Source organism: Festucalex cinctus, chromosome 4 (assembly GCF_051991245.1).
Source record: "Festucalex cinctus isolate MCC-2025b chromosome 4, RoL_Fcin_1.0, whole genome shotgun sequence".
In the NCBI taxonomy this organism is placed as follows: Eukaryota; Metazoa; Chordata; class Actinopteri; order Syngnathiformes; family Syngnathidae; genus Festucalex; species Festucalex cinctus.
The window spans coordinates 18,875,385-19,015,961 of NC_135414.1; the positions used below are offsets into that span (position 1 = coordinate 18,875,385).

Sequence of the window (140,577 nt, forward strand, 5' to 3'; positions counted from 1 at the left end):
TTTTGGTAAATAAAGACGCTAAAGTGATTATATTTTCTGAGAGCACTCTGTAAGATTACACTTTCACAGCAACTGCTTGTGTCCTACTACGGCTGCATCATTGGGAGCGTTCTGACCGGCATCCTGATGTGATATGGGAATAGCTCGGCAGCAGAAAAAAAGGGACAGAAAAGGTACAGCTGTAAGTTCAGTAGTTGAAGTGAGAGGCTTTAATGTTTTTTTTTTTTTTTTTTTTTTTTTACAATCTGATGATGGTTTTACAATTCTCTATCAATTTCAGAAGGCAAAGAATAACGTAAAAGATACATTGTGACTAACATAACAAACTACATATTGCAGCGTAATGAAGGCACTGATGTAAACAGCTACACCTAAAATGGCATTAAATATATAACAAACAGCATCATATCTCAGACACAGACAAACTTAAAACCTAAAAATATCGTCATAAATACTCTACAGATGATTAAAACTGAAAATACAGCATCACTTTTCTGAAAGCAGAACGGTTCCATCCATCAGTGCAATGGATGGAGATGATCATGTTTAGATGGACATTTTCAGAGGAACTCTCTCCTGGTTTGTGTTTCCTGGCTGTTTGGGGTTCTGGTAGGACAGTCTCACAAACACAACAACGAGGATCATACCTATAAGGTAAAAAATTAAATAAATAAGCACAATAACAAGACCAGTGGTAATAACATATCACAATGTCATATACTGAAAGAGTATATGAGGAAAGCATACAAACAAAACAAAAATAATTGTGATGTTACCCAATGAATACTGACCTATGACTGCAAATGTGCCAAGCAGAGTGCCCACTGCAGACTGGATAGTTGGCATGCCCTGCAGCTGCTTGGCTGCCATTTTGCAGTTCCCCCTGATGTTGCAAGGACACACTGTCACTAAAAGAAGATGATAGAACGACACGGTCATCGCAACACAATAACCATTCAGGTCAAGGGCAGGCATATATAATAAATAGAATGCTTGGGATTTGATGGCCGTTCTTTACAAGTCATGTAAATATGCAGTTTTTCTACAGAAAAAAAAGTTTCTACCTGTATTTATTTTTATACAAAAGTTATGTGGAAGTGTGTGAGATCGTATTAGAGTGATGTGTTATGGCTTTGTCAGGCATTCCAAATGCATCCCTTATCTCTTTGCCAAAATTGTTAGAAGTACATGAAAAGTTGAAAAAAAAAAAAAAGGTCAGAAGACTATGTGATTGAACCCTCCTGCATCACCAGAATAGAACAAGGCTAAACTGCCACATTGTTTTGATTTCCCCCAAGTGTTCCATAACATCCAAGGCTGTTGCTAACCACTACTACCTGGTAAATTTATAAAGGTGCTCCTAGGAGGAGAGCTGCTGTCAGAGATGGTGAAGGGCACAGTGTAAACCTCGGGGGCCAGATACGGTGTGTTCAAGGAGAGGTTGGTGTGAGTATCTGAGGAGGGGAAAAAAACAAAACCAACAAAAAAATACACGTTTACTTGCATAGTCTGATGTGAATCTGTCTGCCTGCACCTCGATCACATTCACCAAAATTGTTTTACTACCTGTGCCAATACTTAGACACGGTCCCAGCAGGCGTAAAGTTTAGTCTACTTTTAGCCACCAAATTGTGCATCTCAATGGAAATGGCCTCGACAACATACTTGCAGTGCACTCGCACGTGCGCACACACGCCCAACTAAATATACACACACACACACACACATCAAAATCTCGCTGTCCGTCACTCCAGCAAACTCACTTGACGTTCACTTGCGACATAACACCCACACTCTTTTGTGGAGAGTACTGGATTGGGGCTCTTTATCTTATCTGTGAAAATCAGTTTAAAATACACGGCTGGTGTATGACGTGAGAGCAGCCCTGTAAGGAGAAGCATTTATCAAGTTGTTTGAACCTTTATCTGAGCTTCTTACACTTGCACCTTACCGTCATCCCCTTTCATGTTCAACACATTTGCCAGTCCAAACAACATAAGAGCTGTGCAACACTTTTAGAAACTGTTTACCTATTTTGTTTTTCTCCTCCGTGTGCTATTTCATATGTGGCTTGACACCATGCAGGTTTGTTTTTGTCGGCTTTTACAATGACAAAGGTTGATCACATTAAATGCATCAAATACAGAATGAGTCATGACCACTTACTGCGAGGGAAAATCAAACATAAGTGGGGCCTCATTTGCATCGACGGGCACATCGACAGAAAAACAGCAGCCATTGATGGCGAGGTACAACACTTTGCGCGCGAGTCTTCTTTTAGCCTCCGTGAGCTGGAAAGAACGCATTGATGACGCCAAAGAAATCACGCAGTTCAGCTGAAAGTTATAATTACTGCTGCAAGCTCATTCAAAAGCAGTGGTAAGAGGGGAGGGGTAGGGGGAGAGTGGACACTTGAGAGGAAAGCGGTGGAGATGTGGTAAATGGACCGATAGCCTTGTTGGCCTACCTGTATATCGCAACTATCTTTCCACCATAAAAACAATAATAATAAACTAATTTCATGCTAATATTTACACTGTGGTGACTGAGTGTGCCACCATGGAAACAACAAAGTAAACAGCTCATTCACATTCACACAAGGTGATAGCTAGCTAGCTTAGATAGCTAGCTTAGATAGCTAGGCTAGATAGCTAGCTTAGATAGCTTAGCTAGGTAGTTAGACAGACAGACAGACAGACAGACAGACAGACAGACAGACAGACAGACAGACAGACAGACAGAGAGATATGTTTAAACATACATGCAAATATGTACGAACCTATTTAAATATGTTCGAAAACAAAAGTATGTGAAAATATGTCTAAAAGTATTTCACAATCAAAACTCTTTACTGTACAATAGGCAGCTATAGCTATAAATCTGAAAAGTGCGGTGCGCATTTGTTATTTAGCCCCCCATACAACCATAAATACAATCCAGTGGAATGAATGAATGAATGAATGAATGAATGAATGAATGAATGAATGAATGAATGAATGAATCAATCAATCAGAATTGTCAGGTTTAGTTGCATTTGGTGTGAGGTGGGTCTACGGATACTACCAGTGTGGGGAATTTGACCAGCAATCATCCATTTGCAAGACAAGCCCCCACCCCCATGCCGTTACAGCAATGAAAAGTATGTGAAAAGAATATGTCTCATTCTTGAGCCAACAGACAAACAAGTTTAAGTGTAGGGAACTCAACAAGGCCAGATTACTGTTTCCTTGACTACAGATGTGTGAGTATTCAGCTCAATCTGTTATTAATCTTTCTCAATCAAGTGCTTATAATCCACATTACTGTCACCAACTATTTAAATAAAACCAAAGTAAACCGTCTTTCAATGTCACAAAATGTGCAAAGGTAAACACCCCCCTCAAAAAAAATAGCATTATCAAAACAAAAAGTGATACCTCACCATTGATGGGAGTGAGCTTCCAGTTGCGTCGTACCGTGGCGTCGCTCCTTAGCGAGAAGTTGAGTCTTCCTCCGTGCTGCGGGCCATCGCTGTCCCTCGAGGCCAGCACCAGCGCTTGGTCTTCCCAGCGAGGGGTACACAGGTACTTCCAGGAGTAGTCACCCACCAACACTGGACTGTTGTCATTCACATCCAGAATTTGCACCGTGACCAAGGTCGATGCAGATAAGGAGGCGTTTCCTTGATTTAAAAAAAAATAAAAAAAATGACATGAGTAGATTTGGAACAACTAAACACATAATTTCATCTCTTAATGGCATTAATCTGCTGTGTACTGTACACAATAATACAAATACAAGTGTGCATATCTGGTAAGGTGTACTGGTTGGGGCTGATATAAATTTACTAGGGGTGTCAAAGTTCCTTTAACGCTACTAATTTTTTATTTTTTTTTACTTATTTGGAAAGCCTGTACTGGGGGAATTCCAGTTGCAACGCAACAGACACGTCCACGTCAAAATTTAGCAGTAATAAATTTAATAATAATGCATATATTTGTGGAGACTGGGGTCAAGTGTATTTTTACAATGTTAAAAATGTGCAGAAATTCACAAATTACTTCATGTTTAAGATGAGGTAGCTCTTAATATGAAAATAAAAATGCACTGAGCTATCACCAATATCGTACAAATGCAATTATGCCATCTAGTGGCAGAAAAATTACCTCAACACAAATCAATATCACACTTGGGTTGTTGTTTTTTTTTCACAGTACAGGACGTCTTTTTAAATTTAACGAAATTTTATGAATTATGAAATTACCGTATCAATGACTAAGAGATACAGCCATATTTGTATTAGTTTAACATTTTTTTTCCACTTTTATGTTAACAAAAGTATGACAACTTAGAAAAAAATATTTTATTGTACATTTAGAACAGATATAAAATTTGTGATTAATCGTGAGTTAACTATCGAAGTCATGTTATAAATTACGATTACAAATTTATAATCGCCTGACACCTAAAATTTACATATTAAAAATTTTAATTTAGTTATTATACCTATATTGATTATGTACTAGATTAATCAATCCATTGTGGTGCAGCAATGACTAATAATGAAATCCATCTTACGTCCATCCACTGCAATGACCTCCATAGTGTATGTACTGTTCTCCTCTCTGTCCAATGCTTGCACAGTCTTCAGCTCACCCGAGTATTTCCCGATTGAAAAGTACTTCTTGGTGTCCCCCTGAAGAGAATATCTAGGGGAAAAAACTCATGCACCTCTGTGGAACTTCAATGACAATAATTTTGCCCATGAATGGTGAATATTTACCTGATTGGGTGAGAATCGGGGTCATAGCCTCGGATGGTGGCAATAACCCGCCCTGGTTCTTCACCCTCTCTGACGGTCACCTCATAATGGCTTTGAGATAGAACTGGACCTTCGTTTACGTCGTCAACATAGATCGATACGGTTGCTGTTGATGAAGGACCGTAGCGGCCTCGGACCAAAGCTACTGGGTTCTGGGCACTGAGAACCAGGATGTACTCACTCTCACGCTCGAAGTCAATAACCTGCTCAAACAGAGGGAAAACACAAACTGTAGTCCAGTTGTTCTTAATATTAACTTTTTTTTTTAAACGTAAATTGTTAATTAAGACCACTAAAGTGGATGTTAGACACTGCAAAGAGCTCATATTTTAGTCCATATTTGTTTAAAACTCAGATGAGATGCATTGATGCCAATTTTCTCATTAAATCTGGCGACTTTTTTTTCCCGTCAAAACTGACTAGCGACAAATCTAGCTACTTTTCTACGTGTTCTGGAGACTGCATATAACAGTATTTTCGATTACATTTGATATTGTAGCATTTAACAATACAGATTGATTTATATAATGTGGGTCTAGACAAAGCATTTAAGTCATGAAGTTATTTTAAAGGCGGGGTCTTCCATTTTTCCTCAGGAAAATGCACAATATAAATACAGGATGTATACCCGTGAACTCCTTCTCAATCTACACCTCTGGGCTTCTGTTAATGCGGTGGTGATTTTTTTCCTAAACCCCCACCCTCCAGCCTATATTTTGCCATTTTGTGTTTGTTTGGATTTTTTTTTTTCACTCACTCACACAAGCTTTTTGTGTGAGTTAAAAAAAAAAATCAGTGCGTGCTTGTCAAGTTGCCGCAGGAGAGACGTCATGCAGCCGACAAATTCGCCCAGCCCCCTCTGCAGACAGTGAGTGACATGCCCCCCGCCATCCCCCGCTCTGCGATTGGCTGGAGGGGTAAACAACTGTCTGTCCACAGAAATGTCCCGCTGTTGACAAAACAAACACAAAATGGCAAAATACAGGCTTAGGAAAAAATCACCACCACACATTAACAGAAGCCCAGAGGTGTAGACTGAGAATGAGTTCACGGGTATACGTTCTTATTTTATATAGTGCATTTTTCTGAGTGAAAACGGAAGACCCGCCTCTCCCATCACATTTTTCCTCTCTTCTACAGCGGCCATTACAATTATATGAAAATGAACAATTATGCAAATTATGCGATGATGTCATGTAGCGACTTTTAGGACTGCCAATCGCTACTTTCTTACTCGGGAGTTGGCAACACTGATGAGATGTCATAAGTGGGTTAAAAAAAAAACTCACTATCGTGGGCACGTAAGTGACAAAAAAGCCAAATTAGTTCTCTGGTGAGAGTTAAGTGCAGACATATCAGGCTAAGTAGGTACGGAAAAGGCCAAAAATAATTCCAGGTGCTTTAATGGCGATGTATACCAGAGTTACAAAATTGGAGGGCCGTCAAAAAGGATGTAAGTCCAGGAAGGAGAGGTAAAGAGACTCTCGGAAGGGGTGACGAGACCCAGTCGGCCCACTCGCAATCATGAACGCACACGCACTCGGAGAAGCTGTGTGAAACAAGATGTTATCAAGCAACTGCTGTCTGACATCAAGCTGCTCGCGCAGAGTGCGTCTCTGTTGCCAGGGAGAGGGAACGCAGACCTTTGGCGGGGGACGTATGGGTAACTGACTGGAAGTGACGCATCAAACTACTCATTGTGCATCAGCACATTAGAACATGTGTAACCACTGTCATTCATCTAAGCAATGCAGGTCCACAGTGGCTTTTACTTGATGTCAAAGGTATCTAAAAACGCGTAATACAGTAGACTGAATGTTTAGCAGTGTTTTTATTTTTCAAAGTCACTCCTTACTAACTAACAGATAAGTGCATTTTTGTGAGTATATTGTACAAAGAAACCCTTTATGCAGCTGTTTGCTCCATTGCCACTGTTAATGAGATGTCTTGTGTAGCTCTTTATTTATTTTATTTATGTGTATGTGGGTTCCCTTCATCTTCCTCCCAACAGTCAAAAAGCTATGTATGTTTTGGTCTGTTGCAAGTGTGAATAAGTGTGAATATAAGTGTGAATGGTTGTCTCCATGTGTCAGGTCAACCATGGCAACTGGTACACGAACAGACATTCACAATTGAAAAAAAAAAAACATTTCCACTGCAGATTTCATTATTATGAGTCATCTGAAGTGTTGTATTCATTTCCATGTCAACTGAATTATTTTTAGATTTATATTCAGCTCTCATTCTCAAAATCCGGCCCTCTGGCCTGTGCTTAACGGCCATTAGTCTCTGCACATACAATCTAATTATTCTCTCTGGCTGCGAACAGGGTGTGATTTCTAGTAATAAATGTGTCTGCCTTCCGGCAACGACCTCGCTTGGTGACGCAAAAAAATTTAACTTAATTTCGAGAGTGTGTCTTTTTTTTTTTTTTTTTTAAACTGTCTCTCTACTTGTAAGGATGCAATCAATTTTACGAAGAATATTTTCTTTCCCATCTCATTGTTAAAATGCTTACAAACTAGATATTCCAAAATCAAACAACAAATTAAATGAACATTAAGTTAAAAATGCTCACAAACAATTATATGCCAAAACCAAACAATAAATAAAAATTATCATTTAAAAAACGACAGCTATTTGATATCGCCTCTCCAAACATGAAATTAAAGTGAATAATCGGACCATATTCGATCTCCCCGAAAGTTTATCTTGAGCAAATGGCGCAAGGTTTGTTGAGAGTGAAATTCCCTCCTCGATCTGATTAAAGCAGCGAGTTGACCGACGGCATGATTGTCACCTGAAACGTAATAATTGCCGCTGGACATAAAGAGAGGAGCAACTGGTGTTTGGATAGCGTGTAGAACGTAGAAATGACAAGATAAAGAGTTTGCAACCGTAATGCACAGTATTTACCAAATAAGCTAACAAGCTTCGCTTGATTGATTACTTTTCCTTCTCTTCAGTATGGAAATGAACACATTAAATATGATAACTAACTAACTGACTGACTGACTGACAAATTTGTATCACAGTATTATGAAATTGTTAGCATACATTTTTGATACTCTTTTCACGAGAAGACTCATAAATTTAAAAAAAAAAATACATACAGCACAGGACTGGTTAGCACGTCGCCTCCCAGTTCTAAGGACTCCGGTTCGAGTCCAGGCTTCGGCCATTCCTGGGTGGAGTTTGCATGTTCTCCCCGTGCCTGCGTGGGTCTTCTCCGGGTACTCCGGTCTCCTCCCACATTCCAAAGACATGCATGACAGGTTAATTGGGTGCTCCGAATTGTCCCTAGGTGTGCTTGTGAGTGTGGATGGTTGTTCGTCTCTGTATGCCCTGCAATTGGCTGGCAACCAGTCCAGGGTTACCCCACCTACTGCCCAGAGCCAGCTGAGATAGGCGCCAGCACCCCCCGCAACCCTTGTGAGGAATAAGCGGTCAAGAAAATGGATGGATGGATGGACATATAGCACAGTATTTACCAAATAAGCTAACAGTTAGCCTAGCTTGTTTGATTACTTTTTCTTCTCTTCAATATGGAAATGAACACAACATGAAATATCATAACTAACTAACTAACTAACTAACTAACTGACAAATTTGTATTACAGTCTTCTGAAACTGTTAGCATACATATACTGATACTCTTGTCACAAGAAGACTCATAAAAGAATCAAAAATAAATTATTAATCATGATAATAATCAATTGCAAATCAATCAATGTTCAATGTCAACATGTATTGAATGAAAGAATAAAAATAAATAAAAAGTTGAAGATGATTATGCCTATTTTCCCGACTGTTTACCTTTGAAAGGACAAGTGAAACCTCATTGGTTTGCCTGTCTGTCAGCAACGAGAAGACTTCTTCCTCGTTCCCGGACTCTAAACGATAATTCACTTGCCAGCTGTCTCCTCCACGAACATCAGCATCCCCTGCCAGGACAGCTGTTACTGTGGTGCCTACTGGAGCATCCTCAGAGATGTGGAAGGGTCCATACTGCCCGGGAAGTAACAGAAAATGTATTACTGCATATCAACAGTGAGGTTTATCTGGCTAATTATTATTCACTGGCAATGTACCCAACAAAAGTTAACATGAGCTCAACCCTATGAACACTTTGGAGATTAAATTAACATTCTTTCAGGTCCAACATCAATGAGGTTGTCTTCATTTTTCTTCTGAAGGAATGGAGAAAATGCACACAGTCACTAAAATCTTGTACGAAGACGTTAGAACAACTTTGGAATCCGTGGTCTTTCTAAACAAGTGTCGGCCCACCCTGCATTGTGGCCTGTTGCCCTCCTCGTGTTGGCTAACCTTTATTAACACACCAGTTTAGAAAGCCTTTTAATCTGCCACTCACTAATGTCCTCTAGTGAAGCAGCATGCCTCTGATCTGGCTGCCCCAGCCGCAGGGTCGCTGAACCCAGCCCTGTCACCACTCACCTCCCACATCAGCCTAGTTGTCGCTGGCTTCACAAGGCCATGGAAAATGCTGCTCTGCTCAGGCGTGACCTGCTCAAGAGCATTTTCCACCTCACTGTTTGTGTGTGAGTATCTGCAGTTGGTGCATGGACTGTAGGATTGGGACTTTATGGGTAGATAGATACAGTGGGACACCAATTTATCGGTCCATGATTTTTAAAGCAGTGTTTAATTTGAAGATCTTAATGAATGATTAAAGTGGCACAGTAACACAAATCAGACATTGACAGAGACAGCACAAAGTGGAGGAAAACATTTGCTTCTGAAATTGAAATGTATTAATTTACGTGGTACTTTTAAGAGAAATGTTATTATTTTAGTTTCACATTGTTTATTTGTACATAGTTTATTTAAGCTCTATAAGTTAGGCTACATTCACACTGCAGGCAAATGCAACCCAAATTATGTCAGTGTGAACGGCTCAATCCCGATTTTTTTCATATCCGACCCGGGTTGCTTTCATGTGTGGTCCTAGATCAGATACGTATCAGAATTTTTATAGAACGGCCAAGTCGCAAATATCGACCTCTACGTCATCAAAAGTCCAATATGTGCTCCACGTGGGCGGTGGCATTGCTCGCCTCGGGAGCCGTACGTGAATCAGCAAAGTTGTTTGAGTAACAGTTGTGACTTTATAGTTGACGTTAATTTAGTCCCACTTGAAAGATGAGTCATAAAAAGTTGACATTTGTGGTGATTTTAATTTAGCTACGCAGAGGGCTCATGTATTATGCGCGGGAATGACGCGACGTCATCGGTAGGAGACGTCTGAGTGAAATGAGCTTGAAAAGGCCTCGTTTTCACCAAGTATTATTCGTACATCCTCCTGCATCTCTCCTAGATAAGAGATGGTAAAAATATGAGCCCCAATGACGGAATTATAAAAGTCAATGGTTGGAACATATATATTTACTTCCGTAAACATAGCGGTGTGAGTGACGTCGTCTCTTCTTCTGCGCGTGCGGTTCACTTTGCAGATGCATAATGGTTCACACAGTAGCCTTAGAAAATGTGTCGCACCCATTTTGGATAACACGCTTTTTCAGAACCCGTACCCAATAGGGTTGCAGGCGGGGTCAAAAGTTATGTTTTACATATGCTGAGCGCCTCCAGAAAATGGATGGCTGGCCGCAAATGGTAAAACCTGCTAAAAGCGCTAAAATAAATTATTTCTAACCTTCAAGCATATTCTTTCATGGCTCCTAATGCGTGCACGGGCTGTCAGAGTGACTCCAGACTGACAAAGAAAAGCAGAATGACTTAACACAGCGTGATGGCTCTCCCACGCATCACTCAACCGTCATGACTTTTCTTTTTTTCTGTTAGATGGCACATGTGGGCGGGAGTGTGTGGGCTCTGTCTAACGGCCTCTGGTCCAGCCGTCATCAATAACATCTATGCAGGGTCACAGCCGGAGCCTACTGTATATCTTTGCTGAGATTGGATGACAAGCTAAGCAAGTTGAAGAAAGGGATTGTTAGTTTTGATTCAGATTCTGAAATAACTGATGTCATTTTCAGCATAGTAGTGCTCTGCTGCGGGATGGTGGGCTGCTCTAAAAATACACCAGTGGAAACTTTCTCTGCAAAGGAAGCTAATGTGATTAAACTGTAAGAGCATTGTCTACATGGAATACAAAGAAGAGAATAAAACTCAGATAACACGTTGCCATCTCCATGAGCCTTGGATTAGAGGGCATGCTTTATTTAGTCCCCCGCCAGGAAAATTAAATCAGTGAGTTGGAGAGTCATGGTCAGCAGGCATATAGCCGTTCATATTGGTCAGGTTTTTCGTTCTGTTTACTTCTACTGATGAACATTTTCATCGCAGGCAGTTCTGTCTTACCTCATGTTGGGAAAAGACTGGTGGGTTGTTGTTCTCGTCTTGCACTGTCACCACCACAGTACACGAACTGTTCAGACCTGCCAGGGACATCGTTACACCTTTTATTGGTGACTCAGGGTCAGGCCAGAATGCCAATAAAAGATGAGGAAGGAACAGCAAGTACCTCATCTTGCCTCCATCTCATCCTCATGCATGACTCACGCAGCAGATGTTTATACTTCCTGTTTATTGGCCAATCTTTAAGTGTGAACTAGGCTACCGCTGTTGTTGAAGCACTGTGATGGGACTTAATATTTGATATATTTTTCTTTCCCCAATCACTAAAATGTTAACTTATCAACACAAACACAGTATACAGTATTTATTTACGGCCTTTTATTTTTAGGATAATGACATGTTCTATGAAAAATGGAGCCGTCAAAACTAAGGTAAGAGAGCGTGTAATAAATAATAACTATTCCGTCACCTTTTGCATCTTCAGCAGTGATGGTGAGCGTGTACTGTGGTGCTGTTCCCTCCATGCTGTCTGCTTGGACCGAGATGACACCCGAGTCCCGGTCCACTCTGAAGAGAGCGCGGGGGCTCTCCGGGATTTGGCCAACCAAGCGGTAGAAGATTCGCACATTGTCCGTCTTGGGATCGTCATTGTCAGCTGCTTGAACTGTCAAGATCTCCGTTCCTGGGGATAAAGTCAAAATATGCGCCAGTCAGTTTTAAGTCTCTGGTCTGTGCAACAGGATTGGGAGCTTAATTTTTCCTTGAAATAATAAAGGCAAATGCCAAAAAAGCTTTTATCACAGGACCTCATGTGTCACAACCCTGTGTGTGTTTTTTAGAAGGTTTATATGCAATGGATGACCAAAGTTTTTTTTTTTTTTTTATGTACTGTGCCTTTCTCTTATCCATGTTTAAAGAATATCTTTTAAATAAAAAAAAATTAAAAAGTTTGCTGATAATTCGTCAAATTAGTAAATTATTGCTAGAAATCGTACAATTATTCAAACATGTATTGCTTAAAAAAAAGCTGTCTTTTGTCTTTTTTTAGAATACCGTACAGCTCCATCACCTATCGTAGTGACACTATATTGCAGATTTTTCTTTAAAACATACATTTCTGGAGCTGAAATATGTTTACAATGTTGTAAAAAAAAAAAAAAAAAAAAAGACATTAAAGTGCCAATCTGTTGACAGTCTCAATGATTTTTATATTATTGTATAGCAAAGAGTAGTGCTCACCCACCTCGAGAAGCCAGTTCCTTGACCACAGTGTGGTACTGAGCCTGTGGAAATGTTGGTCTGTTGTCATTGGCGTCACCCACCATGACTCTTAACTCCACCGGCTTGGCGATCTCTCGGCCATCTGGACGTTCCACCACAATGCTGATGAGGAACTGACTCAAGCAAAGAGAAGAATTCGTTGCAATATTTAAGCTCTTGATGAATAGTTACTTTAGACAAACATGATACGGCTGATTTAAGATTAAAGTGGAAGTCAACCAAAAAAAATTTTTTGGCAATATATTCTATGCAGCCCCACTGGTCTAAATATGTTATTATGGTTAATATTGCGTTAGTGGATGATGAGTTAAGCAGCAAAATGCAGCCGTTTTTTTTTTATTCATCTCAGGGGGAAGCCATTTTGCCATATGCTGTCGACTGAAGATGACATCAGTGTTGTTCAGGTCTCAGGTAACAACCAATCACAGCGCAGCTTCAGAAAACACATGAGCTCTGATTGATTGTTGCCAGCTCTGAGCAACATTGATGTCTTCTTCAGTTGACAGCAAGTGGCAAAATGGCCGCCTTCTGATAATAATAAAAATGGCTGGATTTTGTTTCATAACTGTTATTCCACAAATGTATTTTTTTTTGTAATTTAGACCAGTGGAGCTGCATAGACAGAAAGAAAGAAAGAAAGAAAGAAAGAAAGAAAGAAAGAAAGAAAGAAAGAAAGAAAGAAAGAAAACAAAAAAGAAAGAAAGAAAGAAAGAAAGAAAGAAAGAAAGAAAGAAAGAAAGAAAGAAAGAAAGAAAGAAAGAAAGAAAGAAAGAAAGAAAATGGTTTCACTTCCGCTTTAATTAAAAGTGAAAAGATTCTTGAAAGTAACATACTTCAAGTAAAGATTCCAATACAGCCGCTTTGGTGCTCTTTGACACAACATTACCACCACACGTAAACAGAGGCTTGTGGCTACATTAGTGTTTACATCTTTTAAACATTAATTGCACAGCAGGTCCAGGAGATGTTTAGCTTGCAAGTTGACAGACCTGGTCTTGGGTTTCTCTGTCCAGAGGTGCGTTGAGATAAATGACTCCTTCTCTACTGATGGTGAAGAGCATCTCTGGAAACTCCCCCTCGAGACTGTATTCGGCTTGACTTCCACTCCATTTCACCTTGATAAACATGCACATGGGCACTCATCGTGAAGTGTAATCAATTTAACAAATTATGTTGTGCAACTTTGAAAACTACACAGCACTTTAGGATTGGACCTCGCTTTGCGTGTGTTATAAAAAGTGAGTATTTATTATCAACTCTTAGAGCAATTCAAGAGGCTCTGTATGCGGAAAGCTAAGCCACCCGTTGTTTACATGATAAGGAGCCAGCTGATGATGTGAAACAGAGAGCGTAGCCAAAACTAACTATGCGGACTGAAGGGGATTTTCCGCTCTTCTTTACAGGCCTTGTGCTTTGCGGCGTGGCGGAAAGGGCCTCAGACGCAGTCCAGCAGCACCCAACAAGGAGCGGAGGCTAGTGCAGCCAAAACACATACACAACACACGTGTATCTCCTCAAGTCACCGTCACGCTTGTCTCTGTAGACGAGTGGCCAAATGCTTTTGTATACATATCAAAACATTACCCAGCTGGCCGCCTTTTAGTGTTAGCGTGTTTCTGGACCTTGTGACACTAAAGAGTCTGTATTATTGTTTGAAGGGTTCCTCCTGTCTCCCATAGATAGTGTGTGTTTGGGTTGCATCATTTCATGCAGAAAATGCCCAAACATGAAACATACCGTTAGAGAGGTAAGCAAATCTTTTTTTTTTTTTTTTTTTTTTCTTTTTTTTTTGTTAATTATGAATCAGACTGAAAGGTCAGTCATTAGATGAAAATAATTTACAGACATAGGGATGAGGTTTTACTTTATAGCAGCTGAATTAAGATGATTTCAACAAATGGAAAAAAAAGATATTAATTTGTGCAAATAAGTAAGTAAAAATCAAACTCAATAAAGCACCAATAAAATCTAAATAATTATTTCTATTAACCATTTTGCTGTGTGCTTTGAACAAGTAATTATTACAAGAGACAGGGCAAATATTTGAGCTAAAAAAATTAAAACAGCAATATTATTATCACTGACGGAGCTAAAATGTTGATATTACACATAATTCCAATGGGCATAAAGATGTTCCTACTTGGTCTAAACCAAAATATACCAACATTTCTACTTTGTTATTTAGTCTGCTAAAATGAGTCTGAAACAACTGCATTTTACATTTTATGTTATATAATATGAGCCATTCCCAAGAGCCACTTTAGTAATGCCATTCATATTTCAGATACAAAAAAAAAACAACTTTGATGCAACTAGCGTCAGCTGCACATGGATATGAATATGATTTGGGATTTAATCCGAGTTTAAGTGCCAATGACAAATGTCGAGAGGCGCACATCAATTTTGCTGCCCAAAAAAATTACAGTGAAAGTGATATGATGTAGTAAAGAGCCTTGACTGAACCATTCACAGAGAGTGACACTTCTCTTCCACTCCAAAGTCTCACTAGATTGCATTACTAAATCCAAGTGCCTTGACTGATTGCTTTCCACAATCACACATTTTAGGCAGGAAATTAGACGTTTGTAAATAACAACAATGAAATAAGTCATTACAAGCCTGAATATAGATTTCTATTTCAGTTGAAAAAAACATAATGTACAATACATACGGTACTGTATATACTTTACAGCCACTTTCCTTGTTCACCTAAAGAGGGAACATTATGCTGCTATTAACGCTGATGACGGGCAAACTAAATGAAACATGCAATTATTTGTGGCTGTGACAATCAAACATGCCTACACTTGCGATCCACACTTTGAGTGGGTGGACGGGACTGTAATACAGGAGAGATGAGAGGCGAGTGTGGGCGTGGTGACAGAAAGCAGGAGGAGGAAGGGGGCTGTTGTGATGTTCACTACCTGCTGGGCTCCCTGACTCACATTCAAGTCATATGATTCAAAACCAGGAGCAATATCGGAAGAGGTTTCTTTTTCCACCCTTGACTCAATCGAATGACTTATTTCTTTCACAAATGATTATCAAAGGTCTTGTGAGATATTTATACTGTATAGTGTACACTTTCAACAATGGTTGGGTCAAAAATAACCCAATTTGGTTTTACCGTTCCACGACTTGGGTCAATTTGTCCCAACTTTCTGGTTTGTTTTGTACAAAACGTAAAAAAGTTTTTGCCTTTTTTTTAATTTATTTTTTTATTTTTTTTTTATTCACAAGAAGAAACATGCAAAATGACCCAATTTTTGTGGAGTTGTTTTGTGCAAAAAACAAAAATACGTTTATTTCTGTTTTTAGCGTGAAGCCACTCTCTAAAAATATTTGGGTAAAACATAACCCAGTATGGGTCAAAAAGGTACTGACCACCCAAAATACAATAATATGTTCTATGCAGGGCGGCACGGTAGTCGAGTGGTTAGCACGTCCGCTTCCCAGTTCTGAGGTCTCCGGTTCGAGTCCAGGCTCGGACCTTCCTGGGTGGAGTTTGCATGTTCTCCCCGTGCCCGCGTGGGTCTTCTCCGGGTACTCCGGTCTCCTCCCACACTCCAAAGACATGCATGGCAGGTTAATTGGGCGCTCCGAATTGTCCCTAGGTGTGCGTGTGAGTGTGGATGGTTGTTCGTCTCTGTGTGCCCTGCGATTGGTTGGCAACCAGTCCAGGGTGTCCCCTGCCTACTGCCCAGAGCCAGCTGAGATAGGCGCCAGCAGCCCCCGCGACCCTTGTGAGGAATAAGCGGTCAAGAAAATGGATGGATGGATGTTCTATGCAGCCCGACTAGCCTCAAAATGGCATTTGCGGAACATGAATTAAGCAGCAAAATCCGCTTGTTGTTATCCATCTCAGGGGGTGGCCATTTTGTCACCTGCTGTCGACTGCAAATGACATAGTTACTCGGGGCTAAGGTAACGACCAATCACGGCTCAGCTTGCGAACGTCACATGACCACACTCAGAAAGCAGGTGAGCCGTGACTAGTTATTAACTGAGCCTTGGGCAACTGTGATGTCATTTTGGGTCGATATCAAGTGGCAAAATGGCTGCCTCCAGGGATTCAGGTAATTTTGATTGATGGAGATTTTGCTGCCTAATTAGTGTTCCACAAACGCAATATTAATTAGAATGCTATGCTTAGTCTAGTAGGGGTGCATAAAACATATTTTACTAGAGGAATGTTTTGGGTTGACTTCCCCTATAACTTATTTTTATATTTTTTTTAATTTAGTACAATACGATCCAATTTTGGGGGGTAGTTTTGTACAGAACAACCCAGTGTTTCAGGTTATGTGGGTTATTCATTTTGACTATATTTTTGTGTTGAACATTTATCCCCGGAAGTTGGGTCAGTCCCTTACTGACGCATATTTGGTTATTTTTGACACAATTGTTTTTAGAGTGTAGTTTGTGGTCCAGTCAGATACATAAAACTCAAAGCTGTAAACTTGGAGAATATAATTTGGAACCTTGAATTTCATTGAAACAATGCTGTATTGATTTTCACAACATACAGAAAAGTAGCCATCACATATGCTGACATGTAAGGAGAAATTAATTTTGAATATGTAAGCAAACAAAACAAAACAAAACCCAACTGTGGTAGGCAAGTGGTGAAGGGGGAAAGTGAATGATTATTGTGAGTTCAAGTGACTCAGTCAGGATGTAGCCTGAAAAGATCCATGGCATTTAAATAGCATCAATAATTCAGAATTTGGTCTTTCAGCAAGAAGCTGAGAGGCCCTAAAAACAGCAACCGGCAATGTGATGCCACTCTACATCATACCGGTTATTGACAGTTGAGTTCATTGTAATATGATATAGATGCAACTGCACAAACTCTGTATTGTGGAACACTTTCTGTGGTGGAACGGAATATAAAAATAGCTTGAATGTTGCAGTGTTGGAGTGTTTTGTTTTGTTATTGCCATTGTCAGTCTGCCAGATTATAAGAGGACGAGGGTATTTGGGCGGTTTTACCTGGGAGATGGCGATGGGATACGGGCCCGGGAGGTTCTCCTGCAATCGTACGGGATCAGGCGATGCCCAAGTATTGCCTGTCACCTCAACGGTGACGATGCCAGTGGTGAAGAAAGCGTTTGATTTCCCAGCCATGTCCTTAACCATCACTGATAGTTTATATCTGCCGCACATCTCAGGGTCCAGTGTTGAAGCTCCTGGTAATGATGGGAAGATTCTACTTTCAATTAATCGAGTATTTAGTTTAAAACTTCATTTGATTGAAAGATGGTGGAGTGGTTAAGAATGTGGGATGTGAATGAAGTTGGCGGTTCAATCAATGGATGAGATGGCAGCTGATGTCACCAATTACTTGTATGGAAATTTAAATGCCTTGCTCATTGACAGTAAATCATAATCTTACTTTGGCTATTTTGTTGTAAGTGTCATTGAAAATGTATATTGTTTATGGTTCAGGCGTACAATATCGGATAATGACATTTGCCAGCTTGTAAAGGACTGACCGTCCTCAGTGAGAGAAACCTCGCCAGTGATGGAATCGATGAAGAACATCTGAGGGGAGGGGATTCTGGGTGTCTGCTCCATGAGGCGGAAACGCAGCTCAGCGTGGGCAGTGTTGCGGTCATCACGATCGAGCGCCTCCACCTGCATGAAGGGTATCCCTGAGACACACACATGTGGCGGGTGCAATGTCAAAAGAGATTTGCGTCAGTACTGCAGTCCTCTTTACACGAACAGCAAACTTGATGCTAAGCATGAATGAATCGTATATGATCACATTAGAAAGCATCAAGTGACTTACGCAGGATGTCAAGTAAGTACAATAGTGAGAGGTGAGGTATTACATTACAGTGAATTAAATTCACATTAGGCAGGATTAAACAAAAATTACAGAACCAAAAACTATTAAATTCAATTTTGAGAAGTCTTTACAAAGATGTTAAGCAGTTTATTGTCTGCTTGGATTTGGGCCAATACAACATATCCTGCCAAATGCTGCTGTGCTAAAAAAAAAAAAAAAAAAAAAAAAAACATAAATGTGAGTCTGACTGTTGTTCCCAATTTCTCATGTGGATTTATTTTATTGACTTGTGTGGAACTGTATTGCTGAGCCCTGGAGTATCCAAACTTTTCCCTCCAAGGGCATTAAATTATTATTATTATTATTATTATTATTATTATTATTATTATTATTATTATTATTATTATTATTATTATTATTATGTATAAAACAGTAAAATAATGGCAAGGCAAGGAAGCTTATTTACATAGTGTATATAATACACAGTGTACTGCTTCAGATAGTTAAAATACAACATTCAAAGGCATTTACCAGCAAAAGAATAAAAAATAAAAAAAGTGAAAAAAATAAGACATTTAAAAGCAACGTAATTAAATAAAAAATAGTTTGCTATAACTACTAAAAGAATGTACAAGGCAAGAACAACATTTTGGAAAAATTGGTTGCAGAGATGCTTTTAAAGACCTTAATCAGCATTTTTAATCTAGATTAAAAGCATTTTGGTACTAACTTCAGTTTTTTCTCATCTAATTCCATTTGAGTGCAGCATAACAGCTAATTGCTGATTCACCATGTTACCGATCAATCAACAACCAAGTCTACATTCTTTGTGTAATGTTTTTATTTTGGAAAACTGCTACGTCAAGGCTTTCTGTTAAATGTGATGAGGCAAGTAATTTCATTTTTTTCTGAAAATCGGAGTTCTGTTATTTTAGCTGTAAATTTGTGTCTTAGCATACCGAGAAAAGTTTAATCGTCGTAGACCCCATTACAAATTATTTTTCAACAGCTACACTTCTAGCACATTTTTTATAGCATTGCAGGCCATGCCAAATGTTATTTTGAGCATATGCAGTGGACTACTAAAAAAAAAAAAAAAAAAGAACAGCGGACTGCAAATGGCCCCCGAGCCGTAGTTTCTCTTTTTCTTCTTGATGATGAACTCAAACAATTTCAATCAAGCCTTGGCAGAGGTATGCACTCTAATTAGTGCCATTCCAATTGAAGTGCGTCCTCAGTCAATCAGCCACATGCCGTACGTCATACCTGCGTAAATGAGACATTTAAATAGCATATTCAAAGCCTTGTGGGCGGGGCTCTCCTACCTTTAAGAAGGCCCAGCTGCACGCTGCCCCTCATGCTCTCTTGAATGAAAGCGGGCACGTTGTCGTTCTTGTCGATGACGCACACGTCGACCGTGAAGCTCTGGCGCTGCCCTGACATTCTGAAGGACACCTTGGAAGACCCAGAAAAGGAACCGGTGACTTTCATCCTGCATGTTTTGTTAAGACCTTCATCGCACACGCCATGTTCAACACAGTCACAAGAATCCTCTGAGGGAAACAATAAAGACACCATGGACCACAATAAAAATCTGTAAAGTCTCTTATTATTCACCTTCAATCCTATTCTTACATTTCCATGGAAACGGACTGCTTTTTATTACACAGCATTATGTTTTTAAACTGAAGTAAATTGCGTAATTTAAGAAACACTGCTACATAATGCCTAAATACCTGCAGAGAGTAGGATGGCTGCTTCTCCCGGTCCAGTGGTTTTAGAGCATAAAGAAACTGAGAGTCCACTCCAAATATGCCTTCATCATCTCCTGTTACCGCCAAGTCACTGTAATTGCCTGAAAGACTGTGAAGCTGAGGAGCACACAATGTTAGTCTGAAAAGCAAACAATCAAAACTCAAACTGTAAACTGAAAATGTTTCATCCTCCGGATGCTGTCATTCACCATCATCACATATTTAAAACAAGCAGAATGCAAAATATGATGCTCTCTACTGAACCCAAAGAGATCAATTTGTTTGCAGCTTTGCTAGATCATTCATGATGATGAAAAATATATTTTCGTTGTCCATAAATGAGAAGTAAAGTACAGCACTATCGAGTGCGCAAACCGCATTCAGCAACATTTAAACACGACCCAATTATTAGGCCTGTTCTATTTATAGAAACCTAAGTGGGGTCATTATTTGAGAAGTTAATAACACGAATTCTTTCCACAAAGCGTGACCGTGTGTCGATGCGAGATGACGTGATGACACCAAGTAAACAAATCGCACACAATGCAGGGGCCGTTTGAGTGCCGACTGCCCACCGGACTAGCTGGACTGAATGAAAAAGCTCAGTGTGAATTCTTCAAAGCAATATCAAGCCGGGTGATGATGGCAGCATGCGCACTAATCTTCAACCTTGAGTGCGGAGTGAGACATAAAGAGACAGATGCTTTTGTGCCTTCCTATAGACCATTTGATTGGTTAAAAGGCATGTAATGTTCGGGAGAAAAAGATATGCTTCTACTATTGGATAGATGGATTTCATTCTGTGAAAAAGGTCGCAGTGTTTTTTTTGTTTTTTTTCTATTGCTGTCTTTGACGCTGATGTGGTCTATATGTGCATTCGCCAGCCTCAGTCTATGTACTGTATACCTGATTGAATCAGATTCAATTTAATAGTTCTATATTTAGTTCTATATATCAACTAGTGCTGTCAAAGTTAAAGCGTTAACTAATTAATTAACCACCAAAAACTTAAGGCATTAATGATTAATTAATCACACTATTAATTTTGACCGCAGATCCTTTAGCTGACAGCGGATGGTGACGTTAAAGGTAGCACAGGTTGTGTTTCAGCAATAAACATAACTACATGCATTAAAGTAAAGCATTTAATAAATGTTTGCATTTGACATTCAGAACATTTGTTCATGTCAAACTATTGGCGTCATTCATTTTCCATTTTAAATTCTGCAAGTAATCGACTGATTAGAAAAAGAGGATGAGCGTGTGCAATGGATCAAAATTTTTGAAGACGTCATAACATTAAATGTCTAAAAATTTAACACATAATAGGTGCTATTTAAATTTGGCGGGCCAAAAAAATTGATTAAAAAAAGCCTTGTTAATCAAAGTTCTAAGATGTGATTAATCTGATTTAAAAATGTAATCGTTTGACAGCTCAAATATATATATATATATATATATATATATATATATATATATATATATATATATATATATATATATATATATATATATATATATATATATATATATATATATATATATATATATGGTACTGTATTACATTGAGTTATGAAGTCTTCCCCTTTTCATTATTAACAATATAGTGCATATAACATCCAAGTTTTATTGAGAATCTTTACTTAATATGCAGCAAAGGGTTTTAATCGTCAGAAAACAATACATTTTTAATAGTAATGTTCCTAGTAACATTCCCTTGATTTGTGACTAAATTTTATGGTAAAATCCCTGTGTGTGTGTATATATATATATATATGTGACCGTGTGTATATATGTATAGTCATTATGACAATGGTCTTACCTTGGATAAATACCACGGGAAAATGCCATCATAGTTCTCTGGAACGCCTATTTTAACGTTTGCTCCTAAGCAAGATGCAAATATGTTTATCAGCACCTGGAAAGCAACCACATAGCAATGTTTTTCACATCACCTTCCCTATTACATGTGGCAAAAATGTTTCAATCGATTAAAATGTAAGGATCTTACTGTGACTGCCAAAACACGTGTTGGCCCAGCCCGACAATCAGCCATGACTGCCTGCAAATGTCAAAACATGCACAACCCATGTGGCTTCAGACCGGAATCAACAGATTGTTCTTGTTACTGAATCACAAGCATGATATTGTTTTGTCATTGCAATGTGTAACCTATCAAAAGTTCAAGCGACACTTCAATAACAACAACAACAAAAAATACAGTATGAAAAGATAGTAAAGACAATCTTTAAAAACAATGTTTTGTTGACTCCTACCTCCTTCAAATGATGTGTTCCCTTTGAGAGGTGTGAGCAGAGTTTAAATTGGCTGGAAAAAGTCTCCTTCTTCTACTCCCTCGGTGGATTAATGGTTAACGCAATCAAATATCCACGCTTAACTACCATGTTTCCTTCCCGTGAAACCAAAGCCAGAGTAGCACCATTCTGCTGATCACCTCAAATGAATATTCAAACAACTTCACTGAACCGAAACATTTTTTATCTCACCAAAGGAAAAACAAGAGAAGCTGTTACATTTTCATTTGAAATTTATTGAAAAAACGCAATTATCCAAAACAAAGAAAACCTGAATGTCTACAAGACAAATATAACGTATTGCTTCACAAACAGAACTCAGTGTTGTCGTTATTTCTCTCAGTGCTGCAGCTTCGTTGAACTTGTCAGAGGCACGAACCTGCGTAGCGCCCTTCAAGTCAATACCATCCAGACTACATGTGATGCTTTATGTCCTTGAGCATAATGAGATGTATGTATGTTGCATTCAACATCCTTCATGGTACAATTATTACAATCAGTCCCTTCCAGTAAAATAGGAAAGGCAATCTCTCCATTTCTCATTCATGACAGCAACATTTGAAGGCGGACAAAATGAAATAAATACGCAAAGTTTCATGCACGTGTACACCAATAAACATATGACAAATCTTCTATTAACCAAGACTTTTTTGGTGTCTGAAAATCAAAAATATATTTCTGTACAGCTCAATTAGTCCATTTTAGTTAGTGTTCAAATAAAAAACACACAGCGTTGGGTCTTCAGAGGCCAAAGAAAAGGGGAAAAAAAAGTCCTTTGTGTCCAATCTGATCTCAAAGAACGGTGAGGTCGTGGCAGGATTTGGACTTCTGCCGAAAAGCCATCTTCTTGTTCTTGCGTGCGACTATGCGGCCCAGGAATCTTTTGGCTTTCTTGCTGATACTCTCTCTGCGCCTGCAGTTGGCCATGCGTCGGGCGTTCTCCTCTTTGCTGTCCTTCCTCAGGCGGATTTGCCTGACGATGCCCTCAAACAGGTCCCGCACGTTGTGGTGAAGGGAGGCTGACGTCTCAATGAACTTGCAGTCAAACACCACAGCGCAAGCGCTTCCCTCTGGAATAACAACAGAGGGGGATACATTACTTAATTACTCAATTAGTGGTAGTGGTTTTGTAATTATTTTTTTTTAAATTTAAACATTTCCATGGCTTTAATGGAAACAATCTGTCCAGACCTCAAAACTCATTAATGAAGAGAGATTTGATCATATAAGCTTCAAATGATTAATACGGACTTCCTGTTTAATGCGTCTTAGTTTATCTGTACATAGCTCAGTGTTTCTTAACCTGGGTTCGATCAAATCCTGGGGCTCTGTGATTCAGTTTCATGGGTTCGGTGGAGGTCAAAACATGCACCCAACTCATATGATTAGTGACGATATGCCATCATTGGCTGCAGATGACCACACTACATGTATAATGGAACCGGTGTTCCACAGGGTTCAATTCTGGGACCTCTGCTGTTTTCATTGTCTGTGCTTCCTCTGGGTTCCATAGCAGAAGTTGTTTTAAAGTGCTTTATAAAAATAGAGTTGAGTCGAGTTGAGTGATGGGATTCAGCGTCCTACTGCTATGCTAAGTTTAGCAATTCTAGTCCAGCGCAACTAGCTAGCTAACAAAACTAAATGGAATACTTCCTTAAGGCTACTCTCCCTGTTTATTTTGGTCAACCCCCCAAAAATTGTGTTGACAATGATACGTTCTATGCAGCTCCACTGGTCTAAATGTGGAATTTTGGTTAATATTGTGTTAGTGGAATATGAGTTAAGCAGCTCAATCCAGCAATTTTTATCCATCTCAGGGGGCGGCCATTTTGCCACTTGCTGTCAAGTGAAAATAACATCACTGTTGCTCAGATGTCAGGTAACAGCCAATCACGGCTCAGCTTCACATAACAGGTGAGCTGTGATTGGTTGTTAACTGAGCAACATTGAGGTCATCATCAGTCGACAGCAAGCGGCAAAATGGCCGGCCCCTGAGATGGATAAAAATGGCTGGATTTTGCTTTATAACTCAAATTTCACAAATGAACGTCGTTTAGACTAGTGAGGTCAAATATATTATTGTCAAGAAATATTTAAGGTTGACTTCCACTTTAAGAAGCACAAACAATCTTAATTTTACTGACTTACCGTCCACTGACACTTCTCTGGACCTCACCAGGTCACTCTTATTGCCCACGAGGATGATGGGAATATCTTCAGACTGTCTGGCCCTGCGCAGCTGAATCCTCAGCTCTGACGCCTTCTCGAAGCTTGATTTATCCGTCACTGAATACACGATGATGTAGGCGTCGCCCATCCTCATGCACTGCTCCTTGAGCCACTGGCTGTTATCCTTCATAGTCACAAAAGATTGCACTTGTCAGCTTTATGCAGTGATGGTGGATATGAGTTGGTGTAAATGGGAATTATCATGAAGCTCACCTGTTCCCAGATGTCATACAGGATGATGGCTGATTCCTCTTCATCCACCACAATAGATCTGTCATAAGTGTTTCCTGCAAGGGAAGAAATAAATATGTTACATCAAAATAGTCTATTTTGCCTTTTTTTTTTTTATTGTTTTTTTTCTTCTATGTATTTTTTGGAGGTGATGACAGCGAGTTATGGCCTGGCTTTTGACAACAAATTTCACTTCGTGTTATCCACTACAGTGATGTGTTTGTGACAACTGAGTGCAGCTCTGGTGCCTGGCTGGGGATGGAAACAGCAATAATCAATATGTGCACACTCTTGCGTGCAGAAATAAGAAACCAATCCATCAGAGCAAATTTGCCATCACGGACTCACACAACTGTGAGATGCAGCCATCCAACCATCCATTTTAGCATGTTTCATGTAGAAGGAGCCTATCGCAGCTGAATGGCAGTCAGAAGAAAAGAATAAGAGAATATTGTATTTTTTTTTATTTATTGTGTTATTTTGATTTATTTATTTATTTATTTTTTAGAATATTTGAATATTTTCAGAAGAAAATAAGAGACCAAAGCAAAACTCTGGATGTTTTGGGGGATTTTGACACTTTTCATTTTCTGCTAATTGTCATTAACAAGATTTGCTGATTTTCAGAATATTTTTTCCAATCATTTCATTAGACGTCTCCTGTAAATTGTATTGAAAATAGCCAAATCTGAGACTCCCTCCCCCCCTTGATGTACAGTCAGAAAGCACAATAATTTCTCCAGTCTATCTCTCCTGATTCACACCTTCACTGAGTGTGACCTGACCTAATGGATGCATGGAAGTCAGACGAGTGAACCACTACAAGTATATCTAACTAATATCACAAATCCACAACCAACTATAGCAAAAAAAAAAAAGAAATAAAAAATAGTGAATCGTAGGCTATACGAATTAACCTTTGGTGACACAAAGGACTGTGAAATGGATGACTCATCTTCTGCATGCCATCACGTACCTGCTTCATCGCAGTCGTGACCGGCGTCCTCCACTCCGCCAAAGACGCGCGCCAGGCTCGACTTGCCCACGCCGTGCTCCCCGAGGAGAACCACCTTGTGCACCTGCGAGTCGGCCTCGCTGCCGGTAGAGATGACCGAGTCCGAGGAGTCGGAGGCGCAGCTGCCCCGGTGCTGTTCGTTCTGGGAGTGGGAGGTGCATCGCAGCAGCTTGGACAGCTCGTCGCTTTGTCCGTTTGGATGGACGACTGCGGCGGCGCGCAGGTCCCGGTCGTCCACCGGCATGCTTCTCCGGTGCAGGTGGGTCATGTTCATTGGGAACGGCGTGCTGCCTCTCCTCTTGTCCATGCTCCGCAATTTGTCGCTCTTGTTCAAAGTCATTGCTCTTTGAGGACCTGTGGATACACGGACCAAGTCTTAGAGTGGTATAATCCGGTACGATTTCACAATTGTCAAATTGTAGAGATCGAACCTGAACTAAATAATGTATCAAATCACTTACTAGGTGATGCCAATAAATCCGACGTTGTCCGCTCCACTAATCCCGCAGTAGTGTCTTTCTTTCACTGGCCGCCTCTCAGTTTATTTATACAGAAGCGAATGTGACGTCACAGGGAATCGCGGCCCATGCTTATTATAGTAGTGCGTAATGGCACCATCACGGAGCGGAGGGGGTCGACTGGAAGAGCGGAGGAATTTCCCTTCCGTAAAGCCAAATGGAGCATCCCACTCCTACGAGAATATTTGTGAAGGGAAAGCCCACTAAAAGCTAGCGTTATAAATATTTAATTCTCGAGGTAAATTTAGAGACGCTGAGAGGTATCTCCTCGTACTGAAAGATGTGCTGGAAGCCCATAAAACGCAGTGTGCACGTGAGTCATCAATGCTCTCCCATCATCAACAATGGCAACAAAAACAAAGGTTATCAGATCGGGGTAAGAACAAAACAACTGCGCAGTACCAAATCAGAACATCTGTTTGCTACATGTATTTGCCAAATATTGCGTTTGGCTGGCTACTCATTCAAAACGACTGCATGATCGATCAAATGGAAAATATGTGTAAAAAAAGTCGGCCTTTATAAAAAAAATAATGCTACATTTAAATCGACACTGTCAATACTGTTGTGTTTGCAATTCGCAGTGACGTTAAATGGCAGACCCCACCTTTAGACTTATTCTATTTAGCTGAATAAAAGGGGTAAAATCCAAATTTCTCATGTCATGCAAGTCTACTGTCACAATCTAATAAGATTTATATTTTGAACATCTTCCTGAAAGTGCCATCGAAAAGTGGCCATTGTGATCTCGAAGGCAGAACATTTGATGGATCTCATTTTTCTAGTGTGCCTAATGTTTTGGCTAGTGAGAATACGTCATCTTTTTTCACCAACTACTTTACCACTGTGACAGGTATGGTGAATGGCTTACTGTTAAGTGTGAGCTGTTGCTTCCCTCTTGCGGCAACATGAGGTACTACAGGCCATACCAACGAGCTGCCATTCATTTCCAAGTCAATTAAAAAAAAAGTGACAATGATATGAGGGACAATTAAGCAGCTCCAACTAACCTAACGTTACTGGAAATATGACAATTGGACATAAAGTATACTTGCATTTCATGTATTATGGCACCTCTAACACTAATATAATTTCATTTTCAGAACGATTTTACAAGTTCTTTAAACACCTGTGGAAGATCGTGTTCATCTTGAAATATCTCATAACACAACAATCAAAACACCCACACAGAGTTCACAGATTCCATGTTTTCTTTTATGTGATCTTTAACAAAAACATTTGATTAAATATACAATATAATAGCAAAAACCATTAAAAATGGTTGGTTTGCCAACTGTTCACAATCTTTACAAGACAATGAGGACTAAGCACCTTGATTGTACCATTCATGGACGTGCAGACTGCTCATTCTTGGTAACATTGTGACACGTCCCTGGCTGCAGATCTGCAAATGGGTTACATGGCAAACAGAATGAGGAACGCCACCATCAGACAGAAGAGACCCATGGCCTCAGAAAGAGCAAAACCCAGGATGGCGTAGGAGAACAACTGTTGCTTCAGAGAAGGGTTCCTGTGGAGAAAAATATACAGAATTGACATATTAAGACAAGAAAAAGAAACATCCTGCATTTACACATTCCAAAACATATTTATATTTTTATGTTTGTCATACCTGGCATAGCCAATGATGAGGCTACCAAACACTGTCCCAATACCGGCTCCAGAGCCGGCCACTCCCACAGTGGCAGCACCAGCTCCAATGAACTTGGCAGCGGTGTCAACATCACGGCTTACCGCGCTGGTCTGAAATCCACGCAGTGCCACCTGCTTGTGGGAAGCAGCGATTCCCTGTGGTGGGAGGAGTGCAGTAGTCTAGGAAATGATACACATGCACTTAGCACCAAGACCTCAAACATGAGAAATGCAACATTTCAATAATACAACAAAACTAATGTGGTTTGAATATTATCCTGTAAGCAGCATTTTCAATCATTTTCCCCAAATTGTTACAAATACAAATTGTCATGTTACAAACAAAACTCAATGTTTTGAGACTAGCTATGACCCCATGATGGTCCTTACAAGTTCTTAACAGGAACGGAACAATTTCCATTTCAAGGACAACCATTCCAAAACACTTAAGCAAAAGGTACTGCAAATTGTTTGGAAATTGGACCAATTTGTGACTCTGAATTTTGCACACCAAATCCCATCTGACAAAAATGACATGAACACAACCAACTTTCAGGGTTGTCTGCTGCTCACCTCTGCTCTCTTGACATCTGACACTACAGCCGCTGACAGTGGCCTGTACAGACCCCGAGATCCTGCACGGACCTATATATAAAGGACAACAAAAAAGTACAATTTATTAAATAAGTGCTCAAATTAAATCATTATTCCGCTAATAGAGCCTTCATAACTGTCTACACATTAGACTTGTAAGTTATGCTGCAAGTCTGATTACTGTAAATTCAGATCAACTACATTGTTGAGGCATTGTCAATTTATGGCTGTATTGATATACATTGCACATTGACATAAGCATATGTTGTCACGAAGCACAATAAGAAACACTCCGTTAGCTCCATATTGACTGTTGTTATCTGATTGTTTTTAGAAGAAAAAAACAATTAAAAATATGTACTTTATGATAGGCTATGATGGGTAGAGCAAGGCATGTTTTACTTATGCACAAAATGGGGCCACAACACTGCTGTAAGGAAAATAAATCAATCGTAAACCAAGGACCCCATGCAAAATGATCTGGTCCACCTGTCAGTCTAAAATGCTTAACAGAATCAAGAGAAAAAAAGAAAAAAGAAAAGAAAAAAAAGCTTAACAACACTTAAAGCCAGAAAACTGTGATCAATAGTTATCAAAATGTATGCGGACAACTACTTGTGCCTACGTTCATCAATATTATGGAGTTTATTACCTTAAGAATTTTCCACATGAAGCATCATTAAGTTATAATGAGCACCTACGGGAATGAAGACGTTAACGTCGATCAAATCTACATTATCAGGACGATCATTATAATATTTGCAATTATTAAACGTGGAAGTTGCGTTGTGCACATACATTTTGGTTTTGTCGTCCTTGTTCACACAGGCTAACTCTTTAGCAAAAGGTCAATGCCAGTGAAACACGACTAGCAAGTTATAGGGCAAGTGCTAACAACATCAAACTAATGCAGTTGTAACTAACTAAAAATGACCCATTCACGTATACACGTTGTCATTTCCATGCACTTTGTGGAGCCTCACCAGAGAGGGCGTGGAAACGAACTTAGCACAGGCATACATCACGACAGGACGTCCTCGTCGGGTCAAGCGCTGGAGCTGGAGAAGATTAAAAGATCTGCCCGATGACAAACGAAATCCATTAGCAAAAAAAAACATCACAAGGTGCACATTAGATTCATTGAGACGTCGAATTTTATTTGCAACAAGGTATGAACACCGCAAGCGCAAGTAAGGTCAGCGTAGGTTGTAATTGGCTATCAACATCAAGCTAGTGGAACACAATAGAATGCGGCATGTTTGAAATCATTATGTAACGTAGAAGCGACGCATACTGTCTCTAAATCGTAATTTAAAACGCGGTATGGGAAGAGAGATTAGCCCTTACCGGTGAAGGGTGGAGGTCGAACGCACGAGAGGACTGCACATGCGCAACGTCCCCTTAGGGTTGACTTCCGGTGTTGTACGCGCAAGCGCATTAACGACGCAAACCTAATCGCCATCTTGAACCGGGAGTCCCCGGCCATTTTTTTTATTTATTTTTTTACTTTTTTGGGAACTCCTGGATTCTTTTCTAATTTTGACACAGATTGGCCTGTTTAAATATGCATGTGGCTCTCGTGCATATAACCTGGGACTGATTTTCAAATGGCTATTTATTTTCTTATAAGTAAGTAACACAATAACACATGAAAGACTAATCGTAGCCATACTTCATACTCCTGCCCACATGTCGGCGCTATCCACTCTAAAAGGGAATATCAACAACCAGCCTTTAACGTGGAACAAGAAATAGTGACATTACCGATGCTTGACGTAAACTATTTTGTTTAAATTCATTCCTGAGCTTCTGAGGTCTTCATGGAGGATTCAAATGTTTCAGTTTCCAGCGTACCTACGGAGGACATTAATAGACAAAAGTGGGAAGCTAACACCGAGACGTCTATGTTCGTCAGTTGATCACGATGTTGTTCAAAAACGCAAGAAGCCAAAACAAGCATCACAGGTAAAACAAATTAAAACAAATCACAGAGACCCCTCTCAACACGCATTACTGTTATTATTTTATAAGACAATATTTTATACTAGCTACCCATTTATTAAATTATACACAAAAGGGAAGAATAAATTTCTTAATTTTCAAGCGTGTGCATGTTGTGTTTCAGACAGTGTCCAGCACGTGTCACCCCTGCATTACTCACTGAAAACTGTAAACGTAAAAACTGACATAATGAATAACTAGTAGGGGTCTACGTGAAAAAAAAGACATCTTCAAGTATTTACATATTATTATCATCATTATTATTTGTAAAGATGCCATTGCTTAGTTTTTGACAGTCGGATTCGGACAGACTTGCCAGTCCGTCAGGTGCAGAATGATATAATATTGATCATCAAGCTAATAATAGAACGAAAAATAAATAAATAAATGAAATATAACATTATATTGTGTGTGTATTTTGTATTTGTTGTGAGAGATCTGCATCACACACTGAGCTGTTACTAATATTTAAAATGTTTGACAGAGCCCCCTTCTTATTATTTGAGTCTGTGGTTTTCAAACTTTTCACACGTCCTTAAAAAATACTTTGTTTTCCAGGTGCATCTGTTATGACCAACATTAATATACAGTGGCCACTGTAACATATGCACAGTTTGAACCGTAACCCTGCGTTTAAATTCTGTTCAAGGAAATACCATACTTAGATAATGATTAGAATTTAATTGTAATGCAAATATAAGTTTAATAAAAAAAATGTATACCCCCCCAAATCAGAACAATTAAAGATTAAATGCAATTGGATTAAGTACAACTGACCTGCACTTACTACTTAGGCAGTGATTCTTTTGCAAACCACTAGAGGGAGCTTGCGTACCAGTTGTAAGGTACTAGCACAAAACTGAAAGAATGCCAGCATGAGATGAAGCTTGCATAATTATGGTGTCCACTAGTCAGTTTATGTAAATCTACTTTGGCCTTAAACACAAAATACCTGCCTGTACTTGGAGGAGAATTTTCGGAATGTCAAAATATTTACTTGTCTCCTCCTGCTGGGGATCAAATAAGGTTACACGGTTGGATGACTCATCCCTGACTATAAACATTCAGAGTGCTATTCCTATGAGATGCTGCTAGACAAGTACATCTATGATGATATCTCTAAAAAAGAAACTTTTGGCATTCTGTTCATAGCAGGTAATCAGAAGAAATAAAAAACAAAGATCGTCGTGCCAACTAATTCTGGACCATTTTGACCATCAGTACAGTGACGAGCTCGGGGACTTGTGGACATCTGTGAGGTCAGTATGGTTGTCGGTCGCTATTAATGCATTCTTTTTATTGCCTGTATGTTTGCTTACTGGTACTATTTCTGTTTCACAGATCTGTGCTGCTTGACCCTCCGTCTTGGCAGTACGGGGTATTGCTCAATCGCTTTACTGTAGTGACAGACATCAAGCGTGTCCTCTTGTCAAAAGGCTTTTCCACACTACTGCCTCAGAAAGAAGCCCTGACATTGCCTGGTGTTTTGCGCACCGTGCTCACTGCCGAATGTCAAACGTCCAAAGAGTCTCTCGCCAAGTGTCCAAGTGATAACTCCCATCTCCAGCTTGACAACAGCTCTCTTGCTCCCATTCAGGAGGCTCAATCAGAATCCGGCTTAGGTCCGCCCTCCTCGCCACTGCAGTGTTATATCCACCGCCATCCGTTGCGTTTTCCATCGCAGGCTCACAGGCCCGGCCAACTGAAGCAATACTACCTCCTCAACGCCGCCTCCTTGCTCCCAGTGCTCGCTTTGCAAGTCAGAGATGGAGAGAAGGTTTTGGATCTTTGCGCCGCTCCCGGGGGCAAAGCTTTCACTATAATGCAGTGCGCTACCCCAGGTGACTCTGCTTTACTTAAGCATCCTTTTAAGAATTAATCCTCAAACACAGCTGCACAACTTTAGTGCAGCACAGTTTGTTCACTTAATTTGAGATTCATAAGTCATATGAGGTATCTGGCCCAGCTAAGAAAAACATAAGCAATTTGAGAGATACGTTTTTTTTTTTTCCCTTGACACGTAGTAGGCCTATCTGATTAAACTGGAGTGTTGTGGGAAAGTTCATTTATTTGAGTAATGCCATTCAAAAAGTGAGACTCATGTCTGATATAGATTCATTATACACATGAAAAAATACTTTTGGTATATTTCTCCATATTAAAAAAAATACTATTGTGAATTTTAAATTACTCTTACAGCAATAGCAATTTCAACAAGACTGTTGCAATTTCTGGAGAAATTATATGTGAAAGCTAAAAGACTGAATAAAAACATTGAAGCAAGTGGAATAATTTGGAATAATAGGGAATGATACTGAATGACATGGAATGAGCTGAATATGTTGACGTTGGAATAGTTTTAATTGCTTAATATATGTGGAAACTGGAGGTCAATATGTAAATATTTGAAATTTGGGGCTTTATAAAATTTTGTGAATTTTGTGAGTGGGAGTAATAAACGAGATGGCTGTTTAAATGATCTGCCCATTTTGAAATTGGGATCATTTGAATCGCTCAAGTAATTTTGAGGAGTGAGTAATGTAGAATATGTCCCATATAAGAATATTTTCGAGTTAAAAAAAAAAAAAAGAGAGAATTTTTCAATCTGAATCTGGTAGTGTGAATTTACCAATCAAAGTAAATGGTAAACATGTATTGGGTGGGAATTTGGCATCTGCTGGAATAAATAGGTCATTCTTAGGTGAAAAATGTTAAATTATGGTAACACGGTGAATTTTTTGAATGAAAAAAATGGAAGCCCCCATGGTGTGAATTTTGGGGATATGTTGAAATTGTAATGATATACATTGAATGAATTATGTGTAAGGAGAAGTGCGTCAAAAAAAAATAAAAAAGGCCTTAAGCAATCATACAATTATAAAAAATACAATCATTAAATATTTATATCTTAATATTTATAAATATAATCTGCATATGTTTTATGTTTTAACTACTAAAATAAAGTACACGTTACACATTATTCTAATGTATTGATTTGCTTCTGTATATAATTGGAGAGATCCGAAAACCACATCACACTACCTTTTACCAGCAGAGTGATTTTTCTTTTTGAATGCTGAACATTTCTGCATCATTCTTTTTTTAACTGTTGTTTTTATAATTGTGTTTCCAGCATTCCTTTGCTGTAATGAGCCCGATCGTCACAGACGCGACAGGCTGACTAAAACCTTGGAGTCTTTCCTGCCGCGCTCATTGAGCGGCAGAGTGGTCGTCTTGGCCCAGGATGGACGGTCCTTTGGGCAGAGTGAGCCGGGAATTTATGATAAAGTAAGCAAAAAACTGCTGTTATGTTTGTATTATGTATGAAGTTAATATTGATTGTACAAATACATTTTCTTTTTAAGAAAAATAATAGCAACCAAGTATAATAAGTGATATGTACATTGAGACTGATAATCAGAGCAGATATAGTATTTGATAATTTATTATTTTTTGCGTTTGATTTTATAATGTTAATTTTTCCATTAAGGTAAATTCAGAATTCAGTGCTATATATTTTTGTTCCACACTACATACTGGACTGGGCTTAACATGCAAGAGAGAATTATGGTATAATGTTGTTGTTGTTGTTATTGGGAACAGTATTCTTATATTATCTTGACCTTATTTAGTTACATATTTTGTTTTTAACTACGGAGATATTAATACAAGAAATGGCTGTCAGACAATCCACTCTAATTTTAAATCCCCACAAAATACCACCACAGAAATATTTAAATGATATTTGCACTGTTTCAAATATATAAAAATGTGTAATGTTCGCTGATAATACAAATGTATTTTTCTCAGGGGATAATATTAAATAACTAATAAAAGCTGTATAAAAGGAATTAATTGTGTTTAAAAAAAATAGTTTGATTATAATAAGTTTAATAATTAGCTTTATTTTGTTTTTAAAGGCAGACCTTTGCAACCTGGGTTGGATTGTTATATATTTTCCAGGTATATTGATTGCCGAGGTCTTGCAGAGAAAAATGTATCATCAGAATGTTGCATGAGATTGCATTTACTAAGGATACAGAACAAAAGATACACACACAAAAAAAAAAAACGTGGGCCAGTGGCAGGATAAATGTGCTGGATGGGTTCTGATTGGGTACAGGGTGTCAGATCTTTTCATGTCTGCGAACAGAGCGTGGCTTTGAGCAAACCAATGGAAAAGCTGGATTAGCAGCGGAGCATGAACAACATCTCACTTGCATATGTCGCTGTGTGTGTGACAGGTCCTGGTTGACGCTCCATGCTCCAATGACAGGAGCTGGCTGTTCTCGTCTGCTGGCCAGCAGGTGGAACAGAGGTTAAAGGAGAGAGGCAGGCTGCCGCAGCTCCAGGTCCAACTTCTACGGCAAGTCAAAATGTCTCATGAGTCGTCGGAGATACGATTTCCATGACAAGAGTTGTACTTTTGTAACTAACTACTTATTTGCTTTGGTCCACATGACAAATCATGCACCTGTATGCCTATGAATCCTTGAGGAAGAAGGATTTGGTGAAAGGTGATCGAGGGAAATTACATTTGAGTCACTCAATTGCAATCACCGGCCATTAGCTTAATCAAAATAATTAGAAACACGTCAGAGAGGTCATAATTTAACATAATGTGTTTATTATTGAAGTTGCATTCTGCAGTGCTGTGCAACTGCACTGCATCATACGGAGAGTTTTTGAAATATTAATCAATGAGTCAGAATATTAGAAACAGCTCTTAGCCTGATGCTTTCTAATAATACATACTGGACTTAATATTATTAAAATACAAAATCAACTTTTAAAGATCTTTTCACAGGGTTCAAGCCTTGGTCCTGTTCTGTTTTGTCTTTATATAAATAGCCTATCATTGTGTGCCACAGGTACGAGGTCATTATGTAGGCATACGCAGATGATTCAGTGATTTTTCTGAAGGGTTGTGACCGTTCAAAGGTTCATACACACATTATAAAGGTCATGATAAACGTTTCCAATTGGCTAACTGTCATTTACAACTTAACTCCTCTAAAACTGTTGCTATGGTTTGTTTACCTAAGCAAACAAATCACACACAGAACTTGATATTTTCATTTCTGGACAGAAAATCAAAATTGTAAAAGAATATAAATATTTGGGTAGTCTGTTCGATACCAGTCTCACTTTTAAAAATCACATTGCTAAAGTAAATACAATCCTCAAATTTTCACTTGCAAATTTTTAGCATCTTTGAAATCTCACGTCAACAGAAGCAACCCAAATATCTCATATTAATTATTGTCCACCCACTTGGGCCATTACAAATTCATTCCTCAATAAATATAGGCTACTAAGATATTATTTTTAAATTAAATTATTTTTATTTTTAACCCAACATTGTCCGTCTACAACAAATAAACAGAAAGAAAAAAAATAATAATAGACAATGAATAGAAAATTAATACTCTGAGCTTTATTATCCACTTACGGTATATTGGATCGCATTAGATGTACTGTATGCGATGTTATGGTTGGTAAGCATAGGATAAAATGTTGTAAAAAGTTTGTTGTCAGACTATTTGTCTTGAAGTGCACTGTTGATCCTCTCCCTGCAGGTCCGCGCTGTCAGCAGTGCGTCCAGGGGGCATTGTGGTCTATTCAACATGCACCATGTCCAGCGCAGAGAACTTTGCCGTGGTCGAGGCTGTGCTCAAAGACTGTCCTGAAGCTGAACCCGAGGACCTCTGGGAGGAGATTGCTCTTCCCTTATCGAGCTACTTCACATTTAGCCCTGCTCGCCGCGAACCGGTACCTAACACCCAATCTCTGCAGCCACAGTTTGGCCGCGTGTCCTCGTATGACCGCAAACTGGGCATCCTCGTAGTTCCACAGCCTTGTAAAACCTGGGGGCCAATGTTTTTGTCTCGGCTTAGGAAGAGGAAATAATTTGTCTTCGGCAGAGAGGTTTTATGTTATTCCAGTTTATGCTTTTTTTTAAAAGCAAATTATTTACACCCAGTTTTACTTCCAAGTTCCAATTTTCCACGGTACAATGCTTCATTATTTGAAGGTAAGTAAAAAAATTAGAGTATTCCCTTTTCTCTCAATTAAAAGTAAGACACAGTTACAGGCAACACATTGAGATTTGTTTTTGTTCACATCTTTTGATCATTCAACTTTATTTAAAGGATAATTCTTAAGGGTGTGAACCTTTAGTCAGAAAACCGAGTTGCACTTTTATCAAAATAAAGTGGCACCAGTGCTTGCAAATATGTGAAGCTGTTCATGGGGTTTCTAAAACGTGTCCTCTCATTCTACCAGAAAATGTAAGAGCCGTAATCATGTCATGAAGTTAAAGCTCCCCTGTGCTGTCCTACACGAAATTAGCACCACTTTTAAGTACCACTACATCAAATTATACACCCTTCAACAAGTCATCAAGTTCCATCATCCCCCAGAAGCTCATTACCTGAATGCTGTCATGCCAGAGTGGTCAGTACAAGTCTTAGTCGGGTAGAAATGCTCGGACCTTAACTGTTAAATGTCCTTGAATGCAGCATACAACCACCTGTGTTTTAACTTCTCAACTGGCATCGAATAGTGTGTAAAAAAATATATAATAATAATAATAATAATAATATTCATACTTTGAATAAGCACCAAATACGACACCTTTATAGATACTCACCTCCTGCGAGTGGCTGATTTATGCCATTAAGATTCATGCATTATAGCCTGAGGAACTGAATACGAGTTTGAAAAATATGTGTGGGGGAATCTGTAATCATCTGTAATCCTCAATTCAAACAGCCTAGTGGGCATGGCTGGCATGTAGCGATGTTTTTATCTGTGCTTTCTCACTACAAATTCTTCTTGGAATCACATTTGACTGGATGAGAAAATTAATTAAAATGTTTTGTTTACTAGTAGGCTAATTATTAGGGATATAACGATGTCTGAACGTCCTGGTATGATATGAACATCAAAATACTCAGAGTTATCATGATATTGTGGGGAGGTTGGTTTTCTTGAAATAAAAACAAAAAGTCACAATACTGTATCCAAACTCACGCTATTGTAAATAAAAATAATAAATGAAATAAAGCACAATATTGTGTTATACTAACAGCAGTGACCAGTTAATAGACTTTGCCAGTCATTTCATTGTCATGTGCTCCTATTGGCTCAGTGGCGCAAGATATCATGGTCTATGTGGTTCACAATGTATCATTTATACAATGCTAATTAGATGGTGTCTGATTTTTAATATTGTAACATGATGATGATGTGCCAATTTTAACAAATATATATCGCTATAGTGCCATCATCTTTACATTATATCCCATTATTAATTAATTAGTAGTAGCTTATTTTTTAAGTTACCTATTTTTGTAATGAATCAAAAATGATTTGAGTTTGCTGGGTGTTTAATGTTTGGATGATAAGCAGCATGTTTGTTTGTTTTTTTAATTTTCCTAGTATGTAGCCTGCCTAAGTGGTTGGTGCCCCAGCATTTTATTTTATTTTTTCCAAACAAAAAATGACACTGACATGACACACGGGATAAAGCAGACCCTATTGAGGAAAACAATCCCCGCATCTGTTCTTCCCATCTTCAATGGGTGAACACACATTGTTGACTACATTTCTATGGCTATTTTTATTGGCTGTTCTACTTTTGCTGACCCTCTTTGAAATGTAGCTGCCGGATCTCATCTAAGAATGTTTTACGCTTAGGCAGAAGATATGGAGATAATACGAGGCGATAAGCGAGGGTACAAAATGGTCAGCCATCTTGCTGACCTCTGTGTGAACTCTGGTTTGTTGATGTTCCCCATGTTGCTGCGGTTCCTCGAGGGGGGAATCTCTAAGCAGCTTACCCTCCACTTCAAAGAGAGAGAATATAGGCCTGCTTTGCATAATCAGGTGGGGAACAGCTTTTTGCCAGAGAGGCAGGAATTAATTTGTGGCACCGCCAGATGCAATCATTAACACCCTAGTCATCGACAATAACGAGAGGAGGAGGGGAAATTAGAGCAGGAAATGTAGCTTGAGTTGAGAAAGCTACTAACAATCACTTGCCCTGCCAATGAAGTTAATTTGTATTTCTCTCATTCCTTCATATTCTTGTCTTTAGTGATTATGTAAAAGAATAGTATAACATCTACTGTGTTAAAAGGTTTTGCATACTGTTTTCTTTGCTGACCATAACTGTTTGTTTGACATACTTAGGATGACTTGAAAAGAAGTGGGACGCAGGTTTGGTGAAGTATTCTTTCAGTATTGTGGGCTGTGAGAAAATGGCGCTCTCAGCTACAGTGTCAGTTAATCCAGGCTGAAATGTGGTCTTGTTATGTTATCTAATGACCAAAGAGAGTACTTTTTGTTGATGAAACTAGAAAGTAACACACGAAGTGGGTTTAACAGGAGAAATAAATATGAATGTACACTAGTGTGATTACACTTTTAGTGGCCAGCTTGGAGCAAATTTGGGTGAAAATGGCCGTTCATTTAGAATGCGTTTTGACACCCCTGAACTAGATGGAGTTCCAGCATTCCTCTGTGAAGATGGAAATGTCTCTGCAGTCATTTACCAATGTGACCTTTATGTTAGAGTGCCCTAGACTGAAGCCAGTCCTTATTAAAAGGTGTTTGATTGACAGATACCATGGGAAATAACTTTTCTGAAACCAGTACTGCACTCTTTGGTGTCACTGCTAAGTGTCATATAGGAAATGAGGCACAGACTCCTGCTGTGGTGGCCTCAGCAAAGTATGGAGTAAAGAGTGCGGATTTTGGGGCACATTGGAGATTAATCAAATTTGGTAGTAAAAAATGGAGGCGGGCTGCACGGTGGCTGACTGGTTAGCACGTCCGCTTCCCAGTGGAGTTTGCATGTTCTCCCCGTGCCTGCGTGGGTCTTCTCCATGCACTCCAGTCTCCTCCCACTTTCCAAAGACATGCATGGCAGGTTAATTGGGCGCTCCGAATTGTCTCTATGTGTGCTTGTGTGAGTGGATGGCTGTTCGTCTCTGTGTGCCCTGCAATTGGCTGGCAACCAGTTCAGGGTGTACGCCGCCTACTGCCCAAAGCCAGCTGAAATAGGCTCCAGCACCCCCCGCGACCCTTGTGAGGAATAAGAAAGGTCAAGACAATGGCTGGATGAAAAATGGAGGCGACGCAGCATAGTAGCCGGGTGGTGTGCAGATCTGAGATCAAATCACAGCACTGGGCCTCTTCTGGGACACTATGCAAATTGGATACCAACATGGGAATTGATGCCGATTGAGAGCTTCGGTGAAAGAAAGACTCAAGGCTGACTGTAATTATTGTCGGCCTGTTATTATTATTATTATTATTATTATTATTATTATTATTATTATTGCTTTTCCTGGATGTTGATGCTGCCGGAGTCCCCCTTATTTCCCTCACCCATCATTCTTCTGTGCTTTGTGTTCCTCTTTAGGAGTCAGCGAGGTTGTCTCCATGGGAATGAGACGATGTGTTTTGGTTTGGTCTGGCTTCCTATTCTGTCTACATCTGTTATGGAGGTGACTTTTTTTAATATGGCATATTAAAATGTATTTGTACAACATTATTCTGGCATCATTAGAAATATAAATACTCTCAGAAGTGATGGCGGATGAAAAACTGTTTTGAAAGATCAATACCACGACCATCATCTAAGCTTAAAATACAGTCAATCAATCCAACAGAAGTTAACGAGGGATTCGGATCAGACACACTTTGAGTCAGTTTTATGGTTTATACGCGAGTCTGAGAGGAACATGATATGATAAAGTTTCAAAAGCTTTGTTATTTGTCTGTCAATCCAACGGGTTTTTTTTCCTGCCAGTGAGTAATGCTAGACTCAAAGCATTGGAGTCAGTGGATGCGCTGGACAGTTAACAAGTGGCCTCATAGATTTACAACATTTCAGGGCACCCATCATTCTTTTCAAATGTCGTAATTTGTCAATATTCCATCAGTGGATGTGAGAGACAGAGCTTGCTTCTCGTGATTGATCGTTACATGGCGAACCTCAGAGGGGAGAAACAGCGAGGAATCAATAATGATAGGACTCAAGTCACACCACATTTGATTTCTGCCTGTAAAAATACAGGCCACAGTTATTCATTAGGTCATGTTAATTACCAAAAAAGGATGTTTTAGCGTTATGTGCCATTTCCTCGTAAAAGACCACTGGGGGCCCGTCATACTGGCGCCTCAAGCTGGACAGACATATGATGAATTGGCAGCGTGACACCATCACTTGTTATACGTCCGGGGATGTTAGATCTTTTTTAATTTTGTGCTGGGAAAAAAAAGAAGAAGAAGAAGAAACAATATGGTTTTAGTTTAAGGGACAACAGTGAAGACAGCTTTCCTTTTCCTTTGGAAGAAAAGATTCCTCTTGTGTTTTATTATTGAGACATCAGGTAACATCAATGTCAGCACTGACAGGCGACGCCAGAGGAAAATTAATGGAGAGGAGGGAGAAAGTTACTGATGCAACTTCAAGTTCAAGGAAATGAAAAGACAAACGCCCTCAGTTGGTGTCTGTCACATACGCAGACACACAAAATACACTCAATTATTCATTTTCCTATATGTCGACTGGCCACTCTGACTTGTAGTTGTTTATTTGTTGAATCCAATCCTCCACTTTTCGATATACCAAGGAAACAAAAACAACTTCACATTTTTAGGTCACTTTCCCGTGCACCAAAATGTTTTAATCAGAATCAACACCGAACGATTGGAGTGGTTTCGAGTGTAAGCCTGCATCCTTAATTAGCATAATTCAGGCCTACTTTTACTCACCCTCTGCTCCACTTTGCATTTCATTGTGAAAAGATGGCCTACTCTTCAATATACACAAGAAAGAATACAGGCAAATTCTTTGTTTTTTCTGCCTGCTGCGGTATAGCTTAGCTTTATTTTTTCCAATCAATTTTGTTTCCTCAATAGATGGATGGAAGTCTGGATGGAGGTAATCTGTAATACCTTTAAGTCTGCAGAGTGTGCGCTTTGTCTTCTCATGCAGCTTTTATGGATGTTTTCGCTCTTCTCTCTCTCTCTCTCTCTCTCTCTCTCTCTCTATCTCTCTCTCTCTCTCTCTCTCTCTCTCTCTCTCTCTCTCTCTCTCTCTCTCTCTCTGTACTACATAAATCTCTGAGCACACTTTGTCAAGTACAACACTACAGTTAGCCTTGTACGAGCACTCAAAACAGTTCCTGTACTCAGGTGAGTTGTTTATAGTGTTTATATCTGGACATGAAAACACACACAAAAACCTACATAAATATTTATACTTTAATTACCTTTGAGTCCGTCAAGGATCACACATGCTTGGATATATGTTGACTGGAGTCTACTTCAGTCTCAATTGATTTGAAACCTGATTTATTTGAAACTGCCTTCCCTTAAAACCAGCTCAGGCCTGAATGGCAGAAATCTCCATTTATTTATTTTTTTAAACCTACTCCCAGACCAATGAAAAATGACTAAGTCTGGCAAGGCCTCGCATGGCCGCACACCTTGATTTTCAATTATTAAGTTTTTGTTATAAAAACACTAGTCTGAAACGAAAGTTCACATTTCATGTCTTTTTCATTGTAAGTATGAAGGCTTGGAGCTTGACTTGTGACTATCTCAAAGTTAATAATGGCCATTTAGAACCAAAGGCCACCCCTAATGATGTCAAATACATATTGTAAAAATGGGAACTAGTTGATTAAGTGTGCCTGCCTGGACTGCTGCGAGCTTAGGTCATTTCCCTTTTAATATCACTTCCCTCTCTCTTTGTTGCAGTCCATGTGAATCTATTCTGGACCACAAATGGAGTCATGTGTGTAACACTTTATCCCCTGTCTTAGATTGGCCCACAAATAACGCATTCACCCAAAAAAGATGTCAGAAGATTGAGTTCTCGCGTTTCACTTTTTATTTCATTTATGTCATAGTTCCAGACTTCAAACATTCTTGGACTGGGCCCTCCTGGTGTGAGAAGAAAGTATGAATAATAGATTCTGAACCCAAAGGGAAAAGGCAGAACGAAAGTCAAAAGGGACTCTTTTATAGAGCACAACTTTCAGTTTAAAGTAAAATGTTAGGGAGGGCAATAATTAATGATTAATACAGTATAGGTTATCATTGTTTTTCTTGTTTTGATTCAAACGTGCTGTATATAATAGCTTATTAAAAATATACACTAACCACAGTAATAGGTAGACACAATTTAGAAGTAAATCAGTCATTTATGTTTATTTGGCAGAATTTCACACATATTCATGGACTGTATGTTCTTCTTTAAAATATTTGATCAGTGACTTCAATCCTTTTATATTTTATCTTAGAGTGAAAATATTTAAGTTTGACATCAAAAGATGAATCTGCGACATTTAAACATTTCAGATTTATCTGGACTGAATCCAAAACTTAAAGGTTTGCATTTGTACATTGTGTTTGAACTTGAAGTATTCAACTGTGACTGATAGGTATGTTTTGTTGCCCGGGTGTCCCATTACTTTATTCAAAAAGTACATAGCGCTGCATATGTTTCAATATGGGTCTTGCCTGTGAAAACTACATTTAAAAATCAGTTAGCAGTATAACCAACATGAAAAACAGAAAGCTGATCATTTGTAAATCTGAGAGAAAATACGAAAAGTCAGTAAAGTGAAAATTGAATGAAAATCGAGAAATGTGTATAAACATTGGCCACAGCCAATATAATACTTGAAGTTACCTGAATGAAAAGAAACCGAAGCCACCAGTCACAGAGATGAGTCTCGAAAAGTTTGGAACAAAGTTTTATGGAGTGATGAGACAAAGATTAACATTTGATGAAAGTGATTGAAAGTCTTAAATTTTGTGAAAGAAATGATCTGATCATACTCCAACATTTCGGTAGAGATAATTTCATGGCAAGTATTGCATGGCTTCTTCTGACATGGGCCCATTAATCTTCATGATGGCAGCAACAAAATGAACTCAAATGTCTCCAGAAACGTCAAGGAAAGACTGGATTGATTGCAAGAAGTAGAGGAATGCAAAAAAAAAAAAAAAAAAAAGTAATAGTTACTTGATTTTTTTTTTTTTTTTTTGAAAAATAAAAAATAGTAGTTTTTTTTTCAGTCAGGCATTCTAAGTAAATTTGACAAGGAGAGTTTGAGTATATTTTACCTGTATAATAAAAAAAACAAACAAACAAAAAAAACTACTTGAGTATTGAGGAACAAACCCACAACCTTCAGCCACTGTTAGTATATTGATGGTGTCAGGTGGAATCCTTGTACCTCCAAAAGACCAGTTTTTGGTCTTATTTTGGACACACGAGGAATGCATTATAGTGGCAAAATTGAAAAAAAAAATAAAAAATACGAACGCAACACTTTGTTTTTGCTCCCATAGATCCAAGACTTCCATTTCTCGATGATGTATGTTGTTCACATATATGTCAAAATCATTGTTAGTGAGAATGTCTTCGTTGTCGAGATAATCCAGCCAGCATGATTATTGCACACGTGTGCCTTACACTGGCCGAAGTAAACAGCCACTCTAAAATGGTTACATCAATCTCCAGACTTCAACCACATGTGCATGCAATGTACTTGCTTTGACCCGGCAAGCAAAACAAACAATAGCAAAAAAACTAAAGAAGGCTCTCAATTTAATGTGTTCTCATACAGATGTCATTAGATTTAAGGACATGACACCATTTGAGAAGAAGATGAGACTTGTACGATTACACCAAAATGTGTACACGATCCAAATAAATAACTGTGTGTGTTTTGGGCACCAAAATATTCCATTATGACTCCATTATTTGTACAATTACTACTTCTCTGACAGTGTCAGATGAAGTGTTTTTTGACTTGTACTAAATGATGCGTAGCAAAAAGTCAGTCAGGGAGACCAGCACAGCTTTCCTAATTCGATGTAAGCACCATTTATCTCCTCAGTGACTTCAATCATAATCTGGATACAGTTTTTCCAACCATTTCCAGTACTTGAAACCTTTGCTTTGAACTCTTTCCTTATCTCAGCTAGCACCACCAGTTTATCCAAACCCCCAAGGGAAGTCTCCCCTTCACATAACAAGGACTTTATTCACATAACTGCTGCCTGCCAAACTATAATCTTCATGTTAACATATAATTATAATTATAGTATTCCAAACAGTGCCTTTACATGACAGTAAAAGTCTGAAGTCTCCATAAAGTTTGCTGCTGTATATATTTCTGTTGCTGTTTTTTTTTTTTTTACCCCAATCATGCACTTTACAGAAAGTTTTGTCTGACTGAGTTGTCAGTGTACCGGCCATATGCATTCACTGCTTGGCTTTTGCTATGTTTTTCACAAGGCACATACACAAGGTGACACGAGGCCAATGAAGCGCATAATCTGGAGTCAGCAAAGGCAAGTGGCAGAAGGAACATGTCTTCTATTTATCCTCCCTCCCTGTCAGTGTTTTCTTTACCTTCCTCCCCCGGCCCCTTCTGTGCTTCTCCCTCTGTCTCCTTGTCACTAGGTAACTTTTTCCCTTTTCCTTCTTCTGTCTGTATCTGCGAGCGCCCCTTCCCTCCCTGTCTGGCTCAGACAAACTCTCTGATCTTGCGGGGCCTTGCACAGAGGCTGACATTGACGTCGCCTGGCTTTTCTCTCCCCATTAATGTCTTAAGTCTTACCCGGCTCTGCGGTGCCGCTTTACTAAGACATCACTTCCCCATGCTGCACTGTCTAATGACAAGCGCGGACATCTCCAAACTCAGGAAATCTTATTTGAGCTGTTTACAAAAAAAATCTTCCTAGAATCAGGAATTTTCATAGTAATTTTTTTTACATATTGTTTTGATGCATCATACTGAAAGTTGTTGTTTTTGTGGTTAGTTTACTTACAGTCTTGACCTCAATTTAAATAATTAATACTTAATGTAAGCATGTCCTATATTTTTTCACGCTTCCAAAGGGCCTTAATTACATATCTGTGGTGTAAAAACAACCACCGCTGTTTTCTTAAGATGGAACCCAGGTGCAGCAGATACAATAAAAACAGCAGAGGCCCGAGAATTGAATCCTGTGGAACACCATACGTTCCGTTATACGTTTGTCTGATCAATATTGAACATATTTATCCAACCACTTTTTCTTTTTTTTTTTCTCTACATAGTTAGTATGAAGGAATTACATTAAAGAAATCACACGACCTACCATCATCCAACAGCCACAAGTCGACTACTGAGTACACAAAATTACCTGCTCTATCAAGCCCAGGTTAAGAACCACTTCCTTAGAATAATGGTGTTGATATATATATATATATATATATAATTTTATTTATTTAACCCGTAGGCAGTATCATATTTTGAAATGGCTTGGTCAGAACCATCAAAAAGACCAAAACGGGTCTCAATACTGCCTATGGGCTACATAGCAATTTTACCATAAAATTACTGTTAAAATGTAATATTTTCTGGCTATTAAAACCCATTGCTGCATATTAAGTAAAGCTAAGTAAAGATTGACAATAAAACTTGGATGTTATAGGCACTACATTGGTAATAATGAAAAAGGGAAGACTTCAAAACTCATAATACGATACAATAATTTTTAAACGGTTCAAGTGTCTTTTTGTTGAAATGTTTGCTAAAATGTTGACTGTAGACAAACTCTGGAAAGCCAAAGTAGAAAAAAAAAAATTCAAACTAAAATGTTCGTTAATAAAATATACAAAAAAAGCACTTTGTGGGTATATGTTTACTTGCGAACACCCGGACGTTTTCCAATAATTCAATTCAGACGAATGCATTTGTACTCCCGTTTTCAAAATAGAGACAATATAGTCCAAGCTTCTGAGTTAACATTGAGAGGTCAAAAGTAAAGTCTTTCCCAGATGAATATTGACCTATAATATCAGCAAAGTTACTTTTCTGATGTATTTTTAAATTGCACCTCTGTTTTCAACAAAGCCATCAATTATACACAATATTTTCCATTCATCCATTTTCAAGCGGCACATTCTTCTCCTTTTTGCCCTAATACCTTCAACTCCTTTCCTTCCTCCCTCAATCCCCTCTTACCCTAAGTGCTGACTCCCGGCTGCGAGCCTCAGGGATCCACGCAACTTGATTGTGTTTTGATGTTCTTGTGAAACTCACAAGTGCACTCAGCACTCAAGACCCATAACATACATTTTCAGGCCATGCACCCACAGGAGAAGAGACTGAGGACCGAGTAAGACTATTTACTATGACTCCAGTCGGAAGCGTGTACAGTCACAGTACCATAAATCCACTGAACTCCGTGTCCACACGAGAGCCACAGAAACACTATGTGTATAATCATTGCTCAACTCAACTCAAGTTTATTTATATAGCGCTTTCAAACAGCCTGAACTGTCACAAAGTGTTGTACTCCTCACCTGGTTGCCACAACAAATACTTGACGCCATCTGAACCAAATAAGGATATCTTGGTCTCGTCAGACCTACAGAATTTTAAGAATCTTGCATTAGGTTCTTGCATTGATAAAAATAAAATACTTTCAAGATAAATTACACATTAGATTTGGAGAGCAAATGAAATAAGCATTTCCAGCAATTAAAGTGATTACTTGGATTGATCCTTTCTGAATCCATCATTGTAAAATACATTCATGAGCCATTCAACTGTTATTTTAGGAATTAGTCTTTACATTTTATAATTAAAGACTACGCGTTTCCTTGATAGCTAGATTACTGAGAGAAAAAAAAAAGGTTTAAGTATCAGTGTATCCAAAAACACGGACAAGTAAGTCAATTTACAAAAGGATTTATTTAAAACAAAGATTAATCACACAGGCAAAAGTTCAACCAAAAGAGCTTGCAATGGCAAGAGCAAATTTAAAAAAAAAAAAAAACACGCAACAAATATGCGGAACCGAAAACACACTTGAGCCAATCCAAAAGGGAAACAAGGCAAAGTACAACAGAGCTTTTTGAGTGCTTACAAGAAACAAGACGGGAAGTCGAGGTCGAGGTCGAGGTCGAGGTCGAGGTCGAGGTCGAGGTCGAGGTCGAGGTCGAGGTCGAGGTCTATGAGTCGCTGCTATCTTGGGCTGAGGCATGAGCAAGCGAATAGTCCGACAAAAGAGAGGAGCAGAAGCAGCTTCTTAAATATGCAAGATATAATTGCTGATGAGCAGCAGCTGTGCAGAGTCTCATGGGCGCCACTGCAGGGTCAGGCTCAAACTGGAATTACAACAACAAGAGAACTGAGAGCACAGCCTGGAGGCATGGAACATGACAAAGAAACTTGTTGTACAAGAAACAAAACTTGAAATCGCAAAGGTACAAAAATGTACTTTTAGACAATAACAAACAAAACCACAAGTTGATGTTTCTTTGCTTTCCCCCCAAACAACCCAGCAGAAAACACAACCAGCCAACATTTACTGAAATCAAACATGATATGAAACAAAAAAAACGTTTGTTTTATGTTTTAATTTGTGACAAGACACTATATCAGGCAGTCTGAAAAAATAGCACCTTGGGGGTAGCACGGGTGTAATCAAAAGAACGAGAGTGAAAACATAAACAGACACTTCTTCTAGAGTCGCTGCTGATTTGCCACATTCATTATGTGCAGCTCATTCACATGAATAATGCATACGAATAAATGGTTCTACACAAGTACTTCAGTTATCATCATGAATAATAAATTTATAATCAAAAGGTGCTTGGAGATTGTAGTGACACACTTAGGCGGTGTATAATTATTCTCAGCGAGCCTTATCTGTGTCAGCTTTTCAAAACTTTCCACCTGTTGCAAGGTGAAACAATAACCAGGAAGAGAGGATCATTAAGAGAAGAGGATGTCGACATGTTGACAAAGAAGTATGCCTGGTTTATTTGGCACAGTTTTTACACCAGATGCCCTTTTTGACACAACCCAGCATTTTTTTCTCCAGTTTTGGCACTGGCCAATCAAATCCACGCTATTTATTTACACAAAAGTAAGCAATATGTTGCAAGTATTTTCTCTGCATCTCACCCTCCAGATTAGCCCAGTTCCATTGATTAGCTGTAGAAAGACTGTAGTAAGAAGAGCTGATTAATTACGATTGAACTCATCTACAACTACGTGGCAACTTGTTTGTGCAGTCGCAATTGAGACTGTGAGGTGAGAGGTCTGTGTAGCTCCCAGCAGGCAGGTGAGTACTATCAATATTTGCTCACAGAAAGCTAGCATAGTAGCAATTAAGAGGATTAGCGTTGGCTTTTCTCTTAACTTTATAACCACGGGCATACCAGTATAAGCAGTGTTGGGAATAACGGCGTTTGGTGTTTGCAACTCTGTTCTTTTTACATAAACGGAGTAATCTAACTAATTATTTTTCCCATATTTGATACACTGTTATAGTTATTGTAAAAATAAAAAAAAACAATATGAATATAATATCCATCCATCCATTTTCTTAACCGCTTGCTCCTCACAAGGGTCGTGAGGGTGGTGGAGCCTATCCCAGCCGGCTTCGGGCAATAGGCGGGGTACACCCTGGTGTCCAGCCAATCGCATGAATACAATATAAAATAATAATATAAAAATAAATAAAAAATATATTTTTTTTTAAGTAGTGAAAATAGTTGCTCTGCCTGGTAATGTTTATTTATTATTATGAAGTAATCCAATTACTAACTCAGTTACATTTTTGAACAAGTAACTAGTAACTATAACTAATTACTTTTATAAAGTGACCTTCCCAACAATGGTTGTAAGTTCTTTCACATTAAGCTGTTGTTTTAGTTTTCAAAGCTTGTAGCTATTCCATCTTTACACACGTTTATTTAATATTTTTTTTAAGAAAACGGGGGTCCTATAGCTCCAAAATTGCATGTCATAGAGAAAAACTGAGATTAATTTTTGATTCCACACACAAAATTACTTCAAAGCAGCTGTCAGATCCAACAAAACTGGTTTTCCCCAGTGTAATTGGCGCATTCTTGCAATAATATAAAAGTGCAAGAATATCAATGCTATCCATCTATCACTTTTTCATAACCGCCTGTCTTGTCCAGGGTCATGAAACACACACTGGAGTGGTCAGCAGCCAATCAACAGGGCACATACAGTATACAGACTGACAGGCAACAACATTCACATTCACACAATCACTGAACCCACTGAAGTCAAGCGAGTGAACGGAATTTATATGTTGCCGTTTCTTTTGCTCACATCAGAGAGAGCTAGCCGGAGAGGAGGGGTTGCTGTCTGGGATTTGGTGCATTGCTCAAGGGCCCCTTGGCAGTGCTCAGCAAACAAACTGGCATCCTGTTAAGCTGTTAAGTCTATGGTTTGCCTTTACCCAAATTGAGCTGGATTGGCTCCGGGTGCCCCGCGAGCATGGATAGATGGTGGACTGAGTAATAGAATTTTTTATTTTTTTTAAATAGAAAATATGAACCACCCACAATACTTCCCTATTTGAAGCCTAAAATATTGAACAGCTTGACTCCTTTGGTGTAGGTAGGCACTTGCTGAGAGATGCTGTGTCGGCTGTCTATGTGGTCAACGAGGGGGCAGGATCCTGCTGCCACCATTTAAAGCTCTCCCCCAGAGAACAGATACACAGGTCTCACTGACTCTTCTTTATCAAACCAAGGCTGCGGCTTAATCCTCATCACAGCACATTGCTTGGAGAGGGAGAGAGCGCAAACAAAGAGAAACAAAGCTGCCAGGGGAGCTTTTCAAAACGGACACGTCTACCTTGTGGTTTCTGCCATTCAACTTTGAATAAACAGACCTGCTGTGACATATAACAGCAACATCCTGGACATTGCAGAGATTGCTTAAAATTGTATTCGAGAAGTGGGCACTGACCACATATTATATATATAGTCGTGTATCATATATACAAAGTAGATTAATCCGTGTAAAGTATTTACATCCAAGAATCAATATACAGGAGTTGCCAAAAATGTCTGTCAAAAGATTGATTTGTGTTTCAACTTTTCAAGGGCACGGAGCCTTTCATATCCCATAATCACAGGAAAGTATTTAACATCCTACTGGGCAATTTGGACACAGCGACAGTCAAAAGTCTTTATTTAACCACAAATCTTGCCTTACTTCCTGCTACCAGGATCGATGTTCAAACAACAGGTGCTCAGATCTGGTCGCACATCGACTGAAAGCCTCGCTGGGCTTTAGAACAAAGGCAATCAGCTCAGTGGGACACAGAGAGGGAGGATCACACGTTATATGAGGTCCTCTGGAGGGCCGATGTGTCACCTTGACGCTTCACTGTAGCTAACGAGTTGAATACCGAAAATGTCCTCTGACCATGAGAAGAATAGAACATTTAGAATTCAAACATAAATTCTGAGCTCTCCTATGAGCACTCCTTTTTAGTCGACTATATCGTGCAAAATTGGAGCTCTTTTGTAATGTCATTATTTGCTGATCGGTTAAATATGTCGTTGATCGGATCGGCAAAATAAGAGGGCAGATATCAGCCACCCTCCCGAGGATGTGCAATGCGATGCCAGGAGCGGCGTATGAGCTCTTTTTTGCCGTACTAGAATAAATTGTAGTTGCACCTCCACTGCAGTAGGTGGCAATGGCGCTTTCATTGTCAAAGTGCGCAAGGAGTATTGGCTCCTATGGAGAGGTGTAGTTAGGGCGAGTCCAGTGGTGGTGAGAACGTGAAATATTTTATTCTTCCTTCGGGTAACAAAAAATAATTTAAAGCAAACATAATCTTGTTCACTCCAGGGACGTTCTGTGCTGCCACAAAGGTTTGTGAGTATATACAGCCGGATTAAATAAATAAATAAATAATCTAAAAATCTAACATTTTTCAATTATTTTGTTTTGTTCTGGGTTTCGGATTTCCCCTCCCCGTTTTCTGCGGATTGAAGTTTGTCAGCGTTTTTGGGAGAATTTTTCCTCTTTGTTATAATTTTTTTCCAACGTATTATAATTTTAATTAGGATGGATTGATCCATTTTATGACTCGATCGGCGATCGGTTATTGTTTTCGTTCATATTTGAGCAGCATTTGGGCTTAACTATCTTTACGGCGGATGTTCTGGCTTCCTCCCACATTCCAAAAATATGCATATTAGGTTAACTGAAAAACTGTCCGTAGGTGTGAATGTGAGAGCGAATGCGTGGTTGTTTGTCTATATGCGCCGGTGATTGGCTTGCAACCAAATTCAGCTTGGCTAGACTCCTGCTCACACATGACCCGAATGAGGACAAGCGCTACAGAAAATGGATGGATGGATATTTGGCGCTCATCCTAGAACACGATCATGACACAACCTTAAAGTGTGGATATGTCATGACTACATCTTTATACAGTATTTACCGGAATAGCAAAATAAAACACATACAAGAAAACATTTACAAAATGTTAATTGTGACCTTTTTGTTTTTAGGAAAACTGAAATATCACTCTGGAGGGAGGTAAAGTACATTGTATATTAATCAATGTTAAGTCTTCAGCCTGGTAAAAGGGCAGCATAGTCCTTATGGATACGAAAGTAAATGTACGGATGACTTTATTTATTTATTTATTTATTTATTTATTTATTTAGTGCATGACAATCACATTCGAATGAGAACAGCTGCAGATGGGAAATCTTACCTTCTAGCTGTGAGTCAAATCAAAGATTGTCGTTGCTTGAATAAACACTGCCTTTTACGCTTTAATTTGGCACACTTAAGACACATGGACGATCAGTGGGAAGGAGCTTGGTGGAAAAACTTGCGCATCGTCATTTTCGTGCTGGGGTAAGCCCAGTTTGTTGTGTTTGGGATTTTGACAGGTTGCGCTACATCATGCTGGGCAGACCGACGAAGGGCATTTTCTATTAAACGCCTAACAAATTGGTGACAGGGAATAGACTAGACCACCCAGCTAAAAGCAGGTCTAAGTTTTGGCGTAGGTGGTGTAATGCGATTTGTTTGGATATGATTCAGGCTGACAGATTCTGCTCTCCACTGATACTGTATGTATGATAAATTCCATCATATTTCATTCATCGATACGATAACCGTGCATGGAGCCCACTGAATCATTGGCAGTGGTGCAGCTTTCCCTCTTGCAGATGTTCATCTGCAAAATTATCAATATCGGGTCTAACCCAACTAGGCACAGTTATGCTACGTACCTCACAGGATTTATGACGGTCTCGAAAATAGACTACAAAGACTCAATACACGCACCCGACACAGTGAAAGGAAATAGGCCTGAGTTAGTCTGCTGAGTTAGCTCCCTGACACATTTTGTGTCAGATGTTACTCAAAATGACCCATGTTCTTGTTCGGATGCTGGACAACAGTTAGTCATAGTCTGAAGAATATCAATTGAGTAATGTGATAAGTAAAATGTTGACAAGAGACATCTAGACACATTCGACTGGGTCCATAACCTTCCCTCGGTCTACTCTAGTACTTTGTAAGGCATGTCTGTAATAATCATTTACAGTATAGAAAGTTTTCCTCCAATTTAAAAGCAAAGTAAGCATGAATTGATCAGGCATTGTCTCTCGTCACATTTGGACTTGCAGGTGGTGAGAATATGAAGCCAGGGGATCACCAATGTCATTAGCATTCATTCAGTGGCCACCAAGGGTATCTGCACTGATGGAAGTAAATCCACTTTATAATGTGATGAATCTGTAATAAACTTAACCTAACCTATTTTCTTCTTTTTACTCACACATAAAGCAAGACATGCCATCCAAATGATTGCTCCTTTTCAATCACTTCTCCATTAATAAAATACAATTATTTTTCTGAGCTTCTCTGTCAACTTCCCCAGAGCCTCCCTCTCTTGTCCTTCTCTCTTTGCCGAGCTCCACTCCTCCTTGCGTGTCCTCACTCTTCTGCATCACCGCTTCCATGTCAGCCCTTAATTGTGTTTTGATGTTCCTCCAGACCTGCAATTGAGCTTCACTTTTGCCAGCCAAAATAGAAAAGACATTTGCCAATGTGAGGCCTTCCTTGCCCTCCACCTTCAATTCCTGTCCTCTGACCTACCCTATCTATCTATCTATCTATCTATCTATCTATCTATCTATCTATCTATCTATCTATCTATCTATCTATCTATCTATCTATCTAGATACCTTGCACTCGCTTCTATCTAGCTAAATACTGTGCTGTCAGATTATTTGGAGAATTAGCTAGCTAGATAGCCACATTATATCTATCTATCTATCTATCTATCTATCTATCTATCTATCTATCTATCTATCTAGATACCTTGCACTCGCTAGCTTCTATCTAGCTAAATACTGTGCTGTCAGATTATTTGGAGAATTAGCTAGCTAGATAGCCACATTATTACTATCTATCTATCTATCTATCTATCTATCTATCTATCTATCTATCTATCTAGATACATTGCACTAGCTAGCTATCTAGCTAAATACTGCGCTGTCAGATTATTTGGAGAGTTAGCTAGCTAGATAGCCACATTATTTCTTTCTATCTATCTATCTATCTATCTATCTATCTATCTATCTATCTATCTATCTATCTATCTATCTATCTATCTATCTATCTATCTATCTATCTATCTATCTATCTATCTACATTGCACTAGCTAGCTATCTAGCTAAATACTGCGCTGTCAGATTATTTGGAGAGTTAGCTAGCTAGATAGCCACATTATTAGTATCTATCTATCTATCTATCTATCTATCTATCTATCTATCTATCTATCTATCTATCTATCTATCTATCTATCTATCTATCTATCTATCTATCTATCTATCTATCTATCTATCTATCTATCTATCTATCCATCCATCCATCCATCCATCTATCTATCTATCCATCCATCCATCCATCTATCTATCTATCTAAAAAAAAAAAAAGTCATCACAGAGAGGGTGAAATGGAGCTGTATCATCAACAATGTATGATGAGACCAAAGTCCTTCGCTCCCCTCTGGGAGCCATGTCACATGTAATCACTGTTACATAGATGACACCCCCACGCACACGCACACCCCCACGTACGCACACACACAGTTTGTCCCGACACTCAACTAAGCCCAGTTCAGAGCGTAAATATTTGTGCTGTGCAAGCTCTAGACAGGCTCCTCACCTCAGCACTTCGCCACCAAATCATGAAATATTCAGAGCGAGAGAGAGGCAGAAAAGAGCGGCAGCATAGCGAGCGAGAGGGAGAGAGTTCATATAGAAGAGAATAAGATGGACTGAGGGTAAAAAGTGTGTGGGCAGGTGCCTCGGCGCTGCAGCAGAGGATCTGAGGGGAAGGAATGGGTTGTTTGTGGAAAGGAAGAAAGAAGAAAAGAAACGCAGAGGAAGGTGCTGAGGGAGGCAGGATGAACGAAGGCTGTAAAGCGAGAGAATAAGACGCAGCGAGGGGCAAGAACGAGGAGAAGGAGCAGGGGGAGTGGAAGGGTGGCTTCTTTAATATAGATATCGGCTGACAGGCCGATGAAATCCGTAATAATCAGGCAGTACATGCACTTCATGGTGCACTTCAGTGAATAAGGAAGGTGAAGGAAAGTAAGTTCTCAAGCCTGCCATGGTGCGCAGTTGAGTGGTAATAGTACTTTTGCAGGACAAAGCTTTATTTTGTCACAGGTCATCTTGCACTAATGTCTTCAGAGACTTCTTACAGCTGTCACAGTTGTTCTCGAGACCGCCACTCTGTCATCTTAAATCAATCATTAGCTTAATTATTGTCATTTAAGATCTTATTGCCAGATGAACAAGAGAACAGAGGAACAAGTCTGAGCGGAGCTTTATGCATAGAAGTCATGTTGGGTTGAATGTACAATTGATGGAAACGTCAACATGCTCAGACTTCTGAAGTTATTTTCAATGAAAGAATGTCAACAGAAGAAAAGAAAACAAAACGTGTGCTTCTTTTAACACCCTCATTATTGATTAGTTTACACGTGTTAACACAACTGCTGTGGATAAGCACATTTGAATCATTTGCGATTCTATTCCTGTGCAGAGAATATTTGCATTTCCATAAGACGGCCTTATGAAAATGCAAATATGGCCGTTGACTTTTGTATGAAGTGGCTCGCTCTACGATGCGCTGCAGATGTCTCACACAGCTCCTGAATTGCTCAATTACAGCAAAGCTGTCTGTCAACAACTGCTTCCCACACAACAGTGTATGAGAAACATGTTCGCAATAGGCAGGTGCAGATGCTTGTGTAATTCTGGAGCAGGCGGATCCAATTTCAATTCAAAGGTATGACATAGTTTCAGCTACAGGGGTTTTGGTGAGCTGAAGTAAAATGACTCTCAACCACTGGGAAAAGCAGGATTGATGATTGACATTGCTCCTTTTTTACAAGTGCAAAGCCCGAGATATATTTTCTAATCCATAAGTATTGGAACAGTGAGGCAAATTCTTTTATTTTTGCTTCGACTGAATACAACGTCATTACCCAAACAGATGGTATTTCCGCTTTTAACTTGTCGGTTCAATAAAAGTCATTAGATTTATGTCACTTACTACGGAAAATAAAGTAGCTGGTTTCCTTTTTGCTCCAAAAGTGTAGTTCTTTGCAGCGTCAATATGCTTGCTTACATCTGCGTGAGTATTCCTGGTGGGTTACAAGCCAAAAGCATGGACTTACACTGTCTGTATGTTTGTAGATACACACTGTGGCATTTTCACCACAGAGACAGAATATAACGTGAAAATGCCACAAAGCAATCAATGTATCCAAGTGAGGCTTGTTTAGCGAGTGGGACGGTGCCACGAATAAGTTGTTCCTGTACTACAAAAAACAGGATTCCTTTGCGATTAGAAGTGAAGAAGAAGAAGGGGAATAGAGCATGTGCACAAGGCAAACCAATGACCCACTCAATCGAGGTACTGAATTCCGTATACCGGTACGTTTATATGAACAAGAATTGCGGTTACAAAAAGGGTAATCCAGGGGTCTTATTTGAGTTTTTAAAAACCCGAATAAAAGCATATTTGTGATTTGCCACGTGTTTAACACGGCTTTTCAAAACCTGAATGTTGCCAATATTTTTAAAGGATTGCCAGCACACTTTCCCTCCATTCCTCAGACACCTTCTCACCCTTTAGAATTCTATTCAACAATCTGGTCAAAAATTCACTCTCATTTTCTCTTTTATCATCTTCTCAAAGTATCCTTTCCATCTTTCCAACACACTACATCTAGCACCAATCAACACATTCCCATCTCTATCTTAATCATCCTAACCTATTGCACATCCTTTCCCTATGTCTTTGTTTGACCAACCAGTAAAAGTCTTACTTGCTTCTTTACTACCCATCATCACGTGCCGCTTATTTGACCTTGCCAAATGCCACCTCTACCTTTGCTCTGTCGCATCTCTTTGGTATTCCTGTCTCCTTTCCTTAGCTGCTTTCCTGCACTTTCTGGTTCCACCACCAAGTCTCTTTATCCCCTTTGCTACCAGTACTCTCCATCCTGTGTCTCGGACTAGCATGGTTGTAGCGGTTCACTGTTCTGGAAGCTCCACCATGGTCTCTCCTTCCTAAATGTCATCTTCCCCAACAGTCAACTTTTACACCATCGTCTTATGCTGTCGAGCGACACTCTCCCCAACTTATTGTTCATTACAATCTGCACCAAACCCAGCGTCTCTTCCCGCATAGGATCCTCTTGTCTAGCTCCATCCAAAATTTCTCTTGATCTTCTAGTTCCATAACATCCTTGATTTCAAGTTTCATCCTCATGACTTGATCTGACAATCTTTTTTTACTTTCAGGACACTCTTGACTAACTCTTCCTTTTAAATAACCTCTACTCCATTTCTATTCCCATCTACACCACGATAAAGCACTTTGAACCCTGCCCTTAAGCTTCGAGCCTTACTGCTTCTCCAACTGGTCTTCTGAACAGACAATATATCTACTTTTTTCTTAATCGTCAGGTCAACCAACTCCCTAGCTTTTGCTGTCACAAACTAACGAAATAAGTAAAACTAAAAATCAAAAAACATTTTCGTTAACGAAATAAATTAAAAACGAAAATGACATTTTACATTTACAAAACAACCTAAAACTAACTATAATTATAGTGAAAATGTCCTTAGTTTTCGTCTTTGGTAATTAATTTAATACATGAGCCTTTATTTCGATATTAACCGGAATGAGGACGTTTGAAAGTGTGTCGCACGTCATCTAGCAGCAGCCAATAGAAAAGCACCTTCAGATGACGTCGCTCCTAGCTGACAATTTTGCGGGTTTGACTTTTGGCTCCAATGGCTCACCTTGCCTGCTTTTTCAATGACCGTATTTTCCGTACTATAAGGCGCACCTAAAAGCCTTCAATTTTTTCAAAAGCTGACCATGCGCCTTATAATCCAGTGCGCCTTATATATGGATCAATATTTAGCCGCGACAGGTCTCGCTGTCAAGACGCTATCTTATATATGGAAAAAGTTTAAAAATATGTCATTCATTGAAGGTGCGGCTTATAATGCGGTGTGCCTTATAGTGCGGAAAATACGGTAATTCATCCGAAACACAAGAAGCGCGTTACTTTTTTTTCATTTTACCATGTTATTTAAATCATGCACATAAGTAATAGACATTTCTTAAAAACGAAAACTAATAAAAAAAAAATAAAAAAAAATAAAACTAAACTAACGCAGCTTTCCTTTTCTCTTTTTGTCTATGAACCCACATTCCACCTCTCCGTTTTCCTCGACCCACATCAACGGTGCCAATGGCGGTCGTTGTTAACCCAGGTCGCCACCGATCCGGTATGTTTTAAGCCCGTTGCCTTCCTGATGCAACCTTTTGCATTTACCCTGGCTTGCGACCGGCCTACAGTTTGCACTGGATTGTGTACCCCGTAGGGCTCAATTAATGCTTTATGCTTGTATTAAAACACTATATACGCCCCGGCACATTTTTCAGCATGCAATCTGAACGCAAAGAACAATGTGAGGTCAAGGGGCAAGCAACACAATAGAAATACAAACGCAAAAGGCGCTTAGCACCCAAACAATAAATAAATCCCTGCTTGTAGTTAGTGAGGGCTGCAATATTTGTCAGTAGCAGGACTAAAAAAAACTCCACAGTTTCAGCAGTCAAAAAGGCCTCCACAGAAATCAACTGGCAGTGTGCCTGTTTCTTTTGTTTGTGGGAAAAATGCTATTTTGTTCTCTTTTGCAATGGGAAAAACACTTGTTTGAAATAGAAATTGGCACATCCTGCAGTTGGTGTGTTTAGTTTCAATCACAATTTACAAAAAAATCTACAAGTGACCGTCAACATAGACCGTCAACATGGAAATATGTCTTACTGAGCACGACCATTCCCGGAACATATCATACGTCAAAGTGCCATGCTGTGAACAAATGCACAGATCCAGTCTGAGCCACTTTAAGAGCAAAAATAGAATTGAATGAATACAGCATGTAGTTACACAGCAAGAATTAAATGGCTTGGAATTGACCATTACAGTACCTAACCGTATGCTAATAGTCTCTCAAACAGCAGGTCCTCTATGGAGAGGATGGAGCACTATTTTGCAGTGACACAAGTAGACCTTTTTCCAAGGAGTCTTAATAATCCATCCATCCATCCATCCATCCATTTTCTTGACCGCTTATTCCTCACAAGGGTCGCAGGGGGTGCTGCCGCCTGTGTCTTAATAACACGTCAGGAAGATGATTTCGTGCAAAATGTCCCTAAGAACGGCAGTCAATTTTTAGCCTAATTCTTCAACTGCCATGTGTCGCTGTCCTTGGTTCTGAAAGATCAAACGTTCTCTGAGTTGCCACAAAGGTATGTTTGGAACAAATATGATAAGTGGCAAAGATAATGTAATGTAATATAATGTAATGTAATATAATATAATATAATATAATATAATATAATATAATATAATATAATATAATATAATATAATATAATATAATATAATATAATATAATATCTGTCAATAATATAATTTGATTGTTTAGCAAGCAACTGTAATAGAAATGTTTGGAACAGGTCCTATTTAAGCATATACTTGATCATCAGTACAATTTGACATTGTATTGCGTGTGTAAAATATATTTTCCGTTCCAACTTCATGGTGTGCTGACGCTGGTGATAAAATCATATGCATGGCTTCACTGCATTTTTACTCCTGGGTGACCATGATGACTGTTTGCACACAAAAAGAAGCACGACAACTTTCTAGAATTTAATAATGGATGATTGAATCTCTGTGGAAAAGCAAGGTGACTAATTGTTTTTGCGCAAGGGCATGTGCATGTATAGTTTGCAAACGTGTGATGCACATTGTGAATTAGAAATCTACCTGCTTGTCTGTTTGCCAGTCCCAAACACATTCCTGCTCCAAAACTACAGAACTGAAGTAAACGTTTGCTAAAATAGAACCCCATTGTGTCTAGATTATTTTTTTTCATGCTGTAAAGCAGAAAATACAAAATCGAAAAAAAGGAAATACCACCACATTTGTAGCCTACTTATTCGCTCTCGTTCGTGTGGTGGGAGCGCGAGGGGAGAGCGAGGGAGAGAGCGCGAAAGACAGACAGACAGACAGAAAGACAGAGAAAGAGAGAGACGCGGTAAGTCGGGATCTTCTTCCCTTTTCTCCCTCGTGCTTGTTTCTACTTTTGGATTAACTCCTTCGAATGACAGACGCTACTTTGCCCTGAAAAGTTCGCCGTTGATCAAGACTCCGTATACGAGCCCGCTAATTCTTTTATTTTGGAAGTTGTTCCATCAAACTATTGTTTTCTCTTTTTTTCTTTTTCTTTTTCTTTTGCGCACGCAATGGCATCGCGTGTCCATCGACTGTTGGCTAACCTCCACCTGGAGCTCCAGATGGGCGACAAGCGATAAAAATAACTCGTGTGGACCCGACGGCGACCTCGTTGCGCGTGGATACAACGGCTTCTTTTCATGTAAAAGCCCGCAACTTTTATTTTGGAGGGTCCTTTGAGGGCTCCGAGCGCGGCATTAGCGGCACCAGAGCGCACCTGTCTGACTCAACCATGTTCTCCTGTGGGAAATACTGCCTGCTTCTGGTCCTGCTCGCCAAAAGTAACCTGGCCGACCAAGGAGTCTCAAATCAAGGTGAGAACACGTGTCATGCAACGTATTGACATCAGTGGTTTTAAAGCTTTCATTAAGTTCGTTTAAACAACAAAACACAAACAGCCTAATTTACTGTAACAAATCTCTAGTTCATAAATAATGCTATAACCTATATGTTATATAATCCCACTGGGACGCGTGATTACATTTAACAATGATCTATGTTTCTCTTTACGCTATGGTTCACTCATAATTTATAATCTACGCATATAGGCTACAGTACATGGCTAATGTATACGCATATATGAGCTGCATCTTAATAAATTATAATAATGTAGAAAATGTATTTCAGTAGTTAATTCAAAAAGTGAAATGCATGCAAATTCTTAAACAAATAGGAAAAAACGAGGGATTTCACATGGCAATTTCTACCTAATTAGTACATTAAAATCATTTGGATAGTTTCTTTTCTGATACTGACAAATACATATAATTGAGATGCACCTGTAATATACACTGTATGCGAGAAAAGACTGAAATTGAGGAGGCGGTAGAGGAGGTAAATACACTAATATGGTCCCTTAAGCTTGCTAAAAATTAACCTTAAATTTTGACCTCAAAACGATTACAGTAAGGTTACATTTGACTATACATCGGGACAGGTCTCACTAGTCAGTGTGTTAGGGTTCGAATTTTCAGGAGAACATCACTATGTGGTGTTTGCATGTTCTCCTTGGGCTTGCAGTCTATTACACTTCCCCCCAAAATGCTCAATACAGTTAATACATTAACCCATTATTATTGTTATTATTATTATAGTTCAAAGTCATCTGGGATTGTCCACAGCTCACTCGTGACCCTAATGACGATAAACGGCATTAGAAAATCTTTTTTTTCCCTGCTAAATAGTTGCAAAATGGTGCTAGATAAAGTGGTCGTTGATCTCCACAAGGATGCTCCGGGTTAAATGACGGAAAATGCTATGACATTGTTCTCCACCTCTAAAGTCTTCGGGCAGAGAAACATTGTTCCAATGACAGGGAGTGTGAGAATAAACGGAAGCCTCTGGCGACTTGTCAGTTCCTCCGATGCTTTGGAGCTGCCTTTTCCCCACCTCTGTGCCAATGTTGTTGATATCAGACATGTTGGCTGCTGCAGTCCCAGACGAATCTCTCACAAACTTGATGTCATCTTCCAGAGGTGGATTTTAATGTGAGCGGGTAATTGCACACTTTTTGAAACATATTGCCAAGCGGATGGGCAGTACGAGTTGCATACATATGAGGACGGATCGGATATCATAATAATGTTATCAGCTCTGACTTGTACTCATAAGCCACATGAGTAAACGGTCTCCTTCATGTAAATCTCCTCTTGAAATCTCCCACTTCACACATTGACAGAGGTCAGTTTAATATTCCTGGTCGAAGGGTTTTGATGTTTAGGATACACATTTTCAAAGTGGACAGACAGCTCCTTTCACTCGCCAAATGTCAGAGTCTCCTTCACTTCATCTTAGTGTGCACAACACTTGATGTAAGTGCGCCGAGTTTTCCCCACAGGATGCGTGTCTGCCTGCTTGCCTGCCTGTGCTGGAGACAGGCTTGAAGGGGAGGGAAGGCATATGGGAGAAACTTGATAAAACTTCAACGTGAGGAGTTTCAAATGTATCCGCAAAGAGGCAATACTGACGAGGTGCAATGAGTCTGGAATATGAAGTAGGTGGGATGCATTTGGAAAACAGCCCACAATTCAAGTACCGGTAATTAGAAAGTCAGCTGTGAATGTACATAAGTAGGAATTTTTATTTTATTTTTTTTTGTTCAAGACGACTGAGAAAAAAAAAACTTAAAAAAAAAAAAAGAAATAATCCATCACACCTATAGCATTTTTGTGGTTTTCTTTGAGTTTCAGTTTTGTGCCTTGTTGTAAATATACATTACAAGTAATGTAAAAAAAAGAAAAAAACTTTAATCATAAACATGCATAAATTAGAAAATTGACTTTAAATGAGCAAACTAAGAATTTTCAACTGCGAGCATAGAAAAAAAATACCATAAGTGTCTACTTTTTGTCTATGACTTGACCTGATGCTTTTATTCAGCAAGATATCAATAAACAAGTATTTATTTCCGTTGTTCCATTTCATAGCTGCTAAGCCCTCAAAAGTCAAGAGTGTGTTGTACCACTATAAGGCACACAAATATGAAGACTTTTATGGGGCAAGGGACCACATTCGATACATTAAAAGTGAGGAACAATTGCGACCTCACTGTAAAGCACAATATACAGTACTTTTTTTTTTTTGGGTTGCTAACATTTAGAATTTCCATATTGATTACTGAATACTGTTTCTTTTTAATATCAGGTGAAATTTAAAAGCGCTGACTACTACTACTACTACTAACAATATAGTAAAAGATGAGAAGAGATAATATTGTATTTTCTTATTTTCTTCCACTAAGGTAAATAAATAGCAACCAGTACTTTTAGGTGTCATGCATGCGGTCAGTGAGGAACAGTTCAAATAATCAGTCCAAATATATATCTTTTTTTATGATAGTATGTTGTGTGTTGGTGAATGCATGTTCATGATGCATCTGCAAATGTGTGATTTAATAATGTTTTGATTACATGACCATTGACTGGTATTATTCAATGTTTTTATCATTTGACAAAAAGTCATGACAAGCCAAATTTACACAACAATCAGATCGATGTTTGATTAATATATTTATTTATTTAAAAAAACCTATTCAGTTTCACTACAAGTCTCTTTGAGACCTGTAATACTACATTAAGGTTAATACTGCAGTTTTTCATAAATGTTTACATTTTATGGCTTTTAAAGAATATAGCAATAACGGACTGCATGGTGCATCCCCCCAAAATTTCAAACCCATTTGCTCTTTCCAATACAGACATGACCTCTTGATTTAGTTTGGCATAAATATATGCAAGTAAAGTTGCAGCTGCAGTCCTTCAATTAAATCATATTATATTTGAACACAATCACAATTTGGCCGACAACAGCAAACATCTGCCGGTGCCGACATCTGTTTCACGTCTACATTTCATGCCACTTTGTGAACACGTTATTGTAATGTAGTTTTTATGTACAGTGGTTAGAATAATTTAATATGACATAACATAACGGAATGTAACATAACATAACAGACCAGATGAGGCAAAAACAAATTCATGGAAGGAAAAAAACAGAAGCAAAAGCAAAAATCCATGTTCTGAAAAAACAAAACAAAACGGAGTGTTGCGGTCAAACGCTCCATAAATGTCGCGCATATGCTGTATTAAAAATGCAATATGTATACATCGGAAAATCACCCGAGATGAATGGAACTATTAAAAATGTTGTAATGACATTAAGAATTTAAGTAGTTGAGGGGTCCAATTAAATCATTTTTAAGAGGTTTGACCCAGGACAGACAGTAAATTTTTCTTCTGACATCGCATTATAGTTAGCAGAGTAACACAATGAGTGTACAATATATTACATAAAATATGGCTTGTTGTGTGCCAATTTTATTTTGGTGTTTTTTTTTTCCACCAATGTAGTTGGAGAAGTCCTGTGAACAAACAGCCCTGGTCAGAGAAGATCAATGGCAGAGTTCAATGATCATTATCAGTGAGTGTTTCTCACAGTTTGTGATGGAAGCCGAGCGGCCCACATTATCTTCGTACTTAGGGGGCCCGCGTCCTCCCAATGTTATTTGAATTGACTGATAGCTCTTAAAGAATGGGGTCATTGTAGTATAAAGGATGTCATTGATTGGAAGAGGTATATAAATTGGGTGAGTGTTACCTTCTTAATTGCATTGATTTTCTCTGTCCTGAACATGGGGGAGTTGAAGTTTGCCTCACTTTGAGAACAAAAATGTGTAACATTCATGCCGCCTCCATTTTGACTTCTTCTTCTTCCTGATCACCCTCTGCTAATTAAAGCCGATCGGGTAACTTTTTTTTTTTTTGACTGTTCTTGGTTGAGTTTGCACTTGTGGCCTTTTTACAGTAGAACATCTGTATACTGCAGAGTTGTTGGTTGCCAGTCAACAGTGCATATGCTGCACAAGTTAATGAGATTCAGCGCAATAATTTTATCTTAATGTTTTAGTTGAGACTTTTAAAGAGGTGTTAATTTTGGAATATATCAATATCTTTGTTATTGTTGGCAGTGGTGCAAAACTGCACTGAATCATACTGAGGGATGTTTCTAATATTTGCTCGTTTCATAATGTCAGATTAGGTTACCAAAATGTTGAAAATATCTGTCAGTATGCTCATTGCAAGTCACGGACACAAACACCGGTAATATCTCTCAGGCTGTCAATTAAAATGGTCAAAAGTATTAATTGTGTACCAGTAAAAGCATTAAGTGTGACAATGTCAGTCGTAGCTGATGAACATGTAATAGCAATTCAGTCGCCATGCTTTACAAATTTCAATCAATCAATCAATCAATCAATCAATCAATCAATCAATCAATCAATCAATCAATCAATCAATCAACATTATAACTAGATAAGATCCTTGTTAGTGAATTAAATGGTTTGGAGATGTAATGATTCTTTCTGGTAAAGTTTTGTCTCGCTCTCCTGTGCGTCAATGTTACCAGGGGTTTACACCATGATGAAATTCATATTTATGAAGCCATCACGAGCGCCAATTTTGACAGCGATATAGACCTACCTACTTGCGGTGGAATATTCTTGACGTCTGTTGATGTAGCGAAGGGGTTTGCATCACCATTGCCAAGTCAGTAGCCTGATCTGAAGCCAAGAGGAGACAAAAACGAAGGCAGGCCAAAGGCCTGCAGAAAAGCAGAAATTGAATGTGGATTCAGTGACGGCAGTCAATGTAGAAATTTATATAATATATTATTATGGAATTACTGTTATACTAAATTTTAAAATACATCTGAGACGCAAAAAAATGTCTTCTCGATAAAAAGTTCTGAATAATAAATTCCAGATTCACAATTCGACAGTTTTTGATACTTGGGGTACTTGGGGTGCGAAATTCAAGGAAGGTTCGATTTGAAAGTGGAACGATTCGATTTGACTCAAGGGGATTATGATATGATATGATTCAACATGGTACGACTTAATTTGAGAGGGTATGATGCACTGACTTTTTTGTTGTTGTCATTTTACGTATATCTGAATGAACCTGTCATTACTGATATATATATATATATATATATATATATATATATATATATATATATATATATATATATATATATATATATATATATATATATATATATATATATATACATACATATATATATATATGTATGTATGTATATATAATTTTTGGACAGTGCAGGCGGGGATTATCCTAAATCCTGACTAACTGCTTGATTTAGCCTTACAAAAGGTTATCGGCTGTGTTCTGCGCAACCAATGCATTAATCCACATTTGTAAAATCCAGCTGTAATGCCGGAGTGGCAGGTCATCTGAAGATGTGACTCTCCGGTCTATGATGTCAACCACTGAAGTGGGACTCGCTTTATTGATAGAGATTGGAATTAACTGTCTGTGTAGAGAAGGAAATTGCACATTCATCATATCAAATCGGCTCACAGGGCTGAGCCAGATAATGAATCTCTTCAAACCTGAGCCGTGACCAGCGGGCTGAGCTCTAGATTATTCTTGTTTGTACTCATGCATTAAGAAAAAAAAAAGTTGTTCAGTTGTTAGTGCACCTGTCTGATTAACATTGGATTCTCTCTCACATTGTTTTTGACAAAGTGAAAATGTGTGTCATGTGTTTCATTGAACAAACTGGATTTTTGAGGCCAAATCACGAGGTAATTACAATCTTTATTTGCACTCTCATTTTCTGATTGGACAGCTGATTGCTTTTGGTTTTGGTCCAAGAATCTCCCAAGAGGAAGAACAGCAACAAAACTACTCATACGCAATCAAACCAGAGCATAGTGGATTACTTGGCATTATGAGTTCAGAACATTCTACAAAACCTGCCTACAAGTCTAACGAGGATTCTGAATTTTCCACCTGTGCAACAACGACAAGGAGACGAGAAGAGACCCTGTTTGGACGCTTTGTTGAATTATTACCAAGCGAAACACTCAGACCTGTAAAATGTAAATACACAGCCCTAAAGCTAAAAATAAAATGCTCTTATGGGAGTTGAATATAAAAATGTACACTAATTAAAAGTACGATATTTTGCTAATCACCGCTCTTTTGTCCATAATTAACATAACTGCAACTTCTGTATACAGCATCTTAGTGCTCATGCTGCGGAGGATATTCCCAGTCATAATAATCATAGAAAATAAATCATTAAAAGAAAAACAATCTCATCAGTGTAAGTATTGGATGTCAAGGAATGGACTTTCAGGTGATTGCAATAGCCTAATTTGCAAACGCTATTTGCAGCAATGACCTGAGAGAAATTGAATGTTTGTAATTTGCCGTAATTGTCACTGTAAATGCTTAAAAGCTCAAATGCTTTGCAATTTTGGATTTGAGAAGGCTTTTGTCTAAGCGTGGATTGCATATGCAGTCCAGAGTGGCTCTCTACATTTCATACTGACGTGAATGGATTTATTTTTAGCGGAACGGATTCTGCTGCGACTCACTCAGACACAAGTGGTGCCTTTCTGCAGTCTTGTACCACAGATGGCACAGAAATGCCTTTTTCAGTCACATTTGTCTGCTTGGATTACGTTTTATTGGAAAAGTCATGGCACATTTAAATACTTGTCTTTAAATTCATTTAAAAAAATGTGGTTGAATGAGAGTTGGGGTGTAATGAGACATTTTTGAACCAGTAGTCTGAGTTAGTCCTAATGATTATAGTTGCTTGAAAAAGTCTCAAATCAATGTCTTGTTGATATGACCTAGAAATCGTATCACGGTATGAATTGAATCCTTTGTATACTGTATATCACAATATGAACTTGAGTGTACAAACTTATTGATTAATTTTCTGTTTTTTGGACGTGTGCTTGCTGCGTACTTAAATTACTTAAATTATTTTCTCTCTGGACGCTTATTAAATTAGCTGCTAATTTGTTGTCCATAGTTGGTTACTCTCCGCTGTGACGCAATTACAGCCACAATTCTGTCAAAAGTGAACTGTACAACCTAAGCACTTAATCTGCTGTTTCGCGACATCATTACTAGATGGCTTGGCGGTTAGCACGGCTTCCCGTTAATTACTTATTAATTCGTCCTCTTATAATGAGAACAATGCTTGTCAGAAATTTTGCTTATTATGCGGCCATGGTGGCGATAATTATGGAGTGCTCCTCCCTGTCCCTCAAGAGACTTTCTTTTTGTTCTTCTCCCAACTTCCACACTGCTTCGCCCAACCCCCAGAGATGTGCCTGTATTGGTCAACAATGGTGCACTGTAAAGCGGCCACGCCATCACAAACTCATGGAGTCCCGGTACCTCTGCTGGCTCTTTCTTTCCCCCCTTCACAGCATCTGTCACCCCAATATGGCCACGCACTCACGGCTCGGCATGGGCCAATATTAGATTCTGATGATATGATAATTGTGGGCAAAAATGTTGTGGTGTTTGTTATTAAAATTATAGCCCTTAATTGACCTTTTTTATCCATCCATCCATACATTTTCTTGACCGCTTATTCCTCACAAGGGTCGCGGGGTTGCTGGAGCCTATCTCAGCTGGCTTTGGGCAGTAGGCGAGGTACACCCTGGACTGGTTGCCAGCCAATCACAGGGCACACAGAGACGAACAAACATCCGTACGCACAAGCACACCAAGGGACAATTCGGAGCGCCCAATTAACCTGCCATGCATGTCATTGGAATGTGGGAGGAGACCGGAGTACCCGGAGAAGACCCACGCAGGCACGGGGAGAACATGCAAACTCCACCCAGGCAGGCCGAGTCCTCAGAACTGGGAGGCAGACATGCTAACCACTCCTTTAAATACATAAATGTTAATAATCATCTTTTGTTTTAATTTTTCTTAGTAAATCATAATGTCTCATTACAGGTGAGCTATTTTTCGAACAGACCAGCGGGCTAATCATGTTGTCCTTGGGGAAAACTAGTACCCACTGGCACCATTTTTTTTATTTTATTTTATTTTTTTAGAACAATGCACTTTAATCAGAGTAATGTGCAGTGTCTCTTCCATCTTGCTCCTTAACCTCCTCTGCATGTCACTGTTATCTGCTGCTGAGAAAGAGAACAAAAACTTTAATTGGAAGAAATTAACCACCAGGAGGTAGAGCTATTTTTTATACTGCGGACAGATACGATGTCATCAACAAAATTGATCACAATTGGTCGGTTAAGTCCTACTTAGATTTACACCCTTACCTCAGCCTTTCACTCTTCCATATTTTTATTCATCCAATTTGTAGAAATCCCCGCTGAGCTAACCTGTAAATATCTCTCCACAGTAATTTCGTCAGGAAAAGGTGGGAGATTCTGTACAATAATTCGAGCTGATTGGACGATGCGACATTCTGCATGTTTGTTTTAACCAATCACAGCCAAGGGTGAAAATTTCGTTTTTGTCGAAAGGGGGAAACGCACGAACATCTTACCAACTAGAAATGCACAAAGCACCTCGCGCTGTTCAACATTCAACAAGGAAACGGTGTGTAATTCTGCGAGAACAGAATTAATTGTAGCGTCCATTCGTCCATGTTGGGTTTATTTTTTAGCCCCTGCGTCGGCGCTGGCTTCCTGGTTTCATCACAGTTGCATATCCCGCCCCCAAACACAATGTCGCTCTGTGATTGGTCTGAACCTCCGGCGGTTATCTGCGGGAGTGCTACAAGATGTATTCTCCGAAGTATGTGATGTGTGGATGAACTCCTCCTGGATGCCTTTCCTCACAGGGTTCTTCTGTGCCCCGCCATGTTGTGGTTGGCGTGTGTGTCTGTGGGTACAATCATTGGGATACGGGGGGGGCTATTTCTTTTTATTGTATTATGGATGTTTTAATTGTTCAGCACTTTGAGCTGCATTTGAATGTATGAAAGGTGCTATATAAATTGCCAAGCAAGGTTACGGCTGACCTCTTCACAAGAAAGTTCCTGACTTTCCCTATAGATGGAAGCCAGGTGTCTATTCGAGCTGTGTTGTCCTAGACCTTCAAAAGAGCTGTTATTTCACCCTCGGTTGAATCTGTTAGTGCCGTTACGACTCGTTCTGCTGCTCATTGACAGCTTGATAAGTATTGTCTATTCTCTTCCCATTTTGTCGTTTCCATTTCTCTTCTCTTTAACTTCCTCATCCAACCTCTTTCGCATTCGCCCTCTTCGTTTTTTTTTGCCGCTCGCTGCGTTTGTCCCGCCGTGATCTCGCTCTTTCTACTCCATTTTACATGACTTCCTCTCTCGCTGCTCTGCTCTTTCCAGTGATTCTTTTGGACACCACAGCAGTGCTGGGGGAACTGGACTGGAAAACCTATCCTATCAATGGGGTGAGTGACATTAGCGTTGACTCAGGGAAGAATGAAACCTATGTTGAAAACCTCCACCACTCAATAGACTATAAATGATTGAGATGACTATACTAAAAAAGCTCCCCCTTTTTATGGAAATGAATAGCCTGTAAACACACTATAACGCCGGGATGTCTCATGGTCATCTGAACTTGCACTCTGTTTTGTACATCAACAGCAGACAAAATGTCCAGACATCAAGGTGACCTCCCCGCTTCTCTCCTCAGGCAATGATTTAGATGAAACATTTTCAGAATATCACATGTCATGTCATCCATCTCTAAAATAACAGATCTTATGAAGCCAAATCCATTAGATAGTGATGCAACACAACATCCAAACAGTGAGGCAGCTTAGATTCAGCTGATTCAGGAGATATTGCAGAGTTGATGACTTTTATCTTCTGGCATAATATTCTCATTATGTGGACATATAAATGTAGTATGCACTCATTGGATACTACATGTCGGGTTAACATGCACAGTGTTATAATATCAAGTACAAAAGTTTTAGCATAAATTATAAATTATGCTACACTAACTGACGAGATACACCTGGACGAGAAACAAAAGGCTGGAGGGAGCTGATAGGCTGTAGGGGACAAAACACGACACGACAAAACAAAATGTAATTAAAACAAAGTCAACAAAAACACAGATCATGACAACACATGGAGCAAATTCATTTCAGTGGTGTTTGTTTGTTCTTCCATTCTGTTGTTCAGAGTAGTTCCTGTTTCCTGGACGATGAATTAAGAACATAAATGCATTCACAGAGCTACTTTTGATTATAGATATTGAGAAAAACAAAAACAAAAGTATAAAGTTATAACTTTGTTTTACTCAGATTACACCACACTCTTATTTAATCAGTTAGCTCGCAGGTGTACTTAATGATATTCATTAGGATTTAGGACGTAATACACTCATAGCCTTTTTTTCTCATATAAATACTGCAGTGTGAAATTTGCACTAGCAGGTCTAGTCTACTGTCTTTGGGTCATTTTTGCACCTGGCTGGGCGCTTCAATGGGCCGACAAAAAGGAGATGAGATTATATTGTCGACAAAACCAAGTCTATCTTGTGGCAATGGTGGCGTAGCGAAATTTTGGTGGGTTTGGTCGAGGCACAGGCAGACAGATTTGGCGTTCCGCGGACTTGTGTGGTGGATGTCATTAAGTTTCATTCATAAATACGCAGACACACCCACCATCGTGTGTGCAAGGCAGTCTCCAATTGCCAACAACATCATCTGTACTTTGCATGTGGACCCCAATGAGTCCATTTCTGCTTTCGCATTGGGCACTCCCACCACCCTGATTTGCATAGGAATGAGGGGAGCCGCTTCGAATGGCAGGGAGTCGGCTGTATTCCATCCCCCTTAACGCAGCCTTACACGTAATTCTACCTATATAAACTAGGAAAATACCAAAAGAATTAAACGATCATTCATGCGCAGTTAGACTGTGCGTCGCACTAGACTTGCACGAAAATAGGACCCATTCAGACCATTTTATTCATCTAGCTGTCACATTTGTCCTTGTATTCACTTACCGATATAAACCACAATTACCCTCAAACTTACGATACTTTACAAAATATAAACACTCTTGCACATGTTTGAAACATAGAGACGGAATAAAAGCACCATAGCATGTAATTCTTTTTTTTTCAGCAGGCTTGTAAAAAACTAAGCTTAATGAGAAATCACAGTTGATTTCATTCTCATCAATGTATGAAGATGAAACTTGCAACCATCGGCATGGAGCAGCAGTAATTTTTCTAAAATGTCAGGTCTAATTTAGGGCATGAAATGGTAGCTGAACATGTTGTGCTCTTGGCTTTTATTAAAAAAAAAAATAGTGTTAAATCCTTTGCAGCAAAGCCGATATGTAGAAACAACATACAAAAAAAATAAATAAAAAAGTTCGTGGCCAACCGCTGTACCCTCCTTGGAGAAAACTTCTCTCAAAAAAGCAACTCAGGAGGTTTGGCGGCTAACGTTGGCAGTAATTGGTTGAACAATAACACCAAACGTCTCCACGCAGATTCACATCAAATCAATAATTCATCACAACTGCAGAGATTTAACCTTATTTTCATAATGTTTATCTCTACCCAGCCTGTAGGGAGACGATGACAAATTGGGCTGTTGTAATTTAAATCTCACTGCTCTTTGCCAGGTTGACTTTCTCTACGGTTGTTATTGATATAAACGCTATGAGTGTGCGTGCGTGCGTGTTTGTTAAACTGAATACGCGTAGTAACTCATTCATAACCTCTCTATCAATTAAATGTCTAATATCTTAATCGAGTCTTTGCATAATTAGGTTTCTGATTCATAATCTGTCAAATTTCACATTTTATGCCTTTCTTGCCATGATAGTGACGCTTCTCATATTATTGCAACACAAAGCTAAGAGGATAAACAATAATAATAATAATAATAATAATAATAATAATAATAATAATAATAATAATAACATACTGTATGTTTTTAGCTGTTGTCACGATTGAAGTCTTACTAGTCCTTATTTAAACACTGTTCTCACATTGAATATGTCATTTTATTGCTCATGTTCAATGACATCATCCAAAATATTAGTAGTGTGTGTGGCTTTAAAGCTCCAACTCATTCAGATTTTAGCCAGAAAGAAACTCTCTGTTGTTTGAGCTCAGTTGTCAAAGCTTTCTTTCACAAGCTGGATCCAGGCCCACTGGGAAGACAAAAAAAAAAAAAAAGTAGTGCAACAAGAAGAGTTGGAAAGTTACCACAGTTTGTAGGAAGTTTGTAGAATTTGAATGCTTGTATACGGCCTAAACAATTTCTTTCCGATGCCACAAAGAAGTCTCAGAAAAGCGCAGTGAATTTGAGACCACATTTGAGAGAGAACATTAATGTGTCAGAAAGCAATCTGCTGGAACAGTGGAGCCTTGTCTTAATGGAACTAATTCCACTTCATGGAGTGCTAACAAATTGGGTGCCCATTTTCTATTTTGTGTCGCCGAACCATTGGCAAAACCTTGCTAGCTCACGTTCAAGCTATCCTGACTGCTTCACAAAAGCTGGCCGCTAAATTGTAATAAAAGATGCAGTCTTTGGGAAAGTGGCTGAATTATAGATTCATGAACACGTTGACAAAAATAAATCTGTTAAAAGTGATGGGGACACATTTTTGTAAACACATTATGATAGTTTGCAATTGTACGCCACTGCAGATTATGAATAAAATAAAAATGTCAAATTAATAACACACAGAAAGAAAACAACAATTATCTTTAAAAAAAAAAAAAAAAAAGGAAAATAAGTTGTTGCATTGGATTTGATGTGTATATATGTGCGTGCATGGGTGTGTGTGCGCGTGTGTGTCTAACAGTTAATAGGCTCCGTGATTAGTCGGTGCATATCTGATGCAGCCCATCTTTCAGACGAGGTGGCAGAATTGTTTTTTCCCTTCCTTTTTGAACTATGTCACATCCCAAGGGTGCATTTTAGAATGCTGAAGAACATAGAATAACAAATCATAGTCATTTTCAGTTTGAGAGCATAATGGCTTTTTACTTCATGCAAAGTGTATGAAATCCTATGCAAGTCACGCTTTTTCGAGCAAAATCAATCCAAGTAGGACACCAGTATAATATTTTCTTAAGCATACCAAATTTCACATACTGAATATGTAGTGTTTAATTTGCAAAATTTACTAATCGTGATTTTGATTTGATCGTCCTCTTTTGGTTTATGAAACAAATATGACTCAAGTCTTCCTATGACAAGACCAAATAAAATGGTATAAATTCATTCTGAAATTAAATCACATTTTTCTTTTAAAAAAATAAAAAGTAGGTCACTTTTTTTCCATTGACAAAGCAGTGATGTGCACAGAGACAACTGCCAGTCAGTCTGACTATTTTCATCTCTTCATCACTTCTAAGCTGTAAAACAGACAAGATAAGACCCTCAAGGTGTAAAAAGCTTGCATGGTGAGAAAGGGGAAGCTATTTAACAGTTAGCGAGACAAGCAGCTGATTTGTTTCAACCCCTGCAGTGATGATGTAAAGCTTTGAAGCCGCTCTTTTTCAAATCTTTATGTCGCAGTTAACACAATTAAAATGTCTTTTAATTCACTAAACACATCTGGAAAGCCAACATTGCTTAGTGAGAGAAACCTATATGCTCTTATGTGCTTTGCATCAATGTGGATCACTTGCAATTTAATTTTATTCAGCAGTGATGTCTTTAATGCTCCTAATAATTTATAGGTAAGAATTCAATCTAAAATGTGGCTTGGGAAAAACATTTAAGCAGCAGTTTGTGTAAAGATGCTTAAAATGACCAAATGTAATGGTAGACAGTTTTTTTTTTTTTTTTTTTTTTTTTTTTTTTTTTTTTTTTTTTTTTTAATCTTACAGCAATCAGTGTGTTCCACTAACAACTCTTCACAGGCAAATTTCACGACAGTTGAGCGAAATATCACAACACTTTGTCATATTTATCATGTGATACGTTGCAAGATTGCAAGATTAGGATCGGGAGACGCGCCTGGCTGGTATGTAAATTTGATACATCAATTCAGGGCACAGATTTCAATTGATCCTGCCGCTTTACAAGTGAGATTCCCACCTGGATTATTTTAACCTTCAAGAAGTTCAAGTGTCATCTCACCGAAAAACAAATCAGTGAATAAAATATAAGAATTAAAGTTATGAGCACAATTCCAGCATTTATCTGAGCATTGGTTGAATGGCATCGAGATATTGTTCGGACTCCAGAGACACTAGTCGTGTCACATCCCTGCTTACTGCTAATCTGTGTCTTTTCATCAATTGCTGCTTTTTATATGAGCAATTTGCCTGACAGAAACTTTCCTTAATACGCCACAAAAGGGCAGATTGATGAACAATGATACATTATTCTTAGTAAATAAATAATAATTCTGGAGATCAATTAATTAAATTAGGGCCCATTTCCCGCGGCACAACTGATGACAACACATCCCACAGAGATCGGGAAAGACGGATCGAAACATACAGGAGGACCAACAAATGCAAAAACTGTCAGATAACATAATATATAGATAATAAGATAATAACTGTAAAAACACTAAGATTGCAATGCAATGCCACTGAGAAATAAATGTATCTAAGTTAAGTGGTCTTAGTGAGTGGCAACATAAGATGGCCGTCGGTGGTGTCACTTCTCCCATGCGGCATTGTTAGTCCGTTCATACTTTATATAAGACCGTGGTCTGGACAGGCGCTCATTGACCGCTGTTCGACCATGAAATCAAATTTGTTTATTTGCTTTGACTTATTCTCACTCTTCATAAATTTCAAAATGGCGCATGGCAGACAATTTTTTATTTCGCATCAAACTCAGTTAAATGACCAGAACCATAATGTCATTAAAAGCCCTAGCAGATGACGGCACTAGAAGTATTTATTTTGAAAGAAGACGTGTGTCAATATCGTGAGAATTAAGTCACCGGCGGCCATCTTACGCTAAGGCCGCCTAAATTCATTGATTTCTCCACGGTTTTTTCACATTATTTTCTACCTCTACGCCGAAAATGTCACCGTGTTTGGCACATGGTTGTAGTAATAAGACTGGGAAAAGTGCTATATGTACATTTCATCTGTAAGAATGCTTATGCACAAACGATCGGCCATATTTGTTCTTCACTGATTGGCTTTTTCCACTGCCTACTTGATAAGATGTGCTCCACCTCAGATATGCACTTGCTGTGACCAGAGTCATTCACCGCTACAGCGATGAGTCTGGTTTCCAGGCTTGATGACTCCTTTCTTCCAAAAAAGTGATGAAATAAAAAAAGGCTCTTTTGATATCTTTTTTGTTCTCTGCATATTTGAAGCCCCCACCCCATCCACGTTTTTCTTTTTTCTTTTTCCAGTGGGATGCAATCACCGAGATGGATGAACAAAACAGACCAATTCACACCTTCCAAGTTTGCCATGTAATGGAGCTAAACCAAAACAACTGGCTTCGATCTGGATGGATCCAGCGACAAGCAGCACAGAGGGTCTGGGCTGCTTTACACTCTCAATGTATCCTCACTGTTCTTTTATCAGAAAGTACGGTTCAGGTTGGTGGTCTGTGAAACTAATCAGAGAAGCAACGTTGGCTGGGTGTGTCACAAAGTGTCACATTACCATTTTATACACTCATACATACATTCATACACGTACGTACCGTAATTGTGTCGCTTGGAAATTCATAAATGCTGTAGCAGGACATTGAAAATATAAACTCCAAGCGAGGAAGGCAGCCTTCCAAGTAATGTATCAGAAAACAGATTATGCAAGCCTATGCCAACATATACAGGTTCATCAATAAACATAATTTTAAATCATTCATGACACGGGAAGTCTTCACTAATGGAGTACAGCCCAGCTTGACAGAATCGTAGCTGTATAACACATTTTTACAAACCTAAGCATTTAAAGATATGACAAATGAATCATTTCACATACCTCCAATGTATATTTTTTTAATTTGTTTGCTCGAAATATGGCTTTAAAAGTGATAAATCATCCTGGGGCGATTTCAGTGAATCTATATTTACGTTTCCTTGTAGGTATACGTGGAGCTTCGTTTCACTCTGAGAGACTGCAACTCAATTCCTTGGGTGTCTGGCACCTGTAAAGAAACCTTCAACCTCTTCTACCTACAGACCAACGAACCATTGCCTTCAGCGACACGTTTTCGGCCTACTGACTATGCCAAGGTCAGAATCCCCAAAAATCTTGTGTTAAAAAAAAGCCCGTTTGCTCTAATAAAGTATTTATAATCACTTCAAGGTTGATACCATTGCGGCAGATGAGAGTTTTACTCAGACAGACCTTGGAGACCGTGTTCTCCGTCTCAACACTGAAATCAGGGAGGTGGGGCCATTGACATTGAGAGGTTTCTACTTGGCCTTCCAGGATGTTGGAGCTTGCATTGCTCTTGTCTCTGTCAAGGTCAGTAGAAAGCATTGAGCTATGAAACTTCTCCTTTGGCCAACTGACCTACCTATTTGACTGTTTACATCAGGTGTTCTACAAACGCTGTCCGTCGACTCGGCGGAATCTGGCCGTATTTCCCGACACCGTACCACATAGGGACTCTTCCTCGCTGGTGGAGGTTAAGGGTGCCTGTGTCGAAAACGCAGAAGAGAAGGACACGCCAAAATTGTACTGCGGCGCTGATGGAGACTGGTTGGTGCCACTGGGTCACTGCGTATGTAGCATTGGCCATGAGGAAATGGACGGCTACTGCCAGAGTAAGAACTTGTTCTTGCAATTTTGTTTTTCTTTAGTCCTACAATGTATATTTTCTGAAAAACACTTAGGAACATTCCTAAGGACATCTGAGTGGCAACTGTCTCCAACTGACGATATGTGACTGGAGAGAGTTATACCAAGTATACATACAACAAATAGTCAAATTTTTTTTAAACATAAGACCCCACACGATAACACCGATGTCTGGTGTAGAACCTAGAATGACCTGTGAGAGGCAGTATGGTGCCACAGGACACTCAAACTTCTGGAAAATACAAAGAAGAATTAAGGACAGCAGAGAAAATAGATGCTAAGCTAACTGGTAGCTGCCGTTGAAGCTTTATTGTTGGGGCAAACTCCTTCCGTCATGTTTTGTTGTGAATAGAACATTTTTTTCTATTTGTGTCCGGCAACAATGCAACCATCAGGTGGCTTCCTGATTTGCTCTAGTTGTGTTGAACAGCACAATCAGGGAGTTCCTAGCTAAAGCTAAACTCAGTGTTTACCACACACATGAGGATTTACAACATCAAATGTTAAACAGCTTTCACATTTGTGACTGTCATCTCTGGCCGTTTTGCAAACAGATTTAGAAAAGGAAAAATCAATCTTAACACATCCCACACCACAAGATCATCAAGATAAGTCAAGACATGTCAGAATCTGACCTTTTTCAACTGATTGAAAAGTGGGAAAATTGTTTAATTGTTGGTATGCGTGAACACCACCTAAAGAACTACTTCAAGAGACCATTGCAGACATTCTTACTTTCTTTTCAATAATTTGTTTTAATTTTGGATTGATTAGGCCCGATTTGAATCTGCTGAAAGCATTAAGCAAATCAATGAGCAAAGCAAACACAATAAATAGAATGCTAGCAGTTAGCAATTCCTATTCATTCCATGCTAAATTAGCAATCCTAATTTTGCTTTATTCAATTCTTAAACATGATCCAGAATTAATCTTACTAGCTAAATTAGAATAGTTACAATGATGAAAACTCAAAAGTGTCATACAGTACATCTAAACCTGTTCACAATTTGTCGAGTTACACAAGTAACAAACAGGCAGTCGGGTGCAAATGAATACATTTCCCATTTTGTTGGCGGAGAAAATGTAACAACAACAACAACAAAAAAACATAAGCCCAATAACCTTCCATCACATTAAGAGACCTCACCGGTCTTCTGGTTCCTTCTCGAGATCGACTTAAATAAACTGCCTGTCCCGAAGGATCTTCTCAGGCTCTCCATTCTACCTCCCATCATAATCGCTTCTTTTTTTCCCTCTTCATTTACTTTTCCTTCATTCTCTTCCTTGTCCTTTTATTTTGATTCTCTGTTCATTGCCCTATTCTCCCCTTCATTTGCATTGTTGCTCATCACTGTTATTTTATCTTTAGAAACCAGAATGTGGCAGTATGTCAAAAGTAGCACATTGTCTGACATTTTTAAATCACGACTTGCTCCACAAGGACGTCTCTGGACTCAATTATGTTGTTCCAGCGGGTGAGCAATACTTGTCACATCAAGGTGTTTATTTGTCTGTTTTTACAACAATAAATGCCGTGCTGTTGGAGAACCTACATCCATGAACTATTATTATGAGACCAGAGAAGGCTGATAAATACCACAAGGTTTCTGTAAAAGGCTTTTTGGGATATGGAACTCTAATTAGTTGTATCAGCATTACTTAATGTGCCCCGAGAGTCAGACGAAAAGTTTACCACAGCTGTTGGGTTGCTCTGGATAGTTGCTGGCCTGGTTTCTCAATTAGTGCAGACAGAGTGAGGGGCTAGCTGGCTAATTGCCTTCATTTGTTAGTTCCACTGCTAATTTAGCTTGCGTCTTGTCCTTTCTCGAAGTCCCCCAACCCTCTTTTTCATTTATAAGGCTCAGGCATACTGTAGTAATGAAGGCATGCGGTAAATTAAGATGCCGGGCATGGTTACAGTTGAGGTGCACATACTGTCATTCGTTTTACAGACTGAAAGAAGAGTCTCAGCAGGCCCAGTTGAAATTCAGATGCAAGCCAAGTGGTAATACCGTAACCACATTTATTGCAAAGGGCCAATGGTCATTAGCACGGCTCGTATGTAGGACAAGCCACCGTGTTTGTACGTATCTTTCCCATTTATTCTCTGTACATTTTTGACACTTTAAAGTGTGGTTAAACACCGCAGAGGCCCGTCACAAGTGATCACTGATGAGACGAAAGACGGTGCCCTACATTTATCCTCCCTTTTGCGTGCCCCCTGCTGACAGTAGTTTGACATTCTCTTTTGTACCGGAGTTGCACCAGAGTCAAGCGAATCTTGACAGCCACTTCAGTGAACAGGACAGTAATTCTAGTAGCGTCAAATCACCTGGCCCTCGCAAAGTTACAGCACATGTCGTTATCCCCGGAGCATAAATGTCATTTTTGAATGTTTTTAGAAAACAAGAAAAAAAACTCAACATATTCAACAAACAAAAGAGTCCATTTGCCTCGATTCAACCTTGGCAGATTATCATGACCTGATCAACTGACAGTCTACAAAGACATAAAGAAAAAAGCATGTTGTTGTTGTTATTTTTTTGTTTTTTTTGATATTGTGGCAATAATTTGAAAACGACTTGCACAATAATGCTATTAGGATAACAATGTATATATAGATTTTTAATATTATTCTGTTGCAATAATAATATTTATAATTGCATAAGGTAGTCCTAAAATAATGGGGTGGGTGGGGTCAAGGGGTGAACCCAGGGAACATGTTTTTTTTTTTAATTACACATCCTATACAGTAGATGGCAGTGGTGATCTCAGTCAGAGTGTGCATAAGGGAGTATTAGCTCTAGTCTAAAGTGTAGTTATTTTGTTTTTTTGTTTTGTTTTGTTTTTTTTGCACCACGCATCAACCACACACACAGCACAGAGCAGAAGTAATGCAAAAATCTAAAACGTAAAAATATTTAACAGGGATGAAAAGGAGGTCAGACAAAAACTAAAAAAAAAAAAAAAAAAAGCTAATAAAATTGAATGTTAATAAGGACATAATGATATGCAGAAGCGTACTTATAACAATTTCATAGACAGACGATACTATTTGTAGTTGCGGCGAAGAGCTGGGGCAAAAGTAAAATATTTTCTTTTTCCGTAACAAAAAATAATTAAGAAGCACTGGCATAAGATAAACATATTTTTCCACTCACATCTTACTGTTAGTATTAAAAAACATTTCGAGCGGATATAAAATCTGCGATTAATTAGCCACCAATCACGATTTAACTGTGGAACTCGTGATTAATTGCAAATAAATATTTTAAGCTTCGTGTTTTGAAAAACACTTACTAATTACTGTGTATCTGCCAAACCCCTGCTTGTTATGAAGGGAATCGAGTCGGCTGCCAGCATACGGTGCTCGCATATCGCTCTGTCTGTGTGTGTGTATATGTGTGTTTATTATTTTTGGCTTACACACCACCTCTTATAATTCAGTCTCACAGCACAATTTTTATATCAGTGACATCATTCTAATTAGTCAAATTTCTATTAGAAAATGTGATCAATGGTAATCCTACCGCATTGCTTTTTAACGAGTGATTTCATCGAAATTAAAAATTGTCATTGGACTCGGTGAACTTCTGCAGCAAAAAAAAAACGCAGTGCACTTTGCAAGTAGTTGCAGGAAGTTTAGGCGTGAACTTGCGATGACTTCTGCTTTCTCCTCGTTTTCATTTTGGAACACTGCTTCAAAGGGAGCTGTGATCAAAGCTGTCTGAGAGGCAGCATGGGGAACGAGTGAGAGCCGGAGAGGGGGAGAGCGAGCGAGCGAGAGAGAATAGGGAAAACCCCAGCGCTCCCAAATATGAGCACAGCTTCTCTCCAACATGTCCGTCTCTCCCTCCCATCAGCCTAAACAAAGGTATCAGCCCTTATCAAACCCCGCTTTCCAAGCCGATAGCATGCTGCCAGACTGTTTTGACATCTCTGTCGATTGCCTGATTATTCTATTCCTTTCATTCAGCGGCAGCCACTAGAGGATTACTCAAAGATCGGCTGGTTATATCATGACCTAGATAAGGCAACATCATAGTACTAATGCTATTTGTTCCATATCCTTTCATCATATTCCAGAGGAGACCCTGAACTACAGGGGAAGCTAATAGAGATGTCTTTGGGAACATGACTTGAATCCCAATATAGATGCAAATAAGAGCAAAAACCCACAAGCGTGCTAAGCGATTACGCGTTTTCGCATCCGCATATTCCGGCTCCAGTCTTTTCAATGTCATGTTCTGCGGCTAACGGCCCACATTTCATTTCCAAGAGACGATATCAGTCTTTGCTATGCCTCTTCTTATTGTCTAGCCTCAAGAGCCTCTCTGGTTTTTTTTTTTTGCTGCACAGTAATTATTACAAATGGGTTGTCTTTTTTTTTCCCCAAGAAGCATCATTTCTAGCACAAGTTTTACAATACTCATCATGTCACTGAAATACAGTATATTCAGTCCAAAGGCAATACAGTGTTCCCTCGCTACTTCACGATTCAGTTATTACAGATTGACTGTATCGCAGATTTTCATTTGTGACATTTGTAACTCGGTTTCTGGGTATGCTAAGTCATTTTTACATAAAAAAACAACAACTTTATCAGCAGCTCAGTATTTATTCTATATTTAGCATGCTAAAAGTTACTAAAGATAGACCGATGTTTTTTTTCATAGCCAATACCGATGCCGATTATTACTAGTCAAGAAGGATAACCGATGTTTGAAGCCGATATTAATTTTCAGTTAATATTAATAATACAAATGCCAATCTAGACTTTCTAATGTTAAAGAATGTTTATCAAACACTTTTTCAGACTTTTCAAAATGTAGAAGTTTTTTTTTTTTTTTTTAATCTTAGAAAACAGACAATCCTTTTAAATTTCTAAAATGTTCAGCGAGCTCCCAAGGTGATGAGTACACCTTAAAAAGTTAAATGGAAACTTAAATAAATCCATAGCTCTCTGTAGTTTAATACAGTAAATAATTTCTCCCAAAATTTAAAAATACCTGAAATTTTAAACTTTCACATTACTTTGTTTTAATGTCGAACAAAAACAAAAGTTTCAGAAGGTTCTCAGGTTCAGCAGCATCTCTTATATAAAGTTAACTGAAAATTTAAATAAAGAGTAGATTAAAATGGTTTTAGATTTACCTTTTATCGGCCGTCAGATTTTTTTTATTTTTTTTAAAAAGGCTGATACCGATATTCGTCAAAATGTCCAATATCAGTACTGATATTCTATCCCTAAAAGTTACATTCATTAAGTGTAATATAGAAGGGTGTGGGCCATGTGGGACAGTTCATAGTGGCTTAATAGGGGTCTAGCTCGGTATTTATTCTTAATTTTGTATTTTAAAAGTTACATTTATTGAGTGAGACACGTGTTTCAAGGTGTGGAGGTAGAGTTGGGAAGAGAACCTCTACATAACGGAAATTCACCTATCACAAGAGGATTCAATGAATTTTGAGCGTCCGTCATTTGGCAATCATCAAGAGTCGGGACATTGTCAATCCCTCAAAATTTCAAGTCGAAACTAATCATCAATCCGTCATTCGACAATACGTCAACAAAATGGGACGTCCGCCAATATTTCTGCCATTCGAAGTGGGCGTCCATCAATGGTCCGTCATTCGTCAATCTGTGGCATTGACGGATTGCCAAATTTATTGACGTATTGACAATTACATTGACGGATGAAAACTCCCTTCCGGCAATGCTTAGTTCGTCAATTTTTCGAAGTTTCCTATCAGTTGGCAATCGGCAACAAAATGGGTGGGCTTGGAACGTTATTACCCACGAAAAGTGAAGGACCACCGTATAGTGATTAATCTTCAGCTATGTCTTAGAAAATTCCTGTGAGAAACAAACCGAGATGAACGGTGAAGCTGATTACCCATTTTCCACGATAAAACCCACGCAGCTTTTCTTTCTCTTCTTTGACGGTGACCCTCAGTGACAGAGGTCAGTTTACTTCACTTAGTTTGCACTGAGCTCTGCTCACCTCTAGTGCCTCAAGGCCCCCGATTGATTAGGTTGGATGAGCCATGAGGAAATCAATACATTCTCTTAGTTGTATCTGAGTCATTGTCCATTAAGGGCTGTGTTTACCCCGACCCGAAACGCCGTCCTCCCAGACTGGAGCATCACTCATTCTCTGTGAACTCTCCATCTGCATATCAAAGCTGGGAGACCGGCGTAAACACACTTTCGGGCTCCATCTGTTTCTGACAAGCAAAAGCCAAGAGAAAACTTCCAGCTCTTGACGTCTAAACAACTCTTACCAAGTGTGTCGTTACATTCATGCAAATGTGCATGATAAGCCCCTGCAGGTGATCTCGTTTAATCAGTGCGTTGTCACTGTCCATAAATGTCTCATCCGTTTCCATGCATTACCTTTTTAACCACAATTTCACGGCTAACAATGTTATGATTGCACCATAAGTGACTTTATTAGACTGTTTAGACCGCAGGGGTGTCCAAATCCGGTTATGAGCTGCCGCTTGGTCAGTGCATAATTTATCCATTTCCTCGAAATGAATACACATCTTGTCATTTTGTGATTAGTTCATTTGGAACTGTAAACTCGTTCACAGATTGACAGAGCAACAACAAGTTAGTCGAATTTATTCCATCCATCCATCCATCCATCCATCCATCCATCCATCCATCCATCCATCCATCCATCCATCCATCCATCCATCCATCAATTTTCTTGACCGCTTATTCCTCACAAGGGCCGCGGGGGGTGCTGGAGCCTATCTCAGCTGGCTTTGGGCAGTAGGCGGGGTACAACCTAGACTGGTTGCCAGCCAATCGCAGGGCACACAGAGACGAACAACCATCCACACTCACAAGCACACCAAGGGACAATTCGGAGCGCCCAATTAACCTGCCATGCATGTCTTTGGAATGTGGGAGGAGACCGGAGTACCCGGAGAAGACCCACGCGGGCACGGGGAGAACATGCAAACTCCACCCTGGAAGGCCGGAACCTGGACTCGAACCCGAGTCCTCAGAACTGGGAGGCGGACGTGCTAACCACTCGATTACCGTGCCGCCCGAATTGATTCATATTCTCAAATTATATTATGGTCTCACCTCCATTGAGGAAGTTTCTAGCCTCTCAAGCAAATTTTCATTATTTATTTATTTATTGGTTTGCATTGTGAATACATATTTTTTTTTGTGAAAATTGTGCCTTTCATGAATAAGAATGCCCTGGCTTATAAAATGCCTTCGAAGTGATAGTGAACAAATTGGATTGAAATTGCTTTCTGAAGGTGATCTTTGTAGCTTCTAGCAGAGTGCAACAAACAGCTGCAAACTCAAATCTGTTTCTTGCCTTTGGCACAACCTCAACATGGGCACAATGTAACATTGCAAGCGAATATGGTTGAATGGTCAGCGACTGGGTGACATCACAAAATGGCTTTTCTCATTAGGAGTACGCATGGGCATGATTTTCAATACTTGTCTCAGCACAGATGCGGAGATTTCCAATCATTTACAGTTTGTACATTTACATTTGCAGACACACATTTGTCCTTGTACTTTCGATTTGGGATGCACCATAACTGTCGGACCGATATTGGGAATACAATTACGCGACGTTCATCCATCTGGTTGTTCTAGTCACTTTAGGCGCAGAGCTTTTGTTGCATGACGTAGCAGGTAAATCTTTGATGAATAAAATGGATACAATAGTATTTTTTTTTTTTTTTTTTTTTTTTTTTTGCGAAAACACTTAAAACGGAACCAAATTATATCATATTAATTAGTAATTTAATTTCATAGGTAGAATAGAATGATGTGTTTATTAACTAAAGATGCAGTCCATTTCAGCAAAGGTGGCTAGCATCCTGAGGAGATGTTAAGGCAATAATAAAATAATAATAATAATAATAATAATAATAATAATAATAATAATAATAATAACAATAATAATTGTTTAAATAAAATATGATTTAGGCCATTATTTTAAGAGGGTGACAATATGTGATATGCAAATGTACCCCAATTGCAACACATTTCCTAGCTTTTGTTTCAAAGAAGATCAATAACAGTCTCATGGTAACAATGTCCATGGGAGGTTAGATTCTATAACCCGTCTTATATATGCTGTTGCAGTACCTTTGGAGTCCACATGCTACCTGTGAATATATTTGAAGCGTACTATGTCACAGTAACAACCAATATCTTGTTTTTAATGGCTTTAGAAAAGGTCACAGATACTTTTTGTGCTAATCACAATGGAAACACACATGCTCACTGCCTCTCCAGGTCTAGCCAGGCGTCACTGGTGGTATAGTGGTTCATTCACCTGACAGGCAGTGCGGGTTCAGTTCCCACTCAGTGATGGTGTGAATATGAGTGTGATTTTGTGCTTGTCAGTCTTCATATGTGGCCCGAGATTGACTCGCGACCAGCCACTCTTATGCCCAAAGTCAGCTAGGGCTGGCTCCAGCCAGGATGGATGGATGAATGGATAGATGGATGGATGGATAGATGGATGGATGGATGGATGGATGGATGGATGGATGGATGGATGGATGGATGGATGGATGGATGGATGGATGGATGGATGTTTATTAGGTCAGTTGCAATTCATTATGAGCAAATGAAGTCACAAGTACAGTAAGTGTTTTAAGGTGCAACCAAAATATGCTCACATCTTTCCAGCATTAAGAAAATCATCTACGGATTAACCCATGTATTTATTTCAAATTAGGTGAGATTATGCAATATTGCATAAATACTTGTAACTAAAGCAAAATAGTACCAAGCGATATTATTGTGATGTGTTGTAGGCTGATTCTGATCATTGTAAGGGGAAAAACTTCCTATTTAGAATAGTGCGTACTACACTCTTGTTGGATAATATTCTAATGATGAAATATTTATTCATGAATTCATTTTTGTGTGTTTTTTTTCCACTGCCTGTTTTTTTTTTTTTAGATGTATAATTATATAGCCTACAGTTTATGAACCATGATTTTCACCCTTGCACACATTCTGACTAAATTAACTGTGCCTGCAATATTAGTGGTCTATTTGTCTGCCAAGATAAGTCAGGGGAAAAGGAATCAATCCACACTGTTTTTTTTCTGTCTTCTGATGGAAACAGCAAAGGAGATGAACACGTTAGGAAAATATAAAAAAAGGTGGAAATTGTGGCCGAGAAAAATGATGTGATAGGAAAGAGGGGCTGGTCGAGGAAATGGGGAAAAAAAAATAAAAGAAAACTGAGGGAAAATGTGGCTCAGCAGAATGACCCATAATAAATATGTGGATATATTTTGAGTAAAATAGGTCTTAATGTCAGGTTATTACTATGCTAATAGCTTTTTAATGTGCATGAAAACATAAATTATGATACAAAATGTTTTGAAATGTGAGAGTCTACACGATTATTTATGGACCGTTTGAGTTTTTAAGTATGAAATAAGCCAATACCACGATAAATAAACTGGTAACTATGGCTTGAAAATATTTGTCTGTCAATCTCTTTTTTTTTTTCAGAGAGAATATTCATTCCAGTATTTCTGACGGGGTTTATTCTACGCTGTGTGTAGAAAACATCATCATCATGGGATGGATATTTGTGGCTCAGAGTAAAATGTCCTTGCAATATTCAGATGGACTGCTATGAATTTTACATCAGATATTCAAGGTCTAGCCTGACTGCGGAGTATACAGCAGGCCTTTTATAGACTCCATTATAACACGTTCTAAAAGAAGTTGTCAACACAAACTTTGGGCTTCCTGCAGCAAAACATTGTCAGTCTCCTGCTCACTTTGCTGGGTCGTAAAAAAAAAGAAAGGTTCTCAAGGGAATTTGCCAAAAGTTAAGAACCATATTACCTTTTTAACTGGATGTGTTTTGCCTGTGCAAACCTCATGTGAATGTCCAAAGCTCTCACTCCGCGCTTACCAGAAAGTCAGGAATCTTCAGCGTACACCACAAACACTGCGGATATCACTTACATTTTCCCACACAGCACACACATTAAATTGAATTTTAACTGGTTTTATTTAGGCTTCAATACACATTTTTTTTTTATTTAAGTAAAAACACTTGTTAATACTGCCCAGAGCCAGCTGAGATAGGCGCCAGCAGCCCCCGCGACCCTTGTGAGGAATAAGCGGTCAAGAAAATGGATGGATGGATGGACACTTGTTAATGTTTTTAATGAGCTGAATGGAAATTTTTTTCTTTAGGATTTTGCTTCAACACACTACAGGTGTGCTCCAAAAATGTATAGGGGTTTATATTGTTGCGAGCCTTTTGACAATGCATGTATCAATGTATCAATGATTCATAAAGTTTCCTGGCGCGTCTCTGAAAGCTGCTCGTTGCTGTGCAATGTGTACATTTTTAGTGGTAAAACGGAAGTCCTGCTAACATCTGAAGAAGAACACGTTTTTGCCAGCATAATAACATTTCATTTGGGACTGTTTTCATAAAAATGTGCCATATGTAAATATACGTATTGCCTTGAAAGATTGGGATACACAATATAGTACCCCAATTTTTGGTATACATCTGCAAACTGTAGTGTACATAAAACACTGTCTCCAACATGTTTTAACACATGATGTGTTATGCTTTACTCATTATACTCATGCTTTTACATACTTATCCATTAAAGATTATTCTGATTCTGATTATCAAGTATTAAAAGTAGGTTTTGCCATATTTTTGTGCATCCTATGCTGAAAGTCAACATTTCAATAGTTTTATTTCAATTCCATTGTGTTCCTATATAGATACAAAATCATAAAAACTCTCACTGTCCAAATATATGTGCTTACGACTGCCACTGTTGACTAATCCACATGCAAATAGTCCCACTAAATTCTCTTCAGAAGAGTTTGACCTAGGCTATGTGTAGTTCTGTTGAAATAACTTTTTAAAACTGAAAGCGAACTTACAATTCAGAAAATGGTACTTTTTATACAGGACAGTGTGTGCTGCATAAAGTACAATAGCCATAGCATTTGTTAGAGAGCTAATAAAACAAAATGTAAGTACTGAAGTACTGTGTGAGATTATTTTTATTTATTTATTTTTTCCAATTCATATGATGAAGGAACAGGTTTTTTTTCTGACTGATGTTCTCCCATTTTCTAGCATGTAAGCCTGGTTTCTTCAAGCCGTACGCTGGAAACATGAAATGCTCCCAGTGTCCTCTGCATAGTTCCAGCCACGACCAGGCCGCCACCATGTGTCACTGTGAAAAAGGCTTCTACAGGGCGAACATGGACCCTTCTACCATGGCTTGTACAAGTAGGTACAGTTTAAGTAACTGCAAATTGCAAAATAATTTTGCAACAGCCCTTTCCATTACAATAATCCCTCCCTCCACCTGCTTTATGTTTGTGCTTTTCATGTTTTACATCACGACCATTGCAAACAATGTAAATATGTGGCTTCATCATAGGCATTGCATGAGTTAATGTGTTTTCATAAATATCTTTGTAATTGGCTCCTGCGGTGCTGGAATAAAAAATATTGAAGCTTCTGACCACCACCCACCAGCTCACCCACACATGGCACTTAAATACGCACTTGCTGCTTTAGTTGTATTCAGTTTGCCAAATAAGATACTTCATCACCAAGTAAGATGCATTTCTCTGTTTAAAATTAGACTGTTTATTGCTCAAAGGCCTTTGTTTTATTTTGAGAGTGTGAATAGATTGATACAAGAACCTCCTCGGCACATCACTTTTAAACCATTCCTGTAAACACCTTCCTGCTTAAAAAAAATTTCAAAGTAGTCTTGAGTGTGAATTGCAGCTCATTTCATCATTATAGTCACCTCTTGAAAGGTGATGTCACTCCAGTTATTGCCTCTTAGGCTGTAAGCGTATTTACTGACAGTGTCGTGGTTTACCGTCATCTGACATTAGTGACCATGTGAATGTAAATGTGAATGCTTGTCTGTCTCTAGACAGCATCTCCAAAAGTGAGTACACCCCTCAAATTTCTGCAGCTATTTAATTATAACACTGAAGAAATGACACTTGACACACAATGAAAAGTAGTCAGATTATATAACATTTATTGTCCCATCAAAATAACCCAAAATGAAGCCATGATTAGCTAAACCCTGGCAACAAAAGTGAGTACACTCCTAAGTGAAATTGCCAAAAGTGTTTTTGGGGCCACCATTATTTTCCAGCACTGGGCATGTACTTCCCCAGAGCTTCACAGGTTTCCACTGGAATTACTCTATCCTTACCTGGTTACCGTCACACATGCTTGACACCATCTGTCATGACTAGGGTCATGCAAGGGTTATGTTTACTGTCATGACTAGGGTCATGCAAGGGTTATGCTTACTGTGATGTGACTAGGGTCATGCCAGGGTTATGTTTGGGTCATGCAAGGGTTATGCTTGGGTCATGACCGTGTGGTCAAGTGTCTGTTTTGAACTGAGGTCAAGTGTCTGTTTTGAATTGATGTAACCAGCATCTAGTTTCAACTGGTAAGACACTATGTGATGTCAGAAGCTATGTGATGTCAAGAATCTTTAATCTCCTTATCTGGTCAACAGCCAATCAGATAATTCCTTGTCAGTCCTGTTACACACATGTCTAGCCATAACCAATCAGAGCATCATCATCATCATCATTAGCTGTCTATATAAGCCTGTCTGAGAAGTGTGTGTTTTTGTCGGATTATTACCTCTGTTCCTCTGTGCAACTCTCATTGTTTCTCGTTTAGTCAAGTTTGTTCCACGCCTCTCAATGTGAATAAATAGTTAATGTCTTTATTTGTGTCTGCATTTTTGGGATCCAAACTCAGCACATAACACCATCTGAACCAAATTAGTTTGTCTTGGTCTCATCAGACCACAGGACATGGTTCCAGTAATCCATGTCCTCGCCCGCTTGTCTTGAGCAAAGGAGGCGAGGGAAAATTATTAACTGAGCTCATTTGGACATTTTGACTGAGGGGTGTAGTCACTTTTGTTGCCAGGGTTTTATTTATTTATGACTGTAATTGTTTCACGTTGCAACATAATTCACAGGTATTATTAACACTAGGTGTGTCAAAATTAGTGTGTTACTTGGAAAGCCTGTACTGGGGCATTTTCAGTTGCAACGCAGAAGACATGTCCATGTGAAAATTTAGCTGTAATGAATTTAATAATAATGCATATATTTGTGGGTACTGGGGTCAAGTTGTATTTTACAATTTTAAAAAATGTGCAGAATTTTACAAGTGACGTCATGTTAAAGATTAGGTAGCAATATATTACAAATACAATTATGCCATCTAGTGGCAAAAAACTGAGCTCAACAAAAATCAATATCACACTTTTTTTTTTTTTTTACAGTACAGTACATCTTTTTCATTTTAAGTCAGTTTTATGAATTATTATGAAATAACTGTCAATGACTAAAAGATGCACCCATGTTTCTATTAGTTTAACATTTTTTCCACTTTTATGTGAACAAGAATATGAAAACTATTGTATTGTACATTTTATTGTACATTTAGAACAGATATACATTTTGCGATTAATCGTTGAGTTAACTATTGAGGTCATGCGATTAAATACGATCACAAATCTTAATCGCCTGACACCCCTAATTAAAACACATTGTAATTTTACTGTACTTGTTTTCTTTTCTCGGTAGGGCCTCCATCGGCACCCAGGAACCTGGTGTCATTAATCAATGACACAGCCCTTTTCCTGCAGTGGATGCCTCCGAGTGACACAGGAGGCCGCAGCGACATCACCTACAATGTCCTGTGCCAGCGCTGCGATGGCGACGGCGGCGGCGGGATGCAGTGCGACCCTTGTGAGCCGGACCTGAGATTCATCCCACGACCGTTGGGTCTGACTGGGATCTCTGTGGCCATACTGGATTTCGCAACACCCGCCAACTACACCTTCCTCGTAGAGGCGGTGAATGGCGTATCTGGGCTCGGTGTGGCCGCACGTGCGTTGATAAACGTCACCGTCAACACACACCAAGCAGGTGAGCGAGAAGACCTTGAGTTTTGTTTGACTGTCTTTGGGAAGTTCAGCTCAGGCTTGTGATTGCATAATTTGAGTATAATTGGCATTGACTTGAATGCGATCCATTATTTGAGAATTGAATAATGCATTTTGCGTGGAACTATTGGTGAGGCATCTGCTGATGTATTGATGTTTTGTTTTCAAATGATTAACATTAATTTCAGATTTCTAAAAGGCTGCAAATACATTTTTAATGAGTTAAAGGTTGATTAATCAAGATCGGTTAGGGCATGCGATGACAACCCCTAAGTGATAAATATTCACTCTTTGCATGTGGCCAGTTCTGGTGAAAAATTTCATCACCCAAACCTCCCACTGAATTACGGAAATGACTGATATCAAGATTCAGTATGACCTCAGACTCGGACACTTCTGCTACCTAATGGCGGCATGAAGATCATCAGTAAAAAAAAAAAAAAAAAAAAAAAGCCACAGGGTTCAAAGTGTGGGGAAAAAAATAATGTCTTATTATCCAGAAATTATGGGAATTAATTTGTGATTTTAGTTTGTTTTCAAATATCAGAAATATTCTGTAAAGTAATAATTGGTCTGGTCGGATTAAAAAAAAAAAAAAAAAAAAAAAGTCGAACACTTTTCAATTTAGCAGGTCGCAAAACAATATAAACTTGGCAAATAACATTCACACACAAAATTATCAGAATCCTTTTTTTTTTTTTGGCAAATATCCATTCAATCACTGCCAAAATGCTCAATGCACACTCTAGCTCAATTACTTACTAAATATTCCACATTAGGGGTAAAACAAATGTGCCTCCCAAATTGGGTCATCATTTTAGGTAGCCGAGAAATCACAATCATGAATATTTATGTTAACATCTTTTCTGTGACGTATGTATGCCGTTAGTGCTGGCAGACATTTACGTATTTGTTGTGGAGTCTTACTTGGTCTCTGGAGGTTTATGTTGTAGTTAGCAGAGTTTCTCTTTCTGTTTTGTGCTGATAATGTCAAAAGGTGAAGCCCATTTTGCCGCTTGGCTCGGTCGTCGCGGCGTTGAACTTTGTCTTCATTTGCAGATCCCCGCTGATCCGAGGTCATCTGCAGTGTGCAATCCTCACTGGTGCTTTGTCTTGGCCTTGAATTAGGAACCCAAAGTTCACGGGAAATTTGAACTCTCTATTCTGTGGAGGCAAATATAGATTGAATAATTGATAGATCAGCATAAACTGCGGAAAAGATGGAGAGTTGATGAATAAATTATAAAGGTTGCATATACAGTACATGTGCTCATACCTTTGCTTTGATTGTATGGAAAGTCAGAGCTGGGATAAAATTACTATTGCACTTTGTGTATCTCAAAGTCAAAGTGAGACTTTTTCTAACTTGTTTGCAGTAATAGGCAAAAAATAAATCATTGCAGTGCCAAATATTGTCATTGAACTTTATATCCGCTTGAGAGAGTTAAAGAATAAGGGTGATATGTCGTCACCGAAAACGTAAAATCCCGGATACAACCGGCTGAAGTGAGTTTCCTCCGCCGGGTTTCCCTGAGCACTAGGGTTATAAGCTGGGTCATCTGGACGGAGCCGCTGAGAAGAGTCAGATGAAGTGGCTCGGATATGTGATCGGGATGTCTCCTTTATACCTCCCTGGTGAGGTGTTTGGGGCAGGTCCCTGGAAAAATTTGTTTGTCTCCCAGTTGGCATGGGAACACCTTGGGATCCTTCTGGAAAAGCTCGACGAAGGGGCTGGGAGTGGGAAGTCTTGGATCACTTCACGGACTCCTGAATGTTCAAACCAGGATCACTGCTGCTCCTCCACATTGAGAAGAGTCAGATGAAGTGGCTCGGACACGTGATCGGAATGTCTCTTGGATGCCTCCCTGGTGAGGTGTTTGGGGCAGGTCCCTGGAGAAATTGCAGTTTGTCTCCCAGTTCGCATGGGAACACCTTGGGATCCTTCCGGAAAAGCTAGTCGAAGTGGCTGGGGAGTGAGACGTCTGTGGTCACTTCACGGACTCCTCAAGGTCCAAATCAGGATCGCTGCTGCTCCTCCACTCCACATTGAGAAGAGTCAGATGAAGTGGCTCGGACACGTGATTGGGATGTCTCCTGGATGCCTCCCTGGTGAGGTTTTCGGGGCAGGTCCTTGGAGAGATTACAGTTTGTCTCCCAGTTGGCATGGAACCACCCTGGATCCTTCCGGAAAAGCTTGATGAAGTGGCTGGGGAGTGGGAAGTCTGGGGTCACTTCACGGACTCCTCAAGGTCCAAATCAGGATCGCTGCTGCTCCTCCACTCCACATTGAGAAGAGTCAGATGAAGAGGCTCGGACACGTGATTGGGATGTCTCCGGGATACCTCCCTGGTGAGGTTTTCAGGGCAGGTCCCTGGAGAGATTACAGTTTGTCTCCCAGTTGGCATGGGACCGCCCTGGATCCTTCCGGAAAAGCTTGATGAAGTGGCTGGGGAGTGGGAAGTCTGAGATCACTTCACGGACTCCTCAAGGTCCAAACTAGGATTTGAACCCAGAATCTTTTGACTGTCAGGCAGGCGTGCTCCACACAAGACGTCTTGGAACCAAATTAAAACAAGCTCAGAGAGCATAAAACTTGCCCCAAGGGATTTTCATAATAATAACACGGCATGGGTTTCATCATATAATTTCAGTAACAACCGTGGTTAAGAATTGCTCTCACCTTTTTGTGACCTTGACACTGATCCTCCTTCCAGCAAAACAAAATCTGATGTGAGTATGATAACAAAAAAATTGTAGGACCATTGATCTAAAATGTTTTGCAATTAGTAATTGGCTGTAGGTTTAACTTTGATATCTCAGTTGTTATTGCATACTTTCATCAGCTTTGCTAATGAGCCATTCATTTCGAGGAAAAAAAAACAAACAATACCGCACCTAGATTCCAATTGTCCTGAATTTGCCCTTGTAAGATGAAGGAACATATTCATGAGTTCGTATTTTTCCAAACTGAAATGTTCTGCTTTTGGGTTGTCATCATATGGAAACCAGATGTCAGGTATGTGTGTCACAAACCATCCTGAGGCCACCAGACTGACAGCAGGAAGTTGGGATGCAAAATAATCTCTGGAGAGGAGAAGCGGCCCGGGGGGATGTTCCCATTAGGGTGCCGAGAAAGGATTAACTTGTCAAACTGCCTCTACTCAATTGACATACTGTACACACACACACGCGCACACACACACACATTGAGGCATTGGCACCTTTGCGCTCACCACCTACAGTCTTGCATGTGTAGTAAGACAGCAGCCCACCTGCTTTCTGAATTAGCATACCGACCTTATACTGTATATAGGCTACCTGTACTTTCCCACTTGATTTTATATGAAGTCACCTTCTGTTCACCAGGTGCCATATTGGAATTGAAAAGCAGATGAAAATTGTTTCATTCCATTATTGAAAGTTAGGGAAGTGATTTTCAGTTCAACCAAGAGAAACGAATAAGAAAATGATTGAGATGAGAGAGTTTAAGTGTAATTGATATTTCAGTCTGACAGCAGAGGATGACATCGTCTTGTGAATTAAGTGCGTCCAGTGTGAAGGAGGCTTCTTTTCAGGAAGCTTGACACTTGGAATGAAAGCAGAAAAGGAAGAGAAATCTTCAAAATTTGGAGGGACAAGCGAGGGGGGAGGGAACCATTTGAATAATCACACATGGTTGGCTGAAATGCAAAGGTATAAGCGTGTGATTGTAAGGTTTTACGAAGTCAATCAATCAATCACTCAATCAATATTTTATTCATATAGCACTTTTCAAACAAAAAATGCAACTCAAAGTGCTTTACATGATTTAAAAACAAATCCCCAGCTAGAGCTGTCAAAATTAATCAAAAAGAATAATTGATTATCAAATGAATTAACAATCATTTTAATAATCGAGTAATCATTTGGAGCCATTTTTAATTTAATTTTGTCCAAATCTTCTGATTTCAGCATATCAACAGTAGTTGTTCACTGATTTCTGTCGTCTTCATGAAAGAAGACAGATTATCTTATATTTCATCAAAATAAAACATTTGCAAACATTAGTTTTTACTTTGAAAAACAATGACCAAACCGGTAACATAGTACATCAATCTTCTTTTTTATTAATCACTATATGAATACGAAGTACGAAATAAACACCAAACACTGGTTAATAAACAGTGATTGGAGGAAAAAATGCTTTTGTAATACACTTTACTGCAAAATTAAAATGATTCGATTAGTCAATTAATCGATAGAATAAAAATAGATAGTGACAGCACTATCCCCAGCCTACTCGCTGTCGTCGGGCCAAATCCTGGTACCTCCAAAAAAGTTACTTTTCAGGAGACCCCAAAAATGATCTTTGTTCAACCGTTAACATTACATCATCAAAGAGAGCAAGCCATCTACAACACTTTTGATCGGTCAATAATTTGTTAAATAACACCCACACTTGGGGACTGACCAATAAGCACAGATTTTGGGGGAAAAATAAGAAATTCACCAAATTGTAGAGGTTTCGGCCCGACGCCAGCGACATAAAGTAAAGTGATGTGAAGGTGGGAGGATACTAGAGCAGCAAATCCCGAATTATCTCAAATGAGTTACTACTTGTATTTTTACAGAAAAATACGTCATAGTTAAAAAAAAAAGAAAAAAAAGAAGAAAAAAAAGAAAAATCCAATTTAATGATAATGGTACATTAGCACTTCAGCTCAAATTTGTGGTACCAAGACTATGTGTCTGAAAATGCTTAGGCAGTTTTCCTTTTGAGTTTAAAATGGCACAGAAAATCCAATTTAAAGCCACTACTGCCACCTGTTGACTAAAAATGTAACTGCATTGTGAACAGCTAAGGTGTTAATCTACCAATTTGAAGATGTTTCAGTCATAAATGGTCAGATAAAAAGGCGTTTGTAACTATATTTTTGGGCAAATTGTTACAGAGAGCAGCTTTATTCTCAAGCGTCCCTCGCGTACGCCAGTTAATTTTCAGCAACTTTAAATTTTCTGTGGCTCAATAAATAATGCATGTAACGTCTCAATGGAGGGGAATGCGTGCTGTTTGTACTTTGGGTAAATATATATTTGAAAAAAACCTTTGTGACATAAGTTATTTCACGGACCAAATTTGCATTCTTCTCATTCCATTCCTTATCTCGATTGCCCAATAATAACTAATTGTCTAGCCCCACCCCTGTATATGGAGACAATTACTATGGAGCCCTTCCTGGAGTTGAGTCAAGTGAAACTCGACATGTTTGGAAAGAATCCAGAAGAAAAAAAAAAAGACACGGAACAGTGACAGCTTGACAAGTGTTTTTGATTCCCGAGGGGTGATGTGTCTGATCTGGCTTTCCTATGTGGTCAGCATACTAAAAATGTAGACGCTGTCGTTTCCTACCACCACACCAACTGGACGCGCTGAGTGAAGGCAACACGGAAAGGACCAATATGCCTATTTGCATATATAGACATTTTGTTATGATTCAAAGCTCGGCTGAAAGTTTCTTTTTGATTTCCGTTTGGTTTATTAGCTTGACGGTAACACTTCTCAATGCATCAGTGCATGCAAGAGAGTGCAGGACAATCGCTTGAACGCATTCAACGGTGAACAGCACTCTGCTCGCTCTAAATATACTTCCATTATTGCTCAGCAAAGCGTTATTCAAGATATATTCAACCCTCAAATTTCACTGCACTGCGAAGAGGCACGCAGAGGCGGCATAAATAATACCTTAATTTATGTATTTAAACAAATCATTATGTCAATTAAAACTATGAATAAGGCTTTGTCCGCACTAGTTCTTGGATTAGAAATTATACAATCTTTTGAGAGGCAGCATAGAATTACATATACAAAAAGAAAAATGTTTCAGCATGAATTATGAAATGAGATTTCCCTTCGTCCTCAGTGTATCCTGCTTGCATTCACACCTGCGCTGCAGCTGTCCACTTGTGTTCAGGACACATGCTTATCCCAGGTGGGAGCCAGGCCATACATATGCAATGTAATGTCACGTTAAATGTGGCCAAAGTTTCAACTAACGAGGTCATGTGTTTTTTTTTTTTTTTTTTTTTCTTCTCACCGTAATGTGTTGTCCTTATTTGGGGGATTTTCTCGCTTTTGCTCATCACTTTCTTGCTTTTCTCTGGTGGGCTCGCTTCTGTTTTCATCAACCTTCCTTTGGGAATAAGGCCGACATCTATTTATATGCTCACGCGCTGTAGAGATCCAACCCCATGGGACATCTTCACAGCTCTCCCAGCTACCTCCTTTGCTTCTTCTTCCCTTTCCACCGCCTGTCCTTTCCATATACTGCAGCTATTATTTCTGTCTCTATACGCCGTGTGGCGGTTGCTAGTCGATTTATCTTCAAATTATAAATATATCTTTTTAACTTTGCTAAATTTCTTTCAATTTTTTTTCCTGCTCCGTTTAATTCTCCCTATGATTCCCAAAAATGTGTTACTGCTTAAAATGGCTAAATGAGTGAAGTATACTTTTAAAGGTATGAGAAAGAAGCAGTTTTTAGCGTGGATTTAAAAGCATTTATATTTGGGGCTGACTTCACCTCTGTTGTCAACTTCATCATGTTTGTTTTGAACTCTTGGCTCGGCTGATTGACCCGAGTCTGCCTGCGCCTCAGTCAAATCCACCAAAATTGCATTGCACCACCTGCGCCACAACTTAGACGGACTTTTTGTGACTCTAAAATCTAGTCTACTTTTTGTCGCTAAATTGCGAGATGCGTCGAGTGTGCAGCACAGTGCACATAATATTTCAAATAATCCTCCAACTTTAGATTAGTGCATAACTATAAAAGTTTCGGGATGCTGCCGAGTTCATACATCAGAATTTTCAAATGTAACCATTTAAATCAGTCACTGAGAAATGAAAAGAAATGATGATAAACTTCACAATGTCCATAACTAATATAAAGATTTACTTTGGCCCATAACTCTCTTCTCTATAAAGTTAAATGGAAATGATTTTGTAGCTAACATACATAACCTCCTCAGAGTGAAAAATCCCTACATTTTAAAATGCGGTGATATGTATGCATGGTGATGTATCCATAACAGTTCCCTGCAATGAGAGAGCCCCTGTAGAAATGTGGATTTTGGCAGGGATTCTTCTCCACCAAGCGGTGTGAGCGATGCGTTTTTATTTACCCAGACACGCTGAAAATCACTGCAGCGGCTTATTTTAGCATAACCATGATGGGTGATGCACCTGCTGAGAGGATTTTAAATCTGATCTTGCGTCTTAGTAAAACGTTGTGTGTTATATTTACTTGTGTAGTGGTAATTGGTATTTTGTTTGAGATAATATTGACAAAAAAAAACGCAGTTTCTTGCTGATAGGCTAAATTATTCTGATACGTTTGTTTGCATGTTCTGTATGAATATTTCTGTGCTAGTGTTTCTCTCCAAATTGCCCATAGGTGGTGTGTTGCTATTAGGGGTGTTAAAAAAAAATCGATTCGGCGATATATCGCGATACTACATCGCGCGATTCGCGAATCGATTCAATAATCGGCAGAATCGATGTTTTTTTTTTTTTTTTTTTTTTTTATTTTTTTTTTTTTTTTTTTTTTTATTTTTATTTTTTTTTTTTTTTAGGATTCACACCTTGAGCATGGAAGAATGTTATATGAACGGCACATTAAGCCTTAATATTTTTATTTTAATGCTGTTCAAATGTGAAACAGATTGCAAACTGTTTGTGTACAGTGGCTCACGGTTATAAGCCTCAAGTTTTAGATAAATATATTCATACAAATCTTACAGTGTACATGTACAAATTTACTGATAGTATTTTCTAAATTTGAATGGAAAAAAATCGCAACAATCGACTTATAAATTCGTATCGGGATTAATCGGTATCGAATCGAATCGTGACCTGTGAATCGTGATACGAATCGAATCGTCAGGTACTAGGCAATTCACACCCCTAGTTGCTATGATTTTAGCCAGCATGCGAGTTGCCTCTCACCCTTTTCCCCTCGTGACCTTGCAAACGGGTGGACACTGATGTGAAAACGATATAGAAAATAATTTCCTGCCAGCTTTAGGCTTGCCTCAGCATCCAGTTACATTAGGTTGTGCATCATGTTTGCATACAGCAGCCTGCAATTTTTAAAGAGGACATGATCACATACATCCTGCGCAGCATCATACTGAACAACAAAGTGACGTCTGTTCTAATTAGCATCTGATTGAAAAAAAGGATCATTTAGTGTTGTAGCGTGAGCAGCCATTTCCCTCAGGATGGAAAAAAGGCAGAACAAAAACAGAATTTGAAGCTAAATGGTGTCTTTACCTGTGTAAAGTAGTCAAAATGAGTTAAACGTAAATGAATTATATCGTCTGATTCTGCGTAAGGCAGCATGCATTTATTTTCATCTGAAAATGCTCTGAACGCACACTTTTTGGATGTGATTTATGGTGCATTCAGATAGACCAGGGGTGTCCAAACGTTTTTATTTGAGGGCCACATGCAGAATATCAGAAGGACGCAAGGGCCACATAATGTTATGAAGAGAAATTGTGTTTAGTCCTAAAAATTGTACAAATAATTTATTTGTGCTTTTGCATATTTAGAAAAAAAATGCTACAGTATATAAACCAATTTATTTGTAATATGGCAGTAGGGTTATTAGAGTTTGGGAAATTTTCATTTTAGTTCGTTTTTATTAGTTTTCAGGGTGGTTCTGTTTTTATTAGTTTTAGTTTAATAAATGCTTAGTTTTAGTTTAGTTTTAGTTAGTTTCAGTATTAGTTTTAGTTATTTTTTTAATGTGTTTTTGTTATTCTTTTTAAATGTGTTTTACGTGTGCACAATATATATATCAAAAAAAAAAAAAAAAACACCAAGGGAGCGACGTCATCTGAAGGTGCTTTTCTATTGGCTGTTGCTAGATGACATCACTTCTGTGTGACATACTTTCAAATGTCATTATCCCAGTTGATATCAAAATAAATCTACTAAAAATCACACCAAAGACTAACACGAAGTACATTTTTGCTATAATTATGGTTTTAGTTAGTTTTTTAAATATAAAATGTAATTGCAGTTAGTTTTCGTTTTTTTTAAAAAGCATTTTTGTTTTTATTTTATTTCGTTAACGAAATTGTTTTTTGAATTTTAGTTTATTTCATTAGTTTTAGTTGACTAAAATAACCTCTAATAACACCTGTGTTTTTCGACACCCTCCTTTCTTACTTTGACCATCTCCAAACATTTTTGTTTATTTTATTTTAACTGAGTCAAATTCCATTTTTAGCATATGTCGCGGGCCACTAAAAAATGGACGGCGGGCCGCAAATGGCCCCCGGGCCGTAGTTTGGACACACCTGAGATAGACCAAAATGTGTGGAGAGATGAGGAAACCTTTTAAAGAACTGTATTTCACCTGTGACCCACTTTAGCAAAATAACCAGATAATAGTTTTGTTTTTTTTGTTTTGTTTTTGTGCACTTATGCATTTATAGTGTTGAGCGAGCCATTAATAACTGCAGCACTCGACTGGACTGAGATACTGTGCGTATCCGTTACCACCTCCCTCCACGACAGGAGAGGTGTGTGTTACCAAGAATACCAGACGTCAGCAGATGTGTGTATAATCAGGCCTTGCCATGCGTAATGGAAAAACTGGTTTGCTTTCAATAAATAACCCATTTTGACATGAATGACTTTTGTTGTTCTATGAACTCATTCTAAATAAAAGAAAGCTTTATTTGTCATAAGTAGCTAATTTCTCCTGTAGTAAGTCGATACAGGACAAACCTTCCACTAACATATTTTCCCACCTTGGGCGTGAGTTTTGCAGCAGTCAGCATCAAACTTCTACAATTCCGTGCTGGATTTTGCTTTAAAAATAGCTGCGGCGGTGTAGCTGCTGAACTGTGAAGCGTCGTGTCGGGTTGACTTGCTGCTGGAAAATCTTGGTTTCATGACAAGATGTGAAGTAGCGTCTGCACCCCGCTGCCTGTGACGACTTACTGTGATGCATCACCTCTCTCAAAGTGCTGATTTCTGGCTTTGGGCCTTTTGCATCTTCTCGGTCATCTCCGTCTGCAGATGATGATGACTGTTTAGAGATGTCACTCCGGGCCTGAATTTGTATTCAAGTAATAAACTCCTCAACAGCTTGCGTGGCAAGGCGGCACTTGGATCTTTTCGTTTGCTTCTATTTAGTGAGGGCTTTATGAATAATTGATGGTAAATACTTGATTCTCTCGCAGATGTTTTTTTTTTTTTTGCATCTCTTCTGGCATCTTAGTTTTAAAAATTCAACGCAAAAAGTTAAGGATGACGACAGTCACTATAGGTGTGCTGTGCTTAGCAAACTTTAACATGGCTGCAGACAATGTAAAAATCTTTTAAATTGTACTCTATTATTATTTAACACCCATGAATCCTCCAAGTCATCCCATTTGTTTTTTTCGGATAGCGACTGAGGGTTTGTGATTATGTATGTGCCAGCGGCACTGTTTTGAAGGTATATGTGTGTGTGTTTATTTTGATTCATGAAACTTTTCTCATGATGTCTGAAGACGCTTCAGAAATGATGTTCTGAAAGCACCTCTGAAAACACTTTAGATTCCACTTCAATCAATGAATAATATCTGATGTGGGCTTCTTAGGACATGTTTGCAGACTACAGTCAATTTTTTTGCTTTAGATGTGTTCTTTATACTTTTGTCAGTATTGACTACTGCATATGCACTTAACTTTCACATCCATAAAATTGGGATATTATATTAATATTCGAATATAAGATATTTTCACTTAACTAGTCAACACAATGATTTTTAATTATGTGACGGTTGACGGAACATACAGTATATTGTTATTTATTTGTTTATTTTAATTCCTCCCACTTTTTTGACATGCATCTACTTACACAGAATTGAACCGATTCACATCAATATAATGTCAACATATTCGAAAAATCCACACCATGGGGGCTATTATTTTTCTCATCCCAAATAATCACAATTTTCCAAAATTCAACATTTTTCACACAAAAATTCACCATTCATTCCAAATTATGCCCAACTTCCTCCAAAGGTTGTTCACCTTCGATTCCCAATGGCACACTTAATATGACATGCTTACATCTTCAATTCATATTTGGAACAATTTTCAACATGACAACATTTCCCATTGACCAGAAATGCACCTTCTTCTTTTTTTTTCTTTTTTTGCTTTTAAAATACCCACAATGACTTCCCTATTCACTTAGCATTGTGGCCATTTGAAATTTAAATCATTCAGCTCATTCAGTTCACGTTGGGATCGATTTTCAACATGCTATAATTGCACATGAAAAATGCTCAAAAGAATTATTGTATGTGGGCATATTTACCACTATTTACTCCATCATTACTCAACTGATTTACTATCATTCCACAACATTCCATATCATTCAAAAACATTCCAAATAATTCCACATCATGCTACAGCCTCCATGCTTCAATGTTTTTTGCTCGGATTTAAAGAGATGGGTAAACATCATCAACTCAACTCAACTCAACTCAACTCAACTCAACTCAACTCAACTTTATTCGTATAGCGCTTTCAAACAGCCTGAGCTATCACAAAGCACTTTACAGAAACACAAAAAACAAACATAATATAATATAACATAAAACATTAACACCGATACAATACAATCAACAAATCAACATTCTTCCATCCCGACATACGCTTTGATGTTTGAAGCAATTTTTAGATGAAATCATCAACTAAATATAACCCCAACAGATGAATTTATTGTTCCTGTTAGCAGTCGGAGTTGTGTCATCTTCGTGGTCACGTGTGTCCTCAGGTCCTGCTCTGGTGGGTGTGATCAAGAAGGACTGGTCCTCTGATAACAGCATTGCCCTCTCCTGGACAGAAGAGGAACATCCACCCTTAGACATTATAGACTATGAAGTTAAATACTACGAGAAGGTGATTCAATAATCTATTTTTATACATAAATGCCATGAATTAGTTAGGAATAACAGGTTAATTCAATAAGTTGCCCTCAAGTGAAACAATATATCATGTATAACTAAGTGTTTATTTTGCATTTGCAAAACCTTGATGTTTGTTCATCCATATGTTTTCTCCTCTTTTTGTTTTTTAGGAACAAGAGCAGTTGAGCTACTCGTCAACACGGACAAAGAATCCGAGTGTGGTGGTGACAGGGCTGAGACCCTCCACTGTCTACGTCTTCCATGTGCGCGCTCGAACAACCGCCGGCTACACCGCATACAGCTCCAACTTTGAGTTCTCTACTGCAGCCGAAGGTGTGATCAACAACCATTTGAAGTCACTAAGGACAATTTACGGCTATTCTTTTTGTATGGATCAGTGAAACTCATCAGTGCTTCTTCGAGCATGATCCATTGCTTTAGAATTATTATAAACTAGAGGCGCGGTTCAAGCTGGGTAGCTATATTTAAAATAGTTTTCGTGCCTATATAATGCCCACCTGATTCTAAAGCGAAACTGTCCAATGGTCCAAAACTTCCTTCAGGGTTTTCTCTGAACATTTCCATACATATAAACACTCCCACACGCAATACAATTATGTAAACCTGCAATGTGAGATCCAATACAAGAGCTGCACCAAAGCAGTATGGACACTTTTATTAATTGACATATTTATTTATTTGATTCTTTGCTTATTTATTTATTGTCTATTTATTTATTTATTTATCCATTTATTTATCCCTTTATTTATTTACTTAATTGTATTTATTTATTTTTGGGGTGGAGGGTCATTTTTAGTGATTTCATATAAATTCCAAGTACTTGTCCCAATCATGTGACTAACTAAAGTAACTTAAATGTTATGAAATCATAATGTGAACACTCACATAAAAACCTCTCTGCCAGTGTCGTTCATAACAACTTTTTTTTCTTCCTCTTATTCAGATCCTGATGTTGCTGATCAGGGTCAAGTTTTGGTTGTTGTCACTGCATCGGTTGGCGGCTTCTCACTTTTGGTCATCCTCACACTCTTCCTCCTCATAACTGGCCGGTGAGGCACTTCATGCATCTTACCTGCACATACGCACGCGTAATACACACACACATGCACACACTGTGTTGTATTACAACCAGAAGTCTCCTAATGGACTCTCTTTTACCACCAAGCAGGCACTCTTATTTTCCAAATGACTGAACAAATTTTCTGCTTAATTACTCAGCATGTAATGCACCAACCAGCCATTTGATCCATTCCATTAGCTCCCTCTGGTTAGCTCAGATTCGTGTTATTAGTGAGCCTGTGGTTCGCAGACTTTTGTCATTAGCAGCAGTTCATAGTAAACAATGAAAAATGACCAAGAAACAGTCAATAATGTGGTTAAACTTTAGCTGTTTGGGGTGTAATCTGAGTTGACAGTCTTCTTGAGCATAACTCCCTGCAAATGTAGGACTTTAGAACGTGTTTCACTTCACAGTTGATTCAGTTTTAAATAGAATCAATATTAATTGGATCAAAATGGCTTGTGAAGAATCTGTCTCGTTTATGGTTCTTATTTAATAACTACGTCAGGAACATTTTAAGTAATTTATACGGCAGATCTTTTGAGTGTTAAGCTTACGTTAACTTTTTCATGCTCTCCAAATGGTAGATGAGGATGATTTTGGTGTTTACTGCCATTTTTCTTTGGTTGTAGGATTTGGCATATTGTGTAGCAGTTCTGTATCCAAAGCAGTCACACTTTGGGTCAGGACATGACCCTGACTCCTGCGCTAAATAATAATAATAATAATAATAATTATTATTATTATTATTATTATTATTATTATTATTATTATTATTATCATCATCATAAAAAACTAAAACAGACGCATTATTTAGGGAGGAAATGTTATATTGAACAAACACGACTTGATTTGGTTATACAGTACAATGTAATTCTAACTAATGAAAAGTAGAACAAGAAATGACTCACTATACATTTATTGCAGTGCTTCTCAATTATTTTTGAAAATATTTTGCCCCCCCCCAATTATTAATAGATTCATTTGTCTGTGAAATTGTTATAAGTACACCTCTGCAGAGGAGTTAATACTCCTTACACAGTATCTAACAATGAGACCAATGCCACCTACTGTAGTGGGTGTGCAATTACACTTTATTCTAGTACGCCCACCTATTTGAGAAGGACTGATTTATTGTAATAAATGTGTTTATCCTCACAGGTGTCAGGGGTATATCAAAGCCAGGATGAAGTCACAGGAAAAGAGGAGGACACGATTCCGTAGTGGACATGGTAATGATACGTTTTATTTTATGTATGTATGTATGTATGTATGTATGTATGTATGTATTTATTTATTTATTTATTTATTTATTTATTTATTTATTTACTTAATTCGTTTTGGTAGTAGGTTAGTTTTTCGTTCCATTTTTTGATGGACTTGATTTTCACTTGGCTTCAGTAATATGTTCCAGTATAAAAGTTTGTTCCAGTGGAGGTTTAAATCTGAAATCTGAGTTTTGTCCAATGCACCTCCTCCAAATGTTCTTAAACTTGTACTGAAAAATATATTTCTTGTATAATGTGGTGCAGTAATTGCACATGAAAAACGGGTGTAAAATCCCATTTTTGCAAAAAACAGATTAATATATTAATTTATTTATTATTTGATGCCTTTGTAACCCCTACCCCTTCAATTATGCTTCAATTTTATTATTCAGTTGTGTAGCCTACTGTAGGGGATTCAAAAAAAAAAAAAGCTTCTGTTATAGCGCTGAGTGTAGTCACCCTGGAGACACAGAATGGACTCTAAACTGGAATCTAGGTTAGAAGCCCTCAAATCCTTTTAGTTTGAACGGACACTGCTGCTGTAAAATATCTGAAGTCGACAGAAAAAGTTTGGATACAAGGCAGCATGTGCACCACTCGCTGCTGCAGGGATTCCATTCTCCACTGTTGCTTAAGCCTGGCAGCTCTATTGTTATTTTTTTTGCATTCCTCAGAAGCATTTTTCAGAATGTTATTGTTCTCTGCACTTCTTGAGTATAATAGAAACACTTCACAATATCAACTAGACAAATAAATCACACAGGTTGAACGTTTCTTGGCAAAGCCTTGAATTAAAGTAGAAAATGAACTTGTCTGGCTACACAAAAGATAACTCAGATGGGTAAGATCAAATAGAGTGCTGTAAAACATGTTTTTTTTTTGTTTGCCTAAAAAAAAGTATTTTAAGCATTGACACAGTTTGATGTTTTCAATTTGAAGTAATTTATTATTATTTTTGTTGATGTTAAATTGCATGTAGTAAGCATCATAAGTATCAATTTTGATGTGTCGTGTTTCTTCTCCGACCAGTTCCGTTCTCTGGGATAAAGACATATGTGGATCCTGACACGTATGAGGACCCCACTCAGGCTGTGGAGGAATTTGCTAAAGAGATAGACCCCTCATCTATATGCATCGACAGGGTGATTGGCACAGGTGAATGTAAATATTGTAGACAGACAGGTGTCCATCCATACTGCGGCTACTCAATAATTGAGCAAGTTCTGTATAATCATATACTGTATAGTACTGCATATAAAATGACCCTTGTCGACCTGAGGTTTAATGCACAAAAATGCCTGCAAAGATGGAAAAAGTGTAACAAATGGTGATATTTTTTTTCCACTACCTACATTGTAAGATATATTTAAGAGAAAATATACAAATTCTGGTCATTATCAGAGTAGAAATCTTTGATTAATTCTTCTGTGAACATAGCGCCATCTGCTGGGAACAGTTTGCCAACCACTGCAGGGTTTAATTTAACCATCAAGCTCAGTCCATACAGTGCATAACTGCATGTATTCATATACATGAACTGGTCTGCCAGGGGAATTTGGAGAGGTCTGCAGCGGTCGTTTACGCATACCTGGAAGGCTGGACATCGCCGTGGCGATAAAAACCCTGAAAGGCGGCTACATGGAGCATCAGAGGCGAGACTTCTTACGTGAAGCGTCAATCATGGGGCAGTTTGACAGCCCCAACATCATCAGACTAGAGGGGGTGGTCACCAAAAGTAAGATGCTATAGCCTGCTACTGTGTATTTATGTAAATATTTTACAGCAGTGGTTCTTAACCTGCGGGGTCAATCGAACCCCAGGGGGGGAAGGTGCGTCAGTCTGAGAGGCAGAGGTTACGACACACACCTGACCTGAGCGTCCTAACTGCATGATTTGCAATGCCAAGTTCTGCACTACTAGCTATCTAGCTAAACTAAATGAACACTTCCTTAAGCTGCATGGAGATGGAGAATAAAACAACACAACACTTTCTGAATTCAAGATGAAGATGAAAATGCGACTCTCCCTGTTTATTTTGTTCACCAGTAAACCCTTTACCAAGGGTCATCAACCTTTACTGTCAAAAGAGACATTTTAGGCCAAATAAAGAACAAACTAAATCTGTCTGGAGCCACAAAACGTTTGAAAATTGTAATAAAGGAAACTGTGTGTTGGTCTTATATACTGAGGACCAACAAGCTAATTAGAGTTGCACCGTAACAGAAAAATATGCATCCAATATGTAGAGATTCATTTTTGTCTACCTTTCATCTTCCATTTTTGGGGGATTTTTATTTTTTTTATTTTTTTATTTTTTTGGTTTGTTTGTTTTTTTTGGGGTAAATTTTCAGACTTCGTTTTTCATGCATTTTTCGACTTTTCTGTCAAATTTCTGACATTTTTGGCAATTTTATGGACATATGGTGATTTGTTATGTCTCCTTTCCCTTCTTCGTTTTTTTTTTTTGGGGCATTTTATGCTTTTTCTTGGTAACAAACTTTTTTTGATACCAATTTTCTCAAATTTTTGGCTATTTGTGTTATTTTTATGGTTATTTTGGGGATTTCTTCTTTTGTTTTTTGTTTTTTTGTTTTTGAATTAAATGTCTTCTTTTGTTTTGAGGCATTTTATGGTTACTTTTTAAACATTTTCTTTTGTGCCTTTTATGTATTTTTTTATTTAATACTCTGACATTTTGGCAGTTTGGTGGACATCTTATGGGAATTTTCTGCTTTTCCTCTTTCTTTTTTGTCAATTTTAGGTCATTTTTAATTTTTAAGACTTTTTCCATCTAGCTTTCGTCTCTTTTTCTGACAACTTAAAAACTTGGACTGGCATTTTTTTTTTTAAATAATTAATGTTTCATTTTATTTTCTAATTCTAAATCATTAATTATAATAAGAAATATTAATTCATCTAAAGAATATTTTATCTAAAAAATACAAATAAATGTTAAGAAAAATATGAATTTCTACTAATTTTTTTTTTTTTAGAGATCCACTGGGTGCCACAGGAGAGAGATTTAAAGGGCCACTTGTGGCTCCAGAGCTGCAGTTTGCAGACCTCTGCCTTATTATACCTATATCTTGAATTTTGACAAAAAAATAAAATAAAATCACATTTTAATTTTCAATAAAGAAGGGTTTGGTGAATGTGCATAAGAAAGTGGTGGTGTTCTGTTCAGTGCCTCCAACAAGGTTAAGAACCACTGATTTATGTCTGGATAGATATTTTTTTAAATTAAAACTCATCTTGACTTTCACACCTTACGTGTTTCCTCAGGCAGGCCTGTGATGATAGTGGTGGAGTACATGGCAAATGGAGCGCTTGATTCTTTCCTGCGGGTTTGAATATATTATCACATAATAAATCTTTGTCACATTCTTCCTATTTACTGATTTGCAGTACCAATGAACCTTTCCATATTTCACTCCAGGCACGGGATGGTCAGTTCACGGTGCTCCAGCTGGTCGGAATGATGCGTGGCGTGGCAGTGGGCATGGCCTACCTCTCCGACATGGGTTACGTTCACAGAGACCTAGCGGCTCGCAACATTCTGGTGGATGAGAACTTGGTGTGTAAGGTGTCCGACTTTGGCATGTCCAGAGCCATGGAAGAAGACACAGAGGCAACATACACTGCCACAGTCAACGTGAGTGTCTGGTTAAGGTTACCTGCAGCTTATTTAACTCTGCTCGAGCTCTGCATCCTCAAACGATTATTCAGTCTTACTTTTCTCACCAGGGAGGAAAGATACCAATACGCTGGACAGCGCCGGAGGCAATCGCTTATGGAAAGTTCTCCTCCGTCAGTGATGTTTGGAGTTTTGGCATTGTCATGTGGGAGGTGATGTCATATGGCGAGAGGCCTTACTGGGAGATGTCCAATCAAGATGTAAGCACATTCGATTAACACAGCACAGAACTTGCAGCACACCTCAGACAGAGAATCGTTCGCTTTCCAACGTTCTCAGGTCATTTTATCAATGGAGGAGGGATATCGATTACCTGCTCCAATGGGCTGCCCCGTCACGCTGCACCAGCTAATGTTGCACTGCTGGCAGAAGGAGCCGAGTCAGCGTCCGCGATTCAACAATGTGCTTTGTTTCCTGGATAAACTCATCATCAACCCCAGTGGGCTCCTCACGCTGGTGAACAAGTCGCACAAGTACGTATCAGCTCACACGCACACTGGATGAGAGGAGAAAATCGGTGGCTTAGCAGGTTGAACATCAACATACAGACCTAATTATATGGTACACACAATATAATGAGATCCAATATGCGTTTTTATGAAGGCAGCTAACATAGATAATAGCATTCCGATTAGAGACCAGCAAGACTACACAAAAACATGTCCATGTGATTTGTTTGAGTGAACGATCGTGAAGTGTAGGCTATACTGTTCCACTCCAGCCCTGTAGGAGCAGCACCATCTGCTGGATCTGCTTGGTCACTGCACTACATAGCTCCAATGCAAGTGGAATGTAATGGTGAGAAGAGAAAGGCATTATTATCAGAGTAAGTACAGTACAGTATGGTTAACATTTCTACCTGGATTTCATACAATATGAGGTGATATCATGAAGTTGGGGAAAAAAGTGAACAATGGGAAAATTACTCTGCCAAAGGTTGTGCTACTGAACATTTTCTGTTACGCTCTCTCAGTTTCCCTGATTCACCTGATGACATGCCCGACTACCCTCTCTTCATCTCTATCGGAGACTGGCTTGATTCTATCAAAATGAGCCAATACAAGAACAACTTCATCGCAGCAGGATATACAACGCTGGATTCCATTTCAACAATGAGCGCAGAGTGAGTGAATCGTAGGATTTTCTGCTCATACCATTTTACTCCTGACTCTCTGTACTTGCATTTTTTATTATTACAGTACAACAGGAGTGCTATTTAGTTCCGTTTTTATTCCAATGTTTATCTTGTATTCTGAGCTGAAAAAAAACATCTGTCTCAGAAGGGAAGTTAACCCAAACATTTTATTTGAATAAAGCAGCAAAATCACCCATTTTTGTCCATCTCGGGGGGTGGCCATTTTGCCACTTGCTGTCGACTGAAAATGACATCACAGTTGCTCATGTATTGACCAATCACGGCTCAGTTTGCGAACGTCACATGACCAAAATCAGAAAACAGGTGAGCTGTGATTGGTCGTTATATGAGCCCTGAGAAACTGTGATGTCATTTTCAGTTGACAGTATGTTTCAAAATGGCCGCCCCCTGAGATGGATATATTTTGCTGCTTAATTTGTATTCCACAAACACAATATTAATCAGGATGTCGTGTTCAGACTAGTGTGGGGACACATACAACATATAAATACATAAAGTACATTTTTAGTTGACTTCCCCTTTCAATTAGTTGTACTTTCTTTGAGTAGTTCTTCGAAAATTGTGTTTTTCTCCTCAGTGACATCCGACGAATCGGGATCTGTTTGATTGGCCACCAGAGGAGAATCTTAAGCAGCATACAGTCTCTGCGCCTGCAATTTCACCATATCCAACAAAGTGGCTTTCAAGTGTGAGGTCATCGCACAAAGCCAAACGGTGTGCATACATTTGATGAATTGCACACCAGACTACTGGGTTTATAGTAAGTGTCACACACTGCTGATGAGAGCAATCGGGAGCTTGACAATGTGGAGTCCGGTGATCACAAGTCACGCGGTCATGGTGTCACGGATCATTGTCAACGCGGCCACTCAACAACAATGAACCTCAGTCAGTTCTGGCTAAATGTGATCTCATTAACTCAGCAAATCTTAGAATTCGTTTGAACAGTATTTTCCTTCAGTGTTGATTCAAGTGCCAGTCAATGCCTCCGCTCTTTCCAAGTGACAATCCACTGGTTTTCATTGACTTTGAATGGTCTCTAATTGGATACCTCAAGACCAGAGGTAATGTGGAGAGAACATTTGGTAATGTATGCCACTCTCGGATATTTTAATAACAAATGTATTGCTGGTTAATTAAATATTTCACCAGAAATATGAATTGTCAATATGGTTACCACAATCCTCTTTTTGAACTGAAGACGACTGAATGTCAAAAGATTTTATAGAAAAATGTTCTATCCTCATGGTATTGCAGTGTGTCTTGTAATGAAAGTCACGTGAAAGGTGTATGTTTTTCTTCCTTAATAAACAACTATTTTAATGCATTGTTTTTATCTCTTGTGACTTCAAACACTCAAACACACGCACGCGGTGACAAAGGTAACCATGGATGCACGCACGATTGTTCCCTCTTAACTGTCACCCAAAGAGACTGACACGTTTTCTGGACATAAAGAATTGTCAGGTGAGTTTGTCAATGAGGTGCTTATGTGGGGCATCGAAGACACTTTTGGTGTGAACATGTAAATGTCTCATAGTGATGCTTTGGTTGCAATGTACTACTTTACTCACAAAAATGTCAATATGCCTTTTTTTTTTTTTTTTTCAAGAAGCTGAATGGCAAAATTCACAACAGATGTTTTTTCCCCCCACAAGGATGTCCGTATTTATGCCTTTCTGTGACACGTCCAGTATCTCTGAAAGTGCTGCAACCTGCTGATGACACTGATTTGTTGCTGTTGTTGTAACAGCTGTCCGTCGCTCATTTGAGTTCCAGAAATTTTGCTTTGATACCACTTCCCTCCAAGAACATCCCGTTTATAGCCTTGCAATATAATGTAAATTATTCGGTGTTGTCTTAATCGCATGATCTCAAAGTGTGAGTAATGTGAGGAGGACTTTTCAAATACTAATTTGGTCATTGTATTCTTAGATCAAATTCTTGTTTGTGAAATGTGCTTCTTCTCAGTACATCTTTTTAGAGATCAGCAAGGGCAAAAAAAAAAAGTATTTTAACATTGAACAGTTGAGCATGTGCATTCAAAGGTTTGAGGTAAACAATAATAATTAAATAATATTAATAATAAAAATAATAATCACCTTTGATGTGAAGTAATTTAGGTCCAGAAAATACTGTGCTGAAGTTTTTTTGAGCAATGACTCTTAGTGCTATGTACAAAGCATTTGAAGATATTTTGAATTCCTAAAATGTGTTTTCTTACCGTATCCTAGTTTTACTACGTTGTGAGTTTACTGACAGCAACTTTAAAAGTTGTACTGTAGTAACTTTGGGCTTCAGGAAGCATACGGTACGTTTGATTGAGCTGTGTTGTCACCAGCAAAACGGTGTAGATCAGAAACTACAACACTAAAAAATAAAACACACACGCACATCAAAAATCATGAAAGAGTTATAGACATGTATTTATGAAGACGAAGCGCAACACGATTATGTCACGTGTGAGCGTTCTATTTGCTTGGAATAGGAGCCGTAAAATCCCGAGTGCCCTGAATGCAGCATAACTCAAGAGCGTATCCTGGGCACCATGGAAATGCGCACGAGAAATGAATGAAAACAATGGACAGGATTCGCCGGGTGATGGCATAAAGTAGCCCAGACTGCGGTTCTGTGCACATTGGCGTCAAGAACACCAAGTTTAATAAAAGGTAATATCCAGCACACATAAACAAAAGCGTCTGTGTGAGTTACAAGTTGCATGCTAACTAACGTTAGCGCAGCTAGCTCTGACGTTAGCGTTTTATTTGGCATCACTTGTGTGTTTCGAGCAGGATTTTTTTTTAACTGTTGGAGCTCATGAAGCGCACCTTTAGATGTCGTTTTACATAGCTCTCTTGCTTCTATAAGTCATCTGCTCTGAAGCGTAAAATTGGCGTTACTATCAAGGGTTAGCTTAGGCTAACCTGTATGGTGACAGAGCAGAGAAGATTAACTAAATAGGACCGTGACTACAGACTGTTAATTACGCTACAATCTCTTTAGTCGGAGTTAACGGCTGACGAGCGAATAAAACATTACATCTTGCCGATGACGCTGCAGCAAGCAGTACCTGCACGTGTTTTGTAACACACTCGTTGCGTAAATGAGCATTAAAATGGCAGATTTGCCTGTTTATAATCTTAAACTGGGAGGACGTTGAGCAGTTATGACCAGCATACAGCTTCAGTTGCGATCGTTTGATGTTTAAAACAGTCGAAATGCTGTCATTGAACTCCCGATGCCCAATAAAAGAAAATTGAGGACGTCACGTCATTGCCACGTTGTTTTGACGATTTCTAAACACATCAAAGAAATCGGATTGAATTTTAACAAGTGCTATGATATATATTTTTTTGTTAATTATTGGATACATCATAGCAGAAATGGACTATCTTGGGCATCGTCCACTTATTGGCTAAAATAATTATCTCCAGAGTGAATGTGAAAGACATTGTAATAAGTGGTAAGTTATTAGATGCAGGGGGATTTATTATTATTATTATTATTTTTTGCCCTTAATAAATGAAATCACAATTCACTACCTCCTAGTGTATGTTTAGTACGGTTATATTTGTCTTTACATTTGTTTGATGATCTTAACTCATTTGCTCCCAATAACTGTAAGTACGTTTTTTTGTTTTTTTTGTTTCTAATGTTTTAAATGTCCCAAAGACGTTTTGTTTTTGTTTTTTTATGCGAAAGCATACAGAAGGCTTTGATGCAGCCACTCAACTGCAAAGAACGGTTGCAGAAATGGTGTTTGTTACACATACGGCCAGCAGGTGGCAGCAGAGCAAAGGAGATCAACCAGGGCCATGTAGAAAGAAAAGCTAAATTACTTACAATTTTGAATAGATTTGTGAAAAACGATGAAACTTAGCTCTCTTCTAATGCTAATTGCTGCAAAACGGAAACAGATAGTAACATACTTTTTTTTTTCCTGATGAAAGAAGAGACTTTAATCTTTCTTTTGATAGGTTTTGCTTTAATAGCAATTGAACACAATATTCTGTGGGCCTTGCAAAATCAGTGATGAACGAACGTGATTGCTTCTGTGAAAATGGCTGGGAGTGATTAAACATTAAATTGGAGAAACTCTGCAAAATAATAATAATAATAATAATTTAGAATAGTCAATTTTTAATGGTACTGTATATCACAGTCTTTTCATATTTGTTCATTCAAGAATAGGAGGTTGAACTGGCGGAGTGTTTTTTTTCGGATCTGGGGACTCGTCTTTATAAACGTGATCACAGTTTGCAATGAAAGACTACAGCGCCTCCATCTTCTCAGGAACCTGAGCAATTGTAATCAATAAAAATATTTTATGATGGTCTAGCAGTCGACCATAGGATCAATTCGCATCTTTTATTATCACATCATCGTGGTACAACCTCCTCACGAGCAAATAGAAAGCAAAAGTCATAATCACCTGCGATTGGCTGGCAACCAGTCCAGGGTTACCCCGCCTACTGCCCAAAGCCAGATGAGATAGGCTCCAGCACCCCCCGCGACCCTTGTGAGGAATAAGCGGTCAAGAAAATGGATGGATGGAAGTCACAATCACAGAGCAAGCTGGCAAAATAATTGGCTCTGCACAAAATCACAACTCTCCTGGCTAATGAAATCATCTCCCCACTATGATTAAATGTGGGACAATCACAAAATAATATATTTTTACAAAATGTACGGTAAACATTTCTTTCAGCATTCACAGAATGTTATTGTCCTTTGTTGCAGAGGGGGCAACAGTGGATGGTTGCTGCCAATGGGGCTGTTTGACAAGTTGGCAGGATGGCTGGGCTTCAAGAAGGAGGTGAACGTGCTCTGCCTCGGCCTCGACAACAGTGGGAAAACCACCATCATCAACAAACTCAAGCCGTCCAATGTAAGTCCACCTGTTGCTTTTTGGGGGAATCTAACTTAGGGAAGATATGAAGAATATAGTTTAGTCAAACACAATACACACAAGTACAGATTGCAACATCAACGTCCAGGTTTGATAACATTTGACATATTTAACTCCCAGGCTCAGGCACAAGACATCGTCCCAACCATCGGTTTCAGCATAGAGAAGTTCAAGACATCCAGGTAGGTTTGCGTCATAACAAAGTAGCTTGATGTTATTGATTATTCATTGTAAAGTAATTTGATGTCTTGTCTTTGTGTAGTCTTTCCTTCACAGTGTTTGACATGTCAGGCCAAGGCAGATACAGAAACCTGTGGGAGCACTACTACAAGTCAGTTGGTCACATTGTAAACATTGCTGTTATCTTGTTGATGTTTATTAATATTGCTCAAAATGTATTGTTCAGGGAGGGCCAGGCTGTCATATTTGTCATTGATAGTGCGGATAAGCTAAGAATGGTTGTGGCCAAAGAAGAATTGGACACATTATTAAATCATCCTGGTAAGTTTTTATGTGTATGTGTTTAATATTTTCCAGTGTGTGGGTTTTATTTTTATTTTTTAGCTGTCTCAAATGATTTTATTTAATGGCACTGTTAGATTGTTTGCTTCCATCCATCTCACAACCTCCCTGCCTGTCTCGCAATAGACATTAAACACAAGCGAATTCCCATCCTCTTCTTGGCGAACAAGATGGATGTGCGAGATGCCCTGTCTTCAGTGAAAGTCTCACAGCTGCTGTGCTTGGACAATATCAAGGACAAACCTTGGCACATCTGGTATGACAATAGTTGCACTTGTACTGCGATCTGCTGTAAAATATTCCTCAATGGTCTTTGTAAACATGCATCCTCTTGATCGAGTCTAGTTGGAAATTGTATAAAGACAGCAAAAACACTACACGACTATGCTCACTGACATAGACTTTAGTGAGGTTTAGACAATACAGCACATTGAGCTTCCAAAAACACAGGAAAGGAAGTTCCGAACGTCCTGAAAAGCACTTTATGTTTACATGTGGGGAGGCAAGACGTTTTATTTTAGTTCTAGTCACACATAAATGAGTCTGTTTCATGTTTGTAACTGACATTTGTGCAGAAGTGGGCATTGTCACTTATTGGAATTGATGATTGATAAGTGCCCACCTTTTGGCGTGTACTTCAACACTTGCTTGATGATGCAAAGCCTCACAAAAATACACGGATTGAGAAAGCCCATGCGTACTCACCATGGTTGACAGACGTAGTCCTGCTTCACTCTGTGCATTTTTTCAAGGCTTGACATTATCAAGCATTCGCTGAAAGTGCTGAAGCACACGCCAAAAGGTGGGTACTTCCATCAATCATCAGTTTCAGTCAATAACTATGCCTACCTCTGCATTTGGGGTTTTAATATTGAGCTATTTCTTGTACTGTAACTTATTTATTCAATCGTGGGCATGAAATATACTGTTCACCATTAACATCATGATCTATAAAATGAATATTTGTGTTTTTCAGTGCTACTGATGCTCTGAAAGGAGATGGTTTACAGGAGGGTGTGGAATGGTTACAAGGTAAATTAGTTACTCTGTCTGTATGTGTCCAAAATTAGTATGTGGTATTTTAAGGTAAAGATGAAGTGTTTTCTCTCAATCCAAATCTGATTGGTTTCACTTTTTGGATGCTGTTTTCAGATCAAATCAAATCGATGAGATCATGATGGTATGAAGCATCTATCTAAGGAGGAGGTACCAAAAACATTTTGTCAGCACATGTTTTTATTCTCCAATTCCATAGATGACAAATTCAGCAAGAATATGTTATTATTTAGGGGGGAAAAAAAAAAATTCTTTTACAAATGTATTATTGTTGCTCTTTTGGATTTTTTTTCCTTTTAATTCCACTTGACTTCTGTAGATGGTCAGTGTGTGTGAGTTATTATCTACGCACACCTGTATTGAAGTTTATTTATTTTTATTTTTTTTCATATATCTTCTCACACACTGTATGAAGTAGGGCTCCACTTTTGGCCAAAATGATAATCATGATTTTTTTTCTTTTTTTTTTTCTTTTCTTTTTTTTTATCAATATTGTGATCACAATTATTCATCATGTTAGAAAAAAAATAATTGTGCTACTTTTAAACAAACAATATGTAAACAATGCACAATGAAACTTTAAAATGAAAGTACTGTAATTTTATTACAATAAGAAAAAAAATAATTTAACCAAGAATTTAATACTTTGACAATACAGAATCTTATTATGGGATAGCTCTCTTCATCAGAAATACTAAATTATAACAAGAATGAAACAGCAATGTAACAAATTGTGCCAATTTATTCCTACACTAGTTTTACATATCATAATTATTTATATATGAAAGAATTCCATTATGTGTACTATCAAGGTTTGATTTATTTCTCTCTCTTTCCTTTTAATCATTTATTATATTTTATTTTACTTTTTACCATCTGGATTGTGTAATGATACCAGCCTGGTAATGAAGCATCCAAAAACATTGTCTTTCACACGTTTACTAAACCTCTTAAAGTTTGCATCTATTTTCATATGTTTTCATATACTTAATGGTTATTTAAGAGATGTACACTTGCCATCATTCAATTCTGAATGTCCTTTTGTAACAGTAAGTAGTGGACAATGAGCAGTTTTAGAAAAAAAAAGTGCTGCAGAGAATGGAAAGAGAAGGTTTTGGTCTTTGGACATTTGAGTCACTGATAAAAGTGATATCAGTTGTAGTTAGGGGGCCAAACAAACAGGGATCCATCTTGAATGTGTTAAAGTCATCATTCCATCATTCATTGCAGCTAATACTTGTGCAGCTTTCTTTTAAGATTTCTAATGTTTCATTTTCAGTCGCTATTCAGAGCCCACTAGTTACGCTGTTCACAAGTAGGCTGTTAAGTTATCCGTTTTCATTTTTGCCTTATTTCAATGGCACAATCAAAGTTAACCTTCACAATCAGCCAGGCTACGTTACTGATATACGTGGATGTGTGATACAAAAAAACAAAAACAAAAGTAATGTTTTAAAATGTGTTCATGTTTGTTGTGTGAATCCTGAATGTCGTCATCAATTATCCAAGCTTGATTATCCAGTTTGATTTGGTTTGGCTATTGAACACGAGACAGCACGCAGAGTTGCTGTGTTAAAGGCAAAATACTTCACATCAGTTATCGAATCGTTGCACTTGATTAAACAAATCTTGTTGATGGTACAGTTTGTGTAGATTTCAGCTCAATTCTCAATGTCATCAGATGTCATCTTTATAGGACTGAGTGCCGTTCTGTACGACACGTAGAGGATTTATAGACAGCAAATTGTTTGTAAAATAGATTTTATATGTAAATAAGCAAGTACGATGTTAGGATAATATTAGATCATCTCTTAATGATCTTCAATATGTACTGTATCATCTTAAGAAGCTGTATGTATTTTATTTCAGTGTAAATGTTTTCAAAGAATAAAAATGTGTTGTTGTTTTTTTCTTTTGAAAGATTTTGCAGGGTGGTCTCCTCCCATGTCTCATTAAATAGGTAATGTGCGTGTGCATATCTTGTCTCCAAGCTCTTGCTCGCTCGTCCATTCGACAGCCCTGCCAGCAGCAGCTGCTCATTAAATGTCCAGCCAGCGGGCTCTGAACTCTTCAAAATAGTTCCAACGGCGCTATCATTTCAATTCTATCTAAATAATTATGTCTCTATGAATATGTTGTTGGAATTTTGATACAGCATATAAGTAGCCGGTTTTCCGTTTGCCTATATTGCTAGACATTCTTCATGGTGTTCCCAAAACTGCATCGCAGTTTTAACTTCGCACTTCAGCTTTGTAACGTGTCTCTGTCCCAGGTACTGAAAGCATTCCTGTGCTTTGCCAGCAGGTGGCACTGCGTCTTCTAAAGTGTTGAGCGTGTCCCTATCTTTCATTTAGGCTTCTGAGCAGCAGTGTGCCTCCTGTTTGTAGAGGGCACCAGTCTGTGTCTGTGTGTGTGTGCCAGGAAGAAAGTCAGATGTGTCATGAGATATCTCCCTGCTGCTCTCCAGGAGTCAACCTAATTGGGAGCCTGTCAGCTTTGACACGACTATCGTACATTACACGCAGGACGCCATTAGCAGGTCCACCTAATTGATGGACTTTCGAACACTACATCTTGAATTTAAGAGACAGACGTGGTGCTTTTATACATTGTAGAATTGCGTAATGGTTAGTCTTCAATCTCCATTCCATAAAACGGAATGATTTATTTTCATTTGGTCAAGCATGCATAGATTATAGGTTTAAATTAGCAACTACTTTCTTGACATACGCCTGAACAATCCAGACCAGTTTTTCCCACAACCTTTACTAATACATATTTTACATTACACAATGATTTAATGGTCCATTACTGGCTTAGATGGATAGATATCAGTAATAAACATATTTTTGAAAGTATCAGTTATTTATTTATTTATTTATTTTTATTAAAAATAAAGTAATCTTGACAAGGTTGGAGCACTTTGCTCATGAATAGTTTGCCAAAATAGGCTACCTGTCCAATGCCAAATAATCTGCCGAGTCATACACTGAAGGTCTCTTTGAGAGTCACACAAATCGTCTGAATACGGAATTTTCATCAAAAGGCTGTGCAGTAAAATATTAACAATATACAGCCCATTTTCTTTAGTTTAGAATTAGCCTCATTAGAAGTAGCTACATTGGCATGTTTGTTCTCATTAGATTGTGCATGTCGCAGGTGTACCTAATGAAATAGTGAAAGAATAGCTTCTTGTAAAAGCAAAAAAAACGATAATAATGATACATATTTAAATAAAGTAAACTTAAAAAAAATTCATTTGATAGCCTACAAATATTTCACAATGTGTGGGTGCGCCAACACTTTTTCTCAGTAACAGTAAAACGGTTGCAGTGAGTCAGCTAATTGGGCTTGTGAGCAGAATGTGACAAAAATGAAAAGAAAAAAAAAACTGCACCATTAGGCCGAGTGACCCCCAATGGGTTCATGCGTTCATAACCAAAAATGCATGAAGGGCTTACTGTCATGGTTTCAGTCATATTGACATGTTGAAAGCAGCCCAGAATTCAAGATTGCAGACCTACTTGAATCTAAGGCACGCATGACGTGTCCCCCTGCATGCATGCGCGAGTTGCTCATTTAGCGAGGTGGGAGCCATTCGGTTCCTCTGACGTGCCTCTGACGGCACCTGCCCCCACTTAAAAGCCCACCAAGTCATCCAAGAGACCGCCGCCATTGTCTCATTGGAGCGCTCGTCGCTGGCTTTGGACCGAGCCGTCCCAGCAGCCCGCACATGCCTCTGGAAACTTTTCGGGTACGTTTCAAAGAATAGTTTGATAGCTCTTGTCAACTTTTGTTCTTAAGTTTCACTTTATTTGTATTTTTTTGTGACTTGAATGATGTGTACAAGTGATCTGTCATGCGTAATTACGCACAGTTGTTGTATGTGTATGTCCTACAATAAATAGGCCTGGCATATCTTATTGTTATTAATTATGAAGTTAATTTATAAATCTCATCTTTAATGGTATTTTTGTGGGTCGTCCCGTGCACGCATGCCTTTCTCTCACTTTTATCCATCTGCTCAGAAACGTTTTGTTTTGTTCTGTTTTCCATCGCATTCGTGTTCGCTTCATATCGTAAATTACTTTAAAATCAGTCCTGTCGGTTTACTTTGCTAAAGATGATCCTCACTTTTTCCATGCATGCGCGCGCCGGGCGCATGCAGGTCTCCATGCGTCGTCGTTCTTAGCGCAAGACCGGCGCGACCATGACCATCCATGTCGAGGGGCTCGTGGCGATCGCGCTCTTCTACCTCCTCATCCTCTTTGTGGGCATCTGGGCGGCATGGAAGAACAAACACTCCGGGGAGGCCGAGGGGACGGACCGCAGCGAAACCATCATGGTCGGAGGCAGAGATATTGGATTATTCGTCGGAGGGTTTACCATGACAGGTAAATCGGCTGCATGCGTGCATGTGGTTTTAAATCCAATATGCAATACTACACTATTCTTTAAAAGTTACTTTCATTATTGTTTAATATCTCTTAATTGTCTCTTACCGGACATTTCATAAATAATAAGATCAAATGAGTTTTCTGAAAATGTATAAATAAAATGCTTTATAAATATATGATTCTAAACATGTTTATTTGTTTCTGTAAGTGTACAATGCATCTAATAATATGCTGAATAAGTGCCTCAGTGTTTTATGCAGTCCTAAAGTATAATTATGCACCTAATTAAAATTATTGTTGTCTTTGTAAATCTCTTTTTTTTTTTAACTATATCAAAATGTCTTTAGACATGCAGGGGTACCTAATGAAATGGCCAGTGAGTGTAATCTTTATTTATTTATTTTTGTCCCTGGTAATTTCAGCAACTTGGGTTGGAGGAGGATACATAAATGGCACAGCTGAGTATGTTTATCTGCCCGATTATGGTTTGGCTTGGGCACAAGCCCCCTTTGGATATGCCCTCAGTCTTGTGGTCGGTGAGTGAGTCTGCATGTATACGTTCTGTTGTCTTGTCATATTAGCTTAACTAGGCCATTTGTACATTTTGTGCATGTTTTTTTTTCTGCTAACCAAACATGATCTACTTTTTTTTTTTTTTTTTTTAACACGACATTGAAATTCTTGGTCTGTACATGATGTCAATGTGCAAGTTCAATTTTTTCGTAGTCCTGTGTGTGTGGGGGTTCAAGTTCGAATATAATGAACAGTGCGCAGTTATCCCCATATTTGCAATTCAGCATTCGTAAATTCACCTAATCATTGTTTGTGTGTGTGCGTACGCGCATGTGTTTTTTGTTTTTGTTTTTTAAATGATAGTCTACAGGATTCTATCCTTGGTAATTTACTGTTTTGTGACCAATGTGGTGGCATTTTTGTGCCAAAGACACAATTTTATTGAAAGGGGAGGCGCTTCAGTTGGACAAAAAGAGTCCTTTGCCGCCATCTTGTGGTACCTATTAGCTACGACAAACCTATTTTTCACAGGTGGGGACGACGATTGCACTTGTTTTTTCTCGATATGCGAACTCTATCCACATACTCATGTAATTACAGTCTTAATAGTCATGGCTGACAAAGCTTTATGGCTAGTTAACTTATTTTGTGGCAGCCAATTTCAAATCCTCCCACTTAAAAGACATTAAAATACGTGCCTGGGATTGAATGTTTGGCTTCTCAAGACATAAAAATTATGTACCCGGGAACAAATGAGTTTAGTAACATGGTTGCATTGTGTGGTATCCAAGTTTTCCTTTTTTTTTTTTTTTTTTTCCAAATATGGCATAATTTTAGTTGCACCACTCCATACTGATTTTCAATCATTTATTTATCTATGGTGTTCCTTCAAATTTTTGACGTGCTAAATTACATCCTGAAAACGTGCATTCTTTTGTGGAACAGGAGGACTTTTTTTCGCCAAGCCCATGCGCTCAAGAGGTTATGTAACCATGTTGGACCCGTTCCAGCAGCTATACGGCAAACGCATGGGCGGTCTTCTCTTCATACCCGCGTTAATGGGGGAGATCTTCTGGTCCGCCGCCATCTTGTCGGCTCTCGGTGAGTTCATAAAAGGCACGGTTGCCATCATCTGTGCCTCTATCCTCTCACCCGCGTTTGTGACCTTAGGCGCCACGCTGAGCGTCATCGTGGACATCAACATCAAAATGTCCGTGGTGATCTCGGCCCTCATTGCCATCTTTTACACGCTGGTGGGAGGACTTTACTCCGTGGCCTACACTGACGTTGTGCAGCTCTTCTGCATCTTTGTTGGCCTGGTAGGTACTTTTTGAGAGAATGTGGAAAGTAAATCATTGGAATATTAAATTAATAAATACCAGTAATAATAATTTTTGAAGGACTGACTGGCATAGAAACACATTAAAACAGATTGTTACCAGTATCAATCAACATTAGCTCCACTTTGTGACTGTTCATATGCAGTATTCAGATCTTTGATGTCATTAATTTTATGATGGGTAAAGTTGTTGTTGTTGTTGTTGCTGATGTTTTTTTTTCTTTGTTTTTTTTTGTTATATTCCATCATTCTACTGGTTCCTGTAGCAGTCTATTAGGGCTAGCATCTATCAGGCTAGCCGAAGCTAGCAACATGATGCTAACACTGATTTATGCCCCCTGTACTTTTTTTTTTTTTTCTTAATTATTGCATCATCACAAAATACTGTTTTTACTGTGTTGTTTTGTTGATAAAAGTCTTTCGGTCTGAAACAAAGAATGCACTTTTGTCCTATTTTCAGCATCTGAAATTTTGACTGGCCTGACACCGACTGCTTTTAATGTTAAACCCGCTTATTGGACACTTCATTAGGTACACCATTACCGTGATAATGAGATTTTCGCTATGTCGCTTCTTACCATATTGGCCACACGATGGGTCAATATATTTGAAACACATCTCAGTTTTAAAGCCTTTCTTCATCATCGGAATTTAGAGCCCTCAAAATATAAAAACAATCGTACACGTACTATCATGACTTTTTCCACCCGCAGTGGATCAGCGTCCCATTTGCTCTGACCAATGCCGCCGTGTCAGACATCACGGTGACTGCAGTGAAGCACGTGTACCAGTCGCCATGGAGAGGAAGTGTCAACAAGAGTGACACCTGGGTCTGGATCGACAATTTTTGCCTCCTGGTACTGTGACCCATGCCTGCTTTTCTATCCAATAATAATATTTATTTCTGAAGTTATTAGTGAGGTTGGAAGCAATGTGTTACTGTATTGTTGAAATAAACGAATCATGTTTGAATTTCATTGCTGTGTAATTTGACCCCAGATGCTTGGAGGTATTCCTTGGCAGGTGTATTTCCAACGAGTCCTATCTGCTTCCTCTGCTACCTACGCACAAGTCCTCTCCTTTATCGCTGCTTTTGGATGCCTCGTCATGGCCGTTCCCTCCGTTCTTATTGGCGCTATCGGGGCCTCCACAGGTGAGGCTGCTCACACACAAGCAGGCGTGTGGTATGAAATATTTTGTGTGTGTGTCTGTTTGTGGTTGGTGTGTGCCACTCAGGGAGGGTCCACATTGCCTTTAGATCTGAGAGAGTCGGGTAAATAGCAGCTGGTTCCACTCATTCATAATGTAGCAACCATCCGCTTTAAATGTTAGCTCACAAGGAGGCAAGGGACCAAATTAGTGGATTGCTCTCCAGATTTCGGATTCTTCCATGAACACAGGAATATTCAGTACTCAACTCTTTCCTGTGCTCATCTAAGTCAGAATCAAGTGCTCAGAGGTGGATAGAGTTATCAAAAATTGTACTTAATAGTACTGTTACTTTAGAATATGACTCAAGTAAACATAAAAAGGAGTTCTCAAAATAATTACTTAAGTATTCACTGGAGGGAAAAACTACTCAAGTACTGAGTAACTAATAATTTATGTTTTTAAATAGCGCATGAGCGTGAATTAGGCAGAAAAATAATTAATTCAAATATTACCCAATTTGAAAGAAAAATAACTGTTACTGCGGGTCATTAAAAAGCATTAAAAGACATTAAATGCATTTTGCTGAAATTAAGGCATTAAATCATCATGAAATATGATGAGGAATAAAAAAAAATAAATGTAATTGTTGTTCATGCTTACATCTATAACACAAATTAACAATGATAACAGTTGTAATTTGCGGTGAACAAAATGGCCTGGAGTCCACAAGTTGCTTCATGTTCCAAATACCAATTGTTCTGAATTTGAAAAGAAAAATGTAGTATTCCTGTCACCAACATCCAAAATGAAACTCTAATGCAGTTAGTGGCGGAAAAATTACCTCAACACAAACCTATGACTAATGTTTCACACTCATTTTAACCATAACTTAACTGCAACTTTATGAATTGCTTATCAAATTACTGTGTCAATGAACTAAAAGATACAACCACATTTGTATTTGATAACCGTATGTGTCCACTTTTATGTTAATTAAGAGTATGAAAAACTTGAAAAATGTATTTTATTGTGCATTTAGAACATAACATGCAATTAGATAAACAGCATGTATGTACTGTATATGTGTGCGTGTATGCAGTTCGACATGGTCATTAAATTAGTTTTAGGTAGCATTAAAAACATTATTAAAATGCATTAAATTAGATTGAATGAAACTTGAAGAAACCCTGAATAAAATAGGCACAAACGAAATTCGATGTAATGGAATTAAAGTAGCGTTTCTTTTTAACAAAAAATATTCAATAATATTCTAATAGTAAAATAAAGTACAATTTGTATATCCTTCCTAACAGTCCAGGTTGTAATCTGGCTCGTGTCGCTATCAAACTTTATTTTGGAAGAATTATTATTATTATTATTTTAATTCAGGTATCTTAATGTTATATTTTAAGCAAATAATGATACTTGTGAATAAGCATGCCGCATGTCCCTCATTCAGACTGGAACCAAACAACATACGGTGCCATTCCGCCGAAAGAGAAGGACGAGGCCGACATGATCCTCCCCATCGTTCTCCAGCATCTCTGCCCGCCGTTTGTGTCTTTTTTTGGCCTGGGTGCGGTGTCTGCCGCTGTCATGTCATCTGCCGACTCGTCCATCCTGTCAGCGAGCTCCATGTTTGCAAGGAACATCTACCAACTGGCCTTCAGGCAGTCGGTCAGTGTGTGTGTGTGTTTTTGCACTCCATATTCAACCTCCATGAATTTTTTTTTGTTAGAATTGAGTGCCCGCTCCTCTCTGTTTCCACAGGCATCGGATCGCGAGATCGTGTGGGTCATGCGCATCACCATCTTTGTGTTCGGCGGTCTCGCCACGTTGATGGCGCTGGTCACGGGGACCGTTTACGGGCTGTGGTACCTCAGCTCAGACTTGGTTTATGTCATCATTTTCCCCCAGCTCCTCAGCGTGCTCTTTGTCAAGGGCACCAACACGTACGGCTCGGTGGCCGCGTACTTGTTTGGCATGGTGCTGCGTATCGGCGGAGGCGAGCCCTACCTGCAGCTGCCCCCGTTCATTTATTACCCCGGGTGGACCATCGAGCAGCGCAAACACCACATCACCGGAGAAATGGAGGATATCGTCATTCAAAAGTTTCCTTTCAAGACCGCGTCGATGCTGGCTTCCTTTCTGGGCAACGTTGCCTTTTCCTACCTGGCCAAGTACCTGTTTGAGAGCGGCAAGCTGTCTCATAAATACGACTTTCTCGACGCCGTCGTGTCCAAGCACAGCGGCGAGATTATGGATAAGACCACGCTGGTGACCCGTGGCAACAACATCGGGCTGTCTGAGATGGCGCCTGTCAAACCGCGGCTGAGCGTGACCTTGGCGGCCGCCTTCGCGCGCCGTGACACACTGCCGACAGACACTGTGGAGGAGGAGGAGGAGGAGGAGTCAAGCCCTGACTCCTCCCACCACGATGAAGAATGAACAGATCAGGATGTTGTTTTTCGGAGATTGTGAAAGAATCAGTCAAAAAGAAGACAATGAGGTACAACACTGATTGGTGGTCGATTTCTGAGCAATATGTTCTCACAAATCTTGCTAAAATTTAAAATGAATTTTTAATTTCCAGTCACTTGTATCAATACTTATGGAAGCGTGGAACCGCTAATGTGGAGTAAGCATTTTTGACTGGCAAGTACGTTTGAACATATTTGGGTAGATGTGACATTAGGGGTCCCAATGTCGTATCCCGCAACCAGTTATCTGATGCTATGTATACAATAATAATACATATTCAAATTTGTAATCACTACAAAAAGCATCAGGCAAGCAAGCAGCAAATTTCAGCATCTTCTGACATTGTATCTCCTCAGGCAGGCTACCATCCATTAAATTGGGATTATATTGATACGGAACATAAATTATCACATGCACAAAGAAACACATTATAAGTATTAACTAGCTCCCTGAGCTGATTTTGTTACTGACTACTGATTTAAGAAGACAAAAGATAATGACTGTGAATCAACAGACAACTCATCCATAAAGCTCAATAGAATTTATACAAGCAATAGTGAAACTAGTTGACCTCAAGCATCGCAGTAGTTCTTTTGAGAAGCTGATTTCACGTGAAGCATCAATGTAAACGACACTTTTATTATTCTGCTGCCTTAATGTAAATCATATGAACAGATGTGTGAGATTCCACAGACCTGACTGTCAAACCACAGTGAAGAAAAAAAAACACTTGAATATGAATGTAATCTCAAATCATCTCATCATATCAAACGTGTAATTTGCTGTTTGTGCATTTTTTTGTTTTCAAGTCGAGTTGTCGCAGAATAGTGTGTCAATCATTTTTGAATTATGGATCTGTAATGTGCGTGTTCATGGCCGTGTACAGGTCATTTTCTCGGTGACGTGTATGATTCTATAAATATGGGAGGCGTAGAAATAACAAATTGCTGTTTCACATCAATCATGTAAGAAGGAAGGATGTTATCTAAATGTTTATTTATTTTTGGTGTCATAGCAAATGTAACAATAAAAAAATGTAACATTATAATGTAAAAAATAGATAAAATCTACTTTGGTATAGTAAATTGTTTTATTATTACTTTCTAAATGAATTTAAAACTTTATTGAAACTATGTGTTACTATTATGAACGTTATTTTTCAAATATGGAAATTTAATTATGCAGTATACAAACCCTCATGTTTTCAAATTTAATGAAATATTAGTGCTATGTCAGTTTTTTAAATGTTTTTTTTTTTTAACGCATGGGCTTTATTAGCACATTTTCCTTTTCCTATTTTTTTTTTCATTTTTGTTGTTGTTTGTTTTTGTTTTAGGTATTTCAGTTTTTTTAAGTTTCTTTCCAGCATGTCTTCCGTCAGGGCTTTCTTTTCTACCGACCCTTCGGCCATTTTGATTGCAGACCGAGAGCACGTCTGAAAACGTGAGTGAAATTACGAATGCTCGGGTTGCGTCTTTGTCCCCACCCGTGGCCGTAATGAAAGGCGATGTCTTAAAATAGATCTCCCTCCCCGGTTATTTACATTACCTTAAGTGCTGTATTCTCGTCTTGGACTGGAGCACGAGCCATTTGGGTTGGGTGGGGCTGAGGGTGGCCACTTCTGATTCATTTGGATGGGTGTGGGGAGGGGGGGGGGGGTGAATTTTTTTTTTTTTTTTAAAGCATCCTGGCGCCTGTTGCCATGATCTCCACCAATGGCAATACGCAAAAATTACGAGTTTGCCCCACCCGTCCCCTGCACCTCCTCCTCCATCATAAGTGTCCTATTTTGTGTCCTTGAGAACTAAGACCAATCCCATAAAATGGACGGGGTGGAGGGTGGGGGAGGGAGAACATCATCGTGGGTGCCTCACCGAGCACTCTCCATAATTAGCAATTACGAAGGAAAACTGTCGCTTGTCCGAGTCAATCCATTTATTTTGTGCTTTACTGATGAAGGGGGGGAGGGGGCGATGGTTACGGGGGATGGTTTTACGTAGGACTCTGACGAAGAGAACGTTTGGATCGGAACCAAAAGAGTCATTCATTCATAAGAACCGGATATATTTAGAATGTCCTCCAGCATCTTTATCGGAGTCATTGGTCGTGTGATGGAAGCAGATTTTTGGTTTGAAGTTTTTCTGCTCAACAAAGAGTTTTTCCGCTGAGCTTTCAACCAGGATGCAAACTGGTTGAAGCCTGATAATCAAAACAACCAGTCAGCTTGGGATTGCTGTGCTGTATTTTAGTCTCTTTGGCATTTAGCATGGAGACAGACTTAGTTGTGAGGAAATTGCAATTCCTAGTCTACGACAGTGCAGTATATGATACAGATCACTTCACCCATGCATCCATTGTATCATGTCTAAGGTCACATGGGATATGAAACCTAAGAAAAAAAAATGCAATTAATCCAATCTTCTCAATCTTTATTTATATCAGTACAGAGCATGAACGGTTGTTCAGAACATGAACAAGATTGCTTACCTGGTCCACTCTCTCTCATCACCCTGGTAATTTGCATACTCCTCAGCATGTCTTTCTCTTTATGGCAGGTTTTTAAAAAGACGACAGAATACCTTTTCCTTTTACTTGGTGTCACTTCTGAATTTCGTCTCACCAAAAGCTGCCGTAAACCTAAGATAAAGTAGATTATCAATGTGAGACCATAAGTCAATTAAAAAAAAAAACAAATCCCAAGGCAACAACATGATGTCAAGTATAGGGGCCACAAAAGATCATCCTACAAATGGCCCCCGAGCCACGGGTTGAGACCAATGGTTTTGAACCTGCAGTATTTGGAGTAATCAACAAGATCTCACTATCTAATCTAATCAATTCAAATCAAAGCTCTTATTTATTTATCGAAATTAAGCTGTTTGATCTGATTTAATAAGCGCACAATCCTTGCATAGACATTTTAATAATACTTTAACAGTTTAGTGCAATTTATTTACCCCCTATTTCAACTTGAATTTCAAAATAACATTCCTTCCCCTCCCTTTTGCCATATCGCAGTAAATTCCAAAGAACATATCCGTTCCTTGAACATGAGCGATTGCCTTCTGGATCCAAGAGATTCCATTCTCTTATCTCGCTATCATGATTACTGACCCATGATGACTGGCCTCTATTTATGTCCTTTTTAAGTAATGTCCTCTCTAATTTCATTGCCAAGCTGCTCCTGGAAACTGAGAGGAAAGAAAAGCACAAATATGTGATGTAGATGAAAGACGGTATTGTTGCTGAGAATTCAAAAAATGTTGCATATAAAATCAGAGCTTTTACAAAGGCAACACTATCAAATATATCAGCGTAAGTATCGCACAGCACAAGATACTGCCATGTCTTATTGCTTCCCATATATCTCTCCATCTCCTCCATTAGCCTCTCCAAGCAGCTGAGGAGAATCGTCAGCTAAATGAATGTAGCGGCTTCTCTAACTAAATCAGCCAGGAGAACCTAATTATCCAACCGGCCCCAGAACCACTCAGACTGGCTGCAGGTAGACGGGCTGGAGCTTGAACACGCCAATTGATGTACAACCTGTGAGGCATGGCGGCACATTTGAGTCAAAGTCCGAATTGCGAGGAAGAGATTCAATTACATTTGCTTTAAAGAGTGTTTTTAAATATAATTAATATGCTATATGTGACCTTACTAGTCCAAACATGACATTCTGATTAATATTACATTTGTAGAATATGAGTTAAGAAGCAAAATCCAGCCATTTTTATCCATCTCAGGGGGCAGTCATTTTGCCACTTGCTGTCGACTGAAGATGACATCACAGTTGCTCAGGTGACAAACAATCACGGCTCAACTGTTTTCTGAAGCTGAGCTGTGATTGGTTGTTACCTGAGCAACTCTGATGTCATTTTCACTCGACAGCAAGTGGCAACATGGCCACCCCCCTTTTTATTTTTTTGCTTTATTTTGCTTTATAACTCATATTCCACAAATGTAATATTAACCAGAATACTATGTTTAGACAAGTGGGGTTGCATAGAACATATTACTGTCAATAAATCTTTGGTGGGGTTGACTTCCCCCTAAACAAAGAACTGTTGTGTAAATGGGAAGTGTCAGGTGCACAAAGAGCTGTCACAACTTATATACTGTAACAATGTAAATTTATTTTTCCCTCAAAGTACAGCCATTAATATCTAAATCCCTGGCAACAAATTGAGTGCATCTATAAGTGAAAATGTGCCAATATGGAAAAAATTAACTGTGCTCAATTTGGACTTAGGGGTGTACTCACTTTGTTGCCACTTTTGCTAATGGCTGTATTTTGAGTTTGTAACTATAAATGTACACTGTTAAAAAAGATGATTACTTTTATTTGTGTCAAATTATTCATTTCAGGTTCCAATTACTTTCCTCTGATATTTCTCGACAGTTTCTGACATGTAAGTACTGAAATTGTTTACTGTGATGTGATGATGATAGTCATAGCCATGCTGTCTTCCTCCTCACAACGCAGCGCTTTCATAAAGACAGAAAGGATGGTCAGTCTCCTTTTTTTCCCCCTCCCCTGGCCATAGAAATGCAGTGGGGAGAATAATGTAGAGAGCACACGCACATATAATAGCACATATTACCCCCCTGGGGACTGCTTCACTCTCAAATGGAGGCTGAGAGGAGCACGATGGATGGGACCCATGTGAACCCTTCACATTTGTGCACACAAGCTGTACAGTTGGCGAAGTAAAGAGGTGATATTTCAAATTAAATTATTTCATTTTTAAGGAACACACCATATAGTAAATGTGTAAAATGTTGATCAATTGTGTTATATATGAGTGTCATTTTGAACATCTGGTGATACGCCAGCAAATAGTATAAAGAATGGAAGAGATGGAGGGATGGCCGTCACACCTCTTAACTCATCATGACACACAGTGGCCACAAACCACACCCTGTTCTGGACGTGTGTGTGCTTGTGTGAGTCTTTAGTATCATAATCAGTGCCCCAGCTGAATCTGAGCCAGAGGATCCATTAGAGCTGATTGAGGAGCACAAGGGGACAGACATTACCCTGAGAGAAGGTGACGACGGCAACACACACGCAGTCACATGACTTCTGAACATTTGGTGTTCACGCAGATGATACACTTAAGAATTTGCAGGTCGCAGCTCTTGGAGAGATTGGATGATTCATGATGATGATGATGATGATGATGTGGTGGATGTAAAGCCAGGAGTAACTTGAAAAAGAAAATCCTCTTAAAACAAACATTACCAGTGACAAACAAAACCTGAGAAGGTGAAAAAACTACTAATTGAATTTGGTGACAATGTTTTATAAGTGTACTTTTACTGGCTATTGCAAGGTTTTTTATATTGTCACAATTCATATGCTACATCTATGTGCTAGCACTTGTAAAAACACGGTATTCTGATTAATAATTTATAAGATACAATAATTACACTAAATAATCCTATAATTCTAATTCCACTTCCATGCAGTTATGGTTAATTTTCAAACTAAACATAAAAACAATGAGAATGACATGCTGTGTGTAGTAAACAACCGCATTACTTGATCCTAACATCTGCTAGCTTAATTGTAGTACATAATGAAAAATGCTATAGAAAGGCTAACAAATAGCATCTACAGTACAACAATGCCCCGGGCATGTTTTTTTTTTTTTTAAAAATATATATATCCTCAGTGAAAAACAGCAGCTTGGTGAATCACTTTAGAGTAGTTGTGAAACTCTTCTTTGTTTGTGTCTGCATGCTGTATTATACTGCCCCCGGTGGCCAAGTGGCGCACAACAAGTGTGCTTCAATAAATTAAGATGCACAAACTTTACCTTGAACCTTCTATTTATTTTGTCATTGCTATATGTTTTATGAAGTGCAATATTATAGAGTGCTATTCTCCTTTTTAACAGGTGCATTAAATACATTTTTGGGGTGAGGCTGGAATGTAGTAATGACATTAATATACATTTCTAAGAGAGTAGATATGTGTTTTGACATATGTGTGGCCGTATTTCAACACACTACTCGGATTCTCTACGCACAGAGCGAAAATTTCATGATGTCATATTTTGATGATTATATCGTATACTGCAAATTAAAACAAAAACTAATCTCAAGCAATTGGAACATAAATTCATTTTATATAGAAATTGGGCATGCCTTGGCCTTCTGAAAACACTAAGCATTAAGACGCTACATAATAGTTTCACTTTGTGTTGAAATTCTGAAATCAACTTTTCAATGATTTTCTAATTTATTGCGATTCACCCACATGTGTGCTGTAACATTGAAGATGTGATAGCCAAGAAAAGAGGCAACACTGATGGAATGAGGAGTGTAAAGAGCACAAAGATTGTTGGAGAGCTCACACTCCAGTAAACTGCAGACTGACAGGCTTTGACTGGGAGTCGCATCAGAGGGGAGGGAGGGTCACAGGAATGTTAATATCATCTCTCACAAACGTGCGCGCGCACGCGCACTCACAACCTGGCCTGCACTCTACAGAATCCAGTTGCTGATACACACAATTGCCAAAGCACATTAATTTCTATGCAATAGTTTGTATAGGTCACAGTTGTTATGTCCCATCATGCATTGCTGGCATCTCTCTTTGCCTGCATTCCCGCGTGCGTGGTCCAGTTCATTGTGTGGTGAAATGCATACGACACAATAATCATGTCCAGATGGATATGTAATATTCACTTTTAATGATTTGTTATTATTGTTTTTCAGGATATATTCTGAAAACAGTGTTAAGAAAATGGCAAAGAATATAAAACAACAAGACCAACCATTTGAAGAGAAATCACTTGGGTAAAATGTATGGCAATAATTCAGATACAATGACAGGCTCCATTTCTGCGATTCTATTTGTCTTAACCTTAATATTGTAATTGGCACCCTACCTCCTTCATCCAATTATCTTCTGCCAGACTGCAAGAGAAGAAAAGAAAGTGACCTTTAACGGAATTGACATGCACACAGTGGCTTGTGTGTATGGGGAGTTTATTAATTTTCCATTAATTCACGCTCCAACAATTTATTTTTTTTTACTTCTTGATTAGCTGCATTGACTCATATGAAATTAGACTTTTTGTTGTACTGTGCTTTACTCTTAACGATTACAGTATTATTATTACCCATTACTTTATAGTACTGTTCTTTGTACCTATGGCGCACTTCGCAAAAATTCCACTAGATGTCACTACAATACAACGATTATATGAGGTCATGATGGAGGTACTCTGACTGTAAAGAAGCTATATAGTAGAGCAAGTCAAAGTATATATATATATATATATATATATATATATATATATATATATATATATATATATATATATATATATATATATATATATATATATATATATATATATCGGGTTATGTTAAATGTGTGCAACTGTACGAGTCATATTTATACTTACAATATGGATGAAAACAAGTATTTGATCTAATTCATGAAGTAGCATGAATGCTTCCTAGATGACAAAAAAATGTGAGATCGATAGACAGCTATCGACAATAAGATGAGGCAGACCCGTTAAACATAAAACTTAATTATCATAGAAATCATTCGTTGCGTGTGATTGACACCTGTGGAGCGGGAAAGAAAAGTGGTTTATTAAATGTGTTAACTTGTCAGGAGATCAGCAGAGATGGTTTATGTAGTTGGAGTTCAAAGAGATGTATTGACATGGCAATTCTGTAATTCTGTTTGATATACTCGCAGGAAACCATATTTCGTCCTCTGTATGGGTAACAACAGGATCCATTCCGCAGGTAGCTTACTTTGCGAGTGCATCTAATTATTGGGACTAATTAGTTCTAAATAAAGAAATTAGGCAACTTGACGATGTTTCAGTTCACACTGGACAACAACCAACAGGATACATACATAAATATATTGTAAACATAATTTTATAGCCTACAAAAAAAAAAAAAACTTCTAGACTGGATATGTGTTTTGGTGAAAGTGATTTGGGAAGAGTCATTAAACGCAGCACGAACTCCCACTGAACAGTTAAAAGCGATGTTGGCTCTCGTTGCGCTTCTCCTCCCACTCAACCAAACCATATAAAACACTTCTCAAAACTGGGAACGCGACCCAACTATCTTCCCCTCAAACACGAGCAGCGATGGCAGACACCGAGAGCCAAAACTCGACTTTCCCCGACATCGTGGAGCTCAACGTGGGCGGTCAGGTGTACGTGACCCGGCTCGACACGCTGACGGCGGTGCCCGACTCCCTGCTGTGGGCCAAGTTCAGCCAAAGTTCCCCGGACGAGCTTCCCAAAGACGGCAAGGGTCGCTTCTTTTTCGACCGAGACGGCTTTCTCTTCCGCTACATCCTGGACTACTTGCGGGACTCGGAGCTCTTCCTGCCCGAGTTCTTCAAGGAGAGGAGGCGGTTGCAGAAGGAGGCGGACTTCTTCCAGCTCCCGGAGCTGTCGAGTCGCCTGGCAAGCCCCAGCAAAGGAAGCTCCCCCACGGAGGACGGCGAGGAGTCGGAAGAGGTTGAGCTCGCCAGCCCGACCACCACCACTACCTCCTCCTCGTCGTCGTCGTCGGACCGAACCCTGCGCTCGCCCGGGTCCAGCGCGGGCTACATCACGGTGGGCTACCGAGGCAGCTACACCATCGGCAGAGACATCCAGGCGGACGTCAAATTCCGCAGAGTGGCCAGAATAACCGTGTGCAGCAAGATCTGCCTCGCCAAAGAAGTGTTTGGGGACACACTGAATGAGAGCCGAGACCCGGACCGAACCCCGGACAAGTACACGTCCAGGTACTACCTCAAGTACAACTTCCTGGAGCAGGCGTTCGACCGGCTGGCCGAGGCCGGCTTCCACATGGTGGCCTGCAACTCCACGGGGACGTGCTCGTACGCCAGCAGTGACCCGGGGGAGGACAAAGTGTGGACCAGCTACACCGAGTACGTTTTCAGTCGGTGAACTTGAATAGAGGGGTCATGACCCCAAGGGACACTTTTTTTGATTGTTTGTTTTTTTTGCAATGTTTATTTTAGTTGATGTATTTTGTGGGTACAGTTTATCAACAAAGTGAGCTACTTCTTGAGTATTAATAATTAATGCAAATGACTCCAAGTTCTGAAATAACTGCTCAAATTACCTTTAGTTGTGTTATTAATGTCCCATCAACTGGTAGGTATTTCAGGCTACTCATGTGGTCCTGAGGGGCGACCTGGTGCCCACGGGGGCACCATGTTGGTGACCCTCATATGAAGCATGAAATGTAAATACTGTATGTTGGGTTTGGTGTTTCTAGGCATATAGCTGTACATGTATTATTTTAATTGTAACTTGTTTGGTGATACTACTACACAACTTAGAGAATTTTCTTTGTGAATATTTTTATTTTTTTGCATAAAAGACAAACGTATCATAATCATACAACTGACTGCAGTAAAATAGTTTTACACAGTAATAATCTTCAAGAGTGGCAGTCAGATTGGCTTCTGATTCTCAAAAAATATATATTTTTTAAATAAGCAATGATATCTATGAGCTGTACCAAATTAAATAAAAAGTGACTTGGCAATACTGTACTAGTCTCTCATATTGTCGTGACTTAATCCATGCATTTCACATTACCCTCACTGAACATATCTCATTTCGAGTCATTTAACCTATGAAATGATTTCATCTGCAGGCACTTTTTTTTTTTTTTTTTTTAATTTAATGACAGCTTGTGGTCACTGCGACAATTAAATGTTTGTAACTGAACCTGACACCATCAGGATATACCTGTATACCTAAATGGGGTCTTGTGAAAATACAAAAGTAACTTCCCTCGACCCTTGTGAGGAATAAGCGGTCAAGAAAATGGATGGATGGACAAAAGTAACTTATTCTTTTTTTTTTGCCGATGGACGTGGTGTGTTTTGCTCAAAAAGGAAAATAACTGAATCCACATTTCTACAGAAGCTCAGACCACCGTTTGAAAATTTGGTTCTATTGAAAACCTGAAACTAACAGGCTAATCTAATAGAGTAAACTCTACTCCTTCACAAAGGGCTCATTTATTTCCCCTGGGCAAAAAAGCAAGATGGAGGAAGCAAAGGGGATTTTTCTTAAACAAATAACAATTCTCCCTTAAATTTTGCTTTATCTATTCAGTCAACATAAAGCAAAGTGGCAGCAAAGCAAACATTTTGAAACAATCCCAAATGTCCACCACCATGCATAAACAAATCCAAATCTATAATGTCCAGCCAACAGGCAAAGCTCCCTCCTACACAAAGCAGCATCTACACGAGCGAGCTCAAATCTGCTGTCATCTGACCCTACCATCTGGGCCGGAAATAGGAAGGATGACTGTGACTTTTCAGAGGTCTATACACAAAGGACACGACGCTCCAGAACCACAACAGTCAACTGAAATGGCAGAAAATTGAAAAAAATGAATGCAAAACTGTCAGCCAGACGCTGGAAACGAACGTGCACAAAGCCACACTCACTGGTGGAGGAGGACAGCGACAAGCGAGTGAGCCAAGATCATTTGCAGACTTGCTGGCATTCTTCGAATCGGCTTCTATGCACCAAATCTTTCACACTTATTCTCTCACAGCCTCTGCCGCTAGCTAACTGTGACCTGCGTGTCTCTAATTCTGTTTAATTTTCATACCTTCTGTATCGCTTCTGATATTAAACCAGAATATCACTGATGCATTTGTTCTTTGTTTAAATTAGACACAATAACAGAAAATGAAATAAGAAGATCCTTTGACTACATAAGAAATCACTCCTTGTTCAATTTGTGCTTAAAAGTTTGCAACTGTAAATGTACAAAAGCGAACTTTGCATCTCAATTGTTGCACAAAGCGTCAGTCAAATTTAACACGTGCTCATTGGTCCTGTGAAAAACATTGGTGAATTGTTTAAGAGAAAAAAATCCCCTTCGCTTCCTCCATCTTGCTTTTTTGTCCAGGGGAAGTAAATTAGCCCTTTGTGAGCATTGGACAGGATGCCAAAAAAAAAAAAAAAAAGAGGACAGTCGGTCATCCTAAACTAGCAACGTGACAATGTGACTGTCTGTTTCCTTAGAAAACATCCATACAGGACTGTGTTACGCCATCAAATGCAAAGTTGTAAACAAACACAAAATATTTCCAAGACAAGGTTGAATCAAAGGCGGACTACGCCCTCGACAGGTTGTCAACCAATCAAAAGGCCCATAATGGTTGACAACAATTTACACGAACATCCACACCATAACCGAGCGGGAACTAAACCAACGCAGCCTGTAAGGAAGTCAGGCAAGTTTACCACTACAGAATCATGTGGAAAGCAATTGCAAGCTTTTGCAAGAGCTAACCACTTGGGTACAAGCAAACTTTCCCACTTTGTACAACATTGCCCAACAAGGGTAGTGTTCAGTAATCACCAACATTCTGATAGTATGCCAACACTTGAAAGCAGTGCCCACGTTACACTGAGAAAGGCTCACATAATTTCTTACTAAATATTCAAATACTGAAAGAATTTCCCCATTAAAAACCTAATATATTTATGTTATGTGTTGAGGATTCGACCTCTGAACTGGTTATTTGTGATTGATAGACCACCACAGGGGGCTCCGGTAAGAGAGAATACAAGTCTTAAGTTGAATTCAACCATTTAATCAACTCGAAAGTGCATACATATATATATTTTTTTCCTTCATTGGCTAATACGGAGCGGCCTTCCAAAATAAAAGCTTCGATTTCAAATTAAGATATTTCACAAATAAATAAATAAATCAATCAATCAATAAATAAATAAATAGCTTATGGCGGCACGGTGGACGAGTGGTTAGCACGTCCGCCTCCCAGTTCTGAGGACTCCGGTTCGAGTCCAGGCTCGGACCTTCCTGGGTGGAGTTTGCATGTTCTCCCCGTGCCCGCGTGGGTCTTCTCCGGGTACTCCGGTCTCCTCCCACATTCCAAAGACATGCATGGCAGGTTAATTGGGCGCTCCGAATTGTCCCTAGGTGTGCGTGTGTGGGTTGTTTGTCTCTCTGTGCCCTGCGATTGGTTGGCAACCAGTCCAGGGTGTCCCCCGCCTACTGCCCAGAGCCAGCTGAGATAGGCGCCAGCACCCCCCGCGACCCTTGTGAGGAATAAGCGGTCAAGAAAATGGATGGATAAATAGCTTATATTTTTCAGAACAACTTTAAATCATAAAGTATCAACATTTATGGCAACAATGTTAAGTTAGCCCAACAAAACAAGCAAACAACAGTAGTTCTTAGCAAAACACTTCCCAAACCCTTGTCCATTATGTTCCTTTGAACCACTCAATTATTTTATCCATGAGTGAGTGTATTTCAATTCATAGCAATGTTGAGTCATCCTTTTGACTTCACATATCTGCAAAACGTTACACTTATACACTATAATAGTTGTTTGACGAGGCTTTGCTTGACAAATCCCCACGGGGAAGAGTTGATGGATTTTTCCTTGAATAATCAGATTAAAACAGTCAAATAGCGTTAGCAGGATAAGCAGCCAGTGTGTCATGTCTGTGAGGAGAAGTGAAAACATTGTTTCAACCAAAAGCTTTCAGTGTGATTTTTTTTCTTTATAAGAAATGTTGTCTATAGTTCTGCTGCTGTCAATGGCCATTTGTATCAGCCATAACCACATCTTTTTGAAGTGTTGGAGATATTTGTTACATAGCCCGACATGAATAATCAATGAGCGTCACAAGGTTAGAAAATGTCTGAACACCTTCAAAATAAACTGTCTGATGTTTTGTCTAGACGGCCAATATTCTGAATGAGTTCTTTGACCTTTCCCAATATTTGATGTATTGCATTAAAATTGGAGATGCTGATATCCATGTCCTGTTGAAAATGATAGACTGCTGCGTCATCTCATTTCTTGTGTCCTCCTGCAAAATGTTTTGCATTGAATTCGATTGACGTGTCATTTTAAGGCAGTGGTTCTTAACCTTGTTGGAGGTACTGAGCCCAACCAGTTTCCTATTTACATTCACTGAACCCCTGTTTATTGAAAAATAAAATAACCCCCACCCCCCTTTTTTTTCAGCCCAGTCACATTTCTACACCAAGAAAGTGAAAAGCAGGAAGATTATGTGCATTCTAGAACTATGATTTAAATAGCAATCTGGCTGCCTCATGAACGCAGGCATTGCAATTTCCTAAGTAATTGCATGTGACTGCTAATAGGTACTTTCACTAAACGTGAATGAGGCCCATTGCCGGACTATTTGAGCATCTTGATTGGACTGAGCAAAAATAATAACCCGGCCATCATCAATGATCATCACCATGAGTTTGTCATTTTTTAAAATAATATTGTTTGCATAACCAAAGCTGGAAAAGCAAGTGACATGTCCACAGCTGCTTAAACAAAGCAGCTGCTTTGTGTCGTATTTATCTTGCCAGCCTCCACTGAGCAGCTCTCGGCACACAGCAGCAAACCGGAGATTGGTGCAAAAGCTGAGCCTGAAACTATACTGGTAAAGCGTGAGGCTAAAAGGCTGCCAGCGTTCGCCAGCAGCATGCAACAGAGAGGACGAAAGGGAACATCCTCCTCCCCTGCTGCGGCTGCTTGGGCTTCCTCTTCATACCAAGCCCCCCCCCCATACTGTCATAGCTTTCTGAAAGGGCAAGACATGAAGGAAGCTGATTAGAAGTCTAGCAATGATCTCACCATTGTGTGCGTTTCTCAAAGCTGAAGGC

The 140,577-nt window shown here is 38.9% G+C and overlaps 8 protein-coding genes across 15 annotated transcripts; 5 read left to right on the top strand and 3 right to left on the bottom strand.

Moving 5' to 3' along the window:
• Positions 1–236: 236 nt before the first annotated feature.
• On the bottom strand, positions 237–22,486 carry cdh16 (cadherin 16, KSP-cadherin). Of its 2 annotated transcripts, none has more exons than XM_077519487.1 (17): positions 21,981–22,486; positions 21,792–21,887; positions 19,952–20,086; positions 19,541–19,670; positions 17,917–18,075; positions 17,414–17,610; positions 13,411–13,536; positions 12,384–12,534; positions 11,610–11,822; positions 11,144–11,220; positions 8,618–8,809; positions 4,763–5,004; positions 4,558–4,688; positions 3,422–3,661; positions 1,338–1,454; positions 792–908; positions 237–647 (listed from the first exon to the last, which is right to left on the bottom strand). In XM_077519487.1, exons 1-17 carry the CDS (start codon positions 22,023–22,025, stop codon positions 547–549), a joined length of 2,469 nt encoding a protein of 822 aa, XP_077375613.1. In that variant the 5' UTR covers positions 22,026–22,486; the 3' UTR covers positions 237–546. The 2 variants fall into 2 exon arrangements, with proteins under 2 accessions (XP_077375613.1, XP_077375612.1); XM_077519486.1 differs by having other exon boundaries at positions 1,335–1,454; positions 21,981–22,384.
• A 13-nt stretch (positions 22,487–22,499) lies between these two features.
• On the bottom strand, positions 22,500–26,672 carry rrad (Ras-related associated with diabetes). Of its 2 annotated transcripts, XM_077519488.1 has the most exons (5): positions 26,221–26,334; positions 25,721–26,113; positions 24,727–24,800; positions 24,433–24,637; positions 22,500–23,354 (listed from the first exon to the last, which is right to left on the bottom strand). In XM_077519488.1, the coding sequence occupies exons 2-5, from the start codon at positions 26,097–26,099 to the stop codon at positions 23,077–23,079; spliced, it is 936 nt and encodes a 311-aa protein (XP_077375614.1). In that variant the 5' UTR covers positions 26,100–26,113; positions 26,221–26,334; the 3' UTR covers positions 22,500–23,076. The 2 variants fall into 2 exon arrangements, with proteins under 2 accessions (XP_077375614.1, XP_077375615.1); XM_077519489.1 differs by having other exon boundaries at positions 25,721–26,672.
• Positions 26,673–27,470: 798 nt separating this feature from the next.
• On the bottom strand, positions 27,471–29,936 carry LOC144017672 (ATP synthase F(0) complex subunit C2, mitochondrial-like). The gene is made up of 5 exons (XM_077519494.1): positions 29,872–29,936; positions 29,508–29,601; positions 28,504–28,575; positions 27,911–28,110; positions 27,471–27,808 (listed from the first exon to the last, which is right to left on the bottom strand). Exons 1-5 carry the CDS (start codon positions 29,910–29,912, stop codon positions 27,694–27,696), a joined length of 522 nt encoding a protein of 173 aa, XP_077375620.1. The 5' UTR covers positions 29,913–29,936; the 3' UTR covers positions 27,471–27,693.
• On the top strand, positions 29,509–40,074 carry nsun3 (NOP2/Sun RNA methyltransferase 3). 3 transcript variants are annotated; one of them, XM_077519493.1, is made up of 7 exons: positions 29,511–30,489; positions 31,678–31,784; positions 31,867–32,366; positions 33,659–33,813; positions 34,770–34,891; positions 36,105–36,297; positions 39,956–40,074. In XM_077519493.1, the coding sequence occupies exons 1-7, from the start codon at positions 30,358–30,360 to the stop codon at positions 39,983–39,985; spliced, it is 1,239 nt and encodes a 412-aa protein (XP_077375619.1). In that variant the 5' UTR covers positions 29,511–30,357; the 3' UTR covers positions 39,986–40,074. The 3 variants fall into 3 exon arrangements, with proteins under 3 accessions (XP_077375617.1, XP_077375619.1, XP_077375616.1); XM_077519491.1 differs by lacking the exon at positions 39,956–40,074 and having other exon boundaries at positions 29,509–30,489; positions 31,681–31,784; positions 36,105–37,620; XM_077519490.1 differs by lacking the exon at positions 39,956–40,074 and having other exon boundaries at positions 29,513–30,489; positions 36,105–37,620.
• Positions 40,075–60,005: 19,931 nt separating this feature from the next.
• LOC144017673 (ephrin type-A receptor 6-like) lies at positions 60,006–111,834 on the top strand. Of its 2 annotated transcripts, none has more exons than XM_077519495.1 (21): positions 60,006–60,580; positions 69,939–70,003; positions 75,933–76,061; positions 76,617–76,766; positions 76,840–77,001; positions 77,075–77,303; positions 88,473–88,628; positions 90,989–91,333; positions 103,176–103,300; positions 103,479–103,641; positions 104,273–104,378; positions 105,551–105,621; positions 106,687–106,812; positions 107,207–107,392; positions 108,940–109,001; positions 109,094–109,309; positions 109,384–109,551; positions 109,631–109,824; positions 110,073–110,177; positions 110,325–110,474; positions 111,085–111,834. In XM_077519495.1, the coding sequence occupies exons 1-21, from the start codon at positions 60,499–60,501 to the stop codon at positions 111,197–111,199; spliced, it is 3,105 nt and encodes a 1,034-aa protein (XP_077375621.1). In that variant the 5' UTR covers positions 60,006–60,498; the 3' UTR covers positions 111,200–111,834. The 2 variants fall into 2 exon arrangements, with proteins under 2 accessions (XP_077375621.1, XP_077375622.1); XM_077519496.1 differs by having other exon boundaries at positions 60,007–60,580; positions 109,402–109,551.
• A 63-nt stretch (positions 111,835–111,897) lies between these two features.
• On the top strand, positions 111,898–118,914 carry arl6 (ARF like GTPase 6). Of its 3 annotated transcripts, none has more exons than XM_077519499.1 (8): positions 111,898–111,974; positions 115,248–115,395; positions 115,537–115,598; positions 115,679–115,747; positions 115,823–115,917; positions 116,065–116,194; positions 116,915–116,970; positions 117,091–118,914. In XM_077519499.1, exons 2-8 carry the CDS (start codon positions 115,276–115,278, stop codon positions 117,114–117,116), a joined length of 558 nt encoding a protein of 185 aa, XP_077375625.1. In that variant the 5' UTR covers positions 111,898–111,974; positions 115,248–115,275; the 3' UTR covers positions 117,117–118,914. The 3 variants fall into 3 exon arrangements, with proteins under 3 accessions (XP_077375625.1, XP_077375623.1, XP_077375624.1); XM_077519497.1 differs by lacking the exon at positions 111,898–111,974 and adding an exon at positions 112,996–113,176; XM_077519498.1 differs by lacking the exon at positions 111,898–111,974 and adding an exon at positions 113,812–113,970.
• A 1,599-nt stretch (positions 118,915–120,513) lies between these two features.
• Positions 120,514–127,842, top strand: LOC144017675 (high-affinity choline transporter 1-like). Its single transcript, XM_077519500.1, has 9 exons — positions 120,514–120,748; positions 121,163–121,388; positions 121,814–121,927; positions 122,850–123,005; positions 123,075–123,223; positions 123,957–124,100; positions 124,243–124,396; positions 125,855–126,072; positions 126,166–127,842. The coding sequence occupies exons 2-9, from the start codon at positions 121,205–121,207 to the stop codon at positions 126,841–126,843; spliced, it is 1,797 nt and encodes a 598-aa protein (XP_077375626.1). The 5' UTR covers positions 120,514–120,748; positions 121,163–121,204; the 3' UTR covers positions 126,844–127,842.
• Positions 127,843–134,892: 7,050 nt separating this feature from the next.
• LOC144017677 (BTB/POZ domain-containing protein KCTD12-like) lies at positions 134,893–136,438 on the top strand. The gene has a single exon (XM_077519501.1). It carries the CDS (start codon positions 135,009–135,011, stop codon positions 135,822–135,824), a length of 816 nt encoding a protein of 271 aa, XP_077375627.1. The 5' UTR covers positions 134,893–135,008; the 3' UTR covers positions 135,825–136,438.
• Positions 136,439–140,577: the final 4,139 nt, after the last annotated feature.

Bases quoted from the DNA above. Each gene is read 5' to 3' on its own strand.
- cdh16 (XM_077519486.1), bottom strand. From the start codon at position 22,025: ATGGCTGATTGTCGGGCTGGGCCAACACGTGTTTTGGCAGTCACA. The intron at 20,087-21,791 runs GTAAGACCATTG...TGTGCTCCTCAG, and splicing joins TCCCGTGGTATTTATCCAAG to CTTCACAGTCTTTCAGGCAA. The intron at 19,671-19,951 runs GTATTTAGGCAT...GGGTCTTCCAAG, and splicing joins AGCCATCCTACTCTCTGCAG to GTGTCCTTCAGAATGTCAGG.
- LOC144017677 (XM_077519501.1), top strand. From the start codon at position 135,009: ATGGCAGACACCGAGAGCCAAAACTCGACTTTCCCCGACATCGTGGAG.
- LOC144017673 (XM_077519495.1), top strand. From the start codon at position 60,499: ATGTTCTCCTGTGGGAAATACTGCCTGCTTCTGGTCCTGCTCGCCAAA. The intron at 70,004-75,932 runs GTGAGTGACATT...TTCTTTTTCCAG, and splicing joins AAACCTATCCTATCAATGGG to TGGGATGCAATCACCGAGAT. The intron at 110,475-111,084 runs GTGAGTGAATCG...TTTTCTCCTCAG, and splicing joins ATTTCAACAATGAGCGCAGA to TGACATCCGACGAATCGGGA.
- rrad (XM_077519489.1), bottom strand. From the start codon at position 26,099: ATGACTTTGAACAAGAGCGACAAATTGCGGAGCATGGACAAGAGGAGA. The intron at 24,801-25,720 runs GTACGTGATGGC...CTTCCCTTGCAG, and splicing joins TCACGACTGCGATGAAGCAG to GAAACACTTATGACAGATCT. The intron at 23,355-24,432 runs GTAAGTCAGTAA...TTGTTATTCCAG, and splicing joins CAGAGAAGTGTCAGTGGACG to AGGGAAGCGCTTGCGCTGTG.
- nsun3 (XM_077519490.1), top strand. From the start codon at position 30,358: ATGTTTCAGTTTCCAGCGTACCTACGGAGGACATTAATAGACAAAAGT. The intron at 32,367-33,658 runs GTGACTCTGCTT...TTGTGTTTCCAG, and splicing joins AATGCAGTGCGCTACCCCAG to CATTCCTTTGCTGTAATGAG. The intron at 33,814-34,769 runs GTAAGCAAAAAA...TGTGTGTGACAG, and splicing joins AGCCGGGAATTTATGATAAA to GTCCTGGTTGACGCTCCATG.
- arl6 (XM_077519499.1), top strand. From the start codon at position 115,276: ATGGGGCTGTTTGACAAGTTGGCAGGATGGCTGGGCTTCAAGAAGGAG. The intron at 115,396-115,536 runs GTAAGTCCACCT...TTTAACTCCCAG, and splicing joins ACAAACTCAAGCCGTCCAAT to GCTCAGGCACAAGACATCGT. The intron at 115,918-116,064 runs GTAAGTTTTTAT...GTCTCGCAATAG, and splicing joins CACATTATTAAATCATCCTG to ACATTAAACACAAGCGAATT.
- LOC144017675 (XM_077519500.1), top strand. From the start codon at position 121,205: ATGACCATCCATGTCGAGGGGCTCGTGGCGATCGCGCTCTTCTACCTC. The intron at 121,389-121,813 runs GTAAATCGGCTG...TGGTAATTTCAG, and splicing joins CGGAGGGTTTACCATGACAG to CAACTTGGGTTGGAGGAGGA. The intron at 123,006-123,074 runs GTGAGTTCATAA...TTGTGACCTTAG, and splicing joins CGCCATCTTGTCGGCTCTCG to GCGCCACGCTGAGCGTCATC.
- LOC144017672 (XM_077519494.1), bottom strand. From the start codon at position 29,912: ATGTGCAGTCCTCTCGTGCGTTCGACCTCCACCCTTCACCG. The intron at 28,576-29,507 runs GTGAGGCTCCAC...CTTTATATATAG, and splicing joins TCGTTTCCACGCCCTCTCTG to GTCCGTGCAGGATCTCGGGG. The intron at 27,809-27,910 runs GTATGACAAACA...TTTTCTCCACAG, and splicing joins CTCATCATTGGCTATGCCAG to GAACCCTTCTCTGAAGCAAC.